This window comes from Fundulus heteroclitus, chromosome 2 (genome assembly GCF_011125445.2).
Source record: "Fundulus heteroclitus isolate FHET01 chromosome 2, MU-UCD_Fhet_4.1, whole genome shotgun sequence".
Lineage (NCBI taxonomy): Eukaryota > Metazoa > Chordata > Actinopteri > Cyprinodontiformes > Fundulidae > Fundulus > Fundulus heteroclitus.
In genome coordinates, this window is record NC_046362.1 from 39,671,451 (window position 1) to 39,781,973 (window position 110,523).

At 45.9% G+C, this 110,523-nt stretch overlaps 9 protein-coding genes across 16 annotated transcripts in view; 4 read left to right on the forward strand and 5 right to left on the reverse strand.

Annotated features, from left to right (window-relative positions):
• Positions 1-10,123: 10,123 nt before the first annotated feature.
• cotl1 (coactosin-like F-actin binding protein 1) lies at positions 10,124-16,382 on the reverse strand. The gene is made up of 4 exons (XM_036127173.1): positions 16,070-16,382; positions 15,312-15,394; positions 12,342-12,499; positions 10,124-12,237 (listed from the first exon to the last, which is right to left on the reverse strand). The coding sequence occupies exons 1-4, from the start codon at positions 16,144-16,146 to the stop codon at positions 12,127-12,129; spliced, it is 429 nt and encodes a 142-aa protein (XP_035983066.1). The 5' UTR covers positions 16,147-16,382; the 3' UTR covers positions 10,124-12,126.
• A 9,614-nt stretch (positions 16,383-25,996) lies between these two features.
• On the forward strand, positions 25,997-34,656 carry klhl36 (kelch-like family member 36). 6 transcript variants are annotated; one of them, XM_021320434.2, is made up of 9 exons: positions 25,997-26,098; positions 26,771-26,848; positions 27,236-27,430; positions 29,084-29,206; positions 31,346-31,567; positions 31,640-31,945; positions 32,034-32,261; positions 32,327-32,484; positions 33,313-34,656. In XM_021320434.2, the coding sequence occupies exons 2-9, from the start codon at positions 26,795-26,797 to the stop codon at positions 33,866-33,868; spliced, it is 1,842 nt and encodes a 613-aa protein (XP_021176109.2). In that variant the 5' UTR covers positions 25,997-26,098; positions 26,771-26,794; the 3' UTR covers positions 33,869-34,656. The 6 variants fall into 6 exon arrangements, with proteins under 6 accessions (XP_021176109.2, XP_012725859.2, XP_035982933.1 ...); XM_021320442.2 differs by having other exon boundaries at positions 26,003-26,098; positions 26,203-26,848; XM_012870405.3 differs by having other exon boundaries at positions 25,997-26,848.
• Positions 34,657-34,687: 31 nt separating this feature from the next.
• Positions 34,688-42,736, reverse strand: zgc:56622 (aldo/keto reductase). The gene is made up of 10 exons (XM_036127126.1): positions 42,507-42,736; positions 41,062-41,232; positions 40,624-40,740; positions 39,902-39,979; positions 38,577-38,693; positions 37,615-37,727; positions 35,674-35,761; positions 35,520-35,603; positions 34,928-35,010; positions 34,688-34,856 (listed from the first exon to the last, which is right to left on the reverse strand). Exons 1-10 carry the CDS (start codon positions 42,594-42,596, stop codon positions 34,823-34,825), a joined length of 975 nt encoding a protein of 324 aa, XP_035983019.1. The 5' UTR covers positions 42,597-42,736; the 3' UTR covers positions 34,688-34,822.
• Positions 42,737-44,739: 2,003 nt separating this feature from the next.
• tat (tyrosine aminotransferase) lies at positions 44,740-53,528 on the reverse strand. 2 transcript variants are annotated; one of them, XM_012870396.3, is made up of 12 exons: positions 53,422-53,528; positions 50,986-51,242; positions 50,575-50,679; positions 50,405-50,472; positions 50,155-50,313; positions 49,616-49,754; positions 48,362-48,414; positions 46,441-46,593; positions 46,167-46,295; positions 45,682-45,765; positions 45,300-45,398; positions 44,740-45,229 (listed from the first exon to the last, which is right to left on the reverse strand). In XM_012870396.3, exons 2-12 carry the CDS (start codon positions 51,239-51,241, stop codon positions 45,089-45,091), a joined length of 1,386 nt encoding a protein of 461 aa, XP_012725850.2. In that variant the 5' UTR covers position 51,242; positions 53,422-53,528; the 3' UTR covers positions 44,740-45,088. The 2 variants fall into 2 exon arrangements, with proteins under 2 accessions (XP_012725850.2, XP_021176181.2); XM_021320506.2 differs by lacking the exon at positions 53,422-53,528 and adding an exon at positions 51,410-51,435.
• Positions 53,529-59,706: 6,178 nt separating this feature from the next.
• Positions 59,707-74,651, reverse strand: LOC105931427. The gene is made up of 8 exons (XM_036145203.1): positions 74,469-74,651; positions 73,965-74,188; positions 73,770-73,871; positions 72,302-72,403; positions 70,563-70,676; positions 68,492-68,576; positions 60,789-61,963; positions 59,707-59,745 (listed from the first exon to the last, which is right to left on the reverse strand). The coding sequence occupies exons 1-7, from the start codon at positions 74,518-74,520 to the stop codon at positions 60,804-60,806; spliced, it is 1,839 nt and encodes a 612-aa protein (XP_036001096.1). The 5' UTR covers positions 74,521-74,651; the 3' UTR covers positions 59,707-59,745; positions 60,789-60,803.
• Positions 74,652-77,485: 2,834 nt separating this feature from the next.
• On the forward strand, positions 77,486-82,557 carry pdf (peptide deformylase, mitochondrial). The gene is made up of 3 exons (XM_021320522.2): positions 77,486-77,616; positions 78,403-79,022; positions 82,282-82,557. Exons 2-3 carry the CDS (start codon positions 78,428-78,430, stop codon positions 82,437-82,439), a joined length of 753 nt encoding a protein of 250 aa, XP_021176197.2. The 5' UTR covers positions 77,486-77,616; positions 78,403-78,427; the 3' UTR covers positions 82,440-82,557.
• An 839-nt stretch (positions 82,558-83,396) lies between these two features.
• spata2l (spermatogenesis associated 2-like) lies at positions 83,397-88,572 on the reverse strand. 2 transcript variants are annotated; one of them, XM_012870418.3, is made up of 4 exons: positions 88,518-88,572; positions 86,330-86,687; positions 85,963-86,256; positions 83,397-84,199 (listed from the first exon to the last, which is right to left on the reverse strand). In XM_012870418.3, exons 2-4 carry the CDS (start codon positions 86,684-86,686, stop codon positions 83,615-83,617), a joined length of 1,236 nt encoding a protein of 411 aa, XP_012725872.2. In that variant the 5' UTR covers position 86,687; positions 88,518-88,572; the 3' UTR covers positions 83,397-83,614. The 2 variants fall into 2 exon arrangements, with proteins under 2 accessions (XP_012725872.2, XP_035982995.1); XM_036127102.1 differs by lacking the exon at positions 88,518-88,572 and adding an exon at positions 88,154-88,500.
• A 4,060-nt stretch (positions 88,573-92,632) lies between these two features.
• si:dkey-238o13.4 (SDR family oxidoreductase) lies at positions 92,633-99,794 on the forward strand. The gene is made up of 6 exons (XM_012870451.3): positions 92,633-92,795; positions 94,633-94,740; positions 95,253-95,392; positions 95,471-95,567; positions 96,791-96,915; positions 99,222-99,794. Exons 1-6 carry the CDS (start codon positions 92,711-92,713, stop codon positions 99,396-99,398), a joined length of 732 nt encoding a protein of 243 aa, XP_012725905.2. The 5' UTR covers positions 92,633-92,710; the 3' UTR covers positions 99,399-99,794.
• Positions 99,795-110,491: 10,697 nt separating this feature from the next.
• LOC118565211 overlaps positions 110,492-110,523 on the forward strand; it is a 6,795-nt gene continuing 6,763 nt past the window's right edge. The window contains exon 1 of the mRNA XM_036145209.1: positions 110,492-110,519. Within this exon, the coding sequence (XP_036001102.1) occupies positions 110,492-110,519 (28 nt within the window). The remainder of the gene's footprint in view (positions 110,520-110,523) is intronic.

Below are 110,523 nucleotides of genomic sequence, written 5' to 3' on the forward strand. Positions count from 1 at the left end.
TTGAGAGTCACTGAGCTAAAATAGTTTAGTCCAACTTTTCCTTAATTGCAGAAATTCTAATTTCTATAGCTCCAATTAACAACACGCATCATCTCAAGACTCTTGAGATGTCAGAGTCAGACTCCATCAGATCCTCCAGGTTGGTGAGAAAGTTTCCTCTCTAAGGAAACCCAGCAGGTTGCATCAAGTCTCTCCAAGCAGCATTCACTCCTCCTGAAAGAGCGTAGAGCCACAGTGGACAGTCGTCTGCATTGTTGATGGCTTTGCAGCAATCCCTCATACTGAGCATGCATGAAGCGACAGTGGAGAGGAAAACTCCCCTTTAACAGGGAGGAGAACCTCCAGCAGAACCAGAACCAGGCTCAGTGTGAACGCTCATCTGCCTCCACCCACTGGGGCTTAGAGAAGACAGAGCAGAGACACAGAAAGCTCAGAAGCTCACATTGACCCAGGAGTACTTTCTATGTTAGAGAAGACAGAGCAGAGACACAGAAAGCTCAGAAGCTCACATTGACCCAGGAGTACTTTCTATGTTAGAGAAGACAGAGCAGAGACACAGAAAGCTCAGAAGCTCACATTGACCCAGGAGTACTTTCTATGGTAGAGAAGACAGAGCAGAGACACAGAAAGCACAGAAGCTCACATTGACCCAGGAGTACTTTCTATGTTAGATGGTAATAGAGGATGATCTGCCTCCCCTGATGATGTCACAGCTAACAGAACGCCAGACCAGGTGTACCTTCTATGAAGAGAAAAATGACAGAACAGAAAGTTAAAAGCTGAAATAACAACAAACAATGCAGATTGGAGAGCAGTAGGAGAACTCAGCAGAGAGAGAGAAATAGACCCTGATGTCCTCCAGCAGCCTAAGCCTATAGCAGCATAACTATAGAGGTAGCTCAGGGTAACATGAGCCACTCTGACTAGAAGCTTTGTCACAAAGGAAAGTTTTAAGATTAGTCTTAAAAGTAGACGGGGTGTCTGCCTCACGGACCAAAACTGGGAGTTGGTTCCACAGGAGAGGAGCCTGATAGCTAAAGGATCTGCCTCCCATTCTACTTTTAGAGACTCTAGGAACCACCAGCAGACCTGCAGTCTGAGAGCGAAGTGCTCTGTTAGGAACATACGGGGTAATCAGAGCTCTGATTTAAAAACAAAGAGATATACAGGTCTCTAAGGGAAATAAATCCAATAGCACAACAGGAGAGAACACAAGAATAAATTAAGAAACCAAACGGAAAAGTATGAATTCATATTGTAATGATTTAGGAGGATATGAACCTGGTATTCAGCCAGACACTAGAGGTAAGCTTAAACAGGATTTATTGAGGGGATGATGGGTCAGCCAGGCAGACAATAAACCATCCACAAAAGGTACAGAACAGACATCCAAGGTAAAAACAAAAACTGGGGCAGACTCAAAAACAGATCAGACAACCAGATGCACAGGCAGATACAAAAATGTAGGATGGTTCTTACCAGTGGATTGGTGAAATGAGAAATTATACATGTGTGACGTTCTGGCAGGGAGCAGAGAACCGAGGCAGGTATAAATAGGCAGAAGAACAGGTGAGCAGAGTGAACAACTAATTAATCAGAACAGGTGGAAGTGATCAGTGACTGAGGGAGCTGACAGGACTAGTAGAAGGGAACAGAATCTAAATAAGGTAAATAGAGAACCAGAACTACTACTAAGACAGGATCAAGAACATAAATAACCACCAAGACTAAATGATATGCCAGGGAAAACTAAAATACACAAACTATAATACAAATCAAACAAGACAGAACCCAAGACAGAACGGTATACTGACTAATCAAATAACAAACATAAAACAAAACAAAACCCAGAATATGACACATATAGCATAAGTCACGTTTCGACTCAGGAGTCAACGCAGACAGGCCAGCAGGAGCGGCACAGTGAGCTGAAACGATTTAATAAAAATAACAACAAAGACTTACAGGTCAGACATGAGGGGAAAGTTGCAGAGCAAAAACAGACATAAACCTGAGCAGGTGAGGTGAACAGAAACTGAAAAACTCAGCAAAGAAATAAGGAGCAACAGGAGCTTCAGTAACGGAGAAAACAGGTGAGTGACGTGAGATGTTGAGCAGACACAGGTGAACTGAAGGAACAAGAAAACAATATTTACCAGCTAACCCCTAAATAGACAAAGAACACAGGAGTCAGCTGGAAACCCAAGAAAGGAAACTACAAATAATTAATGAGTGCAGAAAAGAGAGACAAAGAAGGTAAAACTAACGAAGCAATAAACAGCAATGGAAAAATTCCACAGAAACAAACTAAAAGAAAATAAAAAAACAAAGATTATGAAAGGTAAGATCTTAATGACAATAATACCAACAGAATATGGCAAGACCTTATCAAACATAAATGAAACAATAAAGAAAACACAAACAACTGTGGTGCTTCCTGGCATTATTAAGTGTTCAGATTTGACCGATGGAGCCATAATTTCCAGATCAGCGCCTGATTTCATGGAGGAACCAACATGGCTGACTGGGCCTGAGAAGAGCCCAGAGTCACACGCTGTAAAGAGCGTTCAGGCAGCGGACCTTTCACTGTGACCTCTTCAGTAAATGCATCAGAGCTGGAGTCCCTGATCCATGCAGACCAGAGCAGAGCGAGCAGTTTAATTAAGCTCAGAGAGGAACCATCAGCAACAGAGGAACGTCCTGCTCCAACCCGGAGCAGAGGAACTCTGCACATGGTAGCAGGAACCGAGTCAGATGGCTAAACTGGGCTGAAATGTGAACAGCCCGGCCCACATGTGGCAATGAGCAGAACACAGCAATGATATCTGTCTACAGACAAGCCCTGAACTATTCATACCGTCATCATTTAGCCTGTTTCTTCTGACTGGCAGCAACATCTCAGGGTGAATCTCCTCCACTCATTAACTTATTTCTATTTTCTATTTTTATGTTTTATTTTCTTATCTACTTCTTTTTGATCCACTGTATAAACAGGGACACACTGTATATACCTGATGCACCTTGTCCTACTTTGGAACCTTCTTCTTCTTCTGATTTCTGATTAATGCGCCAATGTGACATGTGAATTTCTCCAATGTGAGATCAATAAAGCCTATCTTATCTTATCTCATCTTATCTTATCTTATCTTGTCGGTTCTGTGGGATTTTAATATTTGAGTTGCCCACATTAAAAGAACTTGTTAAAAGTTGATTGCAGTTCCAAGTCGGAGGAAAACCACATGGAGCTGAGCTACGTGTTGAAATCCCTCTGAGGCCGTGAGACCAGGAGGAACCCCCGAAGATGGACTCCATTTAGTGCGACGCAAGAAATGAGACGCCGAGCAGTCTAGGAACAAGCTAACAGGCCGTGTGGACCCCCGTCTAGCTGAAGATCTGGACCCCCACACACACCTCCTCTCCACCTCTGCCAGACCCTGGGGATCACAAAGGATGATGTCACCAGACCTCCAAGTGTCTGAGAGGGAAGAAAGCTTTAGGTCCTGATGGTGCCTCTCACCTCTGCCTAAAAAGCTCAACTGACCCCCATCTTCACCATCATCTTCACTAACTTCTTCTCCAACATCTTCACCAACATCTTCACCCCATCTTCACCAACATCTTCACCCCATCTTCACCATCATCTTCACCAACATCTTCACCCCATCTTCACCATCATCTTCACCAACATCTTCTCCCCATCTTCACCAATATCTTCACCATCATCTTCACCCCATCTTCTCCAACATCTTCACCAACATCTTCACCCCATCTTCACCAACATCTTCACCCCATCTTCACCATCATCTTCACCAACATCTTCACCCCATCTTCACCATCATCTTCACCAACATCTTCACTATCATCTTCACCAACATCTTCTCCCCATCTTCACCAATATCTTCACCATCATCTTCACCCCATCTTCTCCAACATCTTCACCATCATCTTCACCCCATCTTCACCAATATCTTCACCATCATCTTCACCAACATCTTCACCAACATCTTCACCCCATCTTCTCCAACATCTTCTCCAACATCTTCACCAACATCTTCACCCCATCTTCACCAACATCTTCACCAACATCTTCACCAACATATTCACCAACATCTTCACCCCATCTTCTCCAACATCTTCACCAACATCTTCACCAATATCTTCACCAACATCTTCACCAATATCTTCACCAACATCTTCACCCCATCTTCACCAATATCTTCACCCCATCTACTCCCCATCTTCACCCCATCTTCACCAATATCTTCACCATCATCTTCACCCCATCTTCACCAATATCTTCACCAACATCTTCACCAACATCTTCACACCATTGTCATCCATCCATCCATCCATCCATCCATCCATCCATCCATCCATCCATCCATCCATCCATCCATCATCCATCCATCCATCCATCCATCCATCCACCACTGGGTCACTGGTTCTGACCTGGACTGGTTCTAGGAGGATGGACTTCCATCTCCTCAGAAACAGCAGCGCTCCACCTGCAGGTTGATCAGAACCTCCAGAACTGACAGAGACACCTGGACAGGTGAGGAAACATCTTCAGGAGAACTGAGAGAAGGTCCTCCTGATTTAAGCCTGTTTGCTGCTGACCCGGATCACTGAGGATTAGCAGAGGCATGGATGTGTAGTCCTTGGTAATCGGCTGCATGTAAAGAGCTGCTCCTCACCACTGTGACCACCAGGCAGGAAGTGACATCAGTGAGTTCCAGGATGATGCCTGCTGGTCCCTGTTAGCTTCAGCTTGACCAGTGGGAGTATCAGATCTCCTGGTGTGCAGCGTCTCTGTGTTGGAGATGTTACCCAATCAGCAGCGTGTGATTTCAGGAAGCTGTGCTGTGTTGGGAGGAGTGGTCACCACGGCCTTCAGCCTCAGTTACTCCATCAGCTGAAAGCAGAGCTAAAGAGGAAGACACAAAGCAACAACTGTTAGGCTCCATCTATTTTGATGGACAGAGATTAGGTTGAAAATCCAGAAGGATTTTCTCCATGAAAGCAACTTTTGAAATGGGTGTGCTCCATACAATCCTCAGCTTTCTCCTCCCTGATCACATGACTCGCAGTGGGCATGTAGGACATGCTGCAGTGAGGAGGAGGTCTGAGGAATGCAGGAAGGATCTGAGTGGTCCAGCCCTGCAGGAACCCATCTGACAGCCCTTGTTTGGACTCCCACAGGTTCTGCATGCCAGCATTGACTTCACATTCAGAGCTGGGCTTCACACTGGCAGGAATAAATCTGCCTGTTGTTACCTTTTCCATTCCTGACTGATGCTGTCAGAACCTGCAGGACACACATGGGAAAGGAACACGTGCAGCATTTCTGTTAGATGATGAAACATAAGCCAGGAGACTTTTCCACAATCATCTAATGAACATTGGTGGACATTTCAGAGCAGCGTAACACTTGGATGGAGAACTTCAGTGAGGATCAATGTTGAGCAGCTGAGCTTTTATGTCATAAGAAGGAGGAAAGTGAACTTAATTCCTCATGGGGTCGCGGGGAGCTGGTGCCTATCTCCAGCGTTCACCAGGCGAGAGGCGGGGTTCACCCTGGACAGGTCCGCTTGATCAAGATGAGTTAGTAAATTACAGACCTATATCTAATCTTCTTTTCTTACCTAAAATTCTTGAGAAAGTAGTTGCTAATCAACTTTGTGAACATTTACAAAGTAATGACCTACTTGAGGAGTTTCAGTCAGGCTTCAGAGCTCATCATAGCACTGAAACAGGAAAACCCAGATTTAATCAACGCGTCCTGAAAAGGCTTGGCAGCCAGCTTTAACGCAGGAACACATTTCCTCAGAGTTCTGGCATTGTTCAACCTGAAGGTCTGAAAAACGTTAAACATGGCTGACCGGTGACCGGGTCAGGACATCTGTTCAATCAGCAGACGGCAGGATAACGTGGACATGCTGACAGCGTTCTGGTCCAGACAGCTGGGAGCCATCGACTGACCCGATACAGAGCAGAGAGCGCCTCTGAAAGCGACAGAGAACCTGCAAAATTAGGCCTGTTTATTGTAAATCAATGTTCTTTGTGGACGCACTGACAGGGCGAGCTGATGCTGCAGGGAGGAAATCATTACCATCCAGAGCTCAAGAATCAGGGACTATTCTGTAACCGGGTTAAACGAGCGCTTTTCTCTCCTGTGGTCAGCAGGTTCCACCTGAAATGTGACTACAGGTATTCACAGCCATGGATATAAATCATCTGTAAAATAGGAAGGTTTTCATTCCTGATCTTTAAAAAGTTAAGGATTCTTCAGAACTGCATTTGCAGCTCACTTCCAGAAAAATGTTTATGCATGAATAAATTCATGGTAACATTGGGTTCGCTCTCTGCACCGAAGGTGGTCGTGGTGTGGAGGCTTGTTGCTGAACCCTCAATCAGGACAGCGACCAACCAGCATCACGAAGAGGAGGACCAGGCGGTGAAACAGGAAACAGGCTGCAGCCAGAAGATGCTTAAGCATCTCACTGGTTGCAGCTTTTGGCACCAAGGTCAAGGCATCAGCAGGTTAGGCAGGAGGTCAGTTCAGAAATCCCACAATCCTTTGCATGCCATAACATAACAGCACAGCCTCCTCACAGAAACCAACTAAAACCTCCATAGAGCAGAGAGCTTCTCTCTGTAGCTCATGTCCAGAACATGAGCTACTGATCCCTCTTGGGCACCTTTACTCTGGGGGTCCCTTTCGGACATCTGGGGTTCTGGTTCCCTGGCATCTGCCTCGGTGCTCTGGGGGTCTTTGGTTCCTCACAGCCACCGCTGAGCATTTTCCTCATGGATAAACCTCACAGACACAAGTTCACTCTCACCAACACCTACAGGTGGATCCAGGTGCTACAGACTCACTTCTATCCAGAAAACACCTGTTATTATCTTCAGCTGTCACTTTCTACATGTCGTATTAATTAATCCTGTATATTCTTCAGTGATGGTATCAAGGCGCTGGTTGTTTGTACCTGTAATACTTTATCAGCTGGTTCTGCTGTTCTTTATATCTCTCTTTGCAGGAGCTAGAAGCAGGAGCTAGGAGCTAGGAGGTAGGAGATAAGAACTGAACCATTTTTCAGTCTGATTTATTAATTAGTCCAAGGCCAATTAATAACAACAGTTCTTTTGAACATTTAACCCTCAGTTTCCCTCATCCAAACTGCAAAGCAATAAAACCTCTTCTGTTTGTTGTTTTGTATCGTCCACCAGGCCCTTACTCTCAGTTTTTGGATCAGTTGTCAGACTTCTTATCTGATTTGGTGATAAATACTGATAAGGTTATTATAGTAGGTGATTTTAACATTAATGTTGACACAGAATGTGATAACCTTAGTGTAGCCTTTAAAACTATCCTAGATTCAATTGGTTTTGTTCAAAATGTGCATAAACCTCCTTACTCTTGGCTTCATACTTTAGACCTTGTGCTGACATATGGCATTGATTGTGAAGAATTAACAGTATTTCCTCACAACCCTGTCCTATCTGATCATTTTTTAATAACATTTGAGTTTAATGTAACTGAGTTCCCCACCCCCAAAAGAGGGTTCCATTTTAGTAGATCTTTATCGGACAATGCTGCATCAAACTTTAAAGAGTCTGTCCCCCTTTTTAATATCGTCAGTATTGCAGAAATACCCTGCAGATAGCAGCAATGTTGTTTCTTCCCATTCACAAATCGATACCTTTGCTAACAATCTGACTTCCTCATTGCGTTCTGCATTAGACAATGTAGCTCCCTTGAAAAAGAAGGTGATTATTCACAGAAAGCTGGCTCCCTGGTTTAATTCAGAGCTGCGTTCCTTGAAGCACAATGTTAGGAAATTGGAGAGAAAATGGCGCTCTACACACCAAGAGGAATCCTACTTAATCTGGAGGGACAGTCTATTGTTGTAGAGGTTTCAGTCAGGCTTCAGAGCTCATCATAGCACTGAAACAGCTCTGGTGAAGGTCACTAATGATATTCTCATGGCCTCAGATAATGGACTTGTGTCTATACTTGTCCTGTTAGATCTCAGTGCTGCATTTGATACAGTTGATCACAATATTCTCCTACAAAGACTTGAGCATACTGTAGGGATTAAGGGAAAAGCATTAGGCTGGTTTAAATCTTATCTGTCAAACAGATTCCAGTTTGTTCATGTTAATAATAAATCTTCTTCAAACTCTAGGGTCACCTGTGGAGTACCACAGGGTTCAGTCCTTGGACCAATTCTATTTACTATATATATGCTTCCGATTGGCAAAATTATCAGACAGCATGGGATTAATTTCCACTGTTATGCTGATGATACTCAGCTATATTTATCCATAAATCCTGATGAATCCAATCAGTTACTTCGACTGCAGTCATGTCTTGATGACATCAAAAGCTGGATGACTTTAAATTTCCTGCATTTAAATTCTGACATTTCCTGCATTTAAATTACGACCGAAGTTGTAATCTCAAAATATAAACTTCTTAACCAATCACTTAATCTGGATGGCATTAACTTGGCCTCTGGTAATAAAGTAAAAAATCTTGGTGTTATTTTTGTCCAAGACATGTCATTTAAATCCCATATTAAACAGGTTTCCAGAGTTTCCTTTTTTCACCTCCGGAATATCGCCAAAATTAGAAACATTCTGTCCAGGAGTGATGCTGAAAAACTAGTCCATGCATTTGTTACTTCAAGGCTGGACTATTGTAATTCTTTACTATCAGGAAGTCCACAAAATGCAGTTCAAAGCCTTCAGCTGATCCAAAATGCTGCAGCAAGAGTTCTGATGAAAATCAACCAGAGGGATCATATTTCTCCAATTTTAGCTTCCCTTCATTGGCTTCCTGTTAAATCAAGAATAGAATTTAAAATTCTTCTTCTAACGTATAAAGCCCTTAATAATCAAGCTCCATCATATATCAGAGCTCTGATTACCCCGTATGTTCCTAACAGAGCACTTCGCTCTCAGACTGCAGGTCTGCTGGTGGTTCCTAGAGTCTCTAAAAGTAGAATGGGAGGCAGATCCTTTAGCTATCAGGCTCCTCTCCTGTGGAACCAACTCCCAGTTTTGGTCCGTGAGACAGACACCCCGTCTACTTTTAAGTATAATCTTAAAACTTTCCTTTGTGACAAAGCTTCTAGTCAGAGTGGCTCATGTTATCCTGAGCTACCTCTATAGTTATGCTGCTATAGGCTTAGGCTGCTGGAGGACATCAGGGTCTATTTCTCTCTCTCTGCTGAGTTCTCCTACTGCTCTCCAATCTGCATTGTTTGTTGTTATTTCAGCTTTTACCTTTTTGTTCTCTGTCATTTTTCTCTTCATAGAAAGTACACCTGGTCTGGTGTTCTGTTAGCTGTGACATCATCAGGGGAGGCAGATCATCCTCTATTACCATCTATCATAGAAAGTACTCCTGGGTCAATGTGAGCTTCTGTGCTTTCTGTGTCTCTGCTCTGTCTTCTCTAACATAGAAAGTACTCCTGGGTCAATGTGTGCTTCTGAGCTTTCTGTGTCTCTGCTCTGTCTTCTCTAACATAGAAAGTACTCCTGGGTCAATGTGAGCTTCTGAGCTTTCTGTGTCTCTGCTCTGTCTTCTCTAAGCCCCAGTGGGTGGAGGCAGATGAGCGTTCACACTGAGCCTGGTTCTGGTTCTGCTGGAGGTTCTCCTCCCTGTTAAAGGGGAGTTTTCCTCTCCACTGTCGCTTCATGCATGCTCAGTATGAGGGATTGCTGCAAAGCCATCAACAATGCAGACGACTGTCCACTGTGGCTCTACGCTCTTTCAGGAGTGAATGCTGCTTGGAGAGACTTTGATGCAACCAACTGGTTCCCTGATATAGGAAATGTTTGACCAATCTGTATAATATGACTGAATTTGACTTTGTAAAGTGCCTTGAGATGAAATGTTTCATGAATCAGCCCTTTAATGAGAACCGTACCGTTCTCTGGTACCGACTCACTCCAGGATTCCTTTCCTGGTATCATGCAGGTTCTGTGGAGCCGCTGATTGGAGCTTTTTTTTGTTCCCAGCAGACAGGTGTGAAACAACAGGTGAGCGCTGACTGCTTCATCGCCTCACAACTTAAACCCAGAACATGAATGGACGAAACACACAACAGCAGAATAGTTTAAAACATGAGATGTCTTTATTCTAGTTTTTGGAACGTTTCACTTTCAGACACAAAAGACGCCTTAACAAGCAGGATTTAGAAAAACAAAACAAGTTTCATTTGGAAATGTCTCCTGTCTGCTTTCTTAGTTTTTGCGTGATTTTTGAAAAATGTTTCCACCTACGTCAAATATAGAAAAATGAAATGAACAGTAAAACTCTTCAGAGAAAATAAAAAGACAGAAAAATGATGCCTTTTCTTTATTTTGGGGGGAGGGAGGGCTGAAACTAAATAAAAGGAGATACTACAACTAAGAAGTGGCTCCTCCTTAGATCTGAACGCTGGGTCTGCACCCACATCCTGTTTCTGGAGGAGGAGGAGGAGGACAGCCAATCACAGTGTAGTGTCCACAAGCTCCCATGATGCCCCTCTCTCCATGGGGGACTAAGGCAGCCAAACTCAGGTCACAGTATGTTTGTACGACGGGAGGTGTTGCACCAGAAGAAAAGATCTCCATCCTGAGGTTCTGCTGCAGCCTCAGACTGAGCTGCTGGCCAGCATGGCAGCGCCTCCTCATCCTCATCGTGCGTCTTTAAGGACGAAGAGTGAAGTAACAGGAAAGCTGATGACTAGCAGCTGGTTTGAAGCTGCAGCCCAAACAGCCGTCTGGAGGCCGAATGACTCAGGGTTGCTGTAAACAAGCTGCGGCGCAGCCCTGAGGATGGAGATCTGTTCCTGGCTGACAGCAGGCTGGCCTACATCTACCGGGTTCTGGCTGCACCAGCAGCAGCTTCTACACAGAAACCCTCCAACAACACGAGCGCTGACGGGTTAATCTTTACAAACGGCTGGACTATGGCCCAGCTGGGAGGACGGAGGGAGAGAGGCGCGTCTTTAAGGGTGCTTATAAAACCGGCTGTTAACTGTTTGGGAAGCAGGAGACTTTCTATATCTGACTGACATCAAAATGTAGAAGAAACATTTCAGATACGGCTTAAAATGGGGTTCTGCGGAGCGGTTATGAGCAATAAATATCCTCCTAAATGGATTTGTTTCCCCCAGAGGCTAGAGCTAGATTTCAATGCAATCACAGTTTCAGAAACATGGACAGCCGCCATGTTTGCCATCGTTATTCAGTGGCTTTCAGGAAAAAGATATTTTTCTCAATCTAAAGACATTCAAACATGAATCTCCTGTGATTACCATGATAACCTCTCAAAAGCCCTTTACAGAACTCTAAACACAAATCATGGGAACCGCCGCTTTGACTCTTCCTCAAAATTTACTGTGGTTCCTGCTAGCTTGTTTAGCTAACAGTGTTAGCTGGACAAAAATCTCCATTTCTGTATGACACAAACCAAAAAGTGGAGGAAGTGCTATGAACGTTTTTAACAGAACATTTTGGAGCAAAATGAAGTAGACTGAAGCTCCGGCTGGTTCCCTAATTTCCAGTGTTTGTGCTAAAATAAGCTAAACTAGTTTTAAGCGGCTAAAGAAAGGTACGCAATCCTAATCCTAGTTTCTGCGGTAAAAACTCTTGATTTAGCGGTTGTTCCAGAATGAAGATGTTAATGAAGTGCTTCATTAATCCTCCAACAGAATGCGGCGCTGGTTGATTCTGGTCAGGAATGTCACAGCTTTCACTGGTGAAAACATAAAAGGACGTTTGAATATTTGGGTTCAGGGTTTCCTGTTTAGTGAAGCAGAAAGCAGTTGGCTGCTGCTTTCCTGGATGAGATGACAGGAAGTTCCTTTAACAAACACCTTAGAACTGAGGACATAAGCACCCGTCTGACAGAAGGAAGCAGGCAAACATTTTGTAGGACGTCATGAGATGTCATTAACTGGCCCGTTAAAAATCTAAGTATTTAGTGGTCATCTGTGCTCTCATTCCTCCTCGCTCCCTTCCTCAGAGGTAGTAGCCCCGCCCCAACACCCCCCCCCCCCCTCAGACCACCCAGTCCAACGGCGCCTAGCTCCCCCGACCCAGGCGTCTCCATTGGACCGTGGAACTTCTCTACTCGGCCTGAGCATCATAGTTGGCTCCACCGGCTTTCTTTAGCTCCCCGCAGAGGTATTCTTGGTCCAGTTCCTTCTGGTCGCTGATCATGAACTCCTTGGCAAAGTTCTGCAGAGAAAGGATGTCTGATTATAGAACGACTGGACCAGAACCTTCTGTGACCCAGTTTCTCCCAGAGGAACCCACAGTTCCACTTCTCCAGCGTGTCTGACCTGCATCACATCTTTGACGAGCGTCTTGTCGGTGCTGATCTTGGCCCGCTGCAGCCCGCTGATGTTCTCGCCGATCCAGGTGATCAGGATGAACTTGGACCTCTTGCTCATGCTGTCGCCCGTCGTGAATCGGACGTAAGCGAACAGACGAGCGTCATCTGAGGGAACACAACCACCGCTGAGCATTTTCCTCATGGATAAACCTCACAGACACAAGATCACTCTCACCAACACCTGCAGGTGATTCAGGTGCTACAGACTCCCTTCTATCCATAAAACACCTGTTATTATCTTCAGCTGTCACTTTCTACATGTATTAATTAATCCTTTTATTATCTTCAGCTGTCACTTTCTACATGTCGTATTAATTAATCCTGTTATTACCTTCAGCTGTTACTTTCTACATGTCGTATTAATTAATCCTGTTATTATCTTCAGCTGTCACTTTCTACATGTATTAATTAATCCTGTTATTACCTTCAGCTGTTACTTTCTACATGTCGTATTAATTAATCCTGTTATTATCTTCAGCTGTCACTTTCTACATGTCATATTAATTAATCCTGTTATTATCTTCAGCTGTCACTTTCTACATGTTGTATTAATTAATCCTGTTATTATCTTCAGCTGTCACTTTCTACATGTCGTATTAATTAATCCTTTTATTATCTTCAGCTGTCACTTTCTACATGTCGTATTAATTAATCCTGTATATTCTTCAGTGATGGTATCAAGGTGTTTGTTGTTCCTGTAATATTTTATCAGCTGGTTCTGCTGTTCTTTATATCTCTCTCTGCAGGTGTAGAAGCAGACTCAGAGGATGTTATATCACTCTCTCCATTTCCTATCCTCTTTCTCTTTCTCCTTTTCTTTTAAACATTTTAACTGTTTCTCTCCTTTTTTCCTCTTCTACCTGTTTCTGTGTCCATAGAACATGAAATAGTCCCAGAATAAAATCTAATAAAGCTTCTTGCATTTATAAATCAAGCAGAGCTCTATGGAGAAAGCAGGAAGGCTCCACTGGTGAAAGTAAAATCTGTTTGGCTCTTTTTGACATGAAGAAAATCATTAATGCTACATTAGCAGACAGGACACAGGAAATAAAAATAAGATGCATTGAAAAAAAATGTCAAAAACAATTATTAGAATGTATTATTATTGTTTTATTAATATCTTGTCTAAATAATAAAAAGGTTTTACTCTAATATGTGGGAATGTTAGCAGCAATAATCAGATATAATAACCTCAGACAGAAACTCATCCAGTCAGTCGATCGTTTGTCTGCAATTGTTCTGATCGGTTCTGATCATCTGGAAAAACCCAACGGGTCCCACTTAGAACCCAGTTACAACAGGAACCACAACCGCCACATGTTCTGGTATTTTATGATTAATGATCATTGACAAATAAAATCCTTTGTTTTTATTCGTTTATGTTAAAATGTTTCGACTGGAAGCAGAACCTTAATGGACCGGATGATATTCATCAGACGATGCAGAACCTCTCAGTACCTTTGTCCAGGAAAACCCAAAGAGCCCCAGTGTCTGATGGTACCGGTCCAATTTATCGGACAAGTATGCTTCAGTTCTGCCCGACTGAGACAGCTGGTCCTGGTTTAGAACCGGATCAGAACCAAATCCTAGAACTTTGAACTGCTCAGATCATTTCTGCAGACCTAATGGCAACGCTTCCCGTTCAGAACCACATTAATCTGACGAGTTGGACCACAGGTACCAGAACTACGCAACACTGCGGCCCGCTCCTCTTAGCAGCTCTTCAAAACAGGAAAGACAGGAGAACATGCTCTTCCTCAGGCGGGGAGCGCCGGTCCAAACGTCCCTACGGCCAGAGGCCAAACAGCTGGAACCAGAACATCCAGAACATCCGGTGTTGGACCGGCTCTGGTCCCTGTGCTGCCACAGCACGAGGTTCTGGAGAACAAACAAGGAGCGGCAGGTTCTGACCCGGACAGCTTCACGTGCCGTCCAGCAGCAGGAACCATCAGAACGCTAACAACCGGTACCGCTGACACGGCCAGGGAACCAACTGTGGTCCGGTGGGTCCGGTCAGAATGAAAACAAGGTTCCTCTGCCGGGGGACCCTCGGGCCCCGTAGGAGCCGACTGCAGCCGGGTGGGCAGCAGTCGGTTCTGGACCCGGACCTACTGGTCAGCCTTTGCCTCAGGCGGGGCGTTCAAAGCTTAATGGACCAGAACCGCCGTCAGAACGGGTCTCTCACCAGCAGCAGCAGGAACCATCAGTGCTCTAATAAACAGAACCGGTGAGTTCTGTTCAACCAGAACAAACCCAAACCCTGAGCCCGTCTCTGCAGACCTCCAGAACCTCGCGCTAAAATAAAATACTTCCTGGAACGTGTCTGCCTTTACTGAGGGACCCAGGAGCAAGCAGTGGCAGCCAGTCAGTTTAGAACCAGCAACCTTTGCAGCCAGAACCTAACGCCCGGCTCGCTGACCGGCAGACCAGCTAACGACTGATTATTAAATTATTATTATTCTTTTTATTAAAAACAGCCAAACTGGAAGTGTTCAGGTTGCAGAGGTTCAGGAATGAAGGAACTTCCTCTGATCCGGTTCCCTCGTTACGCAACAGCTCATGCTACCAGGAAGTGAGCTTAAAATTCCCAAAGTGCTGCTGAGCAAAGAGGATTTGGTAGAAACGCCACAAAAGCTGCTGTGACATCACTTCCTGCTTCTCCTGCGGCTCCTCCCACCTGCAGGGCTCTGACTGCTAAATAAGGAGACGGCGCAGAGAGCGGCGCTCTGAGCAGGAACTGGAGGCGACCCGGACGGGTTTCAACCCAGCCGCACCAGAACGGCCCACCGAGAGGAGGCTGCGGCACCGAGGAGGGGCCCGAGACGGACCACGGAACCAGAACCGACCTGGAAAGGCTGGCCGTGCAGCACAGGTGGGCCAGGAGGTTCTGCTCACCTGTGCAGGAGGTTCTGCTCACCTGTGCACAGCGCCTTGAAGTCGTCGTAGTCGGCGCCCTGTTGTGCGGGGACGATCCTGGAGCCCTCGTACTGGAACGCAGCCCTGCAGGCACAAAGCATTATGGGTCAGAACCGGGCCTGGGTTAGGGTTAGGACCAGAGACCCGCTCCAGCTGGACCGGTTCTGGTTGCTGAGAGCAGCAACCAACAGGATGAACTTAAAGACCCGGTTCACAGATAAACTTAAATTCCTTTATTTCTGGTTGGACCAGTTCTGGTACCGGCCCGGAAAGGCCTGATCAGTGCACCCCCCCATGATTCTGGCGTCACAGAGCGGTCAGCTGCATGAATACAGGACAAAAACAATTAGTTCGGGCCCACTGGGCTCCAGAACCCGGCCAGAATCCAGACCCGCCTCACTGAGGCGCATGAGGTTGCAGGTTCTGGTCCAATCAGCTGGCGCCAGAACCAGCAGGGCCCAATTCTTTGTTTCCAGTGATTCTAGATGAATGAGCAACAAAGTGCGACACAGATCATCCCGGCCTTAATTAACTGCATCGGTACCGGGTCCAGAACCGGGTCCAGAACCAGGTCCAGAACCAGGGTGGTGGGTTACCCAGCCTGAATGAAAATGTCTGACTGATTTAATGAATTAAAAACCTGATTTCTAACATCGTTCCCCGGCCGAGGAACATAGCAGCCGGTTCCGAATCTGGCCCGCTTCATCTCTCTGACCCGGTTTATTTGGTAGAAATAGTTCGGTTCTGGAATGGACTCACCAGCAGACGTCTGAGTTGTCGTCTCTGACTTGGTTATAAGCTTCTCTGCAGGCTTCTTTGTCGATCTGAGTCGCCATGGTTCAGGAGTCAGGGGGAAAGCAGCCTTAAAACGGACCGAACCGGGTCAGCACCAAACGGGTCAAACGGAGTCTAGGCGGAGCGGTTGATGGTGCGCATCCGAGGGGAGGCTGCAGCTAGCAGGAGCAGACTCTGCAGGGAACTGGCTGCATTTCCTGGATGGTTCCTCTTTAAGGGCGGTGGTGCTGCTGGTCGACCAGCTGCGGCTCTCCACCAGGCAGCACGCGCGCACCTCCTCCTTCCGGCCGCCGCGCGGCGCTGACGCGCGTCAAGCTGTGCGGTGGCGCAAAAACAGCTTCCGGTGGAGACTCTTCAAAGTAAAATGCAGAGCTGAGGGATCGCGAGGAGAAACTGGCAGATTCAGTCTCACCTGTCTTAACTATATAATTACATAAATAAGACTTTTGATTATTTTATGATAAAAAGCTGCTGTACATTTTTAATAATTTCTGGGATGTTTTCCCCAGGAAAACGTCAACGGCAATTTAAAGAAGGAAGAAAAATGTTCATCTTGAAAACCCTAAAATAATGTTTCCCTTAAACTGCAAAACGTCCCTGAATCCTATGATATGGTTGTGTAATAAGCCGCTAAGAGGACGTCCATTAATGCATCCCTGAAGGTCACACTGCAGCAACATCTCTGACTTTTAGGGAATATCCCCTACAGCTTCCCACAGGCTCCAAGTGGAAACAAATCTTCAGGATACCTTTCCAGAAGGTTTTCTGTGAAGGCTGAAGTTAACTTTGAGCCTTTAACGCTGACGTCATTATGTGACAGAAACATGGACGATGGAGTCAGATCCGGGCCTACAGGCTTCTGGACATCAGCTACAAAGAGACGCTCTCTGCTCTCCAGACATTTTCACTGGTTTCCATGAGGAGGTTGTGCTGATATGTCACGCAAAGGATTATGGGATACATTAAGGGCTCTTAGCGCCAGTAAGGGACATCGCTATGTTCCTAGGCTAAACTAGCCGTGGAAGGAAGCTTACAGGCTCCTTTTCTACCTCCTTCCTTACTGATTGCTCTATCAGTCAGCAATGATCATGGCGACCGCAGACACTTCTGCTGTGGCTAAAGAATCCTTCGTCTATAAAGGTGTTTGGATGCAGTCCGTACTTGAATGTTCCCAAAAGGTCACACTGAAACCTTCAGGGATCATTCCCTGAGGTTCTCTGGAAGTCGCATTATAAAACCTGAACCTCCAGTGTGTGAATTTTTTATGTTCTGAGAAAGTTCCCCGATACGCTAACAGATCAGGAACTTCAAGGTTTGTTAGATTCATGTTTGATCAAATTTGGAAATTCAATTTATCCAAAATCAAATCTGGTGAACTGAGGTGGAGCAGCAGCACAACCGCCACTAAATGACTAAATAAAAGTTCAGAGCATTCTGACTGTCTGTCATGCATGGAAAACATCATATGCATGTAAAACATATCATATGCATTGAAAACAAATAATATGCATGTAAAACATATAATATGCACGTAAAACATATCATATGAATATGTAAAACATATTGTATGCATGTAAAACATATCATATGCATGTAAAAAATATCGTATGCATGTAAAAAATATATACATGTAAAACATATCATACGAATGTAAAACATATCATGCATGTAAAACGTATCATATGCAGATAAAACATATGATATGCATGTAAAACGTTTCATATGCATGTAAATCATATCATATGAATACGTAAAACATATTGTACACATGTAAAACATATCATATGCATGTAAAACGTATCATATGCATGTAAAACAAATCACATGCATGTAAAACATATCATATGCATGTAAAACGTATCATATGTATGTAAAACATATCATATGAATATGTAAAACGTCATATGCATGGGAAGCATATCATATGTATGTAAAACATATCATATGAATATGTAAAACATATTGTACGCATGTAAAACATATCATATGCATGTAAAACGTGTCATATGCATGTTAAACATATATGCATGTAAAACGTATCACATGCATTGAAAACAAGTAATATGCATGTAAAACATATCATATGAATATGTAAAACATATTGTATGCATGTAAAACATATCATATGCATGTAAAACGTATCATATGAATATGTAAAACATATTGTATGCATGTAAAACATATCATATGCATGTAAAACAAATCACATGCATGTAAAACATATCATATGCATGTAAAACGTATCATATGCATGTAACACAAATCACATGCATGTAAAACATATCATATGAATATGTAAAACATATTGTATACATGTAAAACATACAATATGCACCTAAAACATATCATATGCATGTAAAACGTGTCATATGCATGTTAAACATATATGCATGTAAAACGTATCACATGCATTGAAAACAAGTAATATGCATGTAAAACATATCATATGAATATGTAAAACATATTGTATGCATGTAAAACATATCATATGCATGTAAAACGTATCATATGAATATGTAAAACATATTGTATGCATGTAAAACATATCATATGCATCTAAAACAAATCACATGCATGTAAAACGTATCATATGCATATAAAACATATTGTATGCATGTAAACATATCATATGCATGTAAAACAAATCACATGCATGTAAAACATATCATATGCATGTAAAACGTATCATATGCATGTAACACAAATCACATGCATGTAAAACATATCATATGAATATGTAAAACATATTGTATACATGTAAAACATACAATATGCACCTAAAACATATCATATGCATGTAAAACGTGTCATATGCATGTATCACATGCATTGAAAACAAGTAATATGCATGTAAAACATATCATATGAATATGTAAAACATATTGTATTCAATTCAATTCAATTCAATTCAATTCAATTTTATTTATATAGCGCCAAATCATGAAACATGTCATCTCAAGGCACTTTACAAAGTCAAGTTCAATCATATTATACAGATTGGGTCAGATTATACAGATTGGTCAAAAATTTCCTATATAAGGAAACCAGTTGATTGCATCAAAGTCCCGACAAGCAGCATTCACTCCTGGGGAACCGTAGAGCCACAGGAAGAGTCATCTGCATTGTACATGGCTTTGCTGCAATCCCTCATACTGAGCAAGCATGAAGCGACAGTGGGAAGAAAAACCACCCATTAACGGGAAAAAAAACCTCTGGCAGAACCGGGCTCAGTATGAACGGTCATCTGCCTCGACCGACTGGGGTTACAGAAGACAGAACAGAGACACAACAAGAGAAACAAAAAAGCACAGAAGCACACATTGATCTAGTAATCTGTTCTACATTAGATGGTAGTAGCAGGTGAGCCGTCTTCTCTGGATGATGTCACAGTTAACAGAACGCCAGACCAGGTGTACCTACTATGAAGAGAAAAGAGAGAGAACAGAAAGTTAAAGCAGAAATGACAACACATAATGCATAATTGAAGAACAGTAGAACTCAATATAGTGAGAAAATTAGATCCTGATATACTCCAGTAACCTAAGCCTATAGCAGTAAAACTATAAAGGTAGCTGAGAGTAACATGAGTCACTAGTTATAATTTTTGTCAAAAAGAAAAGTTTTAAGCCTAGTCTTAAAAGTAGACAGGGTGTCTGCCTCACGGACCAAAACTGGGAGTTGGTTCCACAGGAGAGGAGCCTGATAGCTAAAGGATCTGCCTCCCATTCTACTTTTAGAGACTCTAGGAACCACCAGCAGACCTGCAGTCTGAGAGCGAAGTGCTCTGTTAGGAACATACGGGGTAATCAGAGCTCTGATATATGATGGAGCTTGATTATTAAGGGCTTTATACGTTAGAAGAAGAATTTTAAATTCTATTCTTGATTTAACAGGAAGCCAATGAAGGGAAGCTAAAATTGGAGAAATATGATCCCTCTTGTTGATTTTCATCAGAACTCTTGCTGCAGCATTTTGGATCAGCTGAAGGCTTTGAACTGCATTTTGTGGACTTCCTGATAGTAAAGAATTACAATAGTCCAGCCTTGAAGTAACAAATGCATGGACCAGTTTTTCAGCATCACTCCTGGACAGAATGTTTCTAATTTTGGCGATATTCCGGAGGTGAAAAAAGGAAACTCTGGAAACCTGTTTAATATGGGATTTAAATGACATGTCTTGGTCAAAAATAACACCAAGATTTTTTACTTTATTACCAGAGGCCAGGTTAATGCCACCCAGATTAAGTGATTGGTTAAGAAGTTTATTTTTTGAGGACTCTGGCCCAAAGATTAAAACTTCGGTCTTGTCAGAATTTAGATGCAGGAAATTTAAAGTCATCCAGCTTTTGATGTCATCAAGACATGACTGCAGTCGAAGTAATTGTATGCATGTAAAACATATCATATGCATGTAAAACGTATCATATGAATATGTAAAACATATTGTATGCATGTAAAACATATCATATGCATGTAAAACAAATCACATGCATGTAAAACATATCATATGAATATGTAAAACATATTGTATGCATGTAAAACATATCATATGCATGTAAAACGTATCATATGCATATAAAACATATTGTATGCATGTAAAACATATCATATGCATGTAAAACAAATCACATGCATGTAAAACATGTCATATGCATATAAAACAAATCACATGCATGTAAAACATATCATATGCATGTAAAACAAATCACATGCATGTAAAACATATCATATGAATTTGTAAAACATATTGTATGCATGTAAAACATATCATATGCATGTAAAACATATCACATGCATGTAAAAATATTGTATGCATGCAAAACATATCATATGCATGTAAAACATATCACATGCATGTAAAACATATCATATGAATATAAAACATATAATATGCATGTAAAAAATATCGTATGCATGTAAAAAATATATACATGTAAAACATATCATACGAATGTAAAACATATCATATGCATGTAAAACGTATCATATGCATGTAAAACAAATCACATGCATGTAAAACGTATCATATGTATGTAAAACATATCATATGAATATGTAAAACATATTGTACGCATGTAAAACATATCACATGCATTGAAAACAAATTGTATGCATGTAAAACAAATCACATGCATGTAAAACATATCGTATGCATGTAAAACGTCATATGCATGGGAAACATATATGCATGTAAAACATATCACATGCATGTAAAACAAATCATATGCATGTAAAACATATAATATGTATGTAAAACATATCATATGAATATGTAAAACATATTGTACGCATGTAAAACATATCATATGCATGTAAAACGTATCATATGCATATAAAACATATTGTATGCATGTAAACATATCATATGCATGTAAAACAAATCACATGCATGTAAAACATATCATATGCATGTAAAACGTATCATATGCATGTAACACAAATCAAATGCATGTAAAACATATCATATGAATATGTAAAACATATTGTATACATGTAAAACATACAATATGTACGTAAAACATATCATATGAATATGTAAAACATATTGTATGCATGTAAAACATAGCATATGCATGTAAAACATATCATATGCATGTAAAACGTATCACATGCATGTAAAACATATCACATGCATGTAAAAATATTGTATGCATGCAAAACATATCATATGCATGTAAAACATATCACATGCATGTAAAACATATCATATGCATGTAAAACATATCACATGCATGTAAAAATATCGTATGCATGTAAAAAAACATATCATATGCATGTAAAACATATCACATGCATGTAAAACATATCATATGCATGTAAAACATATCACATGCATGTAAAACGTTTCATATGCATGTAAATCATATCACATGCATGTAAAACATATATGCATGTAAAACATATCACATGCATGTAAAAATATTGTATGCATGCAAAACATATCATATGCATGTAAAACATATCACATGCATGTAAAACATATCATATGCATGTTAAACATATATGCATGTAAAACGAATCACATGCATTGAAAACAAATAATATGCATGTAAAACATATCATATGAATATGTAAAACATATTGTATGCATGTAAAACATATCATATGCATGTAAAACATATTGTATGCATGTAAACATATCATATGCATGTAAAACAAATCACATGCATGTAAAACATATCATAAGAATATGTAAAACATATTGTATGCATGTAAAACATACAATATGCACGTAAAACATATCATATGAATATGTAAAACATATTGTATGCATGTAAAACATATCATATGCATGTAAAACAAATCGCATGCATGTAAAACATATCATATGCATGTAAAACGTATCATATGCATGTATAACAAATCACATGCATGTAAAACATATCATATGAATATATAAAACATATTGTATACATGTAAAACATACAATATGCACGTAAAACATATCATATGAATATGTAAAACATATTGTATGCATGTAAAACATAGCATATGCATGTAAAACGTATCATATGCATATAAAACATATGATATGCATGTAAAACGTTTCATATGCATGTAAATCATATCATATGAATATGTAAAACATATTGTATGCATGTAAAACATATAATATGCATGTAAAACATATCATATGCATGTAAAACGTATCACATGCATGTAAAACATATCACATGCATGTAAAAATATTGTATGCATGTAAAACATATCATATGCATGTAAAACGTATCACATGCATGTAAAACATATCACATGCATGTAAAAATATCGTATGCATGCAAAACATATCATATGCATGTAAAATATATCACATGCATGTAAAACATATCATATGCATGTAAAACATATCACATGCATGTAAAACGTTTCATATGCATGTAAATCATATCACATGCATGTAAAACATATATGCATGTAAAACATATCACATGCATGTAAAAATATCGTATGCATGCAAAACATATCATATGCATGTAAAACATATCACATGCATGTAAAACATATCACATGCATGTAAAAATATCGTATGCATGTAAATCATATCACATGCATGTAAAACATATCATATGCATGTAAAACATATCACATGCATGTAAAAATATCGTATGCATGCAAAACATATCATATGCATGTAAAACATATCACATGCATGTAAAACATATCATATGCATGTAAAACATATCACATGCATGTAAAACGTTTCATATGCATGTAAATCATATCACATGCATGTAAAACATATATGCATGTAAAACATATCACATGCATGTAAAAATATCGTATGCATGCAAAACATATCATATGCATGTAAAACATATCACATGCATGTAAAACATATCATATGCATGTAAAACATATCACATGCATGTAAAACGTTTCATATGCATGTAAATCATATCACATGCATGTAAAACATATCATATGCATGTAAAACATATCACATGCATGTAAAAATATCGTATGCATGCAAAACATATAATATGCATGTAAAACATATCACATGCATGTAAAACGTTTCATATGCATGTAAAACGTATCATATGCATGTAAAACATATCATATGCATGTAAAACAAAGATGAAATCAAAACTTGTGCTGTTGCTTGTTTTCAGACTTTCTAAAGACGGACGAGCGTCAGCAGGTTTAACGCTGCTTCTCCTGCTGCATGGGGGCTTCTGCGGTGATTAGCTAGACTCATGTTCTGCTGGACAGCACCAGATGAGGAGACCAGACGAAGCGTGCCGCAGGGTTCAGAACCTTACAGAACCACTGTTAGGTGACCTTAACTGGAGGAGATGGACACAGTTACAACTGGATTTCTGGCCATGACCAAACAATCTTCCTTTCTTTCATCCTTAATCTACATGCAGACATTTTCTTTGGATCAAAACCTTCTCTCAGTGTTACACAGATTTGCGGCGGTTGGTTGCCTTGTGTTAGCCATAGATATCCAGCCTTTATTATGGATATCTATGGTGTTAGCACCCCCAGTGTTGTGCATCACCTGTTTAGCCCCCATGCAGAATATCACAGAATGGTTCCTATTCTTCTTGCCTTCAAGCTCGACTTGACAACAATGTTAATTCCATCAAACTGACACCAATATGTGTACAACTATGTGAAAAGTAGCTCTATTAAAGTGTCATGTAAAAAAAAAAAAAAAAAAAAAAAAAAGAAATACATTCAGCCTTTATTCTGAAGGGTCTATGAATAATTTCCGGTTATTGCTCTGCTAGATATCGCACCTTAACGTAATGTGATTTCATTTGATTTGCGTGATTTAATCCTATTTAAATTCACAGGCTCTGCAGTTGGAAAGCATTTAATTAAACCACTCAGGTGATTCAGAGTCTGCATCTGCTCTTTAATTATTGATAATAACAATAATTCATAATAATAATAAGGCTGATTGCAGCCTTCGTGCAACAACAATGCAGAGAGCTGCTTCTTTCTTTCATTTTCACCGGTTGCCAGTAAATGAGGGCCCGCACTGCGTAATTCTGCCACCTGCTGGTGCATCCTGGGTATGAGCACCTCAGCGCGAAGAGCCTAAACAGCCTTCTGCTCCAGTACTAACATAAAACTACAGCTTCACCATTCATCTCACTTCATTTGTACACCATGCCACAAAGAGGTCCACCAGCGCCCTGGACTCAGCGTCTTGTCCATCTCTGAAGCTTCCAACACCTGCAGAGTGAGTCATCTGAGTGTTCCTGCAGACAGGAGTTTGTCTTTTACTGCAAGTCTGAGGTGAAAAGAGTGAAAAGGAACGGTGAGAGTACAGTCCCCTGTGGCGCTCCTGTGCTGCTGACCGCCTGGTTAGACTCTCAACCCTTCACTCTCTCAAACAGTGGTCTGGTTGTCAGGTAGTCTGGGTCAGGTGACTGTTGAGGCCTCCACCTGAGTCTCCTGGAGGTTCTGACAAAGCAAATCCGGTGGTAGATAAAATATGTGAGTGATGACAGGAGAGCTGTGGGTCAGAGGGTGGGATGCTGATTGGCTGCTGGTAAGAGAGCAGGATGCTGAGCTTGGAACAGGATGTAGTTCCTCATTGGAGGCTTGAACTTGAACGTTAGCAATTATCATCATTAAAACCTGCAAATATTTGTGACATTATAAGATATACGTACATTTAAAAATAAAAAATGTAATATTCATGGCTGCCCTACAGATTATTCATGTTTTTAATATCAATTATGTGAATTTAAATGACTTACCTATTTCTTTATTAATATAAGTGTCTTTTTACTTTTGTATCATGTTTTTGTTCTTTACAATGATGAACAGGGGTCTCTGTATTCATCGGGTTTTCACATAAGATGCCGTATGGAGGTATGATCATAATGCAGGTTTTATTATTGTATAATTATCATAAACTCATGATCTCTGCTACCTCGTAGAGAGAAAGTGACATCAGAAGGAAATCCCGCTAACAGGCACGTAAACCTGTCTTTATTTTCTCTCCCCATTAATTATTGACTTCAGGCATTTTTAAAAGCTTCGGTAACGTTTCCTTTCTTGAACGCACACATCTCACACAGCCACAGATGTGACGTCAGTAACAACATCCGGTTACAACATCTGATTTCAAAATAAACCTTCAAAAACAAGAAGGTGGAAAACGTTTTGAATTCCTTAAATGGTGGATATATGTTCTTGTTCTAAATTCTGTCTCTGAAATAGATAGATAGATAGATAGATAGATAGATAGATAGATAGATAGATAGATAGATAGATAGATAGATAGATAGATAGATAGATAGATAGATAGATAGATAGATAGATGCTGCACATGTTCCTTTCCCCATGTGATAGATGTTGTTTTCTGTGATAAATAAATAAATATAAATAAATAAATTCTACACCCTTATTTTGAAAACCTGAAGCGGAGGTTCCGTAGTTCAGCTAGCAGCTAGCAGTAGCCTGGAGACACCTGGAGACACCTGGAGAGCAGCAGCGGCTTCCAGGTGTCAGGTTCTGGATCATGAAGCAGGTAATGGACCCGGTACCGTTTTGCCGGTTCAGTTGCGCTTTACTGATGCTGAAATAAGTTCAGTTCGGTTCCGCCCGATCATCCTGAAGTTCTGCTTCCTGCAGGAAGAAGGGTGGTTCTGTTGGACTGGAGGTCCAGGTTCTGCTCTGAGATCTGCTGAGGTGTTCTGGAGGTCCAGGTTGCTGTAATAGAGACCTTCAGCTGGTCTGGACTGATGGTTCTGGTTTCTCTTCCTCCTCTGGACAGCAGCCCATAGAACCTCTGGGTTCGGGTCAGACCTGGTAGACGCTGGCAGAACCCAGTGGACCAGAACCCAGTGGACCAGAACCAGCAGCTGGCTCCTCAAACTTCACAGTGGACCTCAGGAGTTCTGGTTCTGAACCTCTCTTCCTCTGGACTCTGGGACCTTGGTTTCTAAATGAAAAGTAACTTTGGACCCTGAGCAAGGCCCGGTTCTGTTTCAGCTTTGACTCAGAACTAAGTTCTGTCTCCAAAAGTTGTTCAGGGCCACAGATCGGACCGCCGTGAGCGGGTCATCGGTACCACCACACCGCTGCAGAACGGGTCACTGCTCTCTGGCCCGGCCCGGGTCAGCTCGGGTCGGACCGGGTCGGCCCGGCCTCGTCTCGTTGGACTTTGGCAAAGCTGGTTCTGTTTGCTGGTGTTTTTCAGGTGACTCCGGTCTGACAGAACCTCATGGACCGACTGGGCCAGAAGTGTCGACCCGACCGGGTCAGCGAATCCTCCAAGGTCAGTGAGTGCAGCTCGGTTCTGTTCTGCTCGCTGTGATTGACGGTCGCTGCTGATAACTGGGGAACCAGAACCAGAACCAGGTTCTCACAGGTCCTGACTGTAGAGGGAGGTTCTGTTGATTAATGACGGCTTTTTTAAAGGTTCTGGTTCTGGGAGGTGGACATTATGGGATGTTTCTGGTTCCAGGAGTAACTGGACCGTTGCCTCCTCTGCTGGGGTAGAAACCATGGTTCTGCTTTGTTTCAGGTCCGATCGGACCCGGTTTGGTGGTTCTGCTGCTGATAATGCTGCTCTGTGTCTTCCTGTCCGGGTCCGGCCTGGTGGTTCCGATGACCGAACGCCTCGGCCGTAACGGACCTCTGACCCGTGTGCTGTTGTCGGCAGATCTTCCGCTCGGTGGACCGGGCCGTGGAGGTTCTGCAGGGCTTCAACGAGCAGCGCCAGAACAACCGGTTCTGTGACGTGGTTCTGGTGGCCGGCGGCCGGCGGGTCTCTGCACACCGGGCCCTCCTGGCCGTCTCCAGCCCGTACTTCCACGCCATGTTCTCCCTGGGCATGAAGGAGGAGCACCAGCAGGAGGTACGCTGGGACAACCCAAGTTCTGCTTGGGTTCTGAGGGAGTCATACCGGGTCAGAAGGTTCTGAGGTTTTATTCTCTGAAAAGGATCATTTCTCTCTTCATTTCAGTTTCATCTTTAGTTTTACCAGATTTGTCCTCGTCTCAATAAGCAGAGGGAAAACATCATCGGACCCGACCGGACCTGATCGGACCCGACTGGACCTGATCAGACCTGATCAGACCTGATCAGACCCGGTCGGACCTGATCGGACCCGGTCAGACGCGGTCAGACCCGACCGGACCTGATCGGACCCGGTCAGACCCGGTCAGACCCGACCGGACCTGATCAGACCCGGTCGGACCTGATCAGACCCGGTCGGACCTGATCAGACCCGGTCGGACCCGATCAGGTCCGATCAGCTCCGGTCGGACCTTCTAACAGCAGAGCTGCTGCTCCACGGTTCCTCTGAGGAGTCCACCCTAATCTTTAGCTCCGTCCTCAGATTGGACTCTGACCGGGCCGCTCCAGAACCTTAATAGTTCTTCCAGTCAGAGGAAGCGTGTTAAACTAAAAGATGGATTTAAACCAAGGACTCTGGGCTCCTGCTTCATGGTTCCGTCCATTTTGTGCGGGCCACCGGTACCGCTGGCAGCAGAGTAGAACCCCAGCCAGACGGCAGGGGCGGCTCCAGGGGGTGGCCAGGGGTGGCCATGCCCCCCCCACTGGTCAGTGTCTATTGTAGCGTCAGTTTAGCATTTCATGCTATCACGCTCAGCCAGCAACACAGACGCTCTTCTTTGGCTTTTATCACGTTTATTTGTTTCTGCCAGTATTTACTTCCCTTAGTAACTGTTTTGTTTTCCAATAAATGAATAAATATACACCTTATTCCTAATGTAATTACGCAATACAAATGTATTGTTGTTCAACTCAAAATGTTAACTCTATTATTGGGCTATGCACATTAGATCATTAGAAACATTAACATTTCAGAAAACCATTAAAAACCATAAGATATTAGTTTACTATTAGTTTACTTAAGTCTTTCTGATTCTGCCTGTTTTCTACATGCAGCTTTATTACAACAGTAGAATAAAATCCTGAAATTACAGCTTTTAGTTTCAGGGCCACCCCAAGAGTTTAAGTGGCTCCATCTGGCCCCCCCTATGAAATATTTCTGGAGGCGCCACAGCCAGACGGGTCAGCTGCTCTCAGGGAACCGGGCCAGGAACCGGGCCAGGAACCGAGCCAGGAACCGGGCCAGGAACCGGGCCAGGAACCGAGCCAGGAACCGGGCCAGGAACCGGGCCAGGAACCGGGCCGGGACGCCGGCGTCTAACTCTGGGATTCTGTCCTTTCCTCCAGCTCGATGATAGTTCTCAGGAAAAGAAGCAGGAAGAAAGTTTGGACCTCCGGCCTCTGAGGTCCAGTTGGTTCTGATCGCTTGAAGCTGGCAGAGAAACTCTGAGGTCCAGTTGGTTCTGATCGCTTGAAGCTGGCAGAGAAAATCCGTTTTTTTGGGCGACGTAATTCTCACACTAATCACAGGAAGGTTTGTCCTTCAGGAGAAAATCCAAACTGTAGACGCGTCTGAAGCGAGCGGCGGGTCTGAGCATGATGCTGACGGTTCTGACTGACCCGACGGGCCTGACCCAGCTGGTTCTGTCCACAGGTGGAGCTGGGGGGGCTGTCGTACGGGGGTCTGAAGGCCGTGGTGGACTTCCTGTACAGCGGCGAGCTTCTGCTGGACGGAGGAAACGTCCACGGCGTGCTGGAGGCAGCTCACCTGCTTCAGGTACGGCGCTGCGAACCGGGCCGCCGGGCCGCAGCAGAACCATGAGCGGTACCGCTGGGCCGGGCTGCGCTTGGTGTTCAGCCCAGCGGCTTATTGCTCAACATTTATTATATGCTGCCACCAAAGAAACCAGAATGTGGAGCAGGGGGCCCAACATGCGGCCCGGGGGCCATTTGTGGGCCGGGGGCCAATTCTGGGTGGCCCCACAGCTGAGGTGGCTGATGGAAGACTTTAGTTTTTAATTAGGATAAAATTATTACTCAAAAGTTTAAGTCGTACAATTGAAAATGTTAAGTACAACACTAAATATTCATCTTTTAATAAACACACTTTAATTTCCTAGTAACATCTGTCCAGTGATATTTAATCACTCAAATGCAGACTTTGGTGCAATAAAATGAACTCAAGTATTAAAACTGGCTAATCAGAGAAAGTGTTTTCAAAGAACAAGCGACCCAAACACTGTTGTTATATAAACCATAAACTGTTCAGTTTATTATTGTTACAGTCAAATTAAATTATTCAAAATCATTTGCAAACTGCATGAATACAACAAATGAGCAAAACCCTATTTTAACTTTGTATCTACAATAATTTACACATTCATTTCCTACAAAAGTCTGACTAATTTATTTATTTCAAATGATCATATTTTGTAGAAATTAAATTAAATAATTAAAATAACAACAAAATAAATTGTGCCCTGGACGTCCTGACAGAGCCCTGATCTAGACGCTGCTGTGTCGGGTCCAGGTTGTTGAAGCTGCAGCAGGAAGTCTGCAGAAGATTTAGCTTTAAGCAGCACACCTTGCAGCCAATCAGAGCCAGCCATTCGTCCTGGCTCTGATTGGCTGCTTCTGACCGGGAGCAGATGGCAGCAGGACCACTTGGGGGCGCCAGAGGAGCTGGATTCACAGATTATTATTTTAGTGTCAGGACGTAGTGACAGTTTTAAGAGTTATGTGTAAAACCATATTTTTACTACAGTTAGCTTTAAATGCATGTGAAGACATTGAGCTAATGATGCTGAGCCTCAGGTACGGCGCCTGCGTACGCACAGAGGACTAGCGGCTAATGAGGACTAGCGGCTAATGAGGACTAGCGGCTAATGAGGACTAGCGGCTAATGAGGACTAGCAGCGTGTAACGCAGGTCTTCTGACAATAGAAAGGAAACAGCAGAAACCATCTATTCATCTTTAAATAAAGCGATATACGCCAGCTGTTGGCCTGAGAAAGATTTAAGCTTTGGGTTTAATTTTGTCCTCATTAGGCTTTAATGAAGAGAACGGCAGCAAAGATGAATCTGTGTTCAGCAGAATGTGTCGTCCAGATATTATAAAGAGAACTTTTTACCATAGAGACACTTTATTAATTTCTACGTTAGAAGTCCAGCAGTGAGGTGAAGATGTTCTCAGCTCATTGCTTAAAGCAGCAGCAGCAAACATCTAGTCAGATTTTCATTGTTTACTACGGCAGGGCGGCCATCTTGTTTCACAGCTGGATTCACAGCTGGATTCAGGTCGACTCCCAGAGGAAACGCTTCACATAAAAGCAGCTTTTTAGACTCATTTTTCATTTCTTTCTGTGAAACCAAAGGAAGAAGACCCGATTAATGGGGTTTGGGCCGTTGCTCCTTGTTTACTCATCGCGGTAATCTCGTAGCGCAGGTCACATGGTCTGGTTATAGTAAAGTTAGCTTGGGTCACATGGTCTGGTTATAGTAAAGTTAGCTTGGGTCACATGGTCTGGTTATAGTAAAGTTAGCTTGGGTCACATGGTCTGGTTATAGTAAAGTTAGCTTGGGTCACATGGTCTGGTTATAGTGAAGTTAGCTTGGGTCACATGGTCTGGTTATAGTGAAGTTACTTGGGTCACATGGTCTGGTTATAGTAAAGTAAGCTTGGGTCACATGGTCTGGTTATAGTAAAGTTAGCTTGGGTCACATGGTCTGGTTATAGTAAAGTTAGCTTGGTTTGCTACCAAAGAGAGAAAAATAAAGGTTTTTATAATGAAAGCCAGCAGGGGGCAGTGATGGAATCAGAAAAGCTTTAGTGGAACCAGAGCGCTGCTGCAGCAGAACCTTTTCACCAGAACCAGGAGAACGTTTGCTCATCCTCCGTCATGTGTCTGTGCCTCAGCTGTGGCGCACGGTGGATTTCTGCTGCCAGTACCTGGAGCAGCAGGTGAGCGAGGACAACTACCTGTACCTGCAGGAGCTGGCTCAGCTCTACAGCCTGGAGCGCCTGGACAGCTTCATCGACCACTTCGTCCTGGCTCGCTTTGCCTCGCTGTCTTCTGCTCCTGACTTTCTCCACCGCGTTCCTCTGCACAAGCTCTCCTCCTACCTGTGCAGCAGCCAGGTAACCCCGCCCGCTCTCATTGGACGCTCGGCGCCGGGCGTGGCCTGACCACCTTCTCTGGTTCTCCGCCAGGTGCAGCACCACAGCGAGCTCGCCCTTCTGCAGGCCTGCCTGCAGTGGCTGGGCCACAGCCCGGAGCGCCCCCCCCACGCCAGGCAGCTCCTGTCCCACATCCGCTTCCCGCTGATGGCGCCGGGGGAGCTGGTGAGCCAGGTGCTGCCGGCGATGCGGGCGCTGCTGCCAGAGGGAGGCGTCTGCGAGGAGCTGGTGGAGGAGGCGCTGACGTACCACGCCAGGCCCAGCGCTCAGCCGCTGCTCCAATCAGGACGCACCGTGCTGAGGGGAGGGGTGGAGCGGCTGCTGCTGATTGGAGGAGAGGTACTGATGGACCCAGCATGAGGGGGTGCCCTGGTAAAGATGGCGGGGGGTCAGCTGCAGGTTGAACTTCCTGTCTGTACCTGTGCAGGTGTGTGAGCGCGGACAGGAGCTGAGCGCCAGCGTCTGCCGGCTGGACAGCCAGACGGGAAGCTGGGAGCTGGAGACGGAGCTGCCGGCCCGGCGCAGCCACCACTGCCTGGCGGTGCTGGGGGGCTTCATCTTCTCGGCGGGGGGCAGCTCGTCCAGAGACGGCGGGGAGGAAGCCGCCTGTAACCTGCTGCACCGATACGACCCGCGCCTCAGCCAGTGGACCCAGGTGAGAGGACCCAGCAGGACCCGCTCCTTCTGCATAATGCTAATGCTAACGCTAACGGTTCCCAGGGCGCCCCCATGGACCAGCGGAGGGTGGACTTCTACCTGGGAGCCGTGGGGGAACACCTGGTGGCGGTGGGAGGCAGGAACAGCAGCGGCGCGCTGGCGTCTGTGGAGGTCTATCACCCTGCAGAGGACCGCTGGTCCTACCTAGCTCCACTCCCCAGGTAGGACACCTCACTGGAACACCTGCTGCTGTTGGTGCTTCAGGAGGTCTGGAAGCAGGAGGTCCTTCTTTCAGGAGGTCCTTCTTTCAGGAGGTCCTTCTGAAAGCAGGAGGTCCTCCTGAAAGCAGGAGGTCCTTCTTTCAGAAGGTCCTCTTTTCAGGAGGTCTTCCTGAAAGCAGGAGCCTGTAGTCCAGCTGTTCTCTGGTGTTCCTGATAACTTTATTTATGTCACTCTAACAACAATAAAATGTTTTTAGCGACTCGTTCCTGCAGTCAACAGAATAACATGAAGTTATTAATATTAAAGACTAATTTGGGTTCCATGAAGTTTTGTCCTGTTTTAGTTCATTGAGACGTATTTGCTGTGCTGCCAGCAGGGGGCGCTGCTGTCACATCCAGAAGTCTGCAGAACCAGAACCAGAACCTTGATATTACTCCCAGTCAGAATTAAACGGTGAACCTGCTGAGGTCCGTTTGGCCCGGTAGCGTCTACCTTCCTCTAAAACGGGTCGTTCCTGTGAAGAACCAGCAACGGGTTCTGGTGGTTCTGGTAGTTCTGGATATTAGGCTGTGGTACCGGTCAGCCCAGTCAGAACATCGGACCTTCTCTCCATGATCCACCAGTGGGAGAAATGGACCCAACAAGATCCTTTTTTTGCTGCTGGTTCTGTTGGTGAATTTTTCTGGACCAGAACAATCAGAACCGTCAGCAGAACTGAGGAGAACTTCATGTTGCTGATGGTTTCTCTGGTCAGCTGGGCCCGGTCCAACAGTTCTGAACCTGGTTCTGAATCAGCGGACCCTGACGAGCTGTGTTCTGTTTTCCAGGCCCACCTACGGTCATGCCGGTACCGTCCACCAGGGCCTGGTCTACGTCTCAGGCGGCCACGACCACCAGATCGGCCCGTACCGCCCAGATGTTCTGAGCTTGGACCCGAACCGGGTCGGGTCGGCGTGGGCGCAGCGCCGGCCCATGTGGGCGGCGCGGGGCTGGCACTGCATGGCGTCCCTCAAGCAGCTGATCTACGCCATCGGCGGCAGCGACGACCACGCCGACACCGCCGAGCGCTTCGACGTCCTGCAGGTGGAGAGCTACGACCCGCGGGCCGGCCACTGGACCCGGCTGGTACCGCTGCTGCGGCCCGGCAGCGAGGCGGGCCTGGCGGTCTGGGCGGGGAAGATCTACGTTCTGGGCGGCTACAGCTGGGAGAGCATGGCCTTCTCCAGAGTCACGCAGGTGTTCGACCCGGACGCCGGGTTCTGGTCCAGAGGACCGGACCTGCCCAGGCAGGTAGCCGGGGCGTCGGCCTGCGTGTGCGAGGTCCGGCCGGCGCCGGCAGCGGAGAGCAAAACGGACCGAGGGCTGAGGGGGAGACCGACGTAGAACCTCAGAGGAACTGGTTCTGTTCCTGCGCTCGGGTCAGAACCTCTGCAGCTTCTCAGCCGGACAGAGGGGTTCTGCTCGGACCGGACCGTGGGACTGTTTTAAGAAGCAGGCGGGTCGAGCAGCACCATGCGCCGTTCATCTGGGGCCGGGTCCAGATTCTGGTCCAGATTCGGGTCCAGATTCTGGTCCAGATTCTGGTCCAGATTCTGGTCCAGACCGGGAGCATTTAATGCGAGAAACAGGAAACTTTATTTCTATAGATTTAAATTTGGGGTCTAAGGTTGAAAAAGGTTGAAATGTTGGAGCCGCTTCAAAGTTCTGGGTCCAGTTCTGGGTCCAGACCCGATGTTACCCTCATCAGAACCGGTATTTGGGCTTTTGATTGTATTTAAATGTGTTTCCAGGGTAGAACGGCGCCGCAGCGATGGATAAAGACCCATTAGGAGCAAAAGCTTGGATCAGTTCTCAGAATTCTGCAGACGGGTCCAGTAAACGGGTCCAGTAAACGGGTCCAGTAGACGGGTCCAGTAGACGGGTCCAGTAGACGGTTATAATCAGAGATCACGGCAGCAGGACCAGAAGTGTTTGACGGCACCAGAACACCAGGAGAGCCGCTCTGCAGACTGGATCTGGGTTCTGTGACGGGTCAGAGACCAGAACTTCGCTGCGACCCAAACTGCTGAGTGAAGCTAAATCTGCTTGAAACGGAGAAGAAAAAACAGTCCGAAGAGATTAAAGAGTGGAAACATTCGGGTCTTGGCCCGGTTCTGGCTTTTATTGGACTGCAGTAGGTAGGAGGTGTTAATGTGAACCAGGTGGACTGAATGTTACACACCGGGGCGAGTTTATGGGCCCGGTTCTGTACACTGTAATAAAAGCTTCTGGATCTTTACTCGTGTTTGTCGGGTCCAGCATGGCCCGGTCCAGTATGGCCCGGTCCAGTCGGCGCCGTCACTCAAACGGGTAGTACGGGTGGGACTTGATTCTGGGGAACACAACAACAGTCACAATGTGGACCTCGGCGCTGGCGGTGGCAGAACCCGGGTTCTGACTTACTCGTCCAGAGCGCAGGCCCTCCAGGCCCGGTCCAGACCTCTCAGCGCGTCCAGGTCGTCCTCAGCGAGGCTGAAGTCAAACACCTGGAACAGGTGGAGGTTCAGTCCCAGCTAGCAAGCAGCTTCTGGGTCAGCGCTCTGTGGTTCTGTGGTTCTGTGGTTCTATGACTCTGTGGTTCTATGACTCTGTGGTTCTGTGACTCTGTGACTCTGTGGTTCTGTGACTCTGTGGTTCTGTGACTCTGTGACTCTGTGGTTCTGTGACTCTGTGGTTCTGTGGTTCTGTGGTTCTGTGACTCTGTGGTTCTGTGACTCTGTGGTTCTGTGACTCTGTGACTCTGTGGTTCTGTGACTCTGTGGTTCTGTGGTTCTGTGACTCTGTGGTTCTGTGACTCTGTGGTTCTGTGGTTCTGTGACTCTGTGGTTCTGTGACTCTGTGGTTCTGTGATTCTGTGGTTCTGTGGTTCTGTGACTCTGTGACTCTGTGATTCTGTGGTTCTGTGACTCTGTGGTTCTGTGACTCTGTGGTTCTGTGGTTCTGTGACTCTGTGGTTCTGTGACTCTGTGGTTCTGTGCAAATGTTGGGCTTCTACCTTGGCGTTTTCCAGGATGTGATGAGGCTTGTCGCTTTTAGGGATGACGGGGATGCCCTGCTGCACGTGGTACCGCAGCAACACCTGTCAAACAGAACCCGCATCAGAACCCGGTATAGTACCACCCCCCCCCCCGTGCTGCGCTCTGACCCACCTGTGCCGGGCTGCGCCGGTACCTCCCGGCTATTTCTACCACAACAGGGTCTTCCATCAGCGTGTGGGGGTCCACCTCACCTCTTTTCCTGCAACAGACCAACCGGGGGTCAGAACCATGGAGAACCATGCAGCAGAACCATGGAGAACCATGCAGCACAACCATGGAGAACCATGCATCAGAACCATGGAGAACCAGAGAACCATGCAGCAGAACCATGGAGAACCATGCAGCAGAACCATGGAGAACCGTGCAGCACAACCATGGAGAACCATGCATCAGAACCATGGAGAACCAGAGAACCATGCAGCACAACCATGGAGAACCATGCATCAGAACCAGAGAACCATGCAGCAGAACCATGGAGAACCATGGAGAACCATGCAGCAGATCTCAGTGCTGCATTTGATACAGTTGATCACAATATTCTCCTACAAAGACTTGAGCATACTGTAGGGATTAAGGGGAAAGCATTAGGCTGGTTTAAATCTTATCTGTCAGACAGATTCCAGTTTGTTCATGTTAATAATAAATCTTCATCAAACTCTAGGGTCACCTGTGGAGTACCACAGGGTTCAGTCCTTGGACCAATTCTATTTACTATATATATGCTTCCGATAGGCAAAATTATCAGACAGCATGGGATTAATTTCCACTGTTATGCTGATGATACTCAGCTATATTTATCCATAAATCCTGATGAATCCAATCAATTACTTCGACTGCAGTCATGTCTTGATGACATCAAAAGCTGGATGACTTTAAATTTCCTGCATTTAAATTCTGACAAGACCGAAGTTGTAATCTTTGGACCAGAGTCCTCAAAAATAAAGTTCTTAATCAATCCCTTAATCTGGGTGGCATTAACCTGGCCTCTGGTAATAAAGTAAAAAATCTTGGTGTTATTTTTGACCAAGACATGTCATTTAAATCCCATATTAAACAGGTTTCCAGAGTTTCCTTTTTTCACCTCAGGAATATCGCCAAAATTAGAAACATTCTGTCCAGGAGTGATGCTGAAAAACTAGTCCATGCATTTGTTACTTCAAGGCTGGACTATTGTAATTCTTTACTATCAGGAAGTCCACAAAATGCAGTTCAAAGCCTTCAGCTGATCCAAAATGCTGCAGCAAGAGTTCTGATGAAAATCAACAAGAGGGATCATATTTCTCCAATTTTAGCTTCCCTTCATTGGCTTCCTGTTAAATCAAGAATAGAAAAGACTGTTCACACTGAGCCTGGTTCTGGTTCTGCTGGAGGTTCTCCTCCCTGTTAAAGGGGAGTTTTCCTCTCCACTGTCGCTTCATGCATGCTCAGTATGAGGGATTGCTGCAAAGCCATCAGCAATGCAGACGACTGTCCACTGTGGCTCTACGCTCTTTCAGGAGGAGTGAATGCTGCTTGGAGAGACTTGATGCAGCCTGCTGGGTTTCCTTAGAGAGGAAACTTTCTGACCAACCTGGAGGATCTGATGGAAGCTGACTTTGGAAAGAGCCTTGATGATGACGTGATGTTAATTGGAGCTATATAAATAACATTTAATTGAATTGAATTGAACCATGGAGAACCATGCAGCAGAACCATGGAGCTCAGAGGAATGCAGAGTGAGCTCCCCTGCCCCGCAGAGCTGAGGAGGTCACGTCACAGAGGAACCAGGTGTTCTACCACCTGGTCTTTTCAGAGGTCGTGATGCAGCGCTCTTAGAAGGTTCCAGGACCTTTGGAGGAGAAACCAGCGATGAGAGCCTAGAACGCTAAAGTTCCCCAGCAGGTTCCAGGCAGACGTCGAGCAGATCAGGCCATAGCTGCTCCTCAGGGTTCTCTTAGGTCGGGTTTTTGTGGCCTTTAATCTGTGAGATTGAGGTTCTGAAGGTTCTCCTGAAGTACGGAGGAGGACTTCAGGTGTCGCTGAGAACAACAGACGGGTTCTAGTGGGTCTTACATGTCTGAGGGTCTTCCAGGGGAACCCAGGGGGCTGAAGGCCGTCAGCGTGATGTTTTTGGACCTGCAGAACTCGATGAGATCCGTCTGAACCAGGTAGGGATGGAGCTCCACCTGTTGGAGAACATCAGAACGGACCAGATGGGACTAGTCAGGGCTTCAGAGAACGTTCTGGTCCAGATGGGTCTGATTGTTACACATTAAATGAGAACCTTCATTTTCCACAATCAGCATAAAAACGATTTTAAACATTTCACTTTTTGGTCATTTGAAACTTTGCTCCAGTTTTAACGTTGAAATGGAGAACGGCAGTTATTTAATATTTTAGCTCTGCTTTTTGTTCCACCACCAAGAGGAACACTGTATTTAATATTTAATATTTTAACTCTGCTTTTTGTTCCACCAAGAGGAACGTTGTATTTAATATTTAATATTTTAGCTCTGCTTTTTGTTAAGATAAGATAAAATAAGATAGTCTTTATTGATCTCACAATGGAGAAATTCACTCGTCACATCGGCTCATACAAGAAGGTGCAGAGTAGGGAAGGTGCATTCAATTATATACAGTGAATCTTCATATATACAATGGATCAGAAAGAATACCAAAAAATACAAAAAAAACAAAAAATAAATAAAATAATCCACCACCAAGAGGAACGCTGTATTTAATATTTAATCTCTGCTTTTTGTTCCACCAAGAGGAACGTTGTATTTAATATTTGATATTTAATCTCTGCTTTTGGTTCCACCACCAACAGGAACTCTGTATTTAATATTTAATATTTTAGCTGAGGCGGTCAGACTGCTGAGCACGGCGGTGGCAGCATTATGCTGTGGCGCGCTGCACAAAGCCTGTTTTATGACCAACAGCCGGGTGTGTGGAACCGGGACAATGATCCAAACCCAGATGTGGTTCTGGAACAGCGGTGAGAGGAGAAACTGGAGAAGATGGAACATTAGAACCTGGTTGACAGCAGGAGGAACTCTGCAGAGAGCCAGAAGTCTCTCCAGCTGGAGGACGCTGAAGTTGGACACGCCGATGCTCTTCACCTTCCCTGTGGCCTGCAGAGCCTCCATGCCCTGAAACACAGAGAACGTAGCTGCTCTGAGGTTCTGATGGCTTTGCCGGTTCTGCTGGATCTGAGCAGGTCCCCCTTCTTAGGAATCGCCTCGTTCCCTCGGTTCTATCAGACCCATTTCTAATCCGCCTTTTCTCTCCAAGGTTTTATAAAAAACATCTAAATTCAACCATTTTTAGAGGAGAGTTCTGCTGTAGAACAAGGTTCAGATCTCCTGGATCTTTATTGTTCTACCGGCCCAGTAGTTCTGGTGCTTCTGGACCCAGCTGTTGGTTCTGTGGATCCGTCTGTCCCGCTTTCACGCTGGTAGCGCCGCTTTGACTTGTTCCCCTATAAGCCCTCGATCTAAGATGGCAGAACCCGATCTAAGATGGCAGAACCCGAGCTAAGCTGGCATTACCCGATCTAAGATGACAGAACCCGATCTAAGATGGTAGAACCCGATCTAAGATGGCAGAACCCGAGCTAAGCTGGTAGAACCTTTCCACCACTAGTTTTCTTATGCCTGTTGAGATGACCGTTTGATGAATTTATATAAATAAAGTTGAATTGAATGTTGCTGCTTGGATCTGTCAGATTTCATCGCTATGCAGATTATTTAACGCTAAAACCAAAACGCAGTAATCCACCATAATCTCTGCCTTCAGGGGTTAAGGCAGTTTTTGGTCTGGATTATTTTGACTAACTTTGGGAAACCCCGGGCCGTGTCTAATCTCCGGGCCGTGTCTAATCCCCCGCATGCAGATCTCTTTCAATCTGTGGCAGGGAGAAAACCGTATATTTAGCCTGAACATGTGAACCTGTACACCTTCCAGGCCCCGCCCCCTTTCTCCCTGCTCCTGCAGAACCATGGGGAACCATTTAGAACCAGCAGAGTCTGCCATGCTGCTCCAAGCTTCATCTGCCTGTGGTTTCTGAGCAGCAGCTCCAGAAATCGGTGCTTTTCCTGTGAAGCAGGTTGTTTCTCCACAGCTGCAGCCCACCGCCAGTTACACAGCCAACAGCCAATCAGAGCCAGCCATTCCTCCTGGCTCTGATTGGCTGCTTCTCACCGGGAGCGGTGGATTTCTGCAGATGGCAGCAGGACCACTGGGGGCGCCAGAGGAGCTGTTTTTTATTTTTACACAGTTCAGTTTCAACAAACGTGTAAAAAATACATTTATACAGAAGTTAGCTGCTGCAGCTTTAAGGACGGATTCTTGTTCTTACCCTCCACACATCAACATAATCGATGTCCGACGTCAGAATCTTCCCATCCTTCTTTGGAAAAAGCTCATCTCCCATTTTCTGCAAAATATTTAAATGTTTTAAAATATGGTGGAAGCATGAAATAGTGAGAACAAAGCCGTAAACGGGTAGAACGTCTCAGCCAGTGTTTTATTGGGATCTTATATGACAGAGCACCACAGCAGACCTTCATATAAAGGTTCCGGTCTGGACTTTGACTAGGCCGTTCTAACCCATGAATCTCATCTGAACCATCCCATAATATCTCAGGCTGCATGTTCAGGGTGGAAGGAAAACCTCAGCCTCAGGTTCTCCTCCAGGGTTCTCCTGGTTCAGCTCCATCCATCTTGCTTCACCTCTGAGCTGCTTCCCCCAGCATGATGCTGCCTCCACCATGTTTGACTGAGGAGGTGTTCAGGGTAATCAACAGCACAGCCACACCAAGAGTTTAGCACAGACAGCGGGACACATCCAGCAGAACCAGATTGTTAACGTGCAGAACGTAGAGAGCTGCACATTATCATGTTCTGTCATGTTCTGCTGGTGAATGCATGACTGTGAAGCAGGAAGTTTTCTTCTGTGGACGCTGCTGAGAGGGAAACCAGAGGAGGAGAACCTGCTGCAGCAGAAGTTCCAGTCGATCACATAAGATCCCAATAAAACACGCCGAGGCTGGCTGCAGCGGCGCTTCTGTAAGTTTGAACCTTTAAGCCAACAGGAAAGTGGATCAGGTAGAGGTCCAGGTAATCCAGCTGCAGGTCCTGGAGGGACTTATTCAGACAGACTGGGATGTCCTCCGGGGCAAAACAGGTGCACCACAGCTAGCGAGACAAAGACGAAGACAAAGACAGCATGATGTCACCAGAAAGTCTAGAACCAGAGGAGACGGATCAAAGCTCAGTGCCATCATTACTTTTAAAAAGCATTCAGACTTTCAGCCTCAACGTCCCTGGGCTGCTGACACTGACTGTAGGTTGCTATGATGCTTTATTCTTTTTATGTTTTAGTCTTTATCTCTCTGTGACATGATCTTTTAAATGTTTTTAAACTGCACCATGCTGCCTGAGAAAGGACTAATTAAAGATGGACTTGCTATATTTGGTGTAAACGTTCTGAGAAATGTTTTCCAGCTGCGCTCTCACCTTACTGACGATGAACATGTCCTCCCGCCGGATGATGCCCTGCTGCATCTTGGACCTCAGAGCTCTGCCGATCTCCACCTCGTTTCTGTAGCAGTAGGCGGTGTCGATGTGGCGGTAGCCGGCAGCGATGGCGGCCTCCACCGCGCCCTGGATGGACGTCTGCTGGACGGGCTGTGGCGAGCAGAGGGTTCAGTGTGACGAGCTTCTAACGGGACGGAGCATGAATGCATCTGAAGACCTGGAGGCTAAACTTGGCCCAATAACAGGAACATTGGTGCTGATCTAGTCATCTAGTGAGAGGCGTGCTAAAAGATGAAGTGACAGAAGGTCAAGATGTCTGGTGCATGAAGGATCTGTCCTGTCTTCAGATCAACGTCTCTGTTCACAGCCCCCCCCCCCCCCCCCCCCCCCCCCCCACCAGGAGGACCTCTGCAGGATTTAGGGAAGCCTTGCTGTGCTGCAGCAGCTGCTTTGGGGCCAACCTGCATTAAATAGTGAATAATGTTTTACAGGCTTAAACAGAGCAGGAAGCTGAAAAACTCGTTATGCCAGGATGTCATGCAGTAATCGCAGCACTGGAAGAGAAACGTTTTGACGTTAGTTTGCATGTTTGCTGCTTTTTATGCTACAGAAAAGGTTCTTCCTGATGTCATAAAGATGTTCTTTGTGTCGCCGACGCTCTCTGCTGTAAGAACGCTTTAAACAGAACCAAAAAGCTCCTCTTCCTGCAGCTGGAAGCAGTTTCTTATCTGTTCTTACAGCTTTCAGCAACTTTCCTCTAAACTGTGTAAAGTAGGGCAGAGGTCCTGCTTTGTTAACCCAAACTGGACCATCCTACATTAAAAATAGATTATTCTCCCTCCGCTGGCTTTCTGTCATTTAACATTCAGGGTTGCTGGTTTTTACTCAGCATGTTGGCAGGAAGTCCAGGTCCGGCAAAGCTACCAACACCGAGCAGCTGTCTTGCTCTCAATGCATCAACAGGTAGAACTTGGACCCAGTTGGTGATCCAGAACAACCATGGTGCCAAACTGGTTCTGAAGTGCAGGCTGAGCCTCCAGTGGCCATGAGTGGGTATTCAACCCGCGCCCGGTCTCCATCTGGTCATATTTCACTCATCTTTTTTACAAAATACAATAAAAAATGTAAATTAGGTTGTTTTTTTCAATAATTTGATTCAAGCCACTGATCCACTCTGCTTCAAAACTAAAAACAATGCAATAAATCTAAGATTACAGCCATTTTGGTGCATTTAAACGTTGATTATTTCCTTTTTTCTTGTACAAAGTGAAATGATCCAGACCATGGTTGCTGCTTAGCTGTGAGGATAAAAGTTCACCCTAAGTTCAGGAAGCTCATCTTTTTCTCCAGCTGGTAATCGTGTCGTTCTCTCTGTTCAAAGATCACCTCTCCATGCTGAGCTGCAGAAATGAGAGTGTGAGTACCTTCCATGTTCCCAGACCCAGCAGCGGCATACGTGAGCCGTCATTCAGCCTGACGTGCCGGACCTCCTGAGTGTCCTCCATGGAGAGCATTCAGCCTGTGCAGCACCAACCGTCCTGCAGCTGCTTTCCTCTTCCTCTTTTCCTTTCTGCTGCGTCAACGGCCTTCCTCTTCTCTGCTGATGTTACTTCATTTCTTTCACCTCTGACTCAGTGTGTGCCCACTCTGTATTTCTTTCCCTCCTTATCTCACAGAAAGTTAATTATTGGGCAACGTTCAAAGTACTGCACCACCATCAAGCATTTATGAGTAAATAAGTTAGTACTGGCAGGTTTCAAAGGTCACTTTACTCATATTTGCAGCAGTGCTCTATCTCTCTCCTGTAAACGCTGCTGTGCAGCCGTCGGTCGGCCAGTGGATGGAGACGCTGCGCCGCTGTTGCTCACATGTTCACTGATATAAAGCGATGGACAATCAGAACAGTGTAGTGTATTTTAATGGGACCGACTCAAAGCAGTGCATCTCTCAGTGAAATAGTAGTGAAAGCCAATGACACAGAGATTTCATTTTTTACAGATAAAATCTGAAAAGTGTGGCGTGCATTTGTGTTCTGGTAGCACTAAAAACATCCAGAGGCAGCAGTGGCCCTCTGAAGTCACCATCAGGAACCAGGGCCCACTAGGCGTCGCTGTGCGTTGGCTTCAAGGAACTGCAGCAGGGTGAGATCCTCGTTACTTCCTGTTACAACATTTAGATCACGTGCTGCATGCATGAAAACCAGAAGGTGCTCTTTGTTTTTACAACCTTCACGGACATTTCCTTTCCTGTTGTCACTTTTAACTCAGTGGGATAAAGGAGGTTGAATGTTGCTGGCGTTGTTAACGTGTCTCTGCTCTGTCTTCTCTAACATAGAAAGTACTCCTGGGTCAATGTGAGCTTCTGAGCTTTCTGTGTCTCTGCTCTGTCTTCTCTACCATAGAAAGTACTCCTGGGTCAATGTGAGCTTCTGAGCTTTCTGTGTCTCTGCTCTGTCTTCTCTAACATAGAAAGTACTCCTGGGTCAATGTGAGCTTCTGTGCTTTCTGTGTCTCTGCTCTGTCTTCTCTAACATAGAAAGTACTCCTGGGTCAATGTGAGCTTCTGTGCTTTCTGTGTCTCTGCTCTGTCTTCTCTAAGCCCCAGTGGGTGGAGGCAGATGAGCGTTCACACTGAGCCTGGTTCTGGTTCTGCTGGAGGTTCTCCTCCCTGTTAAAGGGGAGTTTTCCTCTCCACTGTCGCTTCATGCATGCTCAGTATGAGGGATTGCTGCAAAGCCATCAACAATGCAGACGACTGTCCACTGTGGCTCTACGCTCTTTCAGGAGGAGTGAATGCTGCTTGGAGAGACTTGATGCAACCTGCTGGGTTTCCTTAGAGAGGAAACTTTCTCACCAACCTGGAGGATAAACTGAACTCCATTGCTTGATAACTGGGATGTAATTGGTCTAAATGAATCCTAAATTTGTCAGTGTGAGTGAATTCTTTGTTTTTTCTAAGGTGCCTTGAGACAATATTTGTCATAAATTTCTGTTTTACAAATTGGCTTGAATTAAGCAGAAGATGCGTCAGCAGCAGCTGCTCTGAGCTAAACTCAGTCAGTTCAACCCTCTTCATGCAAAGTTTGGAAATCTAGAGGAAGGCGAGAACAAGTGACGTCACGTTTTCATCATGATTTACCTGTAATTTATACATTTGTTATGCAGTTCTGTACCCATCTGGAGGGACTGGGCTGTATTTACACAGATGTGAAAAGACCTTTATGACATCAGACTGACCTGAAATAATCCCGTGTTTGAACTTGGGCTGTTTTAACCCTGAGGCGGCGGTGAAAGGTCACTGAAACAGGAAGCCAGGACCATATATGGATGACAATATCAGGCTATAGAAATCTCTGATGAGGAAGAGAGCAGCTCCTTCTAAGCTCCAGAAAAAGGACCAGATGAGGACTTTGGGTTGAGATCATCTCAGAGAAACAGGAAGGAGCTCCTTGGCAGCAGCTGAAGCTGATCCTCCAAAACCCAAATCCCTGCTGGGGTGCCGGTTTGTTGGATCTCCAGGCGTGGTCTGATGAACCAGCACATAATTCTTCCCTTCAGGATTTTAACCCTGAGAGATTTCTTATCACTGTTCCTGTGTGCAGTGATCCCAGAGCTTTATATATATAACGAGCTTTAAATAAAGCAGAAACGCTTCAACTCCAGTCATGTCAGAGTTTTATTAGACAACAACATTAAAACTGACTTTATGATACACAGAGAATATAGTTTCATTAACTGGACACAACATAGGACCATATATAGGGACGGTTCTGATGAAGCAGATCTGAAGCCCATTTTGCCCTTAAAGCCGGTTCTGAAGACGGACGGGAGGACAAACAGCAGCCGGGCCACGCCCACTTTGTACCTGATACCTTCAGACGCTGAAAGCATTTAAATAAAGAGGATAATAAATGCTGGCTGTATAAAATATAAATATAAGGTCTCCTCAGGACGCCACCACCAGTATGGATCCGTCCTGAGTGGACGAGCGGTTCAGAACCGCCGGATCACTGGTCCAGATCATTGCCGTCGCAGCTGGGGGGTCTGTAGTAGCGCTGGCAGAACCCCCTGATCCGGGAGCAGGCCTCCACCATCAGCTCCTCCGGTACCGTCACCACGATGCGGAAGAAGTTGGGATACTCGAACGCCTGTTGGCCAGCGCAGATTTCACTTTCTGGGCTCACGCTTTGTTTTTGGGTCACTTGTTAATGGTCTTACCGAAGCAGGCAGGCAGAACACGGACTGCTCCGTCACCAGACGTTCTGTGAAGTCCACGTCGTTTTTAAAGTCTGGAAAGTGGTCCATTTCAATGCCAACCTGCAACACAGCGCACAAACCTTCTGTTATTTAATCTGAAGCAGTCCTGAGGAGCTGCTGTCCTCTTTAGAACCTCGTTACGTTCCCCGCTAAACATCCGTTCATTTTAGGAGCAGGACCCCCAGGCCCGGCTAGAACCAGGACCACTGCTGTGGAGTCCAGCTCAGCAATCTCTCCACGGCTAGTTGCTGATGCCAGCCTCTGTTTCTGTAACTTTGGATCAAATTTAGCTTTTTTCAGGATTTCTGCGATCCAAAGTAAAGCCGTCTGCGTTCATACTGACCATCAGGTACATGGCTCCTGAGGGCATGACGGGGTTCAGGCCCGGGACGCTGGACAGCTCCTTGAAGCAGATCTCTGAGTTTGACTGAAGAAGAAGAAGAAGAAACGGACCAATCAGAAGAACCAGATGTGCAAACAGGAAGTGTTTATAAGACAGAACGCTGAGCAGGGAGGATTTATGGGTCATGGTCCAGAACGTCTGGCCCAGCAACACAGAACCGGTTCTACCACGTCCACCGTCTGACCTGCATGGTGTGGAAACCCTGCAGAGAGGAGAACTTCTGAGAGGAACCAGGATCTGGTGATCTGGGCCAGAATCAAGACCAAGGTTTCCACAGGGTGTTTATGAACAAATCTGAAGAGTTGACCGCGTTTATTTTAAGATCTCCTGCTGGGAGAACCCGTGGATGAGGAGAACCTGTTGTCCCCGCTGGGCAGCGCTAGGCATGCTGGGAAGCAGAGATGGGTTCTCCGCCTGTGCTTTACCTTGAGGAAGCTGATGGTGTTGCTGTAGAAGCTCTGAGGCGTGTCGTTCAGGATGCTCTCTAGCGCCCCCTGGACGATGGTGCAGGCTCCCAGGATTCTCTGGCTCAGCTTCACCAGCCCCCGGCGAATCTGAGGAAGGCCAACTGTCCTCATCAGTTACCGGCTTGTTTAGTAATTCATGCAGACGTTAAATAAATAACAGATTTAGAACATCTACTCTTTAAAGCTGCTGCAGCACCAGAAACGCTGAACTAAGAGACAAAACAGGCCAGACCTCAGGTCCAAAGATATCATTCCTGTCGTGGATGAGGATCCATCCCATCCTCCAGCCCGGTACCAGCCAGCGCTTCGCCAGCCCGCCGCAGGACAGAACCGGAACGTCGCTGCTGAGCGACGCCAGGGAGGGAGAGCTGCATCCTGGGAAAACCTGCGGAGCGGAGGAGACAGGAAGAGATCAGACCCGACAGGGACGCCAGCTGGTCCAGCTCAACCGGACTCTCTGGTCCGGTCGGGTTACTGAGGGGCTCAACACGTCTGGGTCCATTCTGTGTTGGTGCGGCCCAGAAAACACTCAGGGGTCAGAGGTCAGAGGATGTGAAAAGGTTCAGGGCTCCGTTAAACTCCTCAAACCATGTTAGAGGCTTCCAGAACTTTCTGTTGCTCCTGTGGCTCAGACACTGGGTTCTGATTGGTTCTGATTGGTTCTGACTGGTTCTGACTGCGACGAGGAAGGAGGGAGCCGTGAGCGTGAGAAGCTCCACTTACTGCAGCGTGCAAAGCTGTTTCTCATTAAAGCTCGGTGCTGGGAGTGATGCACAGCAAGCCACCGCCCCGCGGCCCATTGGCCAGAACCGGGCGGGACCGCTGTGACGTCCCGGCCCGGTTCTGGCCAATGGGCCGCGGGGCGGCGTCATCGCATAGTTCTGCAGTTTAGACAGAAACAAAGGGATGAAAAGCTGCTGGAAGACGCAGACTCCCAGAGGAGCTGGAGGAAAGCAGTGATGCAGAGCAGAGTTCCCGTCCAGAACCCCCCCCCCCCCCCCCGTCCCCCCCCACAAAGGGAGACTGGCAGCCAGAAAGTGCAAAGTCATCCTGGCCTGGTTCTGATTAACGGTTCTGATTTTAAAGCCACAAACGCTGCTGCGTGGATTTCTGTGACACGGACACGAAGGAACAGAATTCACAAGATCAACCTTTTCTGTCTTTGCATTAACTTTAGATTCTCTCTGGGGTCCAGACACATAAAAAGAGGAAACCCAGAGCAGGCCTAGAACCTGTGGTTGGTTCTGAAGCACATTTAGGAGAACTCAAGAGTAGAGGTCCAGATGACCCGGGTCCGTGTGGAAGCGGCCCGACAACTAAAGAAGAGCACACACCTCCAAACTGCGCACGTCGCAGGAAGACCACAGCAAGCGGCAGCAGCAGTTTGCTGAGTTTATGACATCGTTTCACAATAGTCAGAGTTTGACCCAGAAGACCAGGTCCAGAACTGGTCCAGAACTGGTCCAGAACTGGTCCAGAACTGATCAGAGGAACCACAGAGAGCTGCTAGCGAGCTTTCCTGTCTCTGATACAACCTGAGTTCACAAACTGGGTTCTGATTGGTTCTTATTGGGTCAGACTTCACTGGATGAACAAACAGAGCAACGTTCTTCTAAAAAAGCCTAAAAGTCCAAAGAAAAACTCCCAGAACCTTCAGAGTAAAGTTGAATTCACCATTTTAAAGGATTAAACATGAGGCCGGATCACTGAAGATATAAATGTAAGACAAGGTTCTGACAGCAACATTTGACCCAGGATGTTATTCACGGCTTTTCCTTCTGTGTCCACAGAAATAAGTTCTGATGTTCCTCTTCCCCCTCGTTCTAATGAGATCTGGTTGCATTCAGACTATAAATAGATCTTTGAATAAAGTTTGGACCCGCTGATCCGTGCAGCCCGGCTGCAGCTGTGAACGTCTGTTTGTGCATCTCTGCTCATGTTTGCACAACCTTCAGCTCTTACAACATCTGTGGAGGAGGCATCTACACGTGAAGAGAGCCCACTTTCACAACGAGCTCTGAGGAAGCCAGAGAGAGACCCGGGTTCTGTTTGGCCCCGCTGAACCCACTGACCCCACTGAACCCCCCCCCCCCCCAGTGGTGAGTTTGACCTGCGCCACCACTAACACCAGCCTGGAGCTGAGAGCCGCTCACCATGTCGCTGTAGATCTCATCAGCCAGGATGGGGACGCAGTTTTTGGAGGCCACTGGAAGACAGAGGCAGATGTTCAGGAGAAGCGGACAGATGTTCAGGAGAAGCAGGCAGATGTTCAGGAGAAGCAGGCAGATGTTTAGAAGAAGCAGGCAGATGTTCAGGAGAAGCAGGCAGATGTTCAGGAGAAGCAGGGCAGCTGTTTAAGACGAAGCAGGCAGATGTTCAGGAGAAGCAGGCAGATGTTTAGAAGAAGCAGGCAGATGTTCAGGAGAAGAGGGGAGATGTTCAGGAGAAGCAGGCAGATGTTCAGGGGAGGCAGGCAGATGTTGAGGAGAAGCAGGCAGATGTTGAGGAGAAGCAGGCAGATGTTGAGGAGAAGCGGGCAGATGTTCAGGAGAAGCAGGCAGATGTTCAGGAGAAGCAGGCAGATGTTCAGGAGAAGCGGGCAGATGTTCAGGAGAAGCGGGCAGATGTTCAGGAGACGCAGGCAGATGTTGAGGAGAAGCAGGCAGATGTTGAGGAGAAGCAGGCAGATGTTCAGGAGAAGCAGGCAGATGTTCAGGAGACGCAGGCAGATGTTCAGGAGAAGCAGGAGAAGCAGACAGATGTTCAGGAGAAGCAGGCAGATGTTCAGGAGAAGCGGGCAGATGTTCAGGAGAAGCAGGCAGATGTTCAGGAGAAGCGGGCAGATGTTCAGGAGAAGCAGGAGAAGCAGGCAGATGTTCAGGAGAAGCAGGCAGATGTTCAGGAGAAGCAGGCAGATGTTTAGGAGAAGCGGGCAGATGTTCAGGAGAAGCAGGCAGATGTTCAGGAGAAGCGGGCAGATGTTCAGGAGAAGCGGGAGAAGCAGACAGATGTTCAGGAGAGGCGGGCAGATGTTCCGATGTTAAGGAGAGGCAGGCCAGCTGTTCAGGAGAAGCAGGGCAGATGTTCAGGAGAAGCGGGCAGATGTTCAGGAGAAGCGGCAAGATGTCTCAGGAGAAGCGGGCAGATGTTCAGGAGAATGCCGGCCAGATGTTCAGGAGAAGCGGGCAGAGGAGATGTTTCAGGAGAAGCGGGCAGATGTTCAGGAGAAGCAGGAGAGGCAGGCAGATGTTCAGGAGAAGCGGGAGAAGCAGACAGATGTTCAGGAGAAGCAGGCAGATGTTCAGGAGAAGCGGGCAGATGTTCAGGAGAAGCGGGAGAAGCAGGCAGATGTTGAGGAGAAGCAGGCGCTGCTGTTGTTCTGATCAAAGCAGAGAAGCTCAGCTGACCTCTGAGGACCTTCTGCAGGTGGTCCTTGCTGAACACAGAACCACACGGGTTGGACGGGTTGGTGACGATCAGACAGGAAGTCCTCTCATCAATGAGGCTCTCCATGTGCTGCAGGTCCATCTCCCAGGACTTCTCAGGCTGAAACACCACAAAGTGTCCCTGGATTAGGAGAACTGGAGAACCATTCCTGCAGATATTCTTCACTAGAGAAAAACACGCATCCAAACATTCTTCTCTCCACTTTGAGGAGATGTTGACCCAAACGTCTGATCCCCGTTTATTTATAGCATGAATAAAACGCAGCTGGAAGCAGAGAGACGTTGGATCAGCTCCTGTTAATCTGAGCATCTTATCGGTGGAACCTGATAAAAGGCAACGATCTCTTCCAACCCTCCAGTCATTTTAAAAGTTGCCTTAATCTCAGCCTCGGACCAATGCAGGAACCCAAGGAGAACTGGCTGGTCCTTCAACGGACCATCAGCAGTCCCTTTAATCGTGGAGCAGGAGGGATCTTCTGCCCGTGGCACCGACTCCTTACCAGCAGGTTGTAGAGCTTGACCTCGATGCCCATGGACACCGCCAGGGTTTTATACAAGGAGAAGCCCGGCCGGGGCACCAGGATGTTGTCCCCTGGGTTGCAGAGGACGCTGATGGCCAGCTCGATGGCCTGACTGCAGCCGCTGGTCAGAATCACATCCTGGAAGAGAGGCGCGTTACTCTGTAGCCCCGCAGAGCTCAGCAGGTGATAAAGCAGCAGCCGGCTGCTCGTCAGCAGAGAAGACGCTCACCTCGGCCTGCAGCGGAGCCTCAGGGCGGCTGTAAAAGTTGGCCACCGCCTGCCGGCTCTTCAGGTAACCTGCAAGCACACAGAACCGGCGGTGAGACAAGAACCTCCGTTTCTACCTGATGAAAGCCGTCCTCCGTCTGCGGGACATTGTTGATGTGATCAGCGACTCACCCACTGAGGGAGCGTAGCCGTTGTACTGCTGGCAGTCGATGGCGTCCTTCATGGCCTGCAGGACGCTGCCGTCTGTGGGCAGGTTGCCAAACACGGTGGGATCTCCTGCAACGGCACAACCAGTCACTGAAAAGCTGCTTTTAGTCCCGATGCAGACGCAAACCAGATGAAAAGCCAGTTATTCCTTTCAATGTCATCTTTAATCTGTGATAATTTAGTCACTATTATTTATATTATGAGAGTCAACTATTATTTATAACCTTGACTTAGAAAGTTAGAAAGTTTTGACTTGGGAATTCTGACGTTGTATTCAGGATGTGCCGTGTTTCCATTTAAAATGATGTCACATCTATTTCGTACGAGTGCAACACAGCCCCCCCCCCCCCCCCCCCCCCCCGCAGCTCGCCCCACCTATGGAGAGGGAGATCATGGGCTTCTCTGGGTTGGGGGTGAGCTTCATGCCGTCCACGATGGCCCTGATGGGGTTCAGCGTGTTCTCGGCCATGGCTGACGCCTTCACCTCCCACCGCTGCCGGCGGCTCTTGGTCTTGGTCGGCCCCCGGCCGCCGTGGACGCCGTTCCCCAGCAGCGCCTTGGCGCTGACGCTTCTGGCCGGGCCCTGGACTCCGCTGCTCTTCATCTGGACCAGGTACGCCTTGTTGTCCATCCTAGGAGCACAAACAGTGAGCCGAGAGCTGAGACGGACCTTCTCCAGGTCCTTCTACGCTATACTTCATATTTTACCAACATCACCTATGTTTTAGGTTTAAAGCACCTAAAACATTCCTTAAACAGCACACAGGGAAGAAAGACAACAGACGTTAATTTTGCTCACAAGAGGAGAAACGACAGAGATCTGCTCCTTTACAAATCTTCCATCGCTCTGAAGCAAACCTCATCACCACCTCTCTTTTTATTTATCAAATAGGGGAACAATGGCATCCAAGATAACACAGAATGATTTAATCACATCTCTTCCAGGCACTCAATGCAGACAATTCACTACTCAGAGAATTGGTCACATGTATCACAGATAACTGGGTGCTTCACAGTTACACAAATTCCTTGTATCATTATTCTGCAGGTCTGGCAGAGGATACTGAAGTACACAAACAAACAATAAAGCTACAACATTAACCACCTCACATATACATTCCAGTAAATATGTGATGACAAACCCAATAAATCATTAACACAATAAAAGAAATACAAAATATTCCCAACATGGGTTTAATTAAGATCAATTTCTTTTGACTCATATTTCTTTGTTCTGTGACTAAGATCCTCACTGAATAGAGGAAAACTGTCAGGAGTTTCATGTTTAACACATTATAACTAAATATAAAATTAAACTCAGTTGGTAAAGTTATTTATTTATTATTTATTCCTCCAACAAGCAGAAATAAACTCCAGAAAAGGTTTGGCAGAAACACCTCTGGGCTGGTTAATGGCAGCAATTTTATTTTACCCAAAAGACTAAAAACGTCACTTTTTCTGGAAGAAATCACGTCTCACAGACTTTGATGATCATTCCTCTTTTTCTTATTTACTGCCTGTTTTAGTGTTTTTATATTTGAATCAATTCAATCATTTTACAGCTTTCTTCTGCAGCATAGAAAGCAGTTTAAAGTTGGTTTAATAATGTGTTTTACTCCACAGCTTCGATCCTGGTTATGTAGGAGGATGTACCGTGTTTTTAATTTAGCTTTATTTAAATAAAGTGTCTTTTGAGGACATTTTATTTTCTGTTATTTAAATGTTCTCTGTTCTAATTTTGTGGTTTCATAAACTTCTAATTTGGACATCATGAAACTATTTCATGTTTGCTTATTTTAACAAATATTCCATATTTTATTTGTAATTCAGCCTCTTTGATTACAAAACAAATAAATCAGAATAAAATGCACTTTATTAAAGTTTGCAGTTTTGTATACTATAACAAGTTTATGACCTGGCTCAGAGCCTTGAGGTTCAATTAATATCAGTTATTAAAGTAAATAATACAAGTTATAAAGGTAAATAATATCAGTTATTAAAGTAAATAATATCAGTTATAAAAGTAAATAATATCAGTTATTAAAGTAAATAATATACATAATTAAAGTAAATAATACCAGTTGTAAAAGGTAAATAATATCAGTTATTAAAGTAAATAATATCAGTTATAAAAGTAAATAATATCCATAATTAAGGTAAATAATATCAGTTATTAAAGTAAATAATATCAGTTATAAAAGTAAATAATATCCATAATTAAGGTAAATAATATCAGTTATTAAGGTATATAATAACAGTTATCATGGTGATTAATATCAGTTATTAAGGTAAATAATACCAGTTATTAAGGTGATTAATATCAGTTATTAAGGTAAATAATAACAGTTATTAAGGTGATAAATATCAGTTATTAAGGTGTATAATAACAGTTATCATGGTGATTAATATCAGTTATTAAGGTAAATAATAACAGTTATTAAGGTGATTAATCAGTTATTAAGGTAATTAAGGTGACTAATATCAGTTATTAAGGTAAATAATAGCAGTTATTAAGGTAATTAATATCAGTTATTAAGGTGATTAATATCAGTTATTAAGGTAATTAAGGTGACTAATATCAGTTATCGGTCTTCCTGCTGCTCAGATCGAGCCGTTATCTGATGTTTACTTGTACTCAATAAACTTTACTTTTATAAGAAATTATTAAACCTTTGTATGTTTTTTTTGGATAAATGTTCTAATCATAATCAGCTTTTCCTCCATCATTTAACTGTATGAGGTCCTTTTCTAGTCATTGTTAAACAGGTCACTAAAATAACTGAAATATCCAAATAAAAATTAAATTATTACCTTAAAATGTTGCGCTCTCCCAAACCGTGCAGGTTATCGTCAGTGTTGAAGAGGAAGGCGCAGCAGCGGCTGCATTTATAGAACTATTTTAAAGGAAAATCCCCAAACTGGGAGTTGAGTCCTCCCCGGGTCCCATTGGTGGAGGCTGAGGGGCTGGGCTGCCTACTCCCCTATTACATAAGCTAACCAGAACCATTCCACCTCAGGATGGCAACAATTACTGACCGCCTCCTGTGGCCAGTAATTGTTGGGGGGGGGCAGAGAGAGAGAGAGAGACGGAGCAAGCTTCAGACATTATAAATCAACGTATGATCATTACAATCAGCTGCAGACCCACACAGACGACCAGCTGGAGCCACAGAGCAGAGAAGCAGCCAGGAGGACCATGGTGGCTCTGGAGGAGCTGCAGAGATGCACGGCTCAGGTGGAGCATCTGTCCACAGGACAAGGAAGAAAGCCCCCAGTATGCACGGTGGTGGCAGCGTGGTGCTGTGGGAAGCAGGTCAGAGCTGAAGGGACGATGGATGGAGCTCAATCATGACCATCCTGGAGGAGAACCTGGGTCTGGGTGGAGGTTCTCCTTCCAGCAGGAGAACCTCCCTGAACATGCAGCCTGAGGTATTATGAGATGGGAAAACTAGGGCTGGGCAAGTTAACGCGTTAAATTCGCGTTAATTCATTAGACTATTAACAGCGATATTTATTTTATCGCGCATTAACGCATGTTGCTCATATGCTTTCAGTCAGTGTCAGTCAGCAGGCGCGCTGACTGCAGCGCGCTGTCACGGCAGCACTCTCCCGCTCCCCCTCCCCTCTCGTACATGGCTCAGCGGCGCCAGCCAATCAGCACGCAGGCTCAGCCTGGCCCGCCCACTCAGCTCTCACACAAACTTAACAAACAAACAGCTGAGAGAGACCGCAGCAGCGAAAAAACATGAACAGGGGAAGTAGCACCGTTTGGCTTTATTTTAATACCGTAAATGAAATCAAGCTGTATGTTTTGTAAAAAGCCGGTTCATTTCAGTGGAAACACAACAAATTTATCTAAGCACGTGAAAAAACATGAAAACGTCGAGCCCCAGAAACGGAGACAGGAGACGAAACTTCTGTCATTGCCCCGACAGACCCACAGACGTCTCTGACTGAGGCGTTTCAGTCCTCCAGGGAACATCCAGGTAGATCAGTGGTCATCTTCAGCAGCAGTTCATGTTAACTTTCAAAGTAGATATTACCTATCATATGTTACTGGAGCCCACACATAACATGTAATTAAGACCTTGAAAGAACCCAGTACATATATTAAAAAGTGTTATTTAAGATAAGATAACATTAGCTAATCCTTTTTTTATCCCACGACGGGGAAATTTATAGGATTAAAGCAACAGGCAGGTGCACACAACACAGACAAAATTACATAAGAATTGAAATATATAAGAGGTGGATTAGCGAAAAAACACTATGAACATAACATTATTATTATTATTATTATTTAATTGTAATAATAAAATAAAAACCACAAAACCCAAAAGGTCAACAGTTTCATGATACATCAAGCTTAGGGACTGGCTAATATACAGCAGGTCAAAAAAGGCCATATTTTGGCTGCAGTGCTTGCTGTTCTCTTATGAAGAAAAGATCAACTAGTGCACTAAATTCAATAGATGGGTTGAAAATATCCAGTATAAAATAAGTGCTACAAATGTTACAACACTTTTGTTCATATGGCAGCAGAACATTAAAATAAAAGTGCTCTTTATACTACTTTTGAATTCATTCTTGGAGTTTGTAAATACAATGCGATTAATCGCGATTAAATATTTTAATCATTGCCCAGCCCTAGGGAAAACATATTAATTCATCCACTGCAATACATTTTTTCCCAATTCAATGTCGACTCAGTGGATCCTGTGAATCGGGCCGGTTCCGATGGCGCAGAGGTAGTGAGCACCTCCGTAGGGAGGCCTTAGTCCTCCACACGGTGGACCCGGGTTCCATCTCCCTGGTGGGCCGGTGGTTCAGCCCGCAGAGGTCCGGTCACGCTCACCTTCTCCCTCCTCCGCTCCGGCCAGGTTCTGCTCTGCAGAGTGGACCCGTCAGCTCATGAAGGAGCGCTACAGAACCGAGCAGTGGGCTAAATATGTGCGTAGCGCCACTATCTGCCCTCTGAGAACAAAAGCTCCACATCAGCTGGAGAAGGTCAGCCTGTGGCTCTCAGCCCCCCCAGGACTGTGGTGCTGATTTTAACTTTTAACTCTCCATATTCATCACAACCATTATTCTACTGCTATTGTTAGGAAATTATGAGAATTATCTCACTTTCTAAGAGGAAAGGAGAATAATTTTGGTTTGCATGCAATTTACTTCAATGTTTCCATTTTTGTACTCTATATTGATATTTAATTGCTCCAAAATATTAATACTATGGCTGGTTATATGGACAAAATATGAATATGTAAAATAAAACCAAAGGTACCCTTGGTTAATTCTCTACTTATTACAAAATAAATCGATCCTGAAACATTTACATCAATATGAAATCTAAATTGAATCGAGATTTAAGGTTCTTAACAAAAGCCAGCCCTAGATGCATGGGTCAGAATGGCCTAGTCAAAGTCCAGGCCTAACTCTAACTGAGAACCTGCGGGAAGGCTTGAAAACCGATGTTCTCAGATGTTCTCCATCCAGTGGGACTGAGCTGGAGATGTTTTAGAGAGAAGAATGAGAAGAACCTTCAGTCTGTAGACGTTCAAAGCTGGCGGAGACGAACCCCAGAAGACCTGCAGCTGAACCTGCAGCCGGACCTGCAGAAGACCTGCAGCCGGACCTGCAGCTGGACCTGCAGCCGGACCTGCAGCCGGGCCTGCAGCCGGACCTGCTGCCGGACCTGCAGCCGGACCTGCAGCCGGACCTGCAGCCGGACCTGCTGGTTCTACTGAGCGCTGCTCAGGGCAGCTGAAAACAGATGTACGCCACACTTTTCAGATTTCTGTGTAGTGTAGAGATGTCCTCGTCTGTGTTGGTGTCTGCTGATAAAAACCTCGGCAGCTTGTGGCTGGAATTAGACGCACTGTTCAAAGGTTTCAGGGCGTGAATACTTCTGCCAGGCGCCAGAACTTTCCGGCCAAACATCCAGACGAGGTAAGCATGTTTTCCCCATAATCCTTATGTAACGAGAGCCGCCGCCCCGTCACATGACTCCAGAACTTTGACCGGGCCGTGAGACCAGAGATGGTTCTGGATGGAGGATCGTTGATTCTGTGACGCAGAAACGGTTCCACATTTGGATCAAGAACCAGAACCGCAGCTCCTTTACTGTGATGAAGGGTTTCCTGTCCTGGACAGTAGAAAGTGACCCAGCTGGATGTGGAGCGCCGTGACATGACCCCCCCGACCCAGATGTTGTGAAACGGGTGACGCAGCTGGAAGCGATTCAAGAAAAAAGACAAACAGCAGAATGTTTGGTAACAGAACCCACAACAAGGTTTGGGTCAAGGTTCTGTTCAGACGGCAGGTTGCGTCTGTCCATTGGTGATTCTGCTGCATCTGGATGGAAACTGGACATCTGATTGGCTGCTGGTCACAGGAACGTCTTTAACGCCTCTAAGGGCAATTTAAGGAGAACAATTAACAATTAACCAGCGTCCTTTTTTAGGACCGTGGAGGACGCCTGGTCTCACCTGGACCTGTCCACGGTGGACCCGCCTCTCAACCAATGATGATGGAGACACGCACCTGCTGGGGTTTGTCCTCAGACAGAGGACGGTCCGTCCTGAGGACCCAGCCTAAGATGATGGTGTCTGTGGTTCAGTGAGGAATGTTCTGGTCTTTATGGAGGAGAACCCAAAGAACGTCTCCACAGACACAGGAGAGCTGCCTCCTCAGGGACAGAGGACACTCTGAGGACCAACATGTTCACAATATGGACAGAGAGGACAGACGGCTGGAGAGAGGCAGAAGGAAGACATTTACAATAATAATAATAATAATAATAATAATAATCCATTTTATTTAACAGCGCCTTTCATGACACTCCAGGTCACTTTACAGACAATAAAAATAAAAATACAGGGAACATAAAAATATAAACAGTTATGAAGAGGGACAACAACAGTGCATTTCCAAATAAGCTGGAAAGTCTGGCTTTGGGGAAGAGAGTCAGTTCAGCGGAGGTCCAGAGGAGGAGGAAGAGGAGGAGGAGGAGGAGGAAGAGGAGGAGGCGCTGAGGGAGCGGGAGGAGGAGGCCATGTGAAGGAGGTCTGATAGATAAGGAGGAGCTTTGAAAGTATGCAGAAGGATTTTAAATTGTATTCTGAACTGAACTGGGAGCGTGTGGAGCTGCTGAAGGACAAGGGAGATACGATGAGGGAGTTCTGGTGATGACGAGCTGCAGATTATCTGCCTTTCCTCTCTGCCTCAGATTATCTGTCTTTCCTCCTCAGCCTCAGATTATCTGTCTTTCCTCCTCTGCCTCAGATTATCTGTCTTTCCTCCTCTGCCTCAGATTATCTGTCTTTCCTCCTCGGTCTCAGATTATCTGCCTTTCCTCTCGGTCTCAGATTATCTGTCTTTACTCTCGGTCTCAGATTATCTGCCTTTCCTCTCAGTCTCAGATTATCTGTCTTTCCTCCTCGGTCTCAGATTATCTGTCTTTCCTCCTCAGCCTCAGATTATCTGCCTTTCCTCCTCTGCCTCAGATTATCTGTCTTTCCTCCTCGGTCTCAGATTATCTGTCTTTCCTCTCGGTCTCAGATTATCTGCCTTTCCTCTCGGTCTCAGATTATCTGCCTTTCCTCTCAGTCTCAGATTATCTGCCTTTCCTCTCTGCCTCAGATTATCTGTCTTTCCTCCTCAGCCTCAGATTATCTGCCTTTCCTCCTCTGCCTCAGATTATCTGTCTTTCCTCCTCTGCCTCAGATTATCTGTCTTTCCTCCTCTGCCTCAGATTATCTGCCTTTCCTCCTCGGTCTCAGATTATCTGTCTTTACTCTCGGTCTCAGATTATCTGTCTTTACTCTCGGTCTCAGATTATCTGTCTTTACTCTCGGTCTCAGATTATCTGCCTTTCCTCCTCTGCCTCAGATTATCTGTCTTTCCTCCTCTGCCTCAGATTATCTGTCTTTCCTCCTCTGCCTCAGATTATCTGTCTTTCCTCCTCTGCCTCAGATTATCTGCCTTTCCTCCTCGGTCTCAGATTATCTGTCTTTACTCTCGGTCTCAGATTATCTGCCTTTCCTCCTCAGCCTCAGATTATCTGCCTTTCCTCGGTCTCAGATTATCTGCCTTTCTTCGGTCTCAGACTATCTGCCTTTCCTCCTCTGCCTCAGATTATCTGCCTTTCCTCCTCAGCCTCAGATTATCTGCCTTTCCTCTCAGCCTCAGATTATCTCCCTTTCCTCCTCGGCCTCAGATTATCTGCCTTTCCTCTCTGCCTCAGATTATCTGCCTTTCTTCCTCGGTCTCAGATTATCTGTCTTTCCTCTCAGTCTCAGATTATCTGTCTTTCCTCTCAGTCTCAGATTATCTGCCTTTCCTACTCTGCCTCAGATTATCTGCCTTTCCTCTCAGTCTCAGATTATCTGCCTTTCCTCCTCGGCCTCAGATTATCTGCCTTTCCTCCTCAGCCTCAGATTATCTGCCTTTCCTCTCAGCCTCAGATTATCTCCCTTTCCTCCTCGGCCTCAGATTATCTGCCTTTCCTCTCTGCCTCAGATTATCTGCCTTTCTTCCTCGGTCTCAGATTATCTGCCTTTCCTCTCAGTCTCAGATTATCTGCCTTTCCTCCTCAGCCTCAGATTATCTGCCTTTCCTCTCGGCCTCAGATTATCTGCCTTTCCTCTCAGTCTCAGATTATCTGCCTTTCCTCCTCGGCCTCAGATTATCTGCCTTTCCTCTCTGCCTCAGATTATCTGTCTTTCCTCCTCAGCCTCAGATTATCTGCCTTTCCTCCTCTGCCTCAGATTATCTGTCTTTCCTCCTCTGCCTCAGATTATCTGTCTTTCCTCCTCTGCCTCAGATTATCTGCCTTTCCTCCTCGGTCTCAGATTATCTGTCTTTACTCTCGGTCTCAGATTATCTGTCTTTACTCTCGGTCTCAGATTATCTGCCTTTCCTCCTCTGCCTCAGATTATCTGTCTTTCCTCCTCTGCCTCAGATTATCTGTCTTTCCTCCTCTGCCTCAGATTATCTGTCTTTCCTCCTCTGCCTCAGATTATCTGCCTTTCCTCCTCGGTCTCAGATTATCTGTCTTTACTCTCGGTCTCAGATTATCTGCCTTTCCTCCTCAGCCTCAGATTATCTGCCTTTCCTCGGTCTCAGATTATCTGCCTTTCTTCGGTCTCAGACTATCTGCCTTTCCTCCTCTGCCTCAGATTATCTGCCTTTCCTCCTCAGCCTCAGATTATCTGCCTTTCCTCTCAGCCTCAGATTATCTCCCTTTCCTCCTCGGCCTCAGATTATCTGCCTTTCCTCTCTGCCTCAGATTATCTGCCTTTCTTCCTCGGTCTCAGATTATCTGCCTTTCCTCTCAGTCTCAGATTATCTGCCTTTCCTCCTCAGCCTCAGATTATCTGCCTTTCCTCTCGGCCTCAGATTATCTGCCTTTCCTCTCAGTCTCAGATTATCTGCCTTTCCTCCTCGGCCTCAGATTATCTGCCTTTCCTCCTCGGCCTCAGATTATCTGTCTTTCCTCTCAGTCTCAGATTATCTGTCTTTCCTCTCAGTCTCAGATTATCTGCCTTTCCTACTCTGCCTCAGATTATCTGCCTTTCCTCTCAGTCTCAGATTATCTGCCTTTCCTCCTCGGCCTCAGATTATCTGCCTTTCCTCCTCAGCCTCAGATTATCTGCCTTTCCTCTCAGCCTCAGATTATCTCCCTTTCCTCCTCGGCCTCAGATTATCTGCCTTTCCTCTCTGCCTCAGATTATCTGCCTTTCTTCCTCGGTCTCAGATTATCTGCCTTTCCTCTCAGTCTCAGATTATCTGCCTTTCCTCCTCAGCCTCAGATTATCTGCCTTTCCTCTCGGCCTCAGATTATCTGCCTTTCCTCTCAGTCTCAGATTATCTGCCTTTCCTCCTCGGCCTCAGATTATCTGCCTTTCCTCTCAGTCTCAGATTATCTGCCTTTCCTCCTCAGCCTCAGATTATCTGCCTTTCCTCCTCGGCCTCAGATTATCTGTCTTTCCTCTCAGTCTCAGATTATCTGTCTTTCCTCTCAGTCTCAGATTATCTGCCTTTCCTACTCTGCCTCAGATTATCTGCCTTTCCTCTCAGTCTCAGATTATCTGTCTTTCCTCTCAGTCTCAGATTATCTGCCTTTCCTACTCTGCCTCAGATTATCTGCCTTTCCTGCTCAGCCTCAGATTATCTGCCTTTCCTCCTCAGCCTCAGATTATCTCCAGATTAAACGTCTGGCCGCGTCGTCTCCTGCTGACCCGGGGTCTGTAATCCGGGTCGGAGCCGGCCCGGTCCTCCGGCTCGCTGCCAGACGAGGCGCTGGAGTACAGAGCGTTCACGTCGAAGGAGCTGTCTGCATCCTGCAGCGTCTTCTTCCTCCTCTCCTCATCGTCGCCCCCCCCACGCCCGGCCCTGCCTCCCGTCGCCCGCAGGCACTCCTCGGCGCTCAGCCTGCTCAGAACCACCAACGGCTGCAGAAGGTCCGGCTGGCGTCCCTGAAGGCAGGGCCAACCTGGGGCCGGTTCTGACTGACGGGTTCTGCTGCTTCGGGTTCTAGGGGGAGGCCGGGTGGAGTTCTGTTGGACGCCTGGCTGAGACGGGTCCGTTGCTGGGGAGACTGATGCATGCTGGGTAGGCGGTACCGACGCGCAGCCCCACCTACATGACGGTGCAAACGGACCCGGGTACTGCACAGACGGTTCTGATGAAGCGCTCCTTCTGGACCGCCTGGAGGGTCTGGAACCCGTTTGTCGACCCGGAACCAGGCGGGATCGTGCAGGAGCCGTTTGTGGGCCGGGCCGACTCTCTGGAAGGTTCTGGTCCCCTGAAGAAGAACCAGAACCACACGGTGCTCCTTCCAGCAGAACCACGGAGAAGTGATCAGCTGACAATGTGAGGCGGCTCCTGCAGAAGGAGGCGATGTCCACCAGCCCGACGGTCGGTACCAATCGGACGGTCGGTACCGGGCCGACGGTCGGCACCGGACCTCCTGGCACCGCGGCAGCGTCGGGTCCCGGCCTCGGGTCGTCTCCAGCGTTCGCTGCTCCTGACGGGCGGGGACGGGCGGAGGAGTCTGACGGCGGCGGGGGGGCGGGGCAGGGGGCGAGGCCAGAAGGCGTGAGGTCCTGTGAGGAAGAGGAGGGGCAGGAGGAAGAGGAGGGCAGCAGCTCCTCTGAGCAATCATCAGGACAACCTCTCAGGATGTTCTTCACCCAGCGCTGATGCTTGGAGCAGAAGTGAAGGCAGCCGTCTCCCCTCTGCTCCACGTTCTCCACGTTCTCCACGTTCTCCTCTGGGCGCTGATGTTCTCCAGCATCTCCTCCAGCAGCCAGAGGAGCTCCTCCTGGCAGCAGACGGGTCTGGGTGGAGTCTGAGGAGCAGAGACAGTGGAGGCGTTAGATCGGATCAGAACCGACAGCGGGCTAATTAGCCGCCGCATACGGACCTGAGATTAAGAACCGAAAAGAAAGATTCAGGGTTCTGCAGACGGACTGGAGGTCTGGACCTCTGCTGAAACCCGTACGGCTACCGGACCGATGGCTGCGGATTACAGAACCACGTCACTAGCAGGTCAGGTGGGCCCGACCCGCCTGGAAGGCCAGAACCTGAGCCGCTCCACGTTGGCCGTCTCCACCACATTTAATTTGCTTTTCTGTTCTTCTTTTCTCGTTATTGTTGCAAATATTTAACAACAACAAAGTCTAAAACAGCCGGAGCGACCCGGCTTCTAGAACCTGTAGAACCTGCAGAAGACCCGTCTGCTGGGGCGGATCAGCAGAACCAGAGATCAGAACCAGAACCTCCTGCATGACCAACACCTGCCGCCCTCAGCTAGAAGGTACAGGTCCACATGAGCTCGGCCCACCAGACCGGGTGCTAACGGTGCCCCCCCGGTTCGGTCCGGTCCGGTCCGGTCCGGTCCATCGCAGCGTCTCACTGTTGTGTGAAAACACTTATTGCACGTTATTGAGATTATTGTGTGTTTATGGGTTTTTGCATCAGTCTTGCACTTTTCTGTCTCTGCAGTAAATAAACTGTTATTGTTTTATCTGCAGCGGCTTACAGAAGTATTCACGCCCCCTGAACATTTCACTTATTGCCGCATTACAAACATAAACATATTTTACTGGAATTTTAGGTGAAAGATCACAAAGTGGTTTACGATGGTGAAGCAGAAAGAAATTTATACATGATTTATTTCTTTTTACAAATAAAAAGCTGAAAAGAGCGTTGTGCAAAAGTATTCAGCCCCCTGAGTCCTTTGTGGAACCACCGTTGCTGCGATTGCAGCTCCAAGGCTTTGTGTCTCTGGCAGCTTTGCACGTCTACGGACCTTTCTGCCCGTTCTTCTCTGCTAAACAGCTCCAGCTCAGCCTGGTCTGGACTTTGACTAGGCCATTCTAACACATGGATATGTTATAAAGTGTTCTATTGCAGCCCTGGCTTCATGTTCAGGGTGGTGGTCCTGCTGGATGGTGAACCTGCGCCCAGTCTCCAGTCTTTTCACACTCCAACAGGTTTTCTTCCCAGGTTTCCCTGAATACGGCTCCATCCATCTTCCCTGCTGAAGCAGAGCCTGACGCTGAAGCAGAGCCTGATGCTGAAGCAGAGTCTAATGCTGAAGCAGAGCCTGATGCTGAAGCAGCGCCTGATGCTGAAGCAGAGCCTGATGCTGAAGCAGAGCCTGACGCTGAAGCAGAGCCTGACGCTGAAGCAGAGCCTGATGCTGAAGCAGAGCCTGATGCTGAAGCAGAGCCTGACGCTGAAGCAGAGCCTGACGCTGAAGCAGAGCCTGACGCTGAAGCAGAGTCTGATGCTGAAGCAGAGCCTGACGCTGAAGCAGAGCCTGATGCTGAAGCAGAGCCTGACGCTGAAGCAGAGCCTGACGCTGAAGCAGAGCCTGATGCTGAAGCAGAGCCTGACGCTGAGGCAGAGCCTGACGCTGAAGCAGAGCCTGATGCTGAAGCAGAGCCTGATGCTGAAGCAGAGCCTGACGCTGAAGCAGAGCCTGATGCTGAAGCAGAGCCTGACGCTGAAGCAGAGCCTGATGCTGAAGCAGAGCCTGATGCTGAAGCAGAGCCTGATGCTGAAGCAGAGCCTGATGCTGAAGCAGAGCCTGACGCTGAAGCAGCGCCTGATGCTGAAGCAGAGTCTGATGCTGAAGCAGAGCAGAGCCTGATGCTGAAGCAGAGTCTGATGCTGAAGCAGAGCAGAGCCTGACGCTGAAGCAGAGTCTGATGCTGAAGCAGAGCCTGATGCTGAAGCAGAGCCTGATGCTGAAGCAGAGCCTGACGCTGAAGCAGAGCCTGATGCTGAAGCAGAGCCTGATGCTGAGGCAGAGCCTGACGCTGAAGCAGAGCCTGATGCTGAAGCAGAGCCTGATGCTGAAGCAGAGCCTGACGCTGAAGCAGAGCCTGACGCTGAAGCAGAGCCTGACGCTGAAGCAGAGCCTGATGCTGAAGCAGAGCCTGATGCTGAAGCAGAGCCTGATGCTGAAGCAGAGCCTGATGCTGAAGCAGAGCAGAGCCTGATGCTGAAGCAGAGCCTGATGCTGAAGCAGAGTCTAATGCTGAAGCAGAGCCTGATGCTGAAGCAGAGCCTGACGCTGAAGCAGAGTCTAATGCTGAAGCAGCGCCTGATGCTGAAGCAGAGCCTGATGCTGAAGCAGAGCCTGAAGCTGAAGCAGAGCCTGACGCTGAAGCAGAGTCTGATGCTGAAGCAGAGCCTGACGCTGAAGCAGAGCCTGACGCTGAAGCAGAGCCTGATGCTGAAGCAGAGCCTGATGCTGAAGCAGAGTCTGATGCTGAAGCAGAGCCTGATGCTGAAGCAGAGCCTGACGCTGAAGCAGAGCCTGATGCTGAAGCAGAGCCTGATGCTGAAGCAGAGTCTGATGCTGAAGCAGAGCCTGATGCTGAAGCAGCGCCTGATGCTGAAGCAGAGCCTGATGCTGAAGCAGAGCCTGATGCTGAAGCAGCGCCTGATGCTGAAGCAGAGTCTGATGCTGAAGCAGAGCCTGACGCTGAAGCAGAGCCTGATGCTGAAGCAGAGTCTGATGCTGAAGCAGAGTCTGATGCTGAAGCAGAGCCTGATGCTGAAGCAGAGCCTGATGCTGAAGCAGAGCCTGACGCTGAAGCAGAGCCTGATGCTGAAGCAGAGCAGAGCCTGATGCTGAAGCAGAGCCTGATGCTGAAGCAGAGCCTGATGCTGAAGCAGCGCCTGATGCTGAAGCAGCGCCTGATGCTGAAGCAGAGCCTGATGCTGAAGCAGCGCCTGATGCTGAAGCAGAGCCTGATGCTGAAGCAGAGCCTGATGCTGAAGCAGAGCAGAGCCTGATGCTGAAGCAGAGCCTGATGCTGAAGCAGAGCCTGATGCTGAAGCAGCGCCTGATGCTGAAGCAGAGCCTGATGCTGAAGCAGAGTCTGATGCTGAAGCAGAGCCTGACGCTGAAGCAGAGCCTGACGCTGAAGCAGAGCCTGACGCTGAAGCAGAGCCTGATGCTGAAGCAGAGCCTGACGCTGAAGCAGAGCCTGACACTGAAGCAGAGCCTGACGCTGAAGCAGAGCCTGATGCTGAAGCAGAGCCTGACGCTGAAGCAGAGCCTGATGCTGAAGCAGAGCCTGACACTGAAGCAGAGTCTGATGCTGAAGCAGAGCCTGACGCTGAAGCAGAGCCTGACGCTGAAGCAGAGCCTGATGCTGAAGCAGAGCCTGATGCTGAAGCAGAGCCTGATGCTGAAGCAGAGTCTAATGCTGAAGCAGAGTCTGATGCTGAAGCGGAGCCTGACGCTGAAGCAGAGCCTGATGCTGAAGCAGAGCCTGATGCTGAAGCAGAGCCTGATGCTGAAGCAGAGTCTAATGCTGAAGCAGAGTCTGATGCTGAAGCGGAGCCTGACGCTGAAGCAGAGTCTGATGCTGAAGCAGAGTCTAATGCTGAAGCAGAGTCTAATGCTGAAGCAGAGTCTGATGCTGAAGCAGAGCCTGATGCTGAAGCAGAGCCTGATGCTGAAGCAGAGCCTGACGCTGAAGCAGAGCCTGATGCTGAAGCAGAGCCTGACGCTGAAGCAGAGCCTGACGCTGAAGCAGAGCCTGATGCTGAAGCAGCGCCTGATGCTGAAGCAGAGCCTGACGCTGAAGCAGAGCCTGATGCTGAAGCAGAGTCTGATGCTGAAGCAGCGCCTGATGCTGAAGCAGAGCCTGACGCTGAAGCAGAGCCTGATGCTGAAGCAGAGCCTGACGCTGAAGCAGAGCCTGATGCTGAAGCAGAGCCTGACGCTGAAGCAGAGCCTGACGCTGAAGCAGAGCCTGATGCTGAAGCAGAGCCTGATGCTGAAGCAGAGCCTGATGCTGAAGCAGAGTCTAATGCTGAAGCAGAGTCTGATGCTGAAGCGGAGCCTGACGCTGAAGCAGAGTCTGATGCTGAAGCAGAGTCTAATGCTGAAGCAGAGTCTAATGCTGAAGCAGAGTCTGATGCTGAAGCAGAGCCTGATGCTGAAGCAGAGCCTGATGCTGAAGCAGAGCCTGACGCTGAAGCAGAGCCTGATGCTGAAGCAGAGCCTGACGCTGAAGCAGAGCCTGACGCTGAAGCAGAGCCTGATGCTGAAGCAGCGCCTGATGCTGAAGCAGAGCCTGACGCTGAAGCAGAGCCTGATGCTGAAGCAGAGCCTGATGCTGAAGCAGAGCCTGATGCTGAAGCAGAGCCTGATGCTGAAGCAGCTTGTCTGACGGGGGGGACGGTGCAGTGGTGGTTCCTCTCCACTGTAGCTTTACAGTCGGCCGTACTCTCTCCGTTTCTGCGTGAAGGACTGAACAGAAAGCTTTCTACAGCCTAAGCTGCTGTAAACTTCTCCACCTTATCCTGACCTGTCTGCTGTGTTCCCTGGACTCCATGACGCTGTTTGCTGCCCAATATTCTCTGAAGCTCTGAGGCGTCACAGCAGCTGCATTGCTACTGAGGTCAGATCACACACAGGTGGAGTCTATTCAGTCATCAGCAACCATCAGGCAGCTGCTCGCATGCAACACTTTTACACACGGCACATTTCAGTTTATTTGTAAAAATGTTTTAAATCATGCATCATTTTCTACTTCACCAGTCTAACCACTTTGTGTCGGCCTTCCACATCAGATTCTAATGAAATAAGGTTGTAAGGTGATAAATGTGGAGATGTTCAAGGGGTATTAATACTTTTGCTCGCCACAGACTATATTATGTATGATAATGACAGTAATGAGTTGAATAAGAGTTCTAGTGAAGCGTTGTCATCCTGTCATTAATGTCTAAAATCCTCTTTATTGTCATTATTTAAGCAGAAGGAAGTTTAGGTGAATTCATACAGACACAAGCAGACATAATGTTGAATGAACCAAACAACACTGAGACCTAAACGTCACCAGCAGCTGGTGAGATTTAAATGTTGGGAGTTTTTTTACGTGAAATGGAACAATGGATATTTACTGATGTGCTCAGAAATATGGCAGATTTAGCCATAAAGGCTCATCTGCAGGCCCATGGCAAAGATAGTTTCTACAGAACATAATTAGTAAAATGTAAAGAGATTAATATGAATTATGTGTGCATGTTTGATCCTGATTCAGGGAAGGTTTTTAGTGATGAACAGTGACGTTCTCAGAGAGGAGGCCACCCGGCAGAAACGGCTTTTCTAACGGGAACGTCAGCCTCCGCTGTGGGATGGAGGCCAGCTCAGGTTTAGAAGATGTGTTGGTGCAGAGGAGATGGAGAGTTTTATACGGCAGCATAAACTCAGGAAACTTAATCATATTCTCCCAACTAAAAACAGTCTCAGCTGGTTGTAACACTAAGATATGTCTTTGAAGCTTCAGTGAAATTATTACCAATGTGTCTGAAAGTAACTAGGTTACCTTTATGTTCATGTTGAAAACACCTTAAAGTGTTTAGAGAAAAGGCAGCCAGAGTGTCAGTTTATCTGACTTTAAACTGATAAACTTTATCAGTTTATTGGTTGGTGTTGCTCCCCGACTATGATAATGTTCTAGTTGTCCCTGTGCGGTTAATAGCTGAAGGCTGGATGCTGGCTATCCTGGTGCTGATGAGTGCTGGGTGTGAGTTATGTGGTGATATGGTGTAAAAGTTGGTCATCCTTCATGGTTCTTGCACGAGAAGATAATATTCAGCAGTGATGATCAGGTGCCCTCTGGTGGCCATGTGGAGCATTTTCTGTTGATTTGTCTGCAAGTGAGATTTGTTTTCTGCATTTAACTGAATATGTCGTTTTCTTTACTTGAAGACCACATCCACACGCATTCAGCGAAGAATTAAAGATATAAACGGACTACAACAGTTTTAGGCACCCTAAACGAATGAACCGCTTTAAAGAAAATTCAGGAAAGTTTCAGTCAAAAAGACAGAAATCACTTTACAGAAAGATGTCTGTTATTGCACAACAGCATAAATTTAAATAGATATTGTAACGTTGTTTTTATATTATCATCATTTACCTCATATTATCTATTTTCTCTTAATGCATTTTCATGAAATTTGGGTTTTCTACAGAACGTTGGTCCAATTAGCGTGGTTCTCAGTTCTGTCAGAAGTTGGAGGTTGGGACTCATTGGTTTTCAATTAATTTATTTGATTTCAAAGGTAGAAAAAAGTTTTTTGATCATAAAGAGCGGTAATAAGCAGTCAATATGTTACCAACAGCAAGCAGGCGGATGGATGGATGGATGGATGGATGAGTAGATGGATGGATGGATGGATGGAGCGAAAACTGTGTTGCAGCCAAAAAAGGAACATTCAAGAAAGAACGGTAAACATTGGAGGTATGTTGGTTCTGAAGTTCTGCGGTTCTTCAGAACCGCAGAACTTCAGAACCTGGCCCAGGTGGACTAGGTTTGTTTGCTCAGCAGCTGCTTCTTACCACAGCGCAGCAGTTTCCTCACAGCTGGTGAATCTGAGCTTCCTTCCAGAACCAAGCGGTCCTCTTCAGTCTCAGCACCTGGTTTCTAGGTCAGGTGAGTCAATGAGTCAGAAGTTCTGCTTCATGCATCACATCCTGCTGCTACAGACACTTCTTCACGCCGTCTGATACAGAACTTTCTGCACATAGAAATGGGTCCAGGAAGCAGAGCCGTAGTTTAACACACCTCTCTGCAGCTTCTGTACTGTTACCCACCCATTATCCTATTGAGACGGTGTCTTTCCCACGGCCAAAACTTAACAGATCAAAAACTGATCTAAAAGGAACAAATCATACAAACCTAATAAAAATCAATACGGTTCACCTTGAACCTAAAAATAAAACAATTAAATGTGGTCTATTAAATATAAGGTCTCTCCCTCCAAAGACTTTGTTAGTTAATGAATTGATTTCTGATAATCAGATTGATTTATTTTGTCTCACAGAAACCTGGCTACAAGAGGACTACGTTAGTATAAATGAGTCAACTCCCTCCAATTATTCAAATTTCCACATTCCCAGATCTGTGGGAAGAGGAGGAGGAGTGGCAACTATCTTTCAGTCTGATTTATTAATTAGTCCCAGGCCAATTAATAACTACAGTTCTTTTGAACATTTAACCCTCAGTTTCCCTCATCCAAACTGCAAAGCAATAAAACCTCTTCTGTTTGTTGTTTTGTATCGTCCACCAGGCCCTTACACTCAGTTTTTGGATGAGTTGTCAGATTTCTTATCTGATTTGGTGTTAAATACTGACAAGGTTATTATAGTGGGGGATTTTAACATTCATGTTGACACAGAATGTGATAACCTTAGTGTAGCCTTTAAAACTATCCTAGAGTCAATTGGTTTTGCTCAAAATGTGCATAAACCGACGCACTCTTGGCTCCATACTTTAGACCTTGTGCTGACATATGGCATTGATTGTGAAGAATTAACAGTATTTCCTCACAACCCTGTCCTATCTGATAATTTTTTAATAACATTTGAGTTTAATCTAACTGAGTTTTTCTCTTCATAGAAGGTACACCAGGTCTGGTGTTCTGTTAGCCGTGACATCATCAGGGGAGGCAGATCATCCTCTATTACCATCTACCATAGAAAGTACTCCTGGGGCAATGTGAGCTTCTGTGCTTTCTGTGTCTCTGCTCTGTCTTCTCTAACATAGAAAGTACTCCTGGGTCAATGTGAGCTTCTGAGCTTTCTGTGTCTCTGCTCTGTCTTCTCTAAGCCCCAGTGGGTGGAGGCAGATGAGCGTTCACACTGAGCCTGGTTCTGGTTCTGCTGGAGGTTCTCCTCCCTGTTAAAGGGGAGTTTTCCTCTCCACTGTCGCTTCATGCATGCTCAGTATGAGGGATTGCTGCAAAGCCATCAACAATGCAGACGACTGTCCACTGTGGCTCTACGCTCTTTCAGGAGGAGTGAATGCTGCTTGGAGAGACTTGATGCAACCTGCTGGGTTTCCTTAGAGAGGAAACTTTCTCACCAACCTGGAGGATCTGATGGAGTCTGACTTTGGAAAGAACCTTGAGATGAGTTATTGTGAATTGGAGCTATAGAGATAAAACTGAATTCCAATTCACTCCAATTTTCTAAGGTTGTGCTTCAAAGAATGCAGCTGTGGATTAAGCCAGGGAAGCAGCTTGCTGTGAATAAACATGGTTCTGGAGTAATTCGGCTGGTTTTTATACTTTAAGTGGACACAGAACAATGGAGATCTCTTAATTTCTTTTGTGGTTCTGTTTCAGATGGATGTGGGATTGAAGAGTAGGGCAGCTGAATTTAAATCCAGCCGGTAGACGGACCCTGATTAAGTTGCTTATTGACGTACGTCATAAGAGATTTAGCAGTGAACAATGTGCCCACATCCAAGCTGAGGTTGTGCCAAAGATGATTAACTCCACGCCGCAGTGTGTCATGGAGCAGTCATATAAAATCACACAGTGCACCAGCATTAATGAAGGAATCAACGCCTATTCTTCTGTGAATGAGGACCTGCTGATCCCAGTAGGAAACTAATCAAAGGACACACCTGAAGGATGTCAGGACCTCCAGGAGAAACCTTCTCCAGCTTATGCAGGTAGTCCAGCAGTCTGTCTTCAACCTTCTGGGCGTAACGTTCCCCATACTGCTCCTCCATTTCATTCTAGAAGACAACAGCAAACCAAAACATTTCAGAAACAGAGCAGAACTTATCTACTGATGCACGGATCAATCAGCCAATCATCACGCCCTATCAGCAGGACAATTACTGAATTAGCTCTTCTTCTACTACTCAGTAAATGCATTAAAAGCCTAAACTTTTACTTTCTGAAATCTATAAATGCATCAAGCAGCAAGTTTTTATTATTATAAGTAATTAAATATTTCCCTAATTGTCCCACAGAGGAGAACTGACTCTGCTTTATCCCATCTGAGCAGCCTGTGGGTGTAGCTCAGGGACGAGGCGTGACGGGCCCAGTTCACGTTGTTACGAGGTTATTACAAAGAAAAGAGACATGCTTTGATGCAGAAAGGGAAATTAACTCTGAGATCCTTCTTTTTCTGATGGATTTAAACCACCAACATTCACTGAGCCCCTGCAGCACATTATGAGATGCCCCTTCGTGTGACTTCATCAGAACTTTGCTTGGTGGTTCTGGTTTATGGGCTTATAGGAACTGACTGGTGAATTTTCTCAGGAAACAAAAACAATGGCCGCAGGTGATGAGTTCTAAATCTAAGTTAATATAAAATTTCACTCTCCACACAATAACAACTATTTGGAAATTATTTTCCTTTTAATTCTTTCTAAAAACACACCAAATGTGAAAAGGAGCCTAAATGTTTCCAACCCAGCGAGTTCAAAATAACACCAATAACATAGAAACACCGGTTTGCTCAGACCTACGCACACCGTGAGCCGCAGCGACCGCCTGCAGGTGTTTAATTCTTCATAGTCAAGCGCACCAATCGCCTACATTTCTTGTGACAGATTCCTTTATTTCCCACACTTTCTGCCAGTGGCAAAGCACAGTAGCGTGTTCGTTAAGCTAGTGGGCACCTACAGCCGTTTCCTCTGCAGCAAGCAGCCACCACTCCTGGCGATGCGCGGCACAGAGTGCATCCTGGCCTGCATGGAGCAGCTCAGCACATCCGAGTCACAAACCCTGACCCCTAGTCACAAATAAAACAGTTCACCGGGAGACTTCCTGCTGCCGGCAGGTTCCTGGGTGGCCGCGCTCATCAAAAAACAAAAAAACAAGAGTTTTGCAGGCTCATGTCTGCATGACGTGCTTGTTTGGTAGATTCAGGCTTTAACCGTTTATGATTCTGTGATTCTGTCCCTGTTTCCGCCTGGTGGAATTTATGGTGCCTAGCAGCTAGCTACTTTATCCATACCTTCAGGTTTACAGCCAACCAGTCAGTCCTACAATGTGGCAGAAAGTGTAGCTCTGAAACACCAGCTGCACTGAACTGTAGGAGCAGGAAGTAGACTGCTGATCGCTGCGTGATGCACACCTGAGCGAGGACAGGTGGTCGCTCAGGTGTGCATCACACATGTGTTTAAAAAGCCATGGCTTTTTAAACACATGGCTTTTATGCACAACATCTTGTAAAGTTGTGCATAAAAGGTCTTAAATGCATCATTTATCTCGTGGGGATCAGTCACTGCTTCATCTGCACAGCTCTCCTGCCCTTCAGGTAATTGGATTAAACCAGTCTGAACAGGTCTAAACAGGTTTAGAGTGGTCTAAACTGGTTTGAGCAGGTGTAATGTGTTGAACTAACCTTAATATAATCTTCAAGTCTCTCCTTGTTCATTGTGAGGGTCTGTGCCAGACTTTTAAAGTCTGTATGGTTCTTCCTCATGAGGAACATTTCACGCGGGCTCTGTGGACCAAAGGCAAAATGTTAATGATGGATCATCTTCTGTGTTTTCATTTGGGCAAAAACAAGGGCCACAAAAACACGGCAATAACCTTTTATTAGGATAAATAACAGATTTTGTTCAGTAGGAATATCTCTTCTGGGACCTATGCTGGAAGTATATTCATGTGCATATTATTAAAATTTGATCTGCTAAAGGATGCTGGACCTCCAACGTGTTCACTAAAGCCAACCAATCAGATGGATTCTGCCTCTTGTGATGTCATCAGCCCAAATAGACACCAAGCAGAATTTGCTTGATTCTGCAGTGTGTTTAGAAAACGTTGCATTTTGTGAAATCCTGCAGAGAAAAGCCAGCTGGGCTTTTATTGCAGAGGCATCGATTTCCAGCCTTCCTTTGTCAATTACGCTTAAAGATCTGTAAATATGAACAAAATTCCTGTTTCTGCCTTCTTGATGAATTAAACATATTCATGAAAATGAAAATTTAAAACACATGTAAATAAGACAATGATTTCTCAGAAACATTCTTCCTCCAGGCTATGAAATCCATGGATCAGATAAAACTCGACAGATCAAAGCTCACCAATGTGAGAATGTAGTGTGCTTAAAGGTATATAGCCACGTTATATGCTTATAAAACACACAAAAACTGTTGATTATGATAAAATAAAGTTATATACACCAAGCCTCCATAGCAGAACTACCATAATGCCGCTTTGCTTAATTAATAACTAACTTGTTAATAATGCCAGACTGAGCCTGACCCTCTGCAACGCCTCGCTGTAAAGCAGCAGCTCAGCGTGATGAAGACCAACATTATTAATTAAATAAACTGATTTACAGAAACTCTAAGAGCCTCACATCAGAACATTTATTCACGTCTGCTTCAGTGAACATCCCAGAGGCATTCCAGGCTTTTGGAATCATTTTTTTTTGTGTATTTATTACTTTTTTTTAAATCTAGGACCATTCTGCATTGTTTCGCTGTGAGATGCTAATAGTCGTTAGCCGCTTCCTTGTTGTGGCAATGCATCTTTAAAATCAGTCTTTATGCAGATGATGTCCAGCACTCAAACACGTCTCTCTCATGTAATTAAATTGCTAGAATCTTTCTGAAAAGTCTAGAATATTGGGTTTGGTTGGCTCTGGCTTGTTAGCGCTGGTCCTCCTGTGGAGCAGGAGCTGGGCTCCTGACGGCGCCTCTACACCGGGGCGGTACGTAAATCCCTCACAACGCCTGGATCACGGTCGGTGTGAACACAGCTGGACTGAAGGATCCACGTTTTTATCCAACACGCATAACGCTGCGGTTCAGGAGCGGCGGATGTGAGCCCACCTGAGCCGCTGGTGTGGGTCAGATACCTACGCACTGATCTTCATACTGAGGCAGCTTGTTTGGGAAGAACTGGACGATTTTGGACACGATGTTGACCATTCCTCTGCCTTCCTTTAGCATCCACATGATTACCTACAGAGACAGCAGAACCAGGACAACTTTCACATCTGCAACCCTCTGAGCAACCCTCTGAGCTTGGTCTGCTGGCTCCATCGGTCTTCCTACCATGGTCTTCAGGCCAAACAGGACCTTCATGTGTTTAATAGCAGGCACCAGTCTGGGTAGAAGTCTGTGTGTGCTCTCCAGGAACTCCACCACTCTCTCAAAGTTCTTCAGGTCCCTGTTCTTCACGATGGAGAACATCTGAGCAGACAAGACGCCCAGCCTCCACGACTCCTCAAGGCTCAGAGGCTGAAGGTCCACGTTGGGCCAGCTGGAGACCTCCACTGCTGCAGAGACACAGAAAGATTGTTTAATTCCTGATCATCTGCAGGACTTTAAGCTTTCATGGCCTCCCGCTGAGGGCCATCAGAGAACACGCTGCTGTGGACCAGTTCATCAGACTTTCCTGCACATCTTTATGTTGAACATCTAGAACGTTCTAACCTTCTCCTTCATCTGTTGAATATCAAATATGAGCAGATATTCTACATTCTGTGGCAGGACTCCACAGACCGGTTCTGCTTCAAGGAGGCTGCTCAACACAGAACAACGTTTCCTGGAACCCACCTTGTCGTCCATCCATGATTCTGTGAGCCAAAGCGGAGCTTGGTGGACTCATGCTGCAGTTCTCCTCCGTGCATCAGCGGCTCTCTGCGGCTCTCTGCGGCTCTCTGCGGGCCAGCCCCCCCCCCCTGCAGCCGGGCATGTAGGAACATGCTCAACCTCCTCCACGTCGGTTTGAATCTGGCTTTAAAACTGCTTCCGCTTCAGATGCACCCCTGACTTTCAAAATAAAAGCTCTTGGTTGTGAGTGAACTATCCCTAAATGGGGAATATGGTTTTTGGTCTTAATTACTGTATATATTTATGAGAAATGAGCAACAATAAGTGCAGTTAATCAACTGATAGCAGAGATGAGAACAGACGCTTTATTAACGAGGGAAACTGTGTTTGGTGCAGCAGCCACAAACGAAAACTGTAAAAATATCTACACTGTTAAGTAAAATATTATATGAGCACAAGGTACTTGTTTCTATGAATCATATGAGTTACATCAGTTATTGTCAAAACCAGTTTTAAAACAAGTTTGACTATAGAAATTGTGTTGCTAAGGCAACCCGAGGCAGAACACTTCCTTGTTGTGTTGCTAAGGCAACCCGAGGCAGAACACTTCCTGGTTTTGTTGCTAAGGCAACCCGAGGCAGAACACTTCCTGGTTGTGTTGCTAAGGCAACCCGAGGCAGAACACTTCCTGGTTGTGTTGCTAAGGCAACCCGAGGCAGAACACTTCCTGGTTGTGTTGCTATGGCAGCAGAGTTGCAGCTGCGGGGTCAGGGTCAAGCTGGTCCAGCGTCCTCCTCAGTCTGCAGTCCTACTTCGTTCTGTCTGTTGGTTCCACCGTTCCCATCACACACTGGATCTAAATCACATAGTAGTGAGCAATGTAAGCACAGAGCTGCTCAACCAGAACCACCAACTAACGCTAACCCAGCTCTGAGTCTCTGGAAAAGCATGTGGCGACAGTTGGGAGGAACACCTGAGGAGAATCTGCTTGATTGTGCTGGAACCAGTCAGATTTTTGGGTGTTTGGAACTTCATCTTAAATATCATTTGCTTTGTATTTATTGTCTAAATACATTCAGTGGATCAACATTTCGTCTGAGTAGCATTAAAGGCAGCAAGAGAACCGATGTTGAGTGTGGGCGTGGCCTACCGTGTCAGAATAGCATCAGAATAGAGTATCTTCATACCTCTGTCTGTCAGTGTGAAGCGGGATCTTGAAGGTGCTTGTTAGAAAATGCAGTTTATGGAGAGAATTCTGTTTTGACAGATTCTGGCATGTTCCCATTTTAGGGAAAGTGCTAAACGCTAATAACTCCATCCATCACCAGAGTGGACAATTTAACAGGTCGTTTCTGTTAATTTTAGGGCTCCTTTTGCTAAAAGAATCATAGAAAACTTTAACCTATATTTCTTACAAGGCATGGACTTAATACCAATATAATAAATATAATACATACAACACACTCCTATTCGGAGGAGGTATGCTGAAATAATGAATGGACTTCATTGCGGCGCATGCGCATCTAAGCGAGGCATGCTGTTCTGGTGGGTATGCGCACAGACATGAATACGTAGACGCCGCGTCCTCGGGTGAGAGGCGTGCCGACAGAGCGGCCATCTTAGGTCAGACCTAGCTGCGCTCAGAGAGAATACAAGTCAATTCAGAAAAATGTACTTTATGTTTTCAGACACTCTGAATGCGGTGAATTCTCACCCGATTTCCAGATAAATCAACTGACTGAAACGTCACCCCTTTAGGGGCTACATGGGACCAATTGAATGAAATTAAATTATTGTCTAACTTAATATATAATTTCGATTTTGTATTGAAAGTAAGCAAACTTCCAGAGCTACGTCCCAGGAAGCCTGACTTTTACTCCGCTTATGGGTGCGCAAATAAAAGGATAGGCCTACTAGAAACCAGATCCTGGGGAATTACTTTCCATAAGTAAGATTTTATAATAGATATTCCTCATGCTTTACAGTTACAGTTTTTCTGGCATAAACACAATATGTGCTAATGGGTAGCAGGGATGGAAGCAGAGAAAAGTACATTAAACACCAAAAACAAACAAAATGGTCCTAAATTACTGGATAGACATGATTTGTGGTGGGGGGGATATTATACAGTTTTTGCTATGATTTTGTAATGTATTTGATTCTTAGATGCGTAAGGTTTTTTGTTGATTTATTTCCCCCCAGATTGCGGTTTGTAATATATAATTTTTAAATGCTGTTATGAGCACCTCTGCTCTCACTTGTCTGTATATAGTTTTTGCTCCTATGTAGATCAGTGCTGTTGTCTGTAGATCGGTGTCTGTGTACATAGCCTATACATACAGTATATATATATATATATATATATATATATATATATATATATATATATATATATATATATATATATATATATACATACAGTATATAATATATATATATATACAGTATATAGAGATATATATAATATATATATATATATATACTAATATATATCTACACAGTATATATATATATATATATATATATATACAGTATATCTATATATATATATATCTCTCTCTATCTCTATCTCTCTCTCTATCTCTCCCGTCTCTCTCTCTCTCTATCTCTATCCTATCTCTCTCTCTCTCATCATTCTCTCGGCCGCAAGAGAGAGACTTTATGTGTGTCCTACATTGTGTGTGTATCTTCGCATTACTATCTCACTGCCCACATATGTACGTGCATGTCACATTTTTCATCCAGTTTGACTTCAATTTAAATAGTTTGGTTCTGAATAAATATATGTAATCTGTCTGAAATGTCACGAGCGTTGTGAACATATGATTAAAATGAGATCTGAGCTGCCTCCTATTCATTTTGACAGCAGATGTCTGATCTGTGGTCTGACCCAAGATGGCCGCCATGTAGGCACGTCGGCCCAGCGGCCGGCAGCGTACAATGGGGCGTCTACGTATATGATGTCTATGGGTATGCGTGTCTATGCATGAGCATAGCCCAATTAGGGCTTTTATTGTGAAGGTGCTGATAGTGCGCATGCGTGGCTGAGCAGGAAGTGATCCTGCAGAGCATGTATCGCTTGTCCTGGGTTCTCCTCTAGAACATGGGACCTCTGTGAGCTCAGGTTGCTTCAGCCTCTGTGGACCTGAAGGTAACAGGATTGACTTTAACTTCTGACTTTCTGCGGCGGAAATACTGGAGATCAAAGCGGCCGCAGCAGCTGCTTGTTCTGTTGTTCCCCACAGCCCCGGCGGGCGGGGTTAATGCTGAGCTGAACTAAACTGGTGGTTTCTGGTTAATTCCGTAATAAATAAATGAATCTGTCAGACATGACATCATGAGCAGTAGCGCGGGTTAGAGCTCCATCATGGCCCCGGCCTGCTGCTGGGGATCCAGCTCCACCTGGACCGGATCCAGCTCCACCTGGACCGGACCCAGCTCCACCTGGACCGGATCCAGCTCAACCTGGACCGGATCCAGCACTCCTTAGTATGAACTTTATTTAAAAAGGGACAGTGTACAGTTTAACATAAATGCTGCACAGTACCAGGCTGTAGTATCTGCAGTCCTTTGACAGCCTACAGAATAGATGTAAAAATATAACACCCAGTCAGTGGTGTGACATCATGAGGCTACTGAGCCTCAGGCGAGTGGTCATAATGTTCTGTGGAAGCCAACAGGCTAAAACGTAGCCTGTGAGTTCTGGTAGAGACCGGGTCGGGTCTCTTCAGCTTTTCTTTGAAGGAGTAAACAAAAGTCAGTTCATTAAAAGTGTAGAAAATATACCGACTCTCAGCTCAGAACATGAACAAAACTTCTCCCTGGTCTGTTTCTCTGATGCTGACTGAAGGTCCGGTTCTGGTTCTACCCGCTGAAGAACCTGAGAGGAGGATGTGACCTGTCAAACGGGTTTAATGTGCCATGTTTGTTCTTCCAGCCTGGCCTCCTGCTGCTGCTCCACCATGGCCTCCAGGTCCTCTCTGCTCCTGCTCTCCTGGTCCAGATTCAGACTCTGTGCATCCAGAACTCCCTGCTTCGCATCCGGACCATCGACCCAAACGACTCCTCTTCCTCACGTCTCAGTCTGCAGACGCTCTTTGTCTAGTAACGTTAAAGTGCGCTCCTATCTGCAGTATGTAAAGCGGAAGCTCAAGTCCCCCCCGACCCCCCCCTACACCCACGTGTGCCAGGTAGGAGACCCCGTCCTGCGTTCTGTGGCAGCCACTGTGGACCCGGCAGCCATCACAGGTCCGGAGATCCAGAAGGTTCTGGGCACCATGGTGAAGGTGATGAGGAGGCTGGAGTGCGTGGGGCTGAGTGCGCCTCAGATCGGCGTGCCGCTCCGCATCCTGATGCTTGAATATCCGCAGAAGCTGCTTGAGGAGGTGTCTCCTGCAGCCAGGGAGGCCCGGGCTCTCTCGGTGCAGCCCCTCAGGGTCTTTGTGAACCCGGTGCTGCGGGTTCTGGACAGTCGGACGGTCCAGTTTCAGGAGGCCTGTGAGAGCATCTCCGGCTTTTCTGCCACCGTGCCTCGCTTCCTGTCGGTGGAGGTGTCCGGTACGTCCCTTCAGACCATCTGCAGAATATTAACACTGCAAGATGAATTCTAACACATCTAACACATGAATCCATCTGGTACCGCTCCAGCTAACACATGAATCCATCTGGTACCGCTCCAGCTAACACATGAATCCATCTGGTACCGCTCCAGCTAACACATGAATCCATCTGGTACCGCTCCAGCTAACCCTGAATCCATCTGGTACCGCTCCGGCTAACAAATGAATCCATCTGGTACCGCTCCAGTTAACCCTGAATCCATCTGGTACCGCTCCATCTAACACATGAATCCATCTGGTACCGCTCCAGCTAACACATGAATCCATCTGGTACCGCTCCGGCTAACAAATGAATCCATCTGGTACCGCTCCGGCTAACACATGAATCCATCTGGTACCGCTCCGGCTAACACATGAATCCATCTGGTACCGCTCCAGTTAACCCTGAATCCATCTGGTACCGCTCCAGCTAACACATGAATCCATCTGGTACCGCTCCAGCTAACACATGAATCCATCTGGTACCGCTCCAGCTAACCCTGAATCCATCTGGTACCGCTCCAGCTAACACATGAATCCATCTGGTACCGCTCCAGCTAACACATGAATCCATCTGGTACCGCTCCGGCTAACACATGAATCCATCTGGTACCGCTCCGGCTAACACATGAATCCATCTGGTACCGCTCCGGCTAACACATGAATCCATCTGGTACCGCTCCGGCTAACACATGAATCCATCTGGTACCGCTCCGGCTAACACATGAATCCATCTGGTACCGCTCCGGCTAACACATGAATCCATCTGGTACCGCTCCGGCTAACACATGAATCCATCTGGTACCGCTCCGGCTAACACATGAATCCATCTGGTACCGCTCCATCTAACACATGAATCCATCTGGTACCGCTCCGGCTAACACATGAATCCATCTGGTACCGCTCCGGCTAACACATGAATCCATCTGGTACCGCTCCGGCTAACACATGAATCCATCTGGTACCGCTCCATCTAACACATGAATCCATCTGGTACCGCTCCAGTTAACACATGAATCCATCTGGTACCGCTCCAGCTAACCCTGAATCCATCTGGTACCGCTCCAGCTAACACATGAATCCATCTGGTACCGCTCCAGCTAACACATGAATCCATCTGGTACCGCTCCGGCTAACACATGAATCCATCTGGTACCGCTCCGGCTAACACATGAATCCATCTGGTACCGCTCCGGCTAACACATGAATCCATCTGGTACCGCTCCGGCTAACACATGAATCCATCTGGTACCGCTCCGGCTAACACATGAATCCATCTGGTACCGCTCCGGCTAACACATGAATCCATCTGGTACCGCTCCGGCTAACACATGAATCCATCTGGTACCGCTCCGGCTAACACATGAATCCATCTGGTACCGCTCCGGCTAACACATGAATCCATCTGGTACCGCTCCAGCTAACACATGAATCCATCTGGTACCGCTCCGGCTAACACATGAATCCATCTGGTACCGCTCCAGCTAACGCATGAATCCATCTGGTACCGCTCCAGCTAACGCATGAATCCATCTGGTACCGCTCCGGCACCAGATGGATTCATGTCCAAACCCAAAACGCTTCAGGCCAATCACGTTGCAGTATTAAGGTTAAAGGCGGGACATACAGCTGAGACAAAAGCAGGAGCGGCTGAGCTCACGGCTGAACCAGGGTAACCGTGGCAGCACAGGAGCACATGACTGCTGCTGTCGCCTCTGATTGGTCAGAATCCAGCATGTCTTCTTTGATAGAACATCAAGAAGCGCCTTAACCAGCAGAACCTTCTCATGGCGGCTGCTGCTTACGTTTTGACACCGTGATTGGCTAAAACCAGCCTTTGGTAGGCGGGCACTAGGGGTCGCTTTGTCCAATCAGCTCGCAGAGTTCATCTGCATGTTCCTCCTTTCCCTGAACGGTCCGATGGGAGCAGAACCAGATTAACAACGTGCAGAACGGAGAGATCAATTAGCAGAAAACGTCCTGGATGAATTTCAACAGAGATGATCAGGATTTTCCCTCAGGGCGTTTAGCCTTAAAACACATAAAGGAAAAAAAAAAACAAGAAAAAAAAGAAGAAAAAAAAACACATAAAGGAAAAATATTCTGCCGGTTCTGTGGTGGAGGGATCAATTTTAATCCCACAGCAAATTAAGGGATTAAATTATTATCCTCATCTATAAAGCCAGCGTGTGACTCTGTGGTTTCCTGCTGTTAGACGCTGAAACTAGTGGGAGGTTGTGGTGTTAATTCATTTAGTGAATAAAATGACACCAGCCTTTTCAGTGGAGGACCCACCAATCAGAACCAACCCAGAGAAGCACCTAAACTGTAACACAAGCATGTTCTTTTGTTCTTTGCTGTAAACCTGCAGCCCTGATGGAGTGGGCGGGCCTCCCTCTGCTACTAGAGAGAGACTTTCAGCGCCCAGATTAACCTGCGGTTCTGACCAAAGACCCGTTGACCATGAACCGTCTTGGCCAACATGTGACAGATGCTGGGTAGTTTTATTCTGGTTAAGAAATGCTGCAGGAACCCGGATTTAAAGGATCCTCTAAGCCTGGTCCTGTTCGTCTGTCCCACTTGTTCTCCACTGTTTGCTCCGCCCACTTCATCAAACATTCTGCTCCTTTCTACAGTTTAGTCTGTTATTTGTTGACAAGATGTTCATCATCTCCCCCAGTCCATAAATTACCTCAGAATTAGTTTTCATACATAAAAAATGTCATTGATAGTTAATGGTTATGCCTAAAGTCAACGAGTTTAACATTGATGGGAAGCCTCCCATAGATGCTCCTCCAGGGTTTGGGTTTATCTGCTCTGAGTTTCTCTTTTCACATAGAAAGGATCCCTGGGTCAATGTGAGCTTTTTGTTCTCTGTCATTTTTCTCTTCATAGAAGGTACACCTGGTCTGGTGTTCTGTTAGCTGTGACATCATCAGGGGAGGCAGATCATCCTCTATTACAATCTAACATAGAAAGTACTCCTTTCTATTAAATTAATTGATCTTTTCTCCATGACTTTAAGCAGAGAGTCTAAAACGTGGCACCAAGAGTTTCTCTGATAAATGTGGAAGCATTTATAGAAACTTTATTTAAATGAAATAAACTTTCCAGCAGCTGGAGCTGTATTACCTAGAAGCAGCGTTCAGACTTCTGGTTCTGCTTATTTCAAGCTTCTCCTCCAGCGTTCCTCAAACATTTCTGCGTTTCCATTTCAGGCCTGAATGAAAAAGGCGACGCCGTCACCTGGCGTGCCAGCGGCTGGCCCGCTCGCATCGTCCAGCACGAGATGGACCACCTGGACGGGCTCCTCTACATCGACCGCATGGACACCAAGACCTTCATCAACATCAACTGGCAGGAGCAGAACGAGTAACGGGCCGGGCCGAAGTTCTGCTTCAGGACGGAAGCCCTGAAGGACACGGGGACTTTAATCCTGTATCTGATGACCCAAACGGGTCAGCTGTGAATAATAAAGTCTAAGAAGGATTAAATGTGCCTCATCTTTACTTTTCTCCACCAGACTGAGCCCAGAACCAGTTCTGAGTGCAGAAACCGTACAGAACCAGGGAGTTGGGTCCATTTCTGGCTTAAATTCAGTTTTCATTGTTCTAATGAAAAACTCATTTTAGGACTGAATGTTGGGCTTTCATCGCCTGCAGGCCAGAACCACCAGACTGTGTGAAATGGGCCAGAGTTTGAAGTAGAACCGTTTATTGAGCGGAACCTTTAAACCCGTTTATAGAACCTGTCAGACAGCATGAAGCAGGTTAATGGATCTGGTTCCAAAGGTTAAAGGCTTTGGACTCCAGAGAACCACGGCCAGAACCCTCATTCAGTTTGAGAACACGGAACAACGAGGAACATCAGCAGGCCTCCTTGGGAGAGCCGCAGGGCCAGAACCACTGCTGACCCAAAAGAACACAAAGACCCGTTTGATGATGATCTCCAAGACATCTGGGACGATATTCTGTGGACTGATGGGCCAAAGTGGACCCAGGGTTCAGAACCAGAACATCAGGCCTACAGTCCAACACGGTGGTGGCAGTGTGGTGGTCTGGGCCGCTTCAGAACCTGAACAACGTCCAGCGGTCCATGGAACCAAGGGTTCTGCTGTCCCCGGCTCGTAAAAACAAGGTTTTGGAGTGGCCTAGTCAAAGTCTGGACTTAAATCTAAATGAAATAACGCAGGAAAACTCCCATGTGTCTGAAATCCATTCTGCAAAGCAGAGCGGGTCCAACATTCAGAACCAGGACAAGCAGTGATCCGGTTTGGGAGTAAATACGTTTTCATAAAGAACCGGAGATTTGTTCCTTAATAACCGAATCATTGTTGGTTTTTAACTTTAGTTTTATTGTGTGAAACATCTGAGTGTAGCAAAAGAAAAGACAGACGTGTAAGAAGGCAGATTCTGCAGAACTTTATGCTCCACAGACTCCAGACGGAGTCCCAACAGACTGAAGTGACCCAGAAGCATCCCGACCCGTTAGGAGCAGACCCAGACTGAAGGCGCCGTGGTTCTGCTGAACTCGTTAGTGTGAGGAGGCCCGTCAGACGGAGGTGGACGGGTCAAACGTCTGTCCACAGGTGCAGGACAGAGGGTTCTGGTACCAACACCTGCTGCAGTACTCGTTGCCACAGTAGTGGCACAGAACCAGCGGGTTCCTGGAGGACGGCCTCCCGCAGGAGCATCTTCCCAGCGCGCTGGTTTCATGCGTGGTCCGGCACAGTTTGCCCTCCACGCAGGCGGCGCCGTGGAGGACGTTGCAGGAGCGGCACAGCAGCTGCGGGTCCGCCTTAGCAGACTCGCAGTGGTAGCTGATTGGCCGCCTCCCCGGGCCCTCGCAGCGGGACTCCTCCCCCTCCCCCCCGCTGGCGTCCTCCACCCGGTGGTGGCTCACGTTGCACTCAGCCAGGTCAGCGCAGGTGATGCTGTGGAAGGCGTTGCAGTCAAAGCAGCGCTGCAGGCGGAGAGGAGGAGCAGCGAGGCACCTGCAGCGCACGTCTGACCTACGCCCCCCCGGCTCCTCTTCCTCCTCCTCCTCCTCCTCACTTCCAGGTTCCTCCTCCTCCTCTCGGTACAGATCCACTTCTGCTTCGGCTGCCAGCTGCAGCCCCACGTTGTCCACAGCCACCTGCCGAGAGACGGGACAGCAGGAGATTAGTGGTTCTGATCCGTTTAAAGGGGACCGGACCGGTACCGGTACCGCAGACGACCACCGGTCCCAGCAACTAAGCCCTGGAGAGGATTTATGCACTAAAATCTATTAAACTCCAGTCACCAACAGAACCAGACTTCTGAGCTTTTTATGGGCCCAATATGTTTCAGAACCCCAAGAACCTAGAAATCCTGACTTATTTGTCACAACCGGGTCAGAAAAGTCACTTCAGGCGGGCCAAGAGGCGCTAACCTGACTCCAGATGGATTTGCTCCGCATATCCATCTGGAAACCTTCCGTTGAAGTAATTTTGGGAAGGGGCGAAAATACTGGTCAGCTGATTGGCCTATGTTGGTGATAGACGGGCCAAATAAACCAATCAGATTCGTTGTTGCTCGTAACAGAGCGACGACGAAAACACAACCACAAGCCAAGCTACTCTTGCTGCTGCAGGTAAAGGCTCGTTAGCTCAGCAAAGAAATACTCTGTAATTCCGATAAAACTTGCTCGATAGCCACGCTAACGCTAGTTTCATCGGCTGAAGCCGCCATGTTCTTTAGACTGAACTGTCGCGCTTCTCGTTGCGTCACACCTCAACCCGCCTCAGCTTCAGAAAGTCTGGAGTAATGATGAGTACCAAGCTTTATACTACTGCCTAACAAAGGCCTGTAAGGCTTATAACATGCAGATTCAGCAGAAACAGGTCCACTACTTAGTAATGGGCCGTCGTTAAAGCCATTAATCAATCAATCAAATTTTATTGTCAATTACAATTTGCATTGCAATCGAAAAATCAGTTCCAGTACAACCGTCCATCACATAAACAAACAAACATTTTGGGGGAACGATTGATGAGGCCTTGCGTTGCCAAGGAACGCAGCCAGCCAGCCGCTGCTACTTCAGCGCAGCCGTCAAGGCCGCATTCCTCCAAACGGGCTCAGAACCCCGCCTGCACAGAGTTCATGAGGCGCTGCCCTTTAAACTGTCGAAGGAAGAGCAACAACATGGGGGAAAGAGGGGGGGGAGAAAAAAACAGACAGATGTTTGCCTATTCATGCTCTCACCTATAAAGAGACAAACAACCGACACAAATTAAGCCAGCAGATTGAACCGTTTTATGGAAAACTAGTCCAGTTGTTTTGTTTTTTCCTGTTTTTGGAATGACCTGATGACTGAGAATCTTCACCAGCATAAAGACTTTCACGTTTCTCAGCGGCTGTAAATACTTTTAATTATTTACTTTTATACATTTCTTCATTTCTTCCACTAGATTTCAGCTAAATTTGCTGTTTATGAATAACAAATGACAACGGAGCAGCCGACCAGAGACTGAAGACCACCTGGTGGTCTGTGCCAGGTGAGGCCAGGTGAGTCCAGGTAAGGCTAGGTGAGGCCAGGTGAGGCCAGGTAAGGCCAGGTGAGGCCAGGTGAGGCCAGGTGAGGCCAGGTAAGGCCAGGTGAGGCCAGGTGAGGCCAGATGCTCGCTCTGCTTCCTCAGCTGGATGAAGGTTCGGGCTTATTGGTCCATGAAAGACCGACTTGGACGTTGTGGACTCAGTAGAACCTGATCAGAAGCTAAAGACTCTAAAGGCTTGAAGCTCCCAGGAAGCGCTTCATTTATCTCTTGGTGTGTGCCTGTCTTGGGTCACGCGTTCACTTCCTGTCCGGTTTGTCTCAGAACGACACAGGTACCTGTGAAGGGACACAGGTACCTGTACAGGAGCGATCAGCGGACACACCTGCAGGCGGAGTCCTCTCTGCCGCTCCCTCACCAGGCTCAGCTCCCATTGGCCGTCGCCCCCGCGCCCCCCCAGGGCCCGCAGCAGGAGGCGGCACTCGCAGCGGGCCAGGAAGAAGGCGCAGGACAGACGCAGCAGGTCTTCCAGGGCGGCGGGGCTGACTCTGGCCGACTGCAGGCGCAGCTGCTCGGGCCGGGCCGGGCCGGGCCGGTACCCCAGCAGGCCGAAGAGGCGCTCGGCCAGCGCCAGCGGCAGCACCGGGGCGATGAAGTGGGTGAAGGTACCGGAGTACATCTACAGGAAGCAGAAGGCAGACTTTGAGTGGTGGGCAGAATCAGAACCACGGTTCTGGTCGCTGACCCGCTACCTTGATGACTTTGTACTCCTCCCTCCAGGGACCCAGGTAGAGGTTCAGCGCCGCCTGCTCCAGAACCTCGAAGGCTTTGGCCAGCCCCCGCAGCCCCCGGCCGGCCCCGCCCCTCCGGCCGTAGGCCGCGGACGGAGCCGCCATCAGCGCCTCCTCCATGGCCCCCAGAGGGTCCAGGCCCAGACAGTGGACCTCCCGAGGATCCGCGTCCTCCAGCAGCCCGTCCACCTGCGTCCGCAGCGTCTCGTCCCTGCAGGCCAGGCAGGAGCCGCGTCCCAGGATCTGCTGCTCCAGGACGCGGTCGTAGGCGTCCACCAGACCGCCGCCTCTGTGCCGCCGGGCGCCAGCCTCCGACATCCTGGAGGAGAAACCAGAGAGAGCGTCACATGGGGCAGCGGGCGGCAGCCTATCCAGTTAGTCACAGTTAGCATTAGCTCAGCCACATCGAGCTCAGCGGTTAAACGTCACAGTTAGCATTAGCTTAGCCACATTTACACCAACAGCCAGAGCTCAACGGTTAAACATCACAGTTAGCATTAGCTTAGCCACATTTACACCAACAGCCAGAGCTCAACGGTTAAACGTCACAGTTAGCATTAGCTTAGCCACATCGAGCTCAACGGTTAAACATCACAGTTAGCATTAGCTTAGCCACATTTACACCAACAGCCAGAGCTCAGCGGTTAAACATCACAGTTAGCATTAGCTTAGCCACATCGAGCTCAGCGGTTAAACGTCACAGTTAGCATTAGCTTAGCCACATTTACACCAACAGCCATCCTCTCCTACCTCCTCCTTCCTTCAACATTGAGTCTTTCTCTTTGTTCAAATCTAAACTCACGTTCAAAATTTAATCATGATTTTCTGTTTCCTCTAATTATGACCATGTTGCTTTTACCACTTATTGTTTTACCTGCACAGTAACTTTGAGTGTTTTGAAAGGCGCTTGAAATAAAATGTATTATTATTATTAAGTAAGAGACAATTTATAAAAAGGCATCCAAGATGTCAGGTTGATGCGTTTGTGGTTAAACGGGTTCCTGTAGAACCCTGAACCGGATCTTTCTGTCATCAACAGAACCGCCACCTGGACCCAATTATTCTGCTCAGATTCCTGGAAACGTTTTAAATAAAAACTGGATCAACTGGACCGGAAAGATTTATGTGGAGGTTAAATCTGGGCCCGGATGGAGCGGTTCAGAACTCAAAGTCTAATATTTACATCAAACCCGTGAAAAGCTGCGACCCAAATAGGCTTTAGTTGTCCAGCAGAACATCTGGGCTGAATGTTTCTGACCCGGTTGAATAAATGTGAGTTAGGTCCTTTGATTTGGACCAACGGTACCGTCCCTGTCTACAGTATATTCTAGACACCACTGAGTTAAATGTGTTAAAAACTGTTTGCTATTATTGGATCAGAACCGGCTCAACATGAAGTAAACGTGTTACTGATTAAAAACGTTCTGCTCAGCCTCAGGTGGATCAGACACCTGAGTCGTAAACCCAGATGATGCCGTAGATGCAGATAAAACAGAACCAGGACCTCCTGCAGAACCCATCCATCCTGGTTCTGGCCCAGAAATCACTTCAGCAAAATGAAACTGGAAGTTCTGGTTTTGGTTTGCCACGTTGACGTCACCATTCCTGGATCACAAACGGCTCTGAGAAGAACCTCTTCAGAACCTCTGATCAAAGCAGGATAAGATTAACCCGAGTCAGAACTTTGGGTTTAAAGCAGAACCTCGGTTCTGGTGGTTTAACGGCTGGAGAACATGTACATCTTTCTTCATTTAGAGACAAAGCAACACCTTTACAGACCAGCACCTGTGTTTAAAGAACGACCCAGAATGACCCAGTTCTGGTTGGTTCCGACCCAGATTAACTACAGAAAACCAAAGTCAGCACCGAGTTGGAGGCCAACTTCAGCGCCGTTGAAAGTTCTCAGCTCGACCCAAAAGGAAAGTTGGTTCCGGTCTTGGACCCTCTCCGAATCAAAGCTCGGTTCTGGCCTGCTCACACGGTTCAGCTCTGACGTCACCTGGGCTTTGATTAATTCTCAAGACAGAATATATTTTCATTTTTCTCAGAGAAATCTCGGTTCCGTTTGAAAGCCACCGTGGGGTGAAGGCCGAACAGTTCGGTTATGGGTCCAAACACCTACGGGACAACAGAAGGAGCAGAACCTCACCTGGAAAAGGACTTTTCAGCTGTTCGGTGGCAAAAACAAAACTACATTTCCGTCTGTGGAGGAGGAGCTTCCGGATTGGCAGATATTGTCACGTGCTTTGGTTATTTCCCAGCAAGGAGCGCTTGGTGTAATCACCGGAGTACTCCGGTGGGGCAAAGGCGTTTAAAGCATAGACATAATATAAGAGTAGACCCCGCATTGACTGTCGCTGCGCAGGAATTACGGCCGCCATCTTGGGGCGGTCGACTTGCTACCCTAACCTGCTGATTCAAGCTGAACACACTAATGATGCCTCAGCACTGTGCGGCTCATTTTTGTTTAAATCGAGGGACTATTTACGTTAGGGCTCGAGGAATAACTTTTCACAAGTAAGATGAACAGATATCGTTTATATTTTTGATTAGAATGTGATTTTTCTAAAATTAGGCAGAGAGATACAGGTCTACACGTCCAAGTCTTTGTGACTTAGTCTCTCCAAAACTGCATCTGCTCCATGAAGGAATCAGAGCTTTGTTAGACATTAGTGAATAAACAGCATGTGTGTGTGTATTTATATATATATATATATATATATATATATATATATATATATATATATATATATATATATATATATATATATATATATATGTATGTAGAGAGAGAGAGAGAGAGAGAGAGAGAGTTCATTTGCAAAAACAGATAACTCCGTTTTTATAAATTAAGAAAAACATACTTTTTATTATTTAGTTAAGGTGATACCAGTCAAACTAACCTACCTGATGAATTTGATCAGGTAAGAGCGACATAACAAAATAATGGCATCTCAAAAATACACCTTCATTAAAAGGACCCCCCACACACACACACACACACATTTGCATTGATGAGCCGATCATTACAGTTCTCAAACATAATCGATGGTGGCATGTCGTTTTATTCGAAAAATGAGAATCTTGACCAGCATGTCGGTTAATAAGATTCTTTTTGCCCAGAAGAACAACAACTACCGATAACTATGGTTTTTCTCCCTAAAACACACACCTGCACCGCGGGCTTTAGAAGAAAAAAACGCTACAGAGCGGAGTCAGGATGCAGCGGCTCAGTGAGAAGAGCAGTGAAATACATGTGACTCGCTATTTGTCCTACTGTACTTTTCATAATCATTTTTAATTTTCTCCCGTTCTAATACAATGACTCGGGTCGCGGTGGAGCGGTGCTGATCTCCACATTTGAAGCATTCAGTTCGTATTGATGATCAAATTAGTAATTTACAGCACAGTAGTTATTTGTGAAAAAAAAAAAAAAAAAAAAAAAAAAACGTTTATACAGTACTTTTATTTGTTAAACAAATACTTGGGCCTGTAAAAAGGTTGTTCTTTGGTTTCAATGTACTATGGAGCAGGCTAAATAAAGACTACTACTTCATGGACTTCGCCTACCACGGGTTCTTTTTGGAATATATATATATATATATATATATATATATATATATATATATATATATATATATATATATATATATATATATATATATGTGTGTATGTTTTTGTATATAGTGATAACAAAAAATTATTAAATGTATGAGTGGCTGTGTTTTGCAGCATACATAAATTCTGTCAGAATATTCAATTACTTTTAACCACACTAAGAACATTTAACTGCACTGAACCATTTGTTATAACAGCTATAGCTTTAAAGTTTTCAGAAAAAAAACAACGTGAAAATTAGTTCAATAATCAGCAAGTATAGTTGACTTAAATTGATTCTGCACCTGGTTAACACATTACACTGAGCTGAGTTCTCGACCGCCCCAAGATGGCGCCCCTAAATCTCGTCCGTGCCTATAGGCGAGAGCGGTCGATGCGGGGTCTACTCTTTATATATGTCTATGGTTTAAAGGTAACAACTGAGACATGGCGGGTTCCAAAGTTTTACAGTAAAAAATATGACAAATGGGGCGTGTTTTTGTATTCACTACATCTTTTTGTTTAATATTTATTTATTTATTTATTTAAAGCACATCATCAAAAAAAAAGAAAAACGTAACATCAACATCAGCCAGGTCACCAGTCCTGATGGGTGTTTAAATGCATCTGTTCCTCAGAGATTTGATAGAGAACCTGGTGAACAAAGGCAAGGAGAAGCAGCCAAGAGGCCCTTGGTAACTCTGGAGGAGCTGCAGAGATCTACAGCTCAGCTAGAGAATCTCAGCACATCTGGCTTTTATGGAAGAGGAGCAAGAAGAAGCCATTTTAGAAAGAAAGCCAGAAAAAGTCCAGTGTGCAGTTCGTAACACGCCATATTGGAGACATTGAGGATTTCTCTTGAATGTTCCCAGAACTACATCTAAACGTTGGGCTGACTTTCTGTCAGTCTGGTCGCTGTGGCTGGCTCACCACCGTCAGCGTGGGAATGGACCGGTGGCTCTAGCGTTTATTCTAGTGTGGAGATTTGCAGCCTTCTGACTTCATAGAAGCGCTTTACAAATCGATATCTTTGTAAACGGTATGACTTCCTCATTGCTTTCTGCATTAGACAATGTAGCTCCCTTGAAAAAGAAGGTGATTATTCACAGGAAGCTGGCTCCTTGGTTTAATTCAGAGCTGCGTTCCTTAAAGTACAATGTTAGGAAATTGGAGAGAAAATGGCGCTCTACACACCAAGAGGAATCCTACTTAATCTGGAGGGACAGACTATTGTTGTATAACAAGACCCTTCGCAGAGTTAGAGCAGCATATTTTTCATCATTAATTGAGGAGAACAAAAAAAATCCTAGATTTCTCTTCAGTACAGTTGCCAAACTTACCCAGAGCCACAGCTCTGTTGATCCATCCATTCCCTTAGCTCTTAGTAGTAATGATTTTATGGGACTCTTCATAAATAAAATGTAATCCATTAAAAATAAAATAATTGTTTCTCTCCAGTTTACACCTCCATGACCACAACATTCCTGCTGCGAGCCAGCCTAACGAGGAGCCTAACGAGGAGCCTAACGAGGAGCCTAACGAGGAGCCTAACGAGGAGCCAAACTAGGAGCCTAACGAGGAGCCTAACGAGGAGCCTAACGAGGAGCCTAACGAGGAGCCAAACGAGGAGCCTAACGAGGAGCCTAACGAGGAGCCTGACGAGGAGCCTGACGAGGAGCCTGACGAGGAGCCTAACGAGGAGCCTAACGACTCTCCATTGTTGGGGCGATCAGTTCCAGGTGAATCTACAGGTGAGTCTAAGCTCTAAGGGGCCTGCAGGTCCATAAAGCTGGAACTCCTCACTACTGCAGACATTTAGAACTGAGAAAGCTTCCTAAATGGAAGAGAAACGTCTAAAGCTTCGGAACAGAAGTCAGTTTTTAACTTTTTTTGGATTCTGTGGGGATATTGCTGTCAGCGCTGCTCCTCCTCAGGTAGGACGATGGCACCTGGAGGTCCGGTTAGTGATGACCTTGGCTGTCTACCCACCATGGACACTCATCGTTTCCTGTCCTCTCTGCCAGTGGGAGTCCCTACAAACACATAAATTCCCTTATTGGTCCAACAAGCCTCTCCCAGTTAAATCACTGAAAACTACAGAACACTAAATCCACGTTGATATTTCCGTTATTATTGTTTTTCAGGTCTTTCAGTCAAACCTAATACCAGGCAGTGATAAACACAGTGAACTGAATAAAGACAGGCTCGGTCCACTAGATGGCGCTGCCTCTCCACAGAAAATATTCAAGGAATCTGATGAACATATCGAGACCAGTTTAACCTAAATGTACATCAGGTTATGCAAATACATAATAATAAACCTGTGACGTGTGTAACCACAGCTCAGCCACTGCATAAATAAATAAATACTTACATTTCTTAAACCAGTCATACTGGAATTATCCTGTTTTTAACAAAATAAGTAAAAATCTAATTGAGATATTTTAAAACAACTAGCAGTAGCTGGAATTAAATTATAATTTCATGCTAACCTCATCGATCATCTAAGACGTCACAAATCTCCCTAAAACTAAAACATCAGAAATCTGTGAACTCTAGTCTTGGCGCCTGAGAGCAGAAGCCAGGCCCATCCCTCCATGGTGGGCTGGGAGCCACAGGCGGGGCTCCGGGGGCTCAGAGGGGCGGATCGTGGCCCTCAGCTTGAGTCTAAAGCTCCCTGGTGTGCGCCTCAGCTCCAGTCCAGTGAAGGAGCCGCGGTGCATCTCTGCTCGTCCAGCAGCGGTCATGTCCACCTCTGACAGGGTTGTGTTGGTTCTGGGAGGAGCGGGGACCGTGGGTTCTGGCATAGTCAAAGCCCTGCTGGACAAAGGTACTCTCCTCTCTTTCTAACTATTATGATAAGTAGCATTAAACTAGTTTATTATTATAGCCGGCTGCTGGTGACAGTGGCTCCATATTTTATGAAGTTATCTTTAGAAGTTTTATGTTTTTTATTTGCTTCTAGCCGTGTCTTTTTGTCTGATGAGTTCAGTCTCTGTTGCTTTTAGACAACTTTAGATCAGCGTCTAACTCTGTTTTTGCTACTGTCACACCCGGATTTGTCCATTATGTGACAATAAAGGCATTTCTTATCTTATTATTATCATTATCCACTCAACATTTTAACGTTTTTTCCTCAGGCAGCACAGTCTTAGGCACAGATTCACTCTTCAGCTTTGCTCCAATGTTTCTCTGCATTAAAGACACGATTTTAAACATGAGAAGATCTGAGCAAACGCTGCAAAATGATTAGATTCAGCTATTAAAGGAAGGCATGTGAGGTTTAGGTTATTGCTGTGCTAACGTAATGTTGGAGTCTGGAACAAGCAAAAGGTCTCAAGGCAAAAACGTTCATAAATAGAAATATAGAATCAGTTCAGTCTTCCACACGGATTCCAGGTGAGAGCCGAGTTATCAAGTAATGCAGCTAAAATCAGTTTATTAGAATTAGAATACTTTGCTGTCTATGAAATCCCAACGGATGGCATTGAGTCCATGGCTTTGCAGCAATCCCTCATACTGAGCATGCATGAAGCGACAGTGGAGAGGAAAACTCCCCTTTAACAGGGAGGAGAACCTCCAGCAGAACCAGAACCAGGCTCAGTATGAACGCTCATCTGCCTCCACCCACTGGGGCTTAGAGAAGACAGAGCAGAGACACAGAAAGCACAGAAGCTCACATTGACCCAGGAATACTTTCTATGTTAGAGAAGACAGAGCAGAGACACAGAAAGCTCAGAAGCTCACATTGACCCAGGAGTACTTTCTATGTTAGAGAAGACAGAGCAGAGACACAGAAAGCACAGAAGCTCACATTGACCCAGGAGTACTTTCTATGTTAGAGAAGACAGAGCAGAGACACAGAAAGCTCAGAAGCTCACATTGACCCAGGAGTACTTTCTATGTCAGAGAAGACAGAGCAGAGACACAGAAAGCACAGAAGCTCACATTGACCCAGGAGTACTTTCTATGGTAGAGAAGACAGAGCAGAGACACAGAAAGCTCAGAAGCTCACATTGACCCAGGAGTACTTTCTATGTTAGACGAGACAGAGCAGAGACACAGAAAGCTCAGAAGCTCACATTGACCCAGGAGTACTTTCTATGCTAGAGAAGACAGAGCAGAGACACAGAAAGCACAGAAGCTCACATTGACCCAGGAGTACTTTCTATGTTAGACGAGACAGAGCAGAGACACAGAAAGCTCAGAAGCTCACATTGACCCAGGAGTACTTTCTATGTTAGAGAAGACAGAGCAGAGACACAGAAAGCACAGAAGCTCACGTTGACCCAGGAGTACTTTCTATGCTAGATGGTAATAGAGGATGATCTGTATCGACCCACTGGGGGTTAGAGAAGATGATTCCATACATCATCAATCTTCTGTCCTTCCTTCCTTCCTCCCTCCTCGGGTCACAGAGGACTCAGAGTGGGACCTGGTCTCTGTTCACAGTGAAACCAGAACTCCATTTCCCATCATCCCATCTGTCTAATCGTAGTTTATAGGCAGCCTAATGGCTGTTTCTGGTCTCAGAGCTTTAATCTGCTTCTCTGCTGTGGAGAGGAGACTTTTCTAGGTGCTCATTTAAGGCTTTAGTTTAATTGTGACTCAGATGGACGCCGGCTGCTCTGGTTGTGGTTCATCATGTGAATTTCTGCTGTCTGCAGGTTTTAAAGTTGCAGTGATCTCCAGAGACGCCAGCAGACTGGACAGACTGCGGACCTTCGTCTCTCCCAACACTCAGCAGAACCTCATCACTGTGGTGGGAAACGTGGGTACGTTGCTGTGAGAACTTTAGCCACAGCCATTAAAACTCCTGCTGAGTCTCTTCTTAAACCTGTGAACACGCGGTACCAACCTGGGTCCATGACAGGAGGTCCATGGTCCTCCACAATGATCAGGTAGGTGCTAAGCAGAGTCCACGTCCTGGTGCCGTGTGTTCACAGGTAGAAGACACACCTGAGCGTCATGTGATGTAAAAACCCAGATTCATCGGACCAGGCCACCTTCTGCTGTGTTGAGGCCCGGTTCTGAAACTCACACGGTGGTTCTTTAGCACCGGACTGGGTCAGCATGGACACCAGGTCTACAGGTGAAATATAAAAACAGGTGGGGGAGGGGGTCTCCGTGCTTCAGCTGGAGATCAGGTTGAACTTGTCTTGAAACCATTTTTAGTGGAGAAGTTTTCAGGCTTTCCTCACAGAGATGCATGTTGGGCTCCTGCAGAGCTGTGAGGAACAGGGCAGCATCACGTCGGAGCTCTGAAGCTCTGCGTCTCTGTTTCCAGGCTCAGAGGATGGAGCAGAAGAGGCCAAGCAGGCCCTGCTGGAGCAGGTGGGGAAGGTGACCGACATCGTTTCTTCTCTGGGCTTCAGCTGGTGGCAGGGCGGCCCCCCCCACACCCAGACCCTCAAAGACCTGCACTGGGTCAGCACACTGCAGCAAACATGGTTCTAGGCACCGGCGCTTTGGTTTCTACTCATTGCTCTAATGTTCTCCCTGCAGGTAATCGAGACGTTGCTCTTCAGCACCTTTGTTTCCTGGAAGGCGTTCTTCCCGTTGGTGAGGGACACCGCCGAGTCCAGCTACACCGTCATCACAGGTAGGGTTTTCAACCCGCACACTCTGCCAGGAACCGTCACAAACTAAATGAGCTAAGACAAAAATCAGTCCCTCACCAAAGTATTCACACCTCTGGAACGTTTCCAGGCTGTGTCACGATCCAACGTCAAGCTTCGGTTCATTTTATTAACACAAAGTAAAGCATCGCTGTGAAACAACTGCAAATAATTACATTTTCACTAATAAAATCTGAACAGTGTGGCATGCATTTATATTCCTCCCCGGGTCAGTGCTCTGTAGAACTGCAGTGGGTCGTCTCTGTTATTTAACCAGGTTAATCCTTTTGAGATAAAGTATCTCTTTTAGACAAGAAGAAATATCTATTTTAGCCCTAAAACAATAAATACAGTTTTTTGGTCATATGAGACACATGGTGGACTGCAAGGATGTCACAGAGCTTTAAGTTGAGGATCAGCTAAAGACCAACATGATTTCTTCTTCAGTTTAAACAACAAACAGCAGAAGATCCATCGATCAGAGACTGGAGGTCATCGTCTCCACCTCAGTGTCCACATCTCATCTTTTTATTAAACAGCTCAAGCTAATATTGAATGGAGAACATCTGGGAACATCAGTTTTCAAGTCTTGCCACAGGTTCTCAACAGGATTCATGTCTGGACTTTGACTAGGCCATTTAAATCCACTAGTCTGCTCTGATCTAATCCATCCCATAATATCTCTGGCTACATGTTCAGGGTGGTTCTCCTGCTGGAAGGTGGACCTCCACCCCAGTCTCAGGTTTTCTATCTTCCTGAAGAAGAGCCTCCCCACAGCATGCTGCCACCACCAGCAGCTGATGTTCAGGCTGATGTGCAGAGTTAGGGTTCCTGAGGACCCTGGTCCTCGCAGGTCCATCATGTTTCAGGGGTCTCCTTGCTGCCACACACCTGACTTAAATCAATGAATGATTACGAGGCCTCAGCAGCACTTATGGCTGCAGAGGTCATGCAGTCACCTGAATCAGGTGAGCTGGAACAGAGGCACGTCTAAAACATGCAGGACTCATTCCCCTAGGAACCACTTACAAACCCTGAGAACTTCACAGAACTCTCTGTGTTGGTCTGTCATCAAATCCCACTAAAACAGGAAGTTTGGTGTAGGAAGAAGACAGAACGTCCGTGTTTAAAGCTTGTGGACACTGAGAAGGTTTTAAAGCTGCAGACATGCCAACAGACAGCTGATGGAGGCTGGTGTGTGTCACAGGAGGAGCTGGAGAGAAGCTGCTGATGCCAGGGACGGGCTTCCTGACGGTGGGAGCAGCCAGCGCTCTAGCTTTCTGCCAGGTGCTGCGAGAGGAATACCCTGAGGTGCCCTGCAAACTCAACCAGGTGAGACTCTGCTGGGATTAGAGTCTCCTTCTCCACTGGTACCAACCCAGAGCGGGCCGCTACGGGTCGGGTCGCTTCTTCAGCTTTTCCATGAGAAACTAGAACCGTTAGTATTTTTAGTAGCTGCTTGGCTGCAGCTCCATCTGTTCAGAGTTCAGAGTGAAAATGTGCCACAGGTCTGAAGCTAAGATGGCGGACGCGTCAGCAAAGCTAGCCGCTAGCAGTGCTAGCTCATGCAACAGTTAGCTTCTGAAGCGTAACTCTGAGCCTCAAGATGGCGGCCGGTGATTTACCATAACAACTTTATTTATGAAGCACTTTATACACCGACAGGACCAAAGTGCTGTACACAATCATAAAATACAATGCAATTATAAAATAGATAGAATGGAATCTAAAATACATATCAGTATACAGACACAATAAAACAAAGTGAAACCTCTCAGATTTTTCCAAAAGCCAAAGAAAAAAGATTAGTCTTAAGAAGGGACTTAAAAACAGCGAGTGAAGAGGCCTGTTTTACGCTCAAAGGCAGATCATTGCACAGATTAGTAGCTGCTACAGAAAAAGCACAATCCCTTCTGAGCGTGCATTTTGTCTTTGGGACCCTCAGAAGAAACTGATCAGCTGACCTGAGGGAACAGGGGGGGGGGTGTAAGAAAGTAACAGACAGATAGCGAGGGGCAAGGCCATTAAGAGCTTTAAAAACAAATAAAAGGATTTAAAAATCAATCCTAAAATGTACTAGTAACCAGTGTAAGGAAGCTAAAATAGGGGAAATGTGGTCAAATGTTCGTGTAGCTGTTAAAAGAAGTGCAGCAGCATTTTATGCCCTCTGAAGCTGGGAAATATGTAAATCATTGACTCCTATATAAAGTGCATTACAGTAATCCAGCCGTGTGGTCACAAATGCATGGATCACTGTTTTAAATTGCTGTCTGGAAAGAACAGAATAGACTTCACAATATCTTGCAGCTAAGGGCCTCAAAGTAGCTTCAGCCCAGATGATAAACTAGTGCTAACAGCGGTTAGCTTAGCTCTGGCCGCTACCTGCAAAATGGCTCTGACCAAGATAATAAGCTAATTCGTTAGTGGAGGGCTGAGAGCGAAGGACGGTTACTGAATGACACAAAAGCTTTGACAAAAGCAGAGAGAAAAAGAAAAACGAGTTCTAAGGCCGATCAACGCGGCTCTGCCCTCACAAATCAAAGAGCACAAATAACAGATTATAAAGTAGATTAAGTCCCACACATTGGAAATATTCACCAAAGTTCAACATAATGCCGTAACTCTATTCCTATGAAGATTCTGCCCAGGCACAAACATCAGCTTCTAGGTGTTTAAAGGAAAAACATCTCTTTTACTTTCTGGTTGCACGGCTCAGCGTCTTCAGATCTAAGTCAGTGTTAGCAGGGAGGTGAAGACGTTTCCTTTTGGCGCGCAGAGCACGACGGTCTCCGGCTGAAACTACGCCGTCCTGCCTCACCTGGGGGGGGGGGGGACTTGGCGGTGAGGCGTCTCAGTTGAGCGGCAGCGGCAGCTTCTTGACCGGCTCGGCGGATTTGTTTGACCAAAACGCTTCATTGATTCATTAGGAGATGCTGGATCTGGCAGAATTCCCTCTCGGGTTGAATTAAAGATGAATTATTGTTAAATTGGAGTCCAGAGCTCCTCCACAGAGGGAAAGGTGAGCCCACCTTGGATAGGTGCCACAGAGAGAAGAGCAAAGGTGGAGGTTTGCCGTTGTTCATCTGGCTGTAAAGTGCAGAGCATTTAAACTGGTTAGAGAGCTCAGCTGCATACAGCGAAGAGCTAACGCTAAACTAGCCCTGCAGGGTCTCTATTGTTTCAGAATCAGAACCAAACTTCACACCTCCTGCCTGCATTCAGACACACTTCAGCAGTTTCACAGGCAGCGCCGTAGTTTCTTGGACATCCATGCAACTTTCACAGTTCTTTATCTTGCAGATTCTAATGTGCGCTCTCCTCTATTTGCACATTTAACTTCTCCAGGAATGTCCAATACATTCATAATTTACATCGTTCTGTAAAATGACCATCTGTCTTCTTAGACTCATATATTTAAAGATGCAAAGGCTATTTGCCCATTTTTAGCTCCTCAGGAAGTGCTGTCAGTGCGTTCCACTGTTTTAACGCGTTTCATGAGCCGGCGTCTCATCTAACACGATGACAGCAGAGATTCTTGATTGTGCTGTTAGCATGGGGGGATGTGAACAGCAGTGATGACGATGCTCCATCTGCAACCTCCTCTTCCTTTCATCTTCTCTCCTCTTCCTCACTGGCAGGTGAAGATCAACACAGGTGTGGCGACTCCAGAGCGCATGGCACCTGGCTACCTGAATCACCTGGACCTGGGCGAGGCCGTGGCAGCGCTGGTGGAAAGAGGAAGCTCCTCCCACACCGTGTTCGCTGTCAGCAGCCCTGCAGACCTAAAGACTGTCCTCCTGGAGGGGAACCTTTAGAGAACCTGCAGCAACTCCTGTTTGCCAGCATGTTCCAGCAGCTTTGCTTGTTTCATGGGTTCTGCATGGGTTCTGTAATGTCCTGCTTGTTCAAAGATGATCAACTCATACTTTTGCATGTATTGTAGTTTTAAAGGTAAAATAAGAAGACAGTTTTAAATGTTTCCATGTGGACATCCACAGCAAACACACCCTCAGCATGGTGCATTTCTGCACATTATTGGAAACCTGGAGCTAGAGCAGAGGAACCAACAGCAGAACCAACATGTTTGATAAGAAGTTTACCGACACTCTCCACAGGGACAGGCGTCATTTATTTAGAGCTTTTAAAAACTAATTTACACTCATGATAAAATGATTCTGCTGCAAAGATAATAAAGAAACATTGAAACTGTAGATTTTCACCGGGTTAAACCTTTACAACAGGCTCTCTGATGCACAGCAGTCCCACTAGTACAAGGTCCACATTTCACTTTTCTCATCAGAAGTGGTGGAGCTTGTTGAAATCTGCTGGTTTCCTGCAGCAACAGCAGCTTTTCAGGGCCATTGCTGTAGCTAATGTTGAAGTTCTTCATCCTCTCTGGAGGAAGTCCTCCTCCTTCATTACTTCATCCACTTTGTGTAGCAGCAGTATCTCTGGCAGCTAAACAGCCCCACAGCATGCAGCAGCAGCACCATGTTTAACAGTTGGTCCTCTGATCTTAGCTGTGAAGGCCTCATCTTTGCTTCACCAGAGTCTTCTCTGACCTGCAGACCTTTCTCCAGCAGACACTTGGCTTGTCCATGTGGACGGCTGCAGGTTTCAGTCCAGCTTTGGAGCTGGAACCTTTTCAGCCCGCTGGCTTCACCGTGGAGAGCGGTACCACGCTGGCTCCAGTATCTGCCAGATCATGGCGGTAGATCCTGGATTGTTCTTGATCATTCTTTTTTAAATCATTTTTTCTTGATAAAATAAAAATAAAACAACACATACAAGCACAATGCAATAATAAAAACCTATAACCTTCAGATTGCAAGGCGACTTTACCTACAGAGCCACAGTCGCTCCTAAAACAAACATTATGTTAAGAGTTGAGGATGCAGACAGAAGAATAAATGTGTCACTGCACTCATGATCACATAAATATATTCATTAAATAAGCCAAGTTACTGTCTGTATAATCAAATAGTTATAATCCTGTAAAGGTAATTATGCCATTTCTTCCATTTCATTTCAGTTATTCCAGTCACTTTTAAATCTGTCTATAAATAAATTCATTGACAAAGTCATCAACTCCTAAATATAGATTTTTTTTTTGTATTGGAGGATATTTTTTTGGCCATTAACTAGTAGTTGCTTTTCTGCTGGTTGCTAACATTTATTTAATCAAGTATTTATCTTTTGGGTTCACTTTTGCAACAACACCTCGTAGATATGACGAATAGAAAGTGATGCATTAATCAGAACAGAGAACTCTGACCAGTGAGGCTGGAGAAGTGGAAAGGATCCACCTCCCAGCAACATCGCCCTGAAAGCGCTCAACCTCGTTTTTGTTTCGTTTTGGTGGCAATAATAAAACTTGTGATGCTTTTCCACTCCAGGCTTAGAAGTTCACCTTCTGTGGAGATTAAATTTGCTTCTTTATCCCATTTTGATTACACGCTTTATTAGTGTCTTGCAAACATGGATACATTTTAGCAATTAGTTTTCGGTTAACTTTGGATTTATATGAATCAATCATAATTTTAACTAAATATGTTACGTTCTACTTTTGAAATATTTTCCAACTTAAAGGGAAACTCTGAAGAAGTCATTTTTAAGTGCTATTCTTCTGGAAGTTAAAATATAAAGTCCTTTATTATCTGAAATTAGGAAGCATTCTATTAAAGTGGGCAGGTTTAAAATCATTATCACACGACCGCTTAATGTGATTTTTAACATATTCAATCTACAACATTCATATCAAAAGATGTTTTTATCCAACAGTTTTTATTTTATTTTTCTGCCAGCCTGCAAGTAGTGTTTGGAGGGCTATTTCTGCTTAAGTCCAAAGTTTTCCACTTGGCACTATGAGTTACAGCAATAGATCAAATATTTTACTGTAATTCTGCAGGAATGCCAGTGACAACCGTCCTTTCTCATTGGACCCTTCGCTGCAATGCTTTAGATCTGACCCAAAGTTTAGGACCTTTCCATATGTAGCCTGAAATTAATGTTTTCCACTCATTAAATTGTCTTAGAGGTATTTCTGTAGGTATTAATTAAAAACGAACGCAATCATTTTATTTATGTCGACTTGGTTCTATAAATCCATTGGAAATAAGGTCCATCTTTTTTAATCTCCTTCAATTTACTGAACATATGTTAGATAAGATACTGGTCTATATGAGTTTACATTCAGATTGTTCTTTACCAATGTTTGGGATTATTATTTTTGCTTCTGAGAGATCGGTTCTTCTCTTCCTTGGAGTATAAAATGAAACCAGTTTTTATTGATGATCTAATCTCCCTGAACATCTGATTCTATTCTGAACGGTAAACTGGCATGTTGCTGGTTTAGGGAAATTGCTCAATCCAGTTCTTCTTGGGTGGTTTCCCTCAACAGCACTGGGTTCTGTTCCAATTCAAGGTAAATCAAATAATTTCACAAATGCAATAATGTTTTGTGAATCTCCATTCTTTGGTAGTTTTTAAAGAAACTTTACAGTAGCTTTCAAAAGCCAGAACATCTTTCCAGAACACGGATCTTTGATTTCTGAAACGGTTCATTCATCCGGTTGCTTTCTTCTCCTCTAAGCTGGTCCTTTCATAGCTTTTGGACCATTATCATAAAATTGTTGTTTAATACATTTATCTTTGAGTTCTTCTGTTTCATCATAAAGTTTATTAACTTTCTGCTTGATATGTTTTAATAATAAAGAATCACTAAACTCCAGATGTTTTGTTTCAGTCTTAATTTTAACAATACAAATAATTAAAACATTTGAGTCAGATTAAATGAGCTAGAAAATGTGACCTAAAACAAAAGCAGGTTTCATCAGATAATCTCTTTATTAAAATAAGTTTATTTTACCCTAGAGGAGTCAACTGGACTAACCCTGGATTATTTCAGGTCCTGCCATAGAGTTGATGGGGCAGAGCAGGAAATTACTTTTTCTTACCAAGTTCTGATGTTTCGGATGGAGCGCTGAAGGAGATAAAGAGCTGAGAGTGAAGACTGGCTGGTCTGCCTGAGAGTAGGAGGACAGATAAGGCAGGGATAGTGCAGGGCAAGGCAAGTTTATCTGTAGCACATTTCAGTAACCAGACAATTCAAAGTGCTGAACATGAACAGAAAGAAAATATACAGAGGAAAGCTCTTTGCAGTGGAATAGCAGGTTAAGATAAAGAGAAGTTGGACTACAAAATAAAACATTAACATTTAAACTAATGTGTTTTAACCTTGATTTAAAGGAACTCAGGCTTTCAGCACTTTTCCAGTTTTCTGGGAGTTTGTTCCAGATCAGTGGAGCATAGGAACTAAATGCTGCATCTCCATGTCTGGTTCTGGTTCTGGTTCTGGTTCTGGTTCTGCAGAGCAGGCTGGAGCCAGAAGACCTGTTCTCTACGTTCTTAGTCTTAGTGAGGACTTCAGAACCGGGTCCATGTTCTCTACGTTCTTAGTCTTAGTGAGGACTTCAGAACCGGGTCCATGTTCTCTACGTTCTTAGTCTTAGTGAGGACTTCAGAACCGGGTCCATGTTCTCTACGTTCTTAGTCTTAGTGAGGACTTCAGAACCGGGTCTATGTTCTCTACGTTCTTAGTCTTAGTGGAAGGACTTCAGAACCGGGTCCATGTTCTCTACGTTCTAAATTACAGACCTATATCTAATCTTCTTTTCTTATCTAAAATTCTTGAGAAAGTAGTTGCTAATCAACTATGTGAACATTTACAAAGTAATGACCTATTTGAGGAGTTTCAGTCAGGCTTCAGAGCTCATCATAGCACTGAAGCAGCTCTGGTGAAGGTCACTAATGATATTCTCATGGCCTCAGATAATGGACTTGTGTCTATACTTGTCCTGTTAGATCTCAGTGCTGCATTTGATACTTCAAGGCTGGACTATTGTAATTCTTTACTATCAGGAAGTCCACAAAATGCAGTTCAAAGCCTTCAGCTGATCCAAAATGCTGCAGCAAGAGTTCTGATGAAAATCAACCAGAGGGATCATATTTCTCCAATTTTAGCTTCCCTTCATTGGCTTCCTGTTAAATCAAGAATAGAATTTAAAATTCTTCTTCTAACGTATAAAGCCCTTAATAATCAAGCTCCATCATATATCAGAGCTCTGATTACCCCGTATGTTCCTAACAGAGCACTTCGCTCTCAGACTGCAGGTCTGCTGGTGGTTCCTAGAGTCTCTAAAAGTAGAATGGGAGGCAGATCCTTTAGCTATCAGGCTCCTCTCCTGTGGAACCAACTCCCAGTTTTGGTCCGTGAGGCAGACACCCCGTCTACTTTTAAGACTAATCTTAAAACTTTCCTTTGTGACAAAGCTTCTAGTCAGAGTGGCTCATGTTACCCTGAGCTACCTCTATAGTTATGCTGCTATAGGCTTAGGCTGCTGGAGGACATCAGGGTCTATTTCTCTCTCTCTGCTGAGTTCTCCTACTGCTCTCCAATCTGCATTGTTTGTTGTTATTTCAGCTTTTAACTTTTTGTTCTCTGTCATTTTTCCCTTCATAGAAGGTACACCTGGTCTGGTGTTCTGTTAGCTGTGACATCATCAGGGGAGGCAGATCATCCACTATTACCATCTAACATAGAAAGTACTCCTGGGTCAATGTGAGCTTCTGTGCTTTCTGTGTCTCTGCTCTGTCTTCTCTACCATAGAAAGTACTCCTGGGTCAATGTGAGCTTCTGAGCTTTCTGTGTCTCTGCTCTGTCTTCTCTAACATAGAAAGTACTCCTGGGTCAATGTGAGCTTCTGTGCTTTCTGTGTTGTCTCTGCTCTGTCTTCTCTAACATAGAAAGTACTCCTGGGTCAATGTTGAGCTTCTGAGCTTTCTGTGTCTCTGCTCTGTCTTCTCTAAGCCCCAGTGGGTGGAGGCAGATGGACCGTTCAACACTGAGCCTGGTTCTGGTTCTGCTGGAGGTTCTCCTCCCTGTTAAAGGGGAGTTTTCCTCTCCACTGTCGCTTCATGCATGCTCAGTATGAGGGATTGCTGCAAAGCCATCAACAATGCAGACGACTGTCCATTATCTGAGTCAAATCAGACGCTATGACAGGCAGAACATTCTTAAAGAACGCTGAGGGTAGAACATCAAGGCAGCAGGAGGAGGAACTTAGCTGCTAAATGATCTGCTCTAAGCTTTTATGGTTTATTTGGCTGAATTTAGACATTTAGTAAAAATAAGTTCCAGCTGGAGACAGCTTTGGTTCTGAGAGTCGATATGGATCCTCTAATCTTTAGTATTTTCTCAGTAAAGAAGTCAGTAATGACAGCTTATAGATGAAAACGTATCAATGCTGATACTGACGGCCAGTTGAGATGAGTATATAAAGTTCGTTAATGAGGGAAAGATTTATATCCTGTTATGAACCTTAATGAGCCATGAGAGACATCATCCAGCATCTGCAGCATTAACAGCTGCATTCGTAGAAACAAAATCACAGGGATCTAACAGAGAAAGCAAGGTCATTAAAAAAATGCATCCTGCACTAAAAGAAAAGCAACATCTATTTCTAAAGAGAATCCCTAGTTTAATTTTTAAAGTCTTTACATGTTCAACACGCGACTTAAATGACAGCTGACTGTCAGTTTCTGGGCCAAGGTCCTGTAAGTCTCAACAACCTGTGTTGGTGGACGTGTCTTTGTTTTTACAATGGGCAAACAGCGTGACTTTGACCAATCAGCATTTATGACTAGTTTTAGACGAAGTAGGTCATACTAAAGTTTAAAGCAGACTGCAGACACCGGAGTAGAACTTCAAACAAAATGTTCAACAAAGCGTCTCTGATCCCACAGGGGAGTTTATGGTTAATCAAGGGGAAGCTCTGAGCAACGACCGTTCTCTGAAAGAGTCTTAAATTAGTCAAACTTTCTTAAGGGTCATTCCACGTTTTTCTTGTAGAAACTCTTCTAGCTCCAGACCAGGACCAGGACCTCCCAGTCACTCCTCAACATCTTCAGGAACTTCAGAAATGCAAAGGTAATTTCTGCAGGAGCACATCTCCATGTCAGTCCCTGTCAGTGGAGACGTTCCTGTTCCTACGTGACCGGGAGGAGAACATGCTTCCCGGCGCCGTTCGTTCCTCGGCTCCACAAACTCGCTGTTTCATCTCCGTCTTCTGCAGTTCTACCCTGAGTTCATGTATTTCTATGTTTCATTTCTTCTTTTAGGGGAACAAGTTATTCTTCAAGTCATTTTAATTTTTCTCAAAATGTTTGATGCCCCTTCCTCGAGTCTGTGACTCCAGTCTTTACGTCGCTGGAAATAGCTACCTGGATGCTAGCTGGAAATAGCTACCTGGATGCTAGCTGGAAATAGCTACCTGGATGCTAGCTGGAAATAGCTACCTGGATGCTAGCTTTCATGCTAGCCTGAGCTACGTTATGGTTAGCTTGTCCACAGCGTCTCCTACGTCTCCCCTGGACATTTCTGCACTCTACCTTTTAAATCTGGGCTTTGTTTTCCCCTGAGGGCAGTTAGGTAATGTAAACAGAAGAACCGATCTTCTTCACGGTTGTCTAACAGGACAGTGATCCCAAACATAGATCTGAGATGGTTCTGGAACAGATGAAACCAGCTAACATTAAGGTTCTGGAAAGACTCAGGCCACAACTATACGGAGAATGTGTGGATTGTGATAATAACTTAAAAGCTAGTTATGTGGAGGGAGAGGGGCCCATTTCCAAGAACTCCAGCAGTTCTGATGAGAAAGGTGGAAACAAGTCGTCAGCACGGTACCTCGGACTTTACTGGGCGTAACAAAAAGCTGCTGGTCTCTGTGCTTCTAAGCTCATGGACATTTAAGGAAATAGTTGGTGGAGTATGTAAACTTCTGAACCTGTGTGAGTGAAAGAAATTCAGACCAAATAAATTTTTTTGTTTTTTTTAAAAACCATTGCTGGTGTATGTTGTAAAATCAGCTGATCTGATGATGAGAGTTCCAAAACCTTAAACACTAGAACCAGTTAAAAAAGAACAGTTTTCTGAGAGGAACTGAGCAGCAAATAGTTTAAAGACCCAAAAGCTCAAATTAGGAATTTTTCAGCATTTTTCATGTAATCAGCAGAAAATATGAAGGTTCTCATATTTGTGGAATCCTCTACAAACGAGTCGCAGGGATTGTGCAGAAAGATGCATGCAAACAGCTGAGAGCTGGGGGGGGGGGGGTGGACTAGCGTTGCGGTTCTGACCCGTTCACACACCCACCTCTGACCCAAAGCCCTTTTATCTGTCCGGTTCTGGGCCAACACGGCACTTTATAATGTGGTGTCTGTGGTTTCAGGGCAAACAATAGGCTGGAAATGTATCCGTAAAGCAAAGGAGGGGGCGGGACCAACCATCGTAATCCTCCTGTGTTCATCCAGCTCCATTGTTCTGCGTCCACTTAAAGGATAAAACCAGCCCAATTACTCCAGAACCATGTTTATTTCACAGCAAGCTGCTTCCCCTGGCTTAATCCACAGCTGCATTCTTTGAAGCACAAACTTAGAAAATTGGAGTGAACTGGAATTCAGTTTTATCTCTATAGCTCCAATTCACATCACGTCATCTCAAGGCTCTTTCTAAAGTCAGACTCCCATCAGATCCTCCAGGTTGGTGAGAAAGTTTCCTCTCTAAGGAACCCAGCAGGTTGCATCAAGTCTCTCCAAGCAGCATCACTCCTCCTGAAAGGAGCGTAGAGCCACAGTGGACAGTCGTCTGCATTGTTGATGGCTTTGCAGCAATCCCTCATACTGAGCATGCATGAAGCGACAGTGGAGAGGAAAACTCCCCTTTAACAGGGAGGAGAACCTCCAGCAGAACCAGAACCAGGCTCAGTGTGAACGCTCATTCTGCCTCCACCCACTGGGGCTTAGAGAAGACAGAGCAGAGACACAGAAAGCTCAGAAGCTCACATTGACCCAGGAGTACTTTCTATGTTAGAGAAGACAGAGCAGAGACACAGAAAGCTCAGAAGCTCACATTGACCCAGGAGTACTTTCTATGTTAGAGAAGACAGAGCAGAGACACAGAAAGCACAGAAGCTCACATTGACCCAGGAGTACTTTCTATGTTAGAGAAGACAGAGCAGAGACACAGAAAGCACAGAAGCTCACATTGACCCAGGAGTACTTTCTATGTTGGAGGGCACATCTCCTCCGACCTCTCCTGGTCCGTGAACACCTCCCACCTGGCGAAGAAGGCCCAACAACATCTCTTCTTCCTCAGGAAACTGCTGCTGGTCATTCCCTGCTTTCTGCTTTCTGCCTGCACCAGTGGGAAGAAGGCAGAAGAAAGGAACCCAGAGGAACAGTTGTAGAGCTATTCCAGGGTTCAGGGGACATGGACATGATGGTAACTTCCCAAGACGAGGCTTACATGGGCTGGAATAATGGAGACTGGAGCCTTTCTGGATCTCCTCCCTGCTGAGGACGTCTATCAAACCTTCCAACGTCTGTGAATCTGCATAGATGGGCAATGAGAGACGATCCAATCATGACAGGATGTAAGACTGCCATGTCTCAGGGTAGGTATAGGTGGCGCCATGACAAAGTACTGGAAGTGCTTGCTAACATCTTGGAGCAGGAAAGAAAACAGAAAGGCTCTTACAGCATCAAGCCTCCACAAATAGCATTTATTAAGGAGGGAGCATGAAGGGCTGTCTCCTGCAGACAGACCATCATGGAAGCTGACGGTTTGATCTACAGCGAAGTCCTCACTGCCCGGATACGCTTCACTTTAAGACCCGATGCAGTGCTGTTCTCTACTGAGGCAGGGCAGATCCTCCTGATCGAGTTACCGGGGCCATGAAGACGGGTGAGAGGAGGCATTCAGGAGGGAAGTCAGATCGCTGCAAAGAGCAGGACTGCAGGGTCGGCAGACATGGTTGCAGCCAGTAGAGATCAGAAGCTCAGTCATCGTGGAAGGTTGTTGGCAGCAGTAGAGACGCACGAGGTCAACATAGAGCCCTCATGTTGGCTGTGGAAGAGGAGGGAGGAGTTGATGCTAGCAACCGCAGGGAGGGCTGAGCCGCCATCAGGAGAACGTTCTGGATGATTAACCATCTGATGGACACCTCCTGGTCACAGCAGATGACCGAAGGAGAGCCGTCTCTTGATGGAAATAATTACTACACGAGATTTTTAACTGAATATGCCTAATTATTAATATTTCCCATCTTATAAGTCTTTATCGTCTGTTGTGCAGCTCAACTTTAAATTAGCTTTTTCATTTTTGAGGGTCGTCTCAAGGAATGCTCGTCTTCGTTTTCCATGGATGTGTTTAATTTGGTCTGTGTGTTATATGAATAATAGAACAAGAGCTGCTGGAAACAACCAAACCTTTATGATTCATTATTATTATTATTATAGACCCAAAGGTCGGAACACAAGAGGGTTTTATGGATTCTGTTCTGTGGAGCGATAAATCAGAACCAGCGTTTGTTTGGAGGAGGAAGAGTGAGAAGAGCGTCCTGCGTACGGTGAAGCACGGCGGCGGCTCCCTGGTGCTCTGGGCTGCTTTGGCTCCTCCAAGACTTCAGGACCCGGTTTTGGTTTCAGAAGAAGTCGTCTGATCTAAACTGTGTTGGAAATATGGGGAGGGATTTTAAAAACGTAGCTGCAGCACAAAAGGCAGAATATTAATGAGCTGGAGGCGTCTAACCAGGCGGTTCCCCAGAACCGCGTCAGAACCGCAGTCTGGGTCGGCCTGGAGCAGCAGCACCGAACAGAAAGAGGCGTTTAGCTACAACCGAAGATGTTTGATCTTAAACTCGTTAAATGCTGCAATTTATGCAGAACCTGCTGTTTGGATCCTGTTTGGCTCCTTTGCTAATAAACCTGATTCTCAGCAGAATTACATTTTAGATTCTTCATTATGGATTTACCTTCACTAAGAAGTGCTGCAGATAAAGGTTTCCAGGTCAGTTAAAGATGCTTCAGAGGTGTTCCTGATCTCAGTCTGCTCAGATAAACGTTTCATCCCTATAACTGACGTCATTAGGACCCACCAGCAGAACCAGCAGAACCAGCAGAACCCGGGCCTCATTGACCTTAAAGGATTTCTGATGTTTGTTCCCTAAAGCTGAAGGAGACACTGCAGAGGTTTCTGTCAACTTGTTCTTCTGCTTCCAGTTAAAAACCAGAATAAATGAGACCAAGACGAGTTTACAGCCGCAGGGAAGAAATGTGATCCTGGCAGCATTCCGCTCTCCCCTTCGTGACACAAAGCTGTGGTTCCACAGCCTGAGTCATCATGGAGCACCGCAGGGTCATCCATCTCCAGCGTCTTTCCTGACATGAACCAGCAGAAGAGCTGCTGAACTTTCTGAGGACAGCTTCAACGTCCCAAACTGTCCCTAACGGGGCGTCCAACCCAGAAACCACAGAACCTCCAGAACCTCCAGAACTTCAGCCCCTCTGGATGGTTTCTACGGGGATTCCAGAAGCTGCTCCATTGTAGCAACCGAGGCAAACAGCTCATCCTAGATCTGCTGAGTTTTCCTTCAGTCGGCCTCAGAACCGGCCCGTTTCAGCAGAACTCCACTGATCCAAGCGGTTCTTCTTCCTCTGATGGTTTCCATTGTTCCCATCCAAAGGACCAACAGTAAGACTTCTGGGTTTCTCCTGTCTGGAGCTAACACGATGAAACCTCACTGGCATTCTCCATCTGGACCAATTATCAGGAACCATCAGGCAGACGGCCCAGGCTCCGCCCATCAGAGTCCACCTGGGACCAGGTACCACGAGCCGGACCCTGATCCACAGCACCTCCTCTAACGTCCAGCGTGACGCAGGACCCTCGTGTCCCTCGTCTGTCCGTACGGACGGCGCCTGAAGACGTGATCAGCTGACTCGTACGAGAGCTCGCCGTATTAAACCAGGATTTCTGGTTCAGGTGACGCGTCGAGCTCTAGCAGGCATGGCCCAGCAGCGCTTTGCCTCACGCTGTAA

What these genes read in the sequence shown, in the direction of transcription:
- cotl1 (XM_036127173.1), bottom strand. Translation starts at nt 16,146, where the DNA reads ATGGCGACTCAGATCGACAAAGAAGCCTGCAGAGAAGCTTATAACCAA. An exon ending in GACAACTCAGACGTCTGCTG is followed by an intron (nt 15,395 to 16,069) that starts GTGAGTCCATTC and finishes TTGTGCCTGCAG; the next exon opens with GGCTGCGTTCCAGTACGAGG. An exon ending in CTTCAAGGCGCTGTGCACAG is followed by an intron (nt 12,500 to 15,311) that starts GTGAGCAGAACC and finishes GTGTTCCCTCAG; the next exon opens with ATGACGCTCGTCTGTTCGCT.
- klhl36 (XM_012870405.3), top strand. Translation starts at nt 26,795, where the DNA reads ATGGACCGACTGGGCCAGAAGTGTCGACCCGACCGGGTCAGCGAATCC. An exon ending in CCTACCTGTGCAGCAGCCAG is followed by an intron (nt 31,568 to 31,639) that starts GTAACCCCGCCC and finishes GTTCTCCGCCAG; the next exon opens with GTGCAGCACCACAGCGAGCT. An exon ending in TGCTGCTGATTGGAGGAGAG is followed by an intron (nt 31,946 to 32,033) that starts GTACTGATGGAC and finishes GTACCTGTGCAG; the next exon opens with GTGTGTGAGCGCGGACAGGA.
- zgc:56622 (XM_036127126.1), bottom strand. Translation starts at nt 42,596, where the DNA reads ATGCTCTCCATGGAGGACACTCAGGAGGTCCGGCACGTCAGGCTGAAT. An exon ending in TGGGTCTGGGAACATGGAAG is followed by an intron (nt 41,233 to 42,506) that starts GTACTCACACTC and finishes TGCTCGCCACAG; the next exon opens with CCCGTCCAGCAGACGTCCAT. An exon ending in CCTGGAAGACCCTCAGACAT is followed by an intron (nt 35,762 to 37,614) that starts GTAAGACCCACT and finishes GGTCTGTTGCAG; the next exon opens with GAAAAGAGGTGAGGTGGACC.
- tat (XM_012870396.3), bottom strand. Translation starts at nt 51,241, where the DNA reads ATGGACAACAAGGCGTACCTGGTCCAGATGAAGAGCAGCGGAGTCCAG. An exon ending in CATGATCTCCCTCTCCATAG is followed by an intron (nt 50,680 to 50,985) that starts GTGGGGCGAGCT and finishes GTGCCGTTGCAG; the next exon opens with GAGATCCCACCGTGTTTGGC. An exon ending in ACACCATCAGCTTCCTCAAG is followed by an intron (nt 45,766 to 46,166) that starts GTAAAGCACAGG and finishes CTTCTTCTTCAG; the next exon opens with TCAAACTCAGAGATCTGCTT.
- LOC105931427 (XM_036145203.1), bottom strand. Translation starts at nt 74,520, where the DNA reads ATGAGTCCACCAAGCTCCGCTTTGGCTCACAGAATCATGGATGGACGA. An exon ending in AATCATGGATGGACGACAAG is followed by an intron (nt 74,189 to 74,468) that starts GTGGGTTCCAGG and finishes GTGTCTCTGCAG; the next exon opens with CAGTGGAGGTCTCCAGCTGG. An exon ending in GAGGTCCTGACATCCTTCAG is followed by an intron (nt 68,577 to 70,562) that starts GTGTGTCCTTTG and finishes CACCTGACCTAG; the next exon opens with AAACCAGGTGCTGAGACTGA.
- pdf (XM_021320522.2), top strand. Translation starts at nt 78,428, where the DNA reads ATGGCCTCCAGGTCCTCTCTGCTCCTGCTCTCCTGGTCCAGATTCAGA. An exon ending in CCTGTCGGTGGAGGTGTCCG is followed by an intron (nt 79,023 to 82,281) that starts GTACGTCCCTTC and finishes TTTCCATTTCAG; the next exon opens with GCCTGAATGAAAAAGGCGAC.
- spata2l (XM_012870418.3), bottom strand. Translation starts at nt 86,686, where the DNA reads ATGTCGGAGGCTGGCGCCCGGCGGCACAGAGGCGGCGGTCTGGTGGAC. An exon ending in AGGAGTACAAAGTCATCAAG is followed by an intron (nt 86,257 to 86,329) that starts GTAGCGGGTCAG and finishes TGCTTCCTGTAG; the next exon opens with ATGTACTCCGGTACCTTCAC. An exon ending in AGAGAGGACTCCGCCTGCAG is followed by an intron (nt 84,200 to 85,962) that starts GTGTGTCCGCTG and finishes GTCTCTCGGCAG; the next exon opens with GTGGCTGTGGACAACGTGGG.
- si:dkey-238o13.4 (XM_012870451.3), top strand. Translation starts at nt 92,711, where the DNA reads ATGTCCACCTCTGACAGGGTTGTGTTGGTTCTGGGAGGAGCGGGGACC. An exon ending in CAAAGCCCTGCTGGACAAAG is followed by an intron (nt 92,796 to 94,632) that starts GTACTCTCCTCT and finishes TGCTGTCTGCAG; the next exon opens with GTTTTAAAGTTGCAGTGATC. An exon ending in CACTGTGGTGGGAAACGTGG is followed by an intron (nt 94,741 to 95,252) that starts GTACGTTGCTGT and finishes CTCTGTTTCCAG; the next exon opens with GCTCAGAGGATGGAGCAGAA.